The 131,055-nt window shown below is 45.4% G+C and overlaps 3 protein-coding genes across 7 annotated transcripts; 1 reads left to right on the top strand and 2 right to left on the bottom strand.

Annotated features, from left to right (window-relative positions):
* The first annotated feature begins 53,578 nt into the window (after positions 1–53,578).
* Robo3 (roundabout guidance receptor 3) lies at positions 53,579–70,247 on the top strand. Its single transcript, XM_051197099.1, has 28 exons — positions 53,579–53,914; positions 57,043–57,369; positions 57,674–57,831; positions 58,332–58,452; positions 58,549–58,687; positions 58,934–59,061; positions 59,511–59,635; positions 61,058–61,229; positions 61,514–61,719; positions 61,941–62,022; positions 62,306–62,471; positions 62,983–63,149; positions 63,705–63,826; positions 64,014–64,239; positions 64,421–64,542; positions 64,797–64,968; positions 65,337–65,522; positions 66,362–66,385; positions 66,465–66,507; positions 66,716–66,855; positions 67,177–67,371; positions 67,520–67,658; positions 67,806–68,018; positions 68,392–68,543; positions 68,650–68,760; positions 68,936–69,094; positions 69,522–69,715; positions 69,989–70,247. Exons 1-28 carry the CDS (start codon positions 53,755–53,757, stop codon positions 69,998–70,000), a joined length of 4,161 nt encoding a protein of 1,386 aa, XP_051053056.1. The 5' UTR covers positions 53,579–53,754; the 3' UTR covers positions 70,001–70,247.
* Positions 70,248–72,387: 2,140 nt separating this feature from the next.
* Positions 72,388–84,456, bottom strand: Robo4 (roundabout guidance receptor 4). 4 transcript variants are annotated; one of them, XM_051197094.1, is made up of 18 exons: positions 84,338–84,456; positions 83,666–83,995; positions 83,255–83,412; positions 82,939–83,059; positions 82,319–82,446; positions 81,991–82,219; positions 81,650–81,762; positions 80,747–80,915; positions 80,415–80,600; positions 80,253–80,295; positions 78,289–78,425; positions 77,931–78,194; positions 75,748–75,855; positions 75,385–75,544; positions 75,007–75,246; positions 74,521–74,879; positions 73,109–73,315; positions 72,388–73,031 (listed from the first exon to the last, which is right to left on the bottom strand). In XM_051197094.1, exons 1-18 carry the CDS (start codon positions 84,405–84,407, stop codon positions 73,021–73,023), a joined length of 3,033 nt encoding a protein of 1,010 aa, XP_051053051.1. In that variant the 5' UTR covers positions 84,408–84,456; the 3' UTR covers positions 72,388–73,020. The 4 variants fall into 4 exon arrangements, with proteins under 4 accessions (XP_051053051.1, XP_051053053.1, XP_051053052.1 ...); XM_051197096.1 differs by having other exon boundaries at positions 83,666–83,777; positions 84,338–84,451; XM_051197095.1 differs by having other exon boundaries at positions 75,385–75,523; positions 84,338–84,445.
* Positions 84,457–97,725: 13,269 nt separating this feature from the next.
* Positions 97,726–115,942, bottom strand: Hepacam (hepatic and glial cell adhesion molecule). Of its 2 annotated transcripts, none has more exons than XM_051197093.1 (7): positions 115,490–115,942; positions 101,482–101,823; positions 100,594–100,875; positions 99,989–100,088; positions 98,961–99,034; positions 98,706–98,773; positions 97,726–98,118 (listed from the first exon to the last, which is right to left on the bottom strand). In XM_051197093.1, the coding sequence occupies exons 1-7, from the start codon at positions 115,572–115,574 to the stop codon at positions 97,816–97,818; spliced, it is 1,254 nt and encodes a 417-aa protein (XP_051053050.1). In that variant the 5' UTR covers positions 115,575–115,942; the 3' UTR covers positions 97,726–97,815. The 2 variants fall into 2 exon arrangements, with proteins under 2 accessions (XP_051053050.1, XP_051053049.1); XM_051197092.1 differs by having other exon boundaries at positions 98,706–98,776; positions 115,490–115,940.
* Positions 115,943–131,055: the final 15,113 nt, after the last annotated feature.

Here is a 131,055-nt window from a genome sequence, read left to right as displayed (position 1 = left end):
GGAAATTAAGTCCAGTACTGTACTCTTGGTCAAAAACCCACGGACTGAAAGGTCATGGGCTGTTGTTGTTTCACTAGATGGGCATAATGTCATTGCCTTCTAAATACTTATCTGCAAGCCCATAGATTAGTGCAGCCATCAGTTCTGGAACAATCTTTTGCAGTAGACAGTGGTTACTTCTGAGATTTATTAGTCAAAGTACTGAGTACAAATCATTGTGCAGTAGCTGGAGTGATGGCTCAATGGTTAAAAAGCACTTGATGCTCTTTCAGAGCATTACATTTCAAACTGGAACAAATGGCTGAGGTGCCTACTTAACACATCAAAGCAGACCTGACCACCAGGTTTCCCCAGCACCCCGCAGTCCCAAACTGTACAGGGTATGGCTGCCACTTTGAACTCTCCAGCCCACAGACTAGGCTGCCCTTCCCTATAATTCAACTATTTTGGTTACCCCACCTTTTTTCTGTACCTTTTCTCTCCATGCTACTACACCTGGTTACTTTCTCCTCTCTCTCTCTCTTTCCCTCCCCTTCTCTTCAGAGTCATGACCACTCTGGATTCTCTCAGATGTGTCTCCTCTGATAATTCTCTCCCACATATCTATAATAAACTTTCTCATCTACCTTGCCTAGGAACAGTCATGTCCTTTTATTTCCTTTTTTTTTTTTTTTTTTTTTTTTTTCTTTTTCATTCACTAAGGAAAACCCAGGTTCTTTCTTAGCACCCACATAGTGGCTCACAGGCATCCATAACTCCAGCTTCAAGGAATCAATTTTCTTCTTCTGACCTCACCTCCACAGACACCAGAATGAACATACATACAGGAAAACACTCATACAATAAGTAAAAATTTTAAAATGACTATTAGTCAAGCAGTGGTGGAGCATACCTTTAATCCCACCACTTGGGAGTTAGAGGCAGACAGATCTTTCTGGTGGTCTATAGAGTGAGTTCCAGGGCTACACAGAGAAGCCCTGCCTCAAAAATAAATAAATAAATTTTTTTTTAAAAAGAAAGAAAAAGAAAACCTATTAAATGCTCATTCCTGAAAAGGACATCTATATCTCCCTTTCCTGAAATCAGAGAATATCATGGAAGAGGGAATAAAAAAAGATGTAAGAGCCAGAGGAAGGGGTGGAGTAACAAGGACCACACGGTGACTATTGCTCCTTGGCAAAGTTCCAGCATTTCAACATTGCAGACCACACTTCTCCAGAACAAGTTTTGTCTTGTTTTGTTTCTCTTTTCATTTATTTATTTATTTATTTATTTATTTGTTTGTTTGTTTGTTTTGGTTTTTTGAGACAGGGTTTCTCTGTGGCTTTAGAGCCTGTCCTGGAACTAGCTCTTGTAGACCAGGCTGGTTTTGAACTCACAGAGATATGCCTACCTCTGCCTCCCGAGTGCCGGGACTAAAGGTGTGGTACACCACCACCACCCAGCTCTCCAGCACCTTTTTAAACTTTCATTTTTAATGAGTCTCAATTTATTATCTTTCCCATTGGGAAATTTTGTGTGGGTTTTGGTTGATGGGGGATGCCCTGTGGGCTGTGAATATGTTTCTCTTATTGGTTGATGAATAAATGCTTATTGGCCATTAGCCAGGCAGGAAGTATAGGCAGGGCTAGGAGAATTCTGGGAGGAGGAAGGCAGAGAGGATGACAGGAATTCTCTGGTAAAATAAGGCCATGTAGAAATACATAGATTACTAGCTAGGGGTTAATAATTAAGAGAGAGCTATCCAATAAGAAGCCTGAGCCATTAGCCAAACAGTTTATAATTAATATAAACCTCTGTGTATTTACTTGGGCCTAAGGGGCTGTAGGACCTATCAGATAGAAAGCCTCTGTCATCATTTGGTAAAGCATAAAAATGTATACAATGGTTACCTCTCTAAACATAATTTTTTGCAAAAAATCCCTACCACTGAGGAGCTAGGAATTCTAATGTACCCTCCTAATTAAACCAAGTCAGCAAAGTTAGAGATGGACTTCCAAGGATGAAATGTCTACAAGTCAGATCCAGAGCCTGAGGCCATTAAGGTCAAGAGTTCAGCTAATAAATACAGAGAAATAAGAATGGTACAATGTAATGGAAAAAGAGTAAGACATCAGGATCTTCCCTTTTGGATGCATTATGAGGGGAACAGGCCCACACAGTAAGACAAGGAAATCGCAGTGTAGTATGTCCTTACCAGAAGTCCTTTTCCGAAGATCAGGCATTTGGATAAGGGTCTCCATTCCCTTGGGAGCTTGAGGTAAGTTCCTGCTTGATAGAGCAGTCATTCTTATCTCTAGCAAGAGAAATTTGTGGCCCTTTCCATTAACACATGACTGATGCCTATTGTCAAGGTCAGTGCTAGATTCCTTCTACCTCTGATCTCAAGTCACACCCCAGCTCACATGCCCCTTGCCTCTCTTTGAATCCAACATGCAACTATACAGTATAAAAGGTGTAATCTTTTTTCAATTAAACAATGCTGGCAGCTGAACCTGATTCACCCTCAGTATAATCTCCTCCTTCCATCCCTCTCCACCCCCCCCATTCCACACATCCTCTTTGGGACCTGAACACCCCCCTCCACTCATTCCACCCCCCCCACACACACACCACCAAAGCAGATCTCTGACAGTAGAGTGTTGTGGAACACTGTTTTCTACATTCTGGCACTCACAGCAACTGTAATTACCTGCTATATAAGTTACTTGAGTGTTGCTTTGACAAAATGCCTGCAATTTATGAAAGGAAGAGTTTATTTTGGCTCATGGTTTAAGAATCCAATCCATCGTGGCAGAGGAGGCATGGAGGCATAAATTTGCCTTCAACATTCCAAAAGCAGAGAGAGGTATATGTTTGTGCTCAGCTTTCTTTCTTTTTTATTGGGAGGGGCAGGGGGGAATTCAATATAGGGATTCTTATAGCCTTGAGTAGAACTTGCTATGTAGACCAGGCTGGCCTTGAAACTCTGAGATCTGCATGGCTCTGCCTCCCAAGTGATGGGATTAAAGGTGTGTGCCACCACTGCCCAGCAAGCCTTATACTTTTTATTCACTCTGGGACCCCAAGGGATGGAATGAATGGTATTGCTCACACTTGGGGTGGGCCTCTCCACTTTAATGAGCCTAATCCAGATGATCCCTGACAGATGTGCCTGCAGACTCTTCAGTGATTCTAGACCCAATCAAATTAACAACCAAGACTTTTGGACCTACACAAAATGGGCCTGCCCACATTTTGCCAGGGGAAAGAGGAGAGATTCACAAGGACATCCTACTCTGAGAATTTATAGGCTGTTATGTTGCTAGGGGAAAGTGAGAGGCTCCATGAGATAGTTAGGCAGGTAATAGAAGGAGGGAAAGAAATTTTCTTCAGTGTTCTAACCTCAGTAAAATTCACATACTCTTGTATTTAAGCATTCACTCATGTTCCCATAAGTAACACACACACACACACACACACACACACACACACACACACACACACACACACACCACAACACATAAAGGCAGAAGGAACTAAGTGAGAAGAGGATATGTGAATGGGAGTGGGACAAGAAAGGGACCTGATCAGAATACATGTATGCATGTATGAACAGGTCATTCCGAAGCCCGATAGTGGATATGATGGCTATATGGACATTAAAACTTTAAAAAGAGCAATTATAAGTCACTATAAATCATTCTCTGGTTAACAGTCCAATGATGACTTTCATTTGGAATGAATTCCAAATTCCTTGTCAGCACTACAGTGGTCTGTCTGTCTGTCTCTTGTGTGTGTGTTTGCTTGCCAGCTTCACTGGTCTTGTATCTGTCTATGTCATTGAACAAGTCAAGTTCGTTTTTATTTTAGAGCCTTTGGATTTGGCTTTTTTGTTTGCTTGCTTGCTTGCTTGCTTGCTTGCTTGTTTTATTGAGACAGGGTCTCAATATGTAGCTCTTGGCTGTCCTGGAACTCACTATATAGCTAAGGCTGGCCTTAAACTCCACCTTCCAAGTGCTGGGATTAAAGGCCTGCATCACTACACCCAACTGGACTTGTCATATATCCTTATTTTAGAGCACTCTTGGGTTGTGTATGTAGTTCAATAAGTAGAGTGCCTACCTAGCATGGACGAAGGACTGCATTCAGTCCCAAACAACACATACACTGAGCATGGTGGTGCACACCTGTTGTTATGATAAAGCGTGGGGAACCTTGGTGGATTCCATGGCAGGTGAGGGTGACCGAGATGGAAGACAAACGTGAGGCAAACAGAGCTTAGTGAGACTTTTTATTAGAAAAGGAAAGGGGAGAAGGAAAGAGAAGACACAGAGACAGAGAGACGGTGAGAAGAGGGAGACAGGAAAAACCCTGTCTGCCCCAGGAGAACAGCAGGAAAGAGAAAGGGAAAGAGAACATAAGTCAGCAGGAGTCTTTCTTTAAAAGGTGTCCTTTCCACCCGAGTGCAGACTATGTAACCATGGAACCTACTACAGGGGTCCATAGGAACCATGCATGATGAAATCAGAAGGCCTTGTTAAGATTGCCCTGGGAAATCTTGCTCTGCCCCTCACTGGACACTGCGGCAGGAGAGCTCGTGCTGGCCCTGACCCTGTTGGGAGAGAGAGATGGCCTCATCCTTACCATTGATGAGAGAGAGCTGGCCCTGATGGCATGGGCACAGAGAGCTGGCTCTGCCCTTCTCCGAAGAGGGGTGGCCCCAGAGACCTGGACCGACCAGCTCAGCTACCACTCAGGCCCACAGTCAGGCCTTGAGTTGGTCCATCCTGACATCTACCACACCTAGGACCTGCCGGAGCTGGTGAAATTACTGGCTCTGTGACTCAGGGCAGCCACAGGATATCCCAGAGGAGTGATCCAGTGATGATGGTGTGCTAGTAACCAGAGGCCTTGGATCAGACCAATGACTCACTGCAATGAACATTTGCTAGTAAAACCGATTGGGCTCCTAATGCCACCAGGACGAACGAAGAGATGCTGGAGAGGAGTGAAAGGCAGACAGAGGAGCAAAGAAGTTTGTTTGCTTGCTTATTTTGGTTTGGTTTGAATTTTTAAAATCTTCTTATAGGAGGGTGTTATGGGTGCTATGGGCTGTGAGGGGTGGATATGGGGGGGGGACTGGGAGGTGAGCATAATTGGAGTGCGTGATGTGAAATTGGCAAGAATCAATTAAGAAATTATGGGTTTGTTTGTTTGTTTTTGGTTTTTCGAGACAGGGTTTCTCTGTGGTTTTGAAGGCTGTCCTGGAACTAGCTCTTGTAGACCAGGCTGGTCTCGAACTCACAGAGATCTGCCTGCCTCTGCCTCCTGAGTGCTGGGATCAAAGGCGTGTGCAACCACTGCCCGACAGAAGTTATGTTTTTTAAAAAAGGCTTTGGCTGGAGAATTACTGTAAGCCAACTAAATATTTACAGTTAAGTCCTATATCAAACATTAAACAAACAAACAAAAACCCAAGTGGTGGTTATGCATGCCTTTAATCCCAGCACTTGGGAGGCAGAGGTAGGCCAATATCTTTGAGTTCAAGGCCTGCTTGATCTACAGAATGAGTTCCAGGTAGCCAGGACTACTACACAAGAAACACTATCTCAAAAAAAAAAAAAAAAAAAAAAAACTAACTAAATAAATAAAATTAAAAATCAAGCAGACAGGGTTATTGATAAGGCTCAGTGGGTAAGTGCTTGCCACACCTGAGCTTGATCCCAAGGACTCACAAGGCAAAGAAAAGTACCAACTCCCAAGTACTTGTCTTCAACTTCCACATGAGTGCTGTGGGCATGTGTGTACCCATCCACACATACATGTTATGCACACACCTCATAATCACAATAATACATTTTAAAAGATAAATCTGTGATCTTCAACTAAGCAAAGATATTTTAGCTATACAATGAAAATAATGATAATCCTAGAAGATAGTTGGAGTGTGTGTGTATGCGCGCGTGCGCATACACACACACACACACACACACACACACACACACACACACACGTGTGGACGCTTGAATGTGTCACTATGCTCATATGATGGAGGTCAGAAAACCATTTGGGGAAATTAGTTCTCTACTTCCACAATATGGATCAAAAGTATTGAACTCAGGTCAACAGGCTTGATGGCAGTTGGCTCTACCCACTGGAAAGGCCTTAAAATTCTGTTCTTCAAAAACATTGTTAAGAAAATAGAAAGAGAGAGAGAGAAAAAAAGAAAATAGAAAGAGGGGCTGGAGAGATGGCTCAGTGGTTGAAGAACACTGGCTGCTCTTTCAAATGACTCAGACTCAATTCCCAGCACCCACACAACAGCTCCCAACTGTCTGGAACTCTAACTCCAGGGGATCCAACACCCTCATACTGACATACATACAGACAAAACACAAATACACATAAAATAAAAAATAAATCATAAATAAAAAATAAAAAAGCCACAAATTTGTGAAATATTTGTAAAATATATGTATATTAAAAGTATTTGTACCCAAAATATGTGCAATGATCTTAAATCTTAGCAACACAGAAGGAACTAATTTTTCAAATGGGCAAAAGGTTTTGGCATACATATTTACCAAAGGAGATATACAGACGGCAAAGAAGCTCATGAAGTGATAGTAAACGCTATTGGTCACTGGGAATATGCAAATTAACTAAAGCCAGATAATATCTTGTTTTACATATATCAGAAACCCTAATATTAAAAGGACTAGTCACTCTAGCTGATAAGAATGTGGAGTGCTCACATACTGCTGAAATCACTGAAAGATTTCACTACTTTGAAAACAGTTTGTCAGAATCTTAACAAGTTAAACATACACCTACCATATGCCCCAGCCATATGATTTCTAGGCATTCCTCAAAGAAAAGAAAACATATGTCCATTAAGGATACACATGAAGTGTTGCAGCTATACTTGAAGGGACTCTAGCCAGCCAAAGCATGGCAAACACAGCTCTGGCAGGCTTTGCCCTTCTCCCTGATTCCCTGTGCCTTGCTAAAAATCCTTAGATTACATTCCTGAAGCTAGCTCCCAAGGTCCATTCCCTTATTTGGTCAATCCCTGCTCCTGAGGCTGGCCACCAAGGTCCAGTTATCAAAGTGTTGAAGTCCAGCAATCAAAAGCCCCCTTTGGCTCACCTAATTAACATGTTCAGTTAAAACTAAACACCTCATCCTTACACTGGGATTCCCCTTATACCTTTATAAATTGCCATTTGCCTATGGGCCACATGTCTCTTGTCATCCAGAGGCAGTCCTTTGTTCTCCTTGGGACAAATACCTCTTCCCCCTCCACCTGTTCCCATCTCCTTCTCCCTCTTCCTCTAGCTCCTGTCTTTGTCTCTTATTCCCTACATTGTGTCCCTCTAGAGAGAATAAATCTCTTTTATGCTGAGAATTTGGTCTTGGGGGTGCTGAGCCAATACTGATCCTTTCAATACTTGTAAAACTGGGAAAATCCAAATGTCCATCATCAAATGAATGTATAAACAAACTGCGGTCTGTCCACACAAGGGAGAACACCCAGCATAAAAAAAAAAAAAAAAAAAAAAATGAATGACCCAGGTATACATGTGCGTAATCCCAAAATTGGAGAGGAAGAAGGAGGATTATGAGTTCAAGGACAGCCTGGGCTATATAATGACAACCAGTCTCAAAAAGACAAAAGAAAGAAAAGTTACTGACACATATAACAATGATAGATGGCAAAATAATTCTAAGTGAAATATGATAAGCATGGAGGTACATGCTTCTAAATCTCAGCATCTTGGAGGCGAAGACAGAAGCATCACCCCAAGTTCAAGGCCAGTGTGGGCCACAGGATGAATCTGAGGAAACTCCGGGTTACCTACAAAGCAAGACCAAGACACAAAAATCCAAAATACACAGTGGCACATGTCTTTAACCCTATGACACTTGAGGCAGAGGCAGGTGGAACCCTGTGAATTTGAAGCTGGACTGGTGTATGCAGGGAGTACCAGGCCAGCCAAAGTTCATTGGTAAGACCATACCAAAAAAAAAAAAAAAAATCACAAAACAAAATCTGAAATGTAGGTGGAATAGTTGTTCTCAGTGGTACAGTCATTGGTGAGCCATGGTCAGGTCTATGTGGAGGCCCTGGTTAAAATCAGCAAGTGTCTAAATAAATAAATAAATACAAGATAGTGTCGAGATAGTGGGAGGAGGAAGTTATTAGGGGACAGAAGGACATATGAAAAGGTAGGGAGGTGTGATCAGAATGTATTTTTACGTGTGTGAAATTGTGAAATAATAAAAATGTATTAATCCCAGCATTCAGAAAACAAAGGCGGGCAGATCTCTGTGAGTTTGAGGCCAGCTGATCCCATGGAAGGCGAGGGTGACGGAGGTGGAAGACAAACATGTCAGGCAGACTGAGCTTAAGTGAGAAGTTTTATTAGAAAGGAGAAGGGGGGCAGGAAGGAAAGAGAAAAGGGTGAAGACACACAGAGAGGACAGAAGAGAAGAAGGAGACAAGAACAGCTCTGTCTGCCCCAGGGGAACAGCGGGAAAGAGAGAGGGAAAGAGTGCGGGAAAGAATAAGCCAGCAGAGGTTTGCTTTTAAAGGGGTCCTTTGTACACAGACAGCAGACAGACAAATGTTTAAAGTAAAAATGCAAATAAGGAAAGAAAGACTCCCTGAAGGGACTCCTGCAAGATGCAGCCAGGCAGGCATGGCTCTAGCAGGCCATCCCATTCTCCCCAGTCCCTCTGCCTTGCTAAAAAAAAAAAAAAAAAAAAAAAAAAACATTAGATTCCATTCTTAAAGCCTATTTCCTCTTTGACCACTTCCTCCTCCTAGGCTGACTACCAAGGTTCAGCTATCAAAGTATGGAGGTCCAGCAATCAAAAGCTCCCTTTGGTTCACCTAATTAACATACCCAATCAAAATACACGACCCCATAACACAGGCCTTCCCTTTTTCTCTTAAAAATTACTCCTGCCAGCTCATTTTTTGCTTTTTTACTGCCTGAGTCAGAAATCAGCCACTTTAACTTTCTTCCTTGTTTAATAAAGGATCTCTGTGAAAACAGGTGTTTGGGTATGGATTTTTGCCTAATCCAGGGTCAGGGAGAGAGCCCCCACTTACAGGAAGGATCCCCTTCACTCCCTCCCCCAAAGAGTACATACTTCATGATTTAATTCATTCAAAATTCTAGAAAATGCAAATTAATTTATGATGACAAAAAGAGCGATTCTTGGGGAATGATGAAAAGGGGGTGCAAAATCAGGAAAGTGAAATTACAAAATATGCAGGTTAATTTTGTGGGTGATTGCGATCATGCTTCCACATATGTATGCACTATGTTAGCAATTTTCTAATTCTGGCCAGTTGGATAGCTCAGTGATACTATCTATGCTCGTTTCTCAAGTATAAGGCGCCAGGTTCAATCCCAGATCTACCAAAGAAAGAAGGGTGATGATGAACACACTGACTTGAGGTTGACTTGATACTACTTTTGGGGCTGAGAGATGGCTAGGAATGTAAAGAGCGTGTTATACAACCAGCAAGCATGAGGACTTGAGTTCATATCTCCAGAACCCATGTAAAGAACAAGCACAGGAGCACTTGCGAAGCAAGCACATAGGGGTCAGCACACCTGTACTCATGTGCACACATACACACAGTGACAAAATTCAAAGAAAAATAGAAATGGTCAAAGTATACACTTTAAATAGCTTCAACTCCTTGTATGTTAATTCTGCGTCAATAGAGCTACTATTTTTAAAGTAGCTCTGGAGCCAGCAAGATGTCTCAGTGGGTAAATGCACTTACCCCCAAGCTTAATGACTTGAGTTCAAGTTTAGGGATCTATATGATATAAGGAGAGAACTGTTTTTCACAAATTGTCCTCTGACATCCACAATATCCCAGGGATGGAACTGGGGTTCATCAGGTTTGGCAACAGACACCTTTACCACTTCACCAGCCTTTACATCTTTATAGTTTTGCCTTTTCCAGAATGTGATATAGTAATACTTACGTAGAATCAGCCTTGTTCATGGAGGATTAGACACCTTGTAACTAGATCTTCCCATGTGAGCCTCTTTTCCTAGTATACATTTTTAAAAGATGTAGACAGAAGTTTTTGTTCTGCCCCCTCCTAAAGCTGTTCAGTCCCAAATAAAAACACAGAGGCTTATATTAATTATAAACTATTTGACCTATTGCTCAGTCTTATTACTAACTAGCTCTTACAACTTAAATTAACCCATAATACTTATCTATGTTTAGCCACATGGCTTGGGTAGCTTTTCTCAGTAAGGAATTCTCATCTTGCTTCCTCTGCATCTAGCTGGCAACTGCCCCCTCTGCCTTCCTCTTCCCAGCATTCTCCTAGTCTGGTAGCCCTGCCTATACTTCCTGCTTAGCTACTGTCCAATCAGTGTTTTATTAAACAAATGAGAGTGACAAATCTTTACAGTATACAAGAGCATTATCCCATATCAAGAAGAATGTTGGGTTCTCATGTTTTTGAATATTTTGATATTTGTCAAAATTTTTCTATAGAAAATTTCTTATAGTTTATATTCCTTTTAGCATTGTGAAGAAATATACCTATCCCACAACCCACTGTCAATCTCTTGCCACCACCTCCAGGGAGTTCATTTCTTTTTATTTCTGAGTAGTATTGTCAAATAGATATTATGAAATGCTTTAGAAATGGAAATTACTTTCTTTTATTTGGTGAATATAAAGAGAAGTCGTGCTTATGCTATCATTTTAAATTATTTGCAAATTGAAAGGTTAAAATAGTATTTCATTATTTAATTTGTATTTATTCAATTGCTAACAAGAGAAACATTTTGTCAGGAAAAAGTATATATTTGTGTCACTTAAATGACATTTATCTGATAGGTAGGTAAAAAAATATTAAAAATATTTAATTAAAAAATATTAAAATGCAGCATGGTTGTCTGAGTTAGGGTTTGGTGGTTAGCTTAAGCAATGTAATCCAATGCTTTAGAAAGGAAGAGGGGGGAAGGCCAAGATCTATCACATCTATGTTTGCCATGCTCTGACCTGTTAGAGCCCTTCAGTGGTGCCATTCATCTTTAATTCTAGCATATGGCAGGCAAAGGCAGGTGAATCTCTATGAGTTCAAGACCAGCTTAATCTACAGAGCAAGTTCCAGGACAGATAGGGCTATACATACACAGACAGACAGAGGATAGATAGATAGATAGATAGATAGATAGATAGATAGATAGATAGATTATTATAATCAGTTTCTAGCATTACAAGTTTACTGTATCCATCACCATTAGGACCAGGCAGGTGAAAGACATGCATACGTCTACCTGGGCCACCTGCCCTGGGTGGCTATGAGAAGCAAAGGACCAGCAGCATACTGACTGGTAGGATGCCATTATGGTGGCAATTTATAGTGGGGTATGGACTAGAGAGAGGCAGAATGATTCTTGTTTTGTGAAGAGAGGCAGAATTGAAGAGGCAAAGGTGGTGAGGAATGAGCTCATGTGGGGTGCCTGCTTGTCATCCTGTAACATCTGTACCTGGGCTGCTGCCAAGGGCCATATTGCGGTCATGGTCCTGCTACAGCTGTGGTCTACATTGATGTCCATGGATCCTGTTACCACCAAAGGCCATATGGATGCCTGGGATCTGGGCTACCACCTGGGGCCATGTTGGTATCCAAGGGCAACCCTACAGCCAGAGTGAAGCTGATGTGAGTGGCCTGCACAGCCACCTAGGGCCATGGTGACATCTGGGTGGGACTTCTGCAGGGGACCATGTCTGGGTATGTGATCCTACAAAAGCCAGGATCTGTGTTGATGTCCATGTCCTGTGTTGTCACCAAGGGCCACAGGGATGCCCAGGCTCTGCACCACCACCTGGGGCCATGTTGCAGTCTGAGGACCACACTGCTGCTGGGGCCACTGCTGCAGATCTGGGAGGTCTGCACTGACACCCAGGGCCATGATGATGTCTGAGCCCATGTTGTACTGTTGGCCCTGCCTGGGTCCATCCATGGTCCTGCTGCAGCTGGAGTCTGTGTTGCCCATGTTACCATGGGGCCCCATGTGAACCATGTGTTGAACTATGTATTGAACCACGTATTGGAGTATGATGGCAGTGCTGGCTGGCCCCATCCCTCAATGGCCTGGAGAGAGCCTCCTTCCACCTCACCGGAGAGCTGACCCTGCCCCTCACTGACCCTGGGATAAAGGGTCCAATTACCCTGACATGAGAGAGCTGGTCTCACCCCTCATAGGAGAGCTGCTCTCCCATCCACCCCCAATTTGGGAAAGCTGGCCCCACACCCCGCCATGGGCATGGGAAAGCTGGCTTTCCTCCTCACCTGAGAGGAGTGGTCCCAGCAGCCATGACTGACCAAATCAAATAACACCCAGGTACACATCCAGGGCTTTAAGCTGGCACTCTCCCCAACATCTCCCCAATCTGTGATCTGCTGGATTGTGTGAAGGGACTGCTCTATGGGAATCATAGCCACAGAATGAGTCAGGGCAGAATGAGTAGAGTTTTCTTGATTATTTGTAGAAACATCTTGGTCTGCCAATAGATTTGAGGTACCAAAATTAGGGTGTGGCTTCGGTGTACAGATAGGATCCCTTATTGGGAGGAGCTTGTGAACTCTCTTTTTCTTGGGTTGTGGTCTGAGCATCCTGCATCACAGAATCCTGTGACTCCAGGGGCAAAAGACTGAGGTGGCTATTTACTTTCATTGTGTGAGTGCTCCCCAAATTACCTGTTATTCCTTTATGAACTTCCTTTACCATGCCTTTAATTGTCCAGTATGGATGGTGTACCAGAAGCCAGAGACCTTGAACCTGACAAAGAACATTACACAATAAACATTTGCAAGCAAAACTTTTAGACAAAAGGCTCTACAGCAGCTGGGCAGTGGTGGCATGCCATTGATCCCAGCACTTAGGAAACAGAAGCAAGCTGATCTCTGTGAGTTCGAGGCCAGCCTAGTCTATAGCATGAATTCCAGAACAGCCAAGGCTACACAGAGAAACCCTATCTCAAAAAAACAAAATAAAACAAACAAACAAAAAAGGGTCTACTGCATGATAAACAGCATCTCTCATGCCTAAGACAAATGAGGGGAGATGGAGAGGTAGGAAAGGAAGAGTGAACTATTTTGTTTTGTTTTTTTTTTTGTGCTTGCCCTTTTTGTTGTTTTGTTTTTAATTAATATTCTTATTTGTATTTTTATTATTTTTCACTTTTATTATTTTTTAAAAAATTGTTCTTGGGGGGGGGCACTACAAGACGGAAAGGCAGTACAGAGGGATTGGGAGATTGGTGGGACTGGAGTACATGATGTGAAATTCCTAAAGAATCAATAAAAATTATGTTAAAAGAGAGTTTACTAGCTGGGCAGTGGTGGTGTGTGTCTTTGATCCCAGCATTTGGGAGGCAGATCTCTGTGAGTTTGAAACCAGCCTGGTCTACAAGAGCTAGCTCCAGAACAGCCACCAAAGCCACAGAGAAACCCTATCTCGAAAAAAACAAAACAAAAAAAACAAACAAAAAAAAAAAAAAAAAAAGGGAAAAGGGGGTGTCGAGCTTTTCTTTTATTTATTTATTTATTTAGGGTTTTTTTTTTTGTTTTGTTTTGTTTTGTTTTGTTTTTTGAGACAGGGTTTCTCAGAGTTAGGGTTAGTCCTGGCTGTCCTGGAACTCACTTTGTAGACCAGGCTGGTCTTGAACTCACTGAATCCCACCTGCTTCTGCCTCCCAAGTGTCAGTGTCAAAAACCATTTCCTGTTGCCTTCTGATCAAGATGTAGCCGGCACCATGTCTGCCTGCAGACCACCATGTTTCTACCATGAACTGTAAATTACCGCACCTCACTTAAATGTTTTCCTTATTAGAGTTACCATGGCCATGGTGTCTTTTCACGCCAATAAAAACCCTAACTAAGACAGGTTTGATCTGGCTTTTGTTTATTTGTTTGTTTGTGCAGACAGCTATTTAAGAGCCACATAGAATGGCAGTATGGTAAGTTTTGAGTGGTCTTTACACAGTGAGGGTTAACACCTTAAAGCATGAATGGGGACTCGGAGCAGCCAGGAAATAAAATACAGGAAGGCAATTTCAAAAAATCATCTTGAGCCAAGCGTGGTGACACACCTGAAGGGACACTAGTCCACTCAAGCTTGTGGCTCTGATAGACCTTGCCCTTATCCCTGATTCCCTCTGCCTTGTTAAAAACCTAGATTACATTCCTGAAGCTAGCCCCCAAGCTCTGTTCCCTTATTTGGCCACTTCCTCCTTTTGAGACTGAGCTATCAAAGTACTAAAGTCCAGCAACCAAAAGCCCCCTTTGGCTCACCTAATTAACATGCCCAATTAAAACAAAACACCTCATCCTAGCACAGAGTTTCCCCCTTTATTTTTATAAACCCTCATTTTCCTATGAACCACACCTCTCTCTTCTCTATCCTGAGGCAGTCCTTTGTCTTCCAGCACAAATACCCCAGCCCCCTTTTCCTTGTTCCCTCCCTGCTCCCTCTTCCTCTATCTCCTGTCTTTATCCCTTATTCTTACCTTCTGTCCCTCTGCAGACAATAAATTTCCTTTGTGTTGAGAATTTGGTCTTGCAGTGTCCTCAGCTGATGTCATTTCCCCTACAGCACCCCTTTAATCCCAGCACCTGGGAGGCAGGCACAGGCAGATCTCTGTGACTTCCAGGCCTGCCTGGTGTGAGTTCCAGGCCAGCCAGAGCTTCTTAGTGGTTTTTAACAGTTTCCTCTAAGATTGATAACATCCCATTTGCATGGAAGCTCCTTAAGCAGGAAGGTGAAAGACTCAAAATAAAGTTCAGGAAATCCCTGCAACTGACCAGACTCACTAGGCCCCTTCTTGCCAGGTAAACAATAAAAACTGTAAAGACTCAGACATCAGATCAGCTGCCTGGAAGAAGCAGAGATCAGCCAAACAGCCTGGGAGAGGTTTAATTCAACTGGGGGACACGAAGAGTCACTCTTTAAGCAGTTAAGCTGCATGCAGGCTATGTAGTGTTCCAGGTTCCCAGCTTTGTGAGCTATCACAGTAGTGGGTGGGCTTTGGAGATGCAGCTCTCTTTGAGTCATTTCTGCTCCTGTAAGTAACCTCTCAGTCACGTTTCTGCATCTCTGCAAGTAACGAAGAACCAGCCTGCCTCCATCTTAAGCTTAAAAGCCATCTTATACTAAGGACAAACTAGGTTCATTACTGTTTATGATTAAACCTGTTTTTCAAGGACTGGGCTATGCCCCATGTGTAACCTTAACTACAAATGGTTCTATACTGTCTGTCCCAGGAATGGTAATCATATCTTTGTTTCAAAAGCTGTTTATAACCATCTTGTAACCCTAACTTTGTTTCAAAAGGTTCTATGACCACCTTGTTATGCCCATGTCCACCTTGCAACCACATCTTGGTTTCAGGAGGCCCTTAGGACTAAATGTTCTGCTTCTGTGACCCTGCCTATTTTGCCCACCAATCCCCCATTGGAAACTCCCTACTCCTGAGCTATAAAAGCTTTGTCTTTCTTATATCCAATGCTGACCTCTCAAACCCCACTTCAGGGGGAGGCAGCTTGCTTTAATTAATTTGACCATGGTTTGGGTCGGTGGTCTTTCTCCTCCCAACTTTAGGATTAATCCCAATAAAACTTGTTGGTTCACCAAGCTGTACCTTGTTCTGTCATGAGATCCCCATCTGGGGCAAGTAGGCATGTGTATTGAATCTCCCCAGGAGAAGCTTTGTCACATAACACATAGTGAGATGCTGTATTGAAAAGGGAAAAAAGAAAGGAAGGAAGGGAGGGAGGGAGGAAGGAAGAGAGGAAGGGAGGGAGGCAGGGAGGGAGGGAGGGAGGCAGGGAGGGAGGGAGGCAGGGAGGTAGGGAGGGAGGGAGGAAGAGAGGGAGGGAGAAAGACTAAACAAAGGAAAAAGAGAAATGACATGGATATCACCCTCTGTCCCTCCCACAATACTGTGACACCACATCAGCAAGAGGATGAACAGAGAGCCATCAAGATGTCTCAGGATGAACAGCACAGACACAGGCTCATGGGTGATTGAAGCCTGCATACAATTGTCAGTGTGTCTTGGAGACAGTAGGGCTGTCACACCAACCTGTGTATTATGTGTCCGTAGTTTACATTGAAATATTGCATAAGAAGTAAGATCTGCATATGGATGATGAAACCAGCTACCCAAGTGTCATGCCAATGAAAACACCAAATAAAGCTTGAACAGTGAAAAAACAAAACAAAACAAGAAGATGACTCAGGAGTAAAAGGCACTTCACATGCAAGCCTGATGACCTGAGTCTGACCACAGAATCCACAGTGGGAAAAAAGAGCCAACTCCTGAAAGTTGTCCTCTGACCCCCACATGTACACCATGGCACATGTTTTCATACTCACACACGTGCCATTCCCACATACATAATAATATGTAAACTACTTTTTAGAAAAAGGTTGGTTGGGGCTGGAGAGATGGCTCAGCCGTTAAAGGCTAGGCTCACAACCAAAACTATAAGAAAAGGGTTGGTTGAGCTGGGTGTGGTGGTGCACACCTTTAACTCCAGCACTTGGGAGGCAGATGCTGGTGGATCTCCATGAGTCTGGGGCTAGCCTGGTCTATAGAGAGAGTTCCAGGACAGCCAGGGCTACATAATGGAGAGACCCTGTCTCCAAAAAAACGGGGGAGGGGGTTTACAGTTCCAGGCCAGCTAGACTATATAGTGAGACCCTTTCAAAAAAAAAAAAAATTTAAAGAGGAGAGGATGGTGAGATGGCTCAGCAGACAAAAGTCCATGCCCTGCATGCCTAAAAATCTGAAAACCAGCCTCCAAAACTTGACCTCTGACCTCCGCACACATCCACACACTCTCTCTTACATACTAACCAATAAGTAATCATAGTTTCGTTGTTTTGTTTTCTAAATTGAGAACGAACAGAAACTGGGAAGCATATGCTGCAAGTACCTTCAGATATACACCAAGAAGCTGATTAAAGTATACCAGAAGCACAGGACACTGGCCACACACACTGTGAAGGGCAAGTGTCCATTCTATCCATTCTGCTCCTGTGTAATAAGATTATTTTAAAAATTAGGATAGAAAGATGTATGCAGTAACACTGGTAATCTCAGCATGTGAGGCTGAGGCAAGAGGATTTCTATGAGCTTGAGGCCAGCATGGGCTTCACATAAGTTCTAAGCCAAAGAATAAAACCTAGGCTAAAGAATAAAACCCTGTCTCAATATCGAAATAAAGCACAATGAAAAAAAAAAAGGTAAAAAAAAAAAAAATAGAAAGATCTCCCAAAAGCACAACATGAATGTATGTATATGTGCTATGGAGAATTATCTGTACCTGGGGAAAGGTCTGACTTTTGTGCACACTCCTCAGAGCTTCTCTCTGAACTTTTGCAATTCCCTCAAAGGCAGGGGAAATGAAAGCAGCCTGATGATGGGAGGAATATGACTGGAAACTGAGTCCCCCCCCTCCCCATAGGATAGCACTTAAGTCAAGCCTGCTTCCCCAAACGAAGCTTCAGCCTGAGGTCTGAACACTAGGGCTAGGGCAGGCTTCTTTTTCCAAATTCTTTTTTATTTATTAATTTATCTTTTACATTCCAATTCCAGTTCCCCCTCCCTCCTCTCCTCCCACTCCCCCACCTTTCCCCTCACCCCCTTCCCATCTGCTCCTTGGAGAGGGTAAGGTCTCCCCTAGGAAGCCTACTAAATCTGTCCCATCATCTCCATGAGACAGGACCAAGGCACCTCTCCACCCCAATGCCTAGGTTGAGCAAGCTCTCTCCATATAGAATGGGCTCCACAAAGCCAGTCTGTTCATTAGTTAGATTGTGGACCCACTGCCAGTGGCCTCATTTATTGCTCCCCCATACCACTGTCACCTGTATTCAGGGTAGGGAAGGCTTCTTGTGGCCCTCAGCATACATCAAAGTGGAGAAGATAAACAGTCCCCAGGACATAAAATGTGGGACTTCTGCTGTAGGTGTCTCTTACTTTGGCTAGTTGTTTGACTTGGTTTCTTTAGACAGGGTTTGGCTATGTTGTTAGCATTCAGGAACACCTGGCCCCACCTCTTGGAGACCTGGCAGAGTTATACACGTGGCAAGCAGTACCTTGGCTCTTATGCAGGGCAAAAGGTTCCTTTAAGAGATAAGCTCCGCCCACCCCCACCCCCCACTCTCTTTATCCAATGTTCCTCTGAAGGGACAGGTAGATCTCTCTCTCTCTCTTTCTCCTTCTCTCCCTCCCTCCCTCCCTCCCTCCCTCCCTCCCTCCCTCCCTCCTTCCCTCTCTGTCTTTCCTTTCCCCTCTCCCTTCCCTTTACCCAATAAAACTTCTCACATAAGCTCTGTCTGCACGGAGTGTTTGTCCCTCACCTGCTATGGTGTTTCCCAGCAAGGTCCCTCTTTTTTGTTGTTTTTTTTGTTTTGTTTTGTTTTGTTTTTTGTTTTTGTTTTTTTGACACAGGATTTCTCTGTGGCTTGGAAGCTGTCCTGAAACTAGCTCTTATAGACCAGGCTGATGCTAAGGGCCCTCTTGCACTGTATCATAACATATGTAGCCCAGGCTAACCTTGAACTGACAATCCCACTACAGCATTCCAATTGCTGGGGCAGGCATGGAGCCCCTAAACCTAATCTAGTGACTGGTTCTTAGTTGTATCATTTCATTACCGACTTGTTCCAGAAGAATTTTGAACTTTCATGGAATCATGAGAACCCTGCACTTTATAACCAGCTTATTAAAAGTCGGTGAATCTGCACATAAAGAGTGAGACTGGCACACTTTACTTATTTAAGAGGCATCATGATCTCGCATACCATCCGGCTTTCCCAGGGGAGGAGAGAATTTGTAGACTTCATTACCAAAGTTAGGTATCTTCACAGAGTAAGCCCTGCCAACTGCCCCAGAGTCGGTAGCAAGCACATCTACACCAGCAGGTGTAAGTTCTTTAGTATACCATAAGACAAGGCCAAAACCAAGGGGACAACAAAACTGGTGGGTGCCAATTTCAAGAAGAGAAAAGATAGCTAAGTAAGATCCATCCAATCCCCTGTGAGAATTAAGAGTTACAAGTACATGGAACTGCCACTTTAACTGTCAAAGTGGCAAAGGAAGATTTTTGGGTATCATACTACATTGTGAGACATAGGAAAGCCTGGTTTGGCAGCCTCACACCTTGAAGATGCAATTTAAAATCAATACAACTTCTGTGAAGGGTGATGTGGCATTGCCTCTGGAAATTGCTAATATATTTGACTCAGTGAGTTTACCTTATGAACTTACCATAACTCTGTCCATATGTAGGCAAAGAGCCATTTACTACAAGTTGGAAAACACTGACCCAGTATTTAATAACTCTTCTATTAGGATTTGAATCGCTTTCCTTACATCTTGGATCTGAGAAAGCTCTGTGATTCTATTCAGTTTTATCTGTAAAATGTGGCGGAAGCCATGTCGTGCCAGAGCCTAACCTCTACAGACGTGTGTCTTCCATTGTCATGGTGTTGGAATTCTGCCTTTGGACCAGCTGGTGCTTAGAACTGTAAAAGCACCAAGGAGGCTGTGAGGGAAGGCTGGAGGGACGATGGAACGACAGCTGCTGGTACTGGGAAAAGAGAGGGAGAAAATAGCACTGAAGCTGGAGAAAGGGTGTCTCATGTTATGCCGTCCTCACGTGACGGCCTTTGGCAGGCCGAGAGATAGAAAAGCTATCTAATAACGTTTAAAACAATTTTTGGATTTATTATTGTACGTGTGGTATATGGATGTGGGCTGTGTGCATGTGCATGCGTGCATGTGTGTGTGTGTCTGTGTCTGTGTGTATAGGTATGCACTTACCGTGGCATGCATATTTAGGTGGGAGGACATCTTAACTTTAGAGCCATCTCATCAACCTTATTTCAAATGTTTAAGTAAGGAGATAGCAGAGCTGACTATAAATGTCTCATGTGGTACCCCCTAACTATGTATAACAACACATAGAAAAGGAGACATGAGCAAAAGAAGAAATGATTCCTTTCCCAGGCAGAATTTGGAGGAGTTTTGTTGTTGTTTTAAGGCCAAGGGTTTGCTGGTTTTGGAAGATAAAACTGTCTCATTCCTTTTCTCAGTGGCTAAATTCTTTTCAGAGCCATGGATTGCACTGTAACCCTGAAAATAAGACAAATAAATAAGCAAAGCAAAAGACAGAACTAAAAATAAATAAAACAAACAAAGAAAACACCCCCCATTCACATATAGGATGGGGACTCAGCAAAAACTGGCTCTGCAGCAGTGTCTGGATGACCTTGCCGCTCCGGCCGCATGGCAGTAACTCCATGTTACTAAAGGTATTTGTCATAGATGTGCATGCCACAAGGAGTCTCTCACAAACTCCACTAGGGAAGTTATAATAGCCGGGCCATGGTGCCACACACCTTTAATCCCAGCACTCAGGAGGCTGAGTCAGGAGGACCTCTGTGAGTCTGAGGCCAACTTGGTCTACAGAGTGAGTTCCAGGACAGTCTCCAAAGCTACAGAGAAACCCTGTCTCAAAACAACAACAACAAACAAAAAATATGTAATAAGGAGGTAAAGAGACAGTTCCATGGTTAAGGTTCTTGCTACTCTCAAAGAGGACCTGAGTTCATTTCCCAGCACCTACAAGGAGGCTAAAAATCATCTATAACCTTATTTCCAGGGCATTCATTGCCCTCTTCTGGCTTCCTACAAAGCACCATGTTTACGGGGTGGACTTAAATGCAGGCAAATCACTCATACACATTGAAGAAGTTATAGTAGTTATAGCATCTCGGGTTCTGTAAGGCCATTCCACACCTCACTCTGAGTTAAGGGAGGTGGAGATATAGCAGATGGAGAGTTTGTAGATGAGTATCCCAACTTTGCTCCTCCAGCACAGTAAGTCTGAGATGAGCTTTACACCATCTCCCGAAAGATTCAGCTCCAGCTCCTCACCTCTATTGGCTTTCTTCCTCTTTGTCACACATCTGTTCCCTTATTGGCCTCTCATTTCTCCCACAAACTTCTTGAGCTTAAAACTTTGTTTCAGTATTACTTCCCAAAGACCCACCCACTCTACCAGAAATTAGAAGGTAAAATATCTTGTTCATCTTTGGAATCTTCTCAAAACAGAATTTTCTCCAAGAACATAAACTATTGCTTCAAAGGGTTGAAGCAATACCCTGGTTTACTGGTGATGCAGTGAGATTTTTGTTATATTTGCCCATACTAATAGATGACAGCCAAAATAGAAAAAAATGATAGGTCTGGAAAGATGTCTTAGCAGTTAAGACAAAAACTTTGTGCATTTGTGCAGGCCTTTTGTTGTTGTTTTTTGTTTGTTTGTTTATTTGTTTTTGTTTTGTTTTGTTTTTTTGAGGCAGGGTTTTTCTCTATAGCCCTTGTTATCTAGGAACTCACTCTGTAGACCAGGCTGGCCTTCAACTCAAGACATTGGTGTGTACCACCACTGCCCAGCATTCGGGAGTTTTGTTTTATTTTGCCAACTTGACACAAGGTAGAGTCATTTGGGAGAATAGATAATGGTAGATATTGATTGTCAATGTTAGTCTCTAGAGTCACCTAGGAGACAAGCCTCTGGCATGCCAATGGGTGTTATCTACAATAGGTTAGCCTCTGGGTGTGTCTGTGAGGCATTGTGTTAGGTTAATTGAGGTAAAACCTACTAGGTAAAACCTACCTTGCTTGAGTATGGGCAGTGCCATCCCAGGCTACAGTCCTGGATCAAATCAGAAGCAGGGAGTTAGCGGAGCATTGGCACTCATCTGAGGAAGTGGTTTGGAAGGCCTCGGGAGCACTACCACCATCCCAGGATGAACCATGCCCTCAAACTATGAGCCAAAATAAGCTTCCTTAAGCTGCCTTCCTCGAAGTATTTTATCTCAGCAACAGGAAAAGCAGTAAAGACTATAAAAGAGGACTTAGGGAACTAGGCGAGGAAGAGTCCTAAAGCAGTCCCTTAAAAATCCCAGATGTTAACATTTTCAGCAGGCAATCCTCAAAATGCTTGTCACTTCTTAGTTAAAAATGAGCAAAAGCAACTTGGGGTTCCAAACTGATCACAAAGCCAAAGGGTAAGCTGATGACAGTTTATACAATTAGCTGATGACAGTTTATACAATTAGCTGTTAGCCCACAGCTAACAAAGCTAAAAGGTAAACTGTGTCTTAAATATTGTAAGATATCTCCTCTCTCAAGATTTTATCTCCTAGAACTCCCTAAACAGTGCTCCCAACAGGGGACCAAGAAGTCAAACACAAGCCTGGTGGCAGTGGCAGAGTTGGCCGTGGTGGTGTGCACACCTTTAGTCCCAGCGCTTAGGAGGCAGAGGCAGATGGATCTCTAAGTTTGAGGCCAGCCTGGTCTACAGAGTGAATCCAGGACAGCAAAGGCTACACAGAGAAACCCTATTTTGGGAAAAAAAAAAAAAAAAGTTCCCTTAGCTATTCCTCTGGTCTCCAGTAGTGTTTCTACTCTCAAGCTGTCATCCACAGGCTGAAGCTCAACCTGATGCCATCCACACATAATTGGTTACCTTATTAACCCCTGGATGACCTGCTGTAAGTTGGGAATTCTCCTGACCATCTTCCTTGGGTTTAGTTCACAAAATGGCTCACAGAACTCAGGGGAGCATCTTACTGGCATCTGCTGATTTATTATAAAGGCTGCTACAGAGGATTCAGGGGGAAGAGATGTCAGGGGCAAGCAAGCATGTGACAAGTGGTGGGCTGCCTCCCCACTCTCTGTGGGTTTACAGACACCCGTCCAGCTATTCTGAAGCTCCATGGACTCTTAGAAGCTTTGATAAGTAGGCATGATTGATTATATCATCAGTCACCAGTAATCAAACACCAGCACCTGCCATCTTTCAGAGGCTCAAGGGCTGAAACTGCTAACCGTCACCTATACCTCAGCCGTCTTTGTGAGCAGCCTCGGGATGGTGCCCCAGCCACTTCAATGGCTCACTAAGGATTGTTTGTTTTTGTTTTTCCAGGTAGGGTTTCTCTGTGTAACAGCCCTAGCTAGCAGTCCTAGAACTCACTCTGTAGACCAGGCTGGCCTCAAACTCACAGAGATCAGCCTGCCTCTGTCTCGGGAGTGCTGGGATCAATGATATATGCTGCCACCACCTGGCCCACATTAAGGATTCATATCATTCCCAGAGATGCTAAGGTATTTAGGAGCTTTGAATCAAGTGAAAGAAGAAATAATAATAATAATAATAATAATAATAATAATAATTCACAATAATTGAGATAAAGCAGTTGGGAGTCACAGGTTTGGGTTTGGTGGGTACTAAGCACATCCATTCACTAACGCTTAGTTATTACAGCACACATTGTCCAAGTGTTATTTTACTTCCTTTATGAGAGGCGATATTACCATATGTTGGTATCCGGCTGTGCTCTGCCCTGCATTGCTCTATATTATGCAAAATGGTGTTTTTCCAGGCTGTGCCTTGCCCTGAGAGACTCCATTTTACAAACAGCTTTTTACCCTGTTCTGAGTGCAAACACAGAGACAAGATGACTCTGCACCCCGGCAGACCAATAAACAACACCAGCTGTTCAGCACCACCCACAGGCACGGAGTGATAAACAACTTACTCTTAAAAGCAAAAAAGGTGCCATTTCATACATTTTTCAAAGCAAATTAGGACTAAAGGAGCACATGGAGATATTAAAATCATTAGGCGAGCCAGGCCTGGGAACTTACCAGGCACACCAGCCTGAGGAATGGGGGGGGCGCAACTCCTCTCCTGGGCTCCATGAAAAGAAGCACTGTCATGTGATAATCTAGTGCATGATAGAGGAACTGACAGGCAGAGAATGCTGCAGTGTCCCAGGGCCTCCAGCTCAGTTTGTTTCCTGCCGGTGATTGGTCCTACTAGGATCAATCTGTCTGTCTACCTGTCAGTCTGTTCATTCCTCTGGATCTGCCATCCTACTATCCACCCTTTTGTCCACCTGGACCCAACCCTGTACCTCATCTCTGCAACCTCTCTGCTTAACTCTGAGCCTGCGGCCTGACTCAGTAGCAGTAACAGCTTCTCTGGGGGTGGGGTAGGAGGGACACAAGTCTAAAGCATCTATCTTTATTCTTTTATCAATAAAAGCCCAGGAGTCGGTTATTAGGGTATAAACCTGATTGATCAGAGACAAGAATCAACCCCGCTAAATGGAAAAGACCAAGCCTTGTTCTAAACCCCTCTCTACTACTTCCTGTGTCTCTCTATATGTCCTGGGTCCCTCAAAACCTCTATGGCTAATTTCGGTCAGCTAGTAGCTAGCTCTACCCTCTGATTCAAGGTAAACTTTATTGGTAGTTTCGGGACTGTCTGAGTGTGATCAAAATATCCCACAATGCAACTGCTGCCAATGTTATATCTGCAGAGACTCTTTGTGTCTCTACTTGAAACTCCTTGAACTCCACTGGGGTCACTTTAACCCTCTGCACTGGCTATAAGGCAGAGAAACAGAGAATTTGATGACTTGAGAGTGTTAGTAATTATGATTAGGATAAATTGTAGGCAGAGTTTCTCTGTGTCGCTGCAGCCACTCCCAAATAACCATTCAGAGACTTTTTATTAATTATAAATGCTTGGGTGATAGCTCACGCTGGTTACTAGCTAACACTTACATTTTAAATTAACCCATATTTCTTTTTTCTTTATTTATTTATTTTTGGTTTTTCGAGACAGGGTTTCTCTGTGGTTATGAAGGCTGTCCTGGAACTAGCTCTTGTAGACCAGGGTGGTCTTGAACTCACAGAGATCCGCTTGCCTCTGCCTCCTGGGTGCTGTGATAAAAGGTGTGCACCACCACGGCATGGCTTAACCCATATCTCTTATCTACCCTCTGACACATGGCTACGTTTTTTCCACACAGCACATTCATCTTGCTTCTCTCTTCATCCCTTATGACTCCTGAGACCCCACCCTTCTTCCTCCCAGCATCCTCTGTCTGGCTGCCCTGCCTATACCTCCTGCCTACCTACCAGCCAGTCAGCTCTTCTCTTAAACTGACCAGAAGGCACCTTGGCAAAGACACATCTTCACAGTGTACAAAAAGATCATTCCATAACACTCCCCCCCCTTTGTGTCTAATTAAAAAAAGGTTTTAGCTTTAACATTGTGAAATTATATATGTATACATATGTATATGTATACATATATATTTTCACACACACACACACACGAAAAACAGTTTTCATATAAGTAAGAATTACAGTTACAAACCAGACACAAAGATCAACAACTAAAGAACCAAGCTGAGCTCCCAGAATCCAGTCGAAGACAGGGAGGAAGGAATATATGAGCAAGGAAGGTCAAGATCATGATGGAGAAATCTACAGAGACAGCTGAACCAAGGTCATGGAAACTCATGAACGCTAGACCGACAGCTGTGGAGACTCCAGGGGACCGAACTAGGCCCTCCATAGGAGGGAACAGTTGTGAAGCTTGGACTATCTGAGGGGTCCCTGGCAGTAGGACCATGATACAAGCCTGGTACATGAACTAGTTTGTTGGAGCCTGTTCCCTATGGTAGGATGCCATGCTCAGCCTTAATGCATGAGAGAGGGCTTGTCCCTGTCCCAACCTGTTGTTTCAGACTTTGTTGACTCCTCATGGAAGCCCTTATATGTGAGGAATGGGCTGGGGATGGACTGGGGGGGGATGGTGGAAGGAGGAGTGGAAGGGAGAACTTTGCTTGTAAAATTAAATTTAAAAGAATAAATTAAAAAAAGAATTACAGTTATAATATCCAGTCCATTTGTATTTGGCAAATTCAGAGAAAATACTCCATTTCTATCCTATCTTGGTGAGTTCACTTTCTATCCTAACTTGTATTACCAACCCAAAACTATCCTTTTTCGTCTCTCAATTTTATACCTTTTGTATGAGTTTCTTTTCTGAATTTTGTTCAAGGAAAACTATAGTTATAACTATCTAGTCTTCAACTCCATTAGAGACCTGAGAAGGATATGATATTATCCAAATAAGCAGGAAGTGCAGTGCAAGCAACTTCCTAAACTAAGAAGTGACAGAAACATCTGGCTGCCTAGTCTCATGTCTCTCTTGCTGGCTGCAGAACGGAGAGGAATCTCACAGCAATAAGTGAACCTGTGTGCTTTGGTTGGCTATGCTGGAAACTGGGACTACTTGGTAAATTGCTGGAAAGACAGAAACATACTTGTCTGTGTTTTTAACTTACAACGCTCAGGACACCATGCTAGAGTTGAGCACTGATCACAGAATTAACTACTCAATCCTAGTTTCTGCTCCAAATTTATAGTTTTCCTGAAGTTACTCACCTAGTTTCCTTATTGATGGCAGGAGAAAATGCAACTTATTTGTTTGGTTTTCTGAATTGAGATTGTCTTAGGGTTTCTATTGCTGTGATAAAACGCTATGAACAAAAGGGACTTGGGGATGAAAGAGCTTACTTCATCTTAGAGCTTGTAACCCATCATCCAAAGAAGTCAGGACATGAACTCAAGGCGAGAGCTGAAGCAGAGGCCATGGAAGAGTGCTATTTAATGCATACCAATGTCTTCAATTATTATACTATTCCTCTTTTTAAAAAAAAAGAAAAAAAATTACTTCATTCACATAGGCACTCCTGTGTGTGTTTGTGTGTGTGTGTGTGTGTGTGTGTGTGTGTGATCTGCTGTCATCAGCAGGGGTCATAAAAGGTCATTGAATTCCCTGAAGCTGGAGTTACAGGCATTTATGCACTTCTGACCTGGGGACTAGGTTTTGAACTTGCATCCTTTGGGAGAGCAACATGTGCTCTTAACCAATGAGCCATCTTCCCAGCCCCATAATGTCCTTCTTTTGTTGTTGTTTGCTTATTTTCTATTTGTTATTTTAGATAGGGTTTCTCTGTGTAGTCCTGGGAGTCCTGGAACTCACAGAGATTGGCCTGTATTTGCGTCCCAAATGCTGGGATTAAAGGTGCATATGGTACTTAGTGTAGTGGCACATACTTCCAATCCCAACACTCAGGAGGCAGAGGGAAGTGGATCTCTCAATTTCAGGGCAGTCTGTTATACAGAGATTTCCAGATAGCCTGTGGGAGGATGGAAAGAAATGGTTCCATGCCTGACTATGATCTTTCTCTTACTGTCCTAAGAAAATGCAATAGAGGGTTTGAATTAGCACGAAACAGGGATAGAAATTCCCTTACAATTGAAAGCTTTTATTGATTGTGTGTGTTTGTGTGCGTGTGTGTTTCACATTATGTCCCCCAATCCTACTCATTTCCCAGTCCTTCCATAACCTGCCTTCACTCTGGTAACTACCTCCTCAAAAGATAAGAAAATTAAAAGTTAAAAACAAAATCTTGACGTAGAAGCTTTGGCATGTCATGTCACAGTGTGTCACACGGTACACCCTTTTTTTAGCCCAAACAGCTTTACTTGCAAATGTCATTGCAATGAGTCATTGGTCTGATTCAAGGCCTCTGGCTTCTGCTACACCATCCATACTGGACCCTCACTGGAGTCCTCTCTGATCCTGCTGTTGAGTCATGGAGATCCTGCAGCTTTGGTTCTGCAGGGCCTGTCTCTTCACTGGCTCCAGCAGCTCATAGATGGGGTGGATGTTAGGGTGAGTCAACTCAAAGCCCTGGATCTAGACCTGGGGGGGTAGCTGAGTTGTTCAGCCTGCCAGCTCTCCAAAGTCCATGCCGCCAGGGCCAGCTCTCCTGCTTTTCCCAGGCAAAGGATGGAATCAGCTTTCTAGCTCAAGGCACTCACACCGTCGGGGCCAGCTCTCCAATGCTAGCCTGTAGAGGGGCAGGACAGGTCTCCTGCATCCACATAACATGGATACAACCACCTGCAGTGGCCAGTGATGGGCAGGGCCAGCTCAGTGCAGCTTTCAGACAGCATGGCCCCAGGCAACAGCCAAGACCATAGATGGTCACATGGCCTATGGTAGTAACATGGGCCATACACATTAACACAGACCACTGCTGTGGCAGGGCCACAGACCCAGACATTGTCCTCCACAGCGACAGGACATCATCAGGGCTTCAGGTGGCAGCATAGGCTATTCACATCAGGCTGTTCCTCGCCACAATGCACAGTGGCATCTCCATTCCCACCTCTCTTCATAGTGCATGAACCTCTCTGCCCTGTCTCCACACCACATACTCGCTCATCTTCGTGGCACCCATGTGGAGGCATGGGGGGGGGGCTGAAAACTCTTAATAAAACCCTATAACATAGATGCTATGAAAGAAATGGAGAAAATTTCTATTTCGGGGCCTGAAGTTGTCAGTGTAAATATCTTGTTAACTAATTGGAAGGATAAGTCTGGAAAGATGGCTCAGCAGTTAAAAGCACTTGCTCTTGCAGAGGACAGGAGTTCAATTTCCCAGCACTCTCATGGTGGCTCACAGCTGTCCATAACTCCAGTTCCAAGGGACCTAATGCCCTCTTCTGACCTCCTCAGGCACCAAGCATGCATGTGTAAATAACAATCAAACACATAAACAATTAAATAAATAATTGAAAGAAGATGCAACGGAGTATATGCATATGCTAATAAGAGTTGAAATTTTCAATTAAAAAATTAACATATGACATCTCCTTACATTTATAAATCACATTCAAAGGCCATTTGTTGGCTTGAATGTGTCAGTTTTTACATTGATCAAGAAAAGTAGACTTTTTTCAAGCCTAGTTTTCTGGCATGAGGCATGAGGGCATGACATTCCATGACTGTTATAGCTGTGAACAGTTTTATTTACTGGGGTCATTAATAGCATCTAACCTTCTAGGTAAACGATTAACTTTGGAACATTAGCATATGATGATTCATTGGCTTTAAACCCTTCTTTCCTTATATGTACACATTAGAACCATTAAGGCTTTTCAGCTTTTAAATCCGTATACCTAGACACAGGAACAAATTCACATATATTATCTGCAGTGGTTTACATAAGACAGACTTAGTTCAAATGAGACTGTTAGTTTTGTATCTCAAATTAGTTCTTGCCAACCCAGAAACTAAGAAAATTCCTGTGTTAAAAAAAAAAAAAAAGAAGTTTCCAAGCATGACCTGGTAATTGTCTTAATGGATTTTCAATGAAGGGTAAAGTGCTAAGTTATGTAGCCTACAGGCATTCCATAAATATATTTAGATGGACTCTTTCAGCAGCCAGTGTAGAAAAAAAATCTAAGTGTACAGTTTCAGTTTTCTTATAGTGTTTTTTCTGGACCCTGGTGGTATGTCTTTAAACACATAAGCACACAAGGGAACCGCTATGGTGAGTGGACTACCTAGAGCACAGACACACTTTGGACTGGAGACCATTGATCACATAGTCATATGCTGCTCTAGGAGAGAGAGACAGAGAGAGCTACAGAGTGAGTTCAAGGCCAGTCTGGGCAACTCAGTAAGACCCTGCCTCCTCAAAATAAAATGTGACAACAGCAAAAGAGATCTAGAAATAATTGAGTGGTGATGGAGTACACCTTTAATCCCAGAACTCAGGCAGGTGGATCTCTGTGAGTTCGAGGCCAGTCTTGTCTACAGAGCCAGTTCCAAGACAGCCAGGGTTACACGGAGAAACCCTGTCTTGAAAAAATAAACAGCAGCAGCAACAACAACAACAGCAAAAAGATCTGGAAATATAATTCAATGCTAGAGCACTTGCCTAGCATTCAGGAGACCTGAGGTTTAATCATTAGTACTTCAGAAAAGCAAAAAGTAAAGTAAAAATAGTAAAGAAGAGGGTGTTCAGTATGTACTGAGGTCAGCTTACTCTAAATAGGGAATGAGTCCTCAGAGAGAGAGAATAGCCATTTGGGTTAAAAGAACAATGCCTCACTTGTGCTAAGAGAAAAGGTGTCCCTACTGTCAATACAGGCAATTTCATTTATTTATTTATTTATTTACGTACTATTTATTTGTTTGCTACTAGAGATTGATCAGTAGGCCTCCAGCAAATACTCTACCATTGAGCTACACCATCAGTTTGACAACCTTATTTCCTGTGCGAGGTATAAATCAGTTCTCATTTTGATTTTGTAATGGATACATTATTTCTATATTCCCAGGATTTATTATTACACAGCTGAGTTAGGGTATGCAAGCTAGGTATGTCACTTGCTCTTTTCCCGAAACATTCCCGGACCCTCCTATATGAGAAAAATATCATTTGTCTATGTGTGTATAGGTATAATACTGGGGATAAGGTCCAGGATTTTTCACATGCTAGGCATGTAATTTTCTCCTAAGTGATATACTCAGCTCGAGATAACATACCCCCCACTCTTGTTGTACATTGCCTTTCCTATAGTATTGTTGTGATTTAGGTTTTTGTTATAAAATGAGCATCATTTGAGAGTCAAGATAATTTGGGGTGGGGGAGCACAGGAGGTCACCCACATGTTGAATAAGAAGGCAGGATAGAAAGAAAACTAAGAGGCCCAGGTGGTGATGGTACATGCCTTTAATCCCAGCACTCAGAGAGGCAGGTAGATCTCTATGAGTTCCAGGACAGCCAGGGCTACACAGAGAAACCCTGTGTTGACAAAACAAAAGAAGAAAATAAAAGTGAGGTTAGGAATGGAAAGGGCCCCATATGCCTCTGTGTGCTGCATCTGCCATGGTGCTTGTGTGGAAACCAGAGTGCAGCAAGAGTTCCATTTGCTTCCCTGGGATGGAATTCAGGTCATCAGGCTTGGTGGCAAGTGCCTTTACTTGCTGAGCTAACCTGCAGGATCCTGAACTTCTATCTTATCAGTAAGCTTGAATAATGTATGCTAAATCATTTTACAATCTCATTTACTAAATTTACTAAGAGTTCCTGGGATAAGTAAGTAAACCAAAACATTTTTACCTAACCTTTTAAATCCTTTGAACAATATAACTTCAAAAGCCACCATCTCTCTCTCTCTTTCTGTGTGTGTGTGTGTGTGTGTGTGTGTGTGTGTGTGTGTGTGTGTGTTTCTTTTTGGTTGTTGTTTGAGACTAGGTCAGGTAGCCTAGGTTGGCATTGAACTCTTGATCCTTCTGTCTCTACCCTCTTAGAGCTTGTATTAGAGCTACTACACCTGCCTATTATTAAGAAATTTAAGCCAGGCAGTAGTGGTGAATGCCCTTTAATCCCAGCACTCAGGAGGCAGAGGCAGGCAGATCTCTTTGTTCAAGACCAGCCTGGTCTACAGAGCAAGTTCCAGGACAGCCAGGGCTACAAGCCTGTCTCAAAAAAAAAAAAAAAAAAAAAAAAAAAAAAATTAAATATAGCTATTAATCTTGAGAGGACTGTACCCACCTTCTCCTTGGGTGTGTACAGCTATCCTTGTCTTAAACATTCCCATACTTTCCTGCTCCCTCCTCCAGTGCCTAAATCCATAGTAAATCCTTCTCTTAGTAAACTCCAATTCTGCTTCAGACTGGTATTTGTCTTGAAGTTCTTTTCTGGAGCACAAGAGTCCCAGCCTCACCTGAACAGAGGTCTTTGAAGGGAACACCTCAGCTGCACAGCTGTAGAGTGGCCTCCAACAGTAAGAAGGCTCCAGATGGAGCTCTGCTTCTCAGTGTGAGGAAATTTGAGGTTAGGCAGCAGAACATGTAAGAAATAAGAGAGTGACTGCAGACATAGGCTAGAAACAAGAGAAGCCAAGATATGTGCTCACTGTGTTGTAAGGGATGTCACATTTATGTAGCCCCAGGATCTGCTGGTTTGAAACCAGATTCTTTGCAGTGCTTACTTATGAAGCTCATTTTCTTGGGCATTTACAAGAGAATATGTCCTTTTCCAGAAGGAAAATCTAGCAAGTGTATGTCGCCCACTCTCACAGATGAGGAATCATAGGATGCCTTGGGTACCTTGGCAGCAGATACAGCAGCACTTTCAACTACCAACTCTCCATGCCTCAGTTCCCAACTGAGCACAGAAACAGCCCTTTTTGCCCTGGCTCTGAGTTGAGTTTAGGCTAGGGTTTAGCTCTAAGAACGATTTTCATTAATGAGGCAAGGCCTGCCACCTGGTGGCAAGAAATAAAAAGCCACTTGCCTTCTCATCCAATACTTTTAAATAATTTTTAATTTACTTTTTTGTTAATTGTGGTGTTACTTGTCACAAGTCAAAGGCTCCTTAATGACGATGATAAGGCTGACATCTTGGGGAAAATTTTCAACAGAGAGCTCAAACTCAGTATTTTAAGTCACCTTGGAAGTGTTTCAAAACTTCCAGAAACAGTGACATATAAATGTCAGGGTTGTCTGAAGTTCATTCATGCACAAACACTGAGTTGCTTTTACGTACTATAACCTCTGTTAGTCAATTTGCAACCAAAATTGTGAGGACCACACCCTCTCCTACTGTGACAAAATGGTTAGATGACCAAGTTTGAAAACTAAATCAGGTAGCTCTTGCATCCTTCCCTTTATCCCTTTGAAATGCTGTTTTGTTGTTTGGGTTATTTTTTGTTTGTGTTTTGAGATAAATTATCTCGATGTAGTCGTGCTATCCTGGACCAGGCTAGCCTCAAATTTACAGAGATCTTCCTGTCTCTTCCTCTTCAGTGCTGGAATTAAAGCCATATACTACCATGGTCAGTTTACACTACCATGGTCAGCTTTGAAAAGGTTGAAGACAACAGAGAATCATGACTCCATTAAAAGGAGTGCTGAATCTCCAAACAAAGACATACACACAGAGAGAGACACACAGACACACAGACACACACACACACACACACACACACACACACACACAGAGAGAGAGAGAGAGAGAGAGAGAGAGAGAGAGAGAGAGAGAGAGAGAGAGAGAGAGATATTCCAGGCCTTAGCCTGTGGATCCCTTCCTGAAAGTGAAGACATCCTAGCTTCTCCAATTGGCTAAGTACTTCAGATTCCACCTATTTCCGCAGCCAGGCTCTTCCTTTCTAGCTAGATTAAGCTCCTACAGGGAAAATGCTATTACAACAGCATTACCATAGCAGTCGCCGGGCAGCTTTTAGAAATGCAAATCACCTGGCCGGGTCCCAGATGAAAAGAATCGGAAACTGTGGGTGTGCAGACCTCCAAGTGATTTTGATGCAAACTAAATTTGACCCTGTTGGCAGAAAGCTGCAGACCTGGAAGTGGGAGGAAAGAGAGGGCCAAGGAGCCCACCAGGCAGCTTAGAGAGGCAGAGGAAACAAAACAGCTCCAAACAGAAAAGCACAGGGCCGTCACAGAGGGGTTTGCCAACTCCACCATTGCTGTGAATATAACCCCCAAATTAGCCTTGGTGAGACAATTTTGGTACCAAGATCTTCATGTAGAAGCCATAGATAGACCCAGACTTCACTTCACATTGCTTTAGAGAGGGACTTCTGCAACGTCCAGAACAGGTAACTAGGACTATTCCCACCACAGCGGACTTAGCTCCAACACTCCCCATCCTTTCATGACCCATTCACTTCACTTCCCTAGTAGTGTGGAAGAGTGGGAAATGTGCCTAGTCCCAGAGGCAACCCCCACCCCGCTCTGTGAAATGGAGGCAATGCCATGCTATTGAAATATACAGTATCACAATACATTAAGATACTACAGCAAGTATTATTCCTTAGTATTTTTCCTCGCCCCTCCCCAAACTCAATCCTGTTTGTTCTACGCCTCCCCACTTGCGTTTCTAGCTTAAAATGGGCATTACACATCGAGATGTGCTTCTTCTAGTTTCCCTAGCTTTCTCCAGCTGCTGTCAAAAAACGACAGCCCAGGACCAGGGTGGCAGACTTTGTCATACTCTCATCTGAAGAAACAACTCTTTTTAGAAAGAAATAGGTTAATTTAGGCACATCTCAGGGGAGTAGGAGACAGGCTCCATATGTCCTAAGTCCGGGTCACCTAGGTGTGGAGTCCCCGGGACTCAGCTGCTGACTAGAAAAGGGGCGTGGGCACGGAGCAGAGCCCTCCCCCGCAGCCCAGAGCTGGGTGACTGACTGTCAGGCCGCATCTGCTCCAAATTTACAGCCCCTCTTTCGGCCGCGGGCGTCCTCTCCACGGCCTCTTTACCAAGTGCAGCCCCAGCTGAGGCCCCTCCCGCGGGGAGGGGGAGGCCACGCCCGCGCCCGCCGGCCGGGGGCGGGGAGCAGGTGTGAAGCGAGGGTCGCAGCGGCGCGCGCGGTCACCCTTCACCGCACTGCGGAGACCCGGCCTCGCCCCGGCGCGCACACAATGGCGTGGGGCCAGTCGCGGGGCGGCTCATTACCCCGGCCCGCCGGGGAGTAGCTGATGGAGAAGGTGGGAGTCTGGAGCGCCGCCACCGGATCGCTGGAGAGACATCGGTGTCCAGGCTGGCGGGGCGGAGGGAGAGGTGCGGCGCCCCGGGGTGCAAGCCCGCGGCCAACCGGAGGAACGGGTTCCCCGCACCGCGCAGGACGGTGTGGCTGGGGAGAGACCGACGCGCGCCCTTCCAGGTGCCCTGCATTCGCGATAACCTATTGTGTGTCGCCACGCGGCGTCAGCCTGAGCCCCGCCACTCCTCGCCCCGCGTGGATGCAATTCATTCTTCCAGCGGTCCTTTCTCCACTAACTGAGCAAGCGGCGCCGCAGACGTGTGCCTGGAGAAGGGGTTCTACTTAGATGAAGGAGGGATGCAAAGAGGAAAGAGACTGAACGGGAATCAGTCATCTCGGTCCAACTCGGTCTCTCACGTGCCTTTGGATAAGAGAACTTTCTCGGGCTTCCCTTTCCCGCCCCAGCTGCTGTCTCCCCAGTTTGACACCCTCTTTCTAGATGCTGGGCGGCAGTGGGGGGAGGTCTAGCCATTCCTTCATTTGTTTACTCTCTTGGACAGTAGATGCCTTTGGGCTCTGAAATGCTGAAGCCTGGCTATATGTACCGTCCACCTTTAACGCTAGAATGAGAGGATTGCTTGGAGGAAAATGGGTAAAGACACCAAGCTCCCAAAGTCCTTATCCTGTGCTGTCCTGAGGCCGGGAACTCACAAGTCTTCATCTAACTCTCCTCTCTTGTAAAGGATCTGAAAAAACAAACAAACAAACAACCAAACAGACAAACAAACAAAACAGACCAGAGAAGGGTTCATGAGATCCAGGGATTGAGTTCACCGGTGGATTGGATGAAAATCAATTTTGATCAGATCCTGAAGCATAGTCTATCATAGCCCATGGACCAAATCCACAGCAAAGACACCTTTTGGCCTATAAATATATTCTGGTTTGTTTTCCAAGAAAGTGTTTCTCTATAGCTTTGGAGCCTGTCCTGGAACTCGACCTGTATAACAGGCAGGCCTCCAACTCAGAGATCTGTCTGCCTCTGCTGCCAGAGTACTGGGATTAAAGGTGTGTGCCATCACCACCACTGAGCTATCAGAACTATTTTTATGGCTAATATAAATACACACAATTAGAACCCCCAAACGTCCAGCTTCGGCACTTTTGCATCCAATATCAACCTATTTTCCTAGCATCTACTCGTGGTTTTGGAGCAAATATCAGAAATGTTACAATTTTCTTTGTAAATATTTCAAAGTCCCCAAGTCCCCAAAGAAGACAAGAAACCTTTTAAGTATTATTAATGGGCCAATGAGGTGGCTCTGTGAGTAAAGGTGCTTGCTGTCAAACTTAACAGATGGTTTGAATTTGACCCCCCCCCCAGCCTCCAGAACCAACTCCCTCACAAGTTCTCCTCTACCGTTTACATATGAATTGTGACAATGCTCAATCTCCCAATACACACACAAATACACAGATTGCAATAAACCCTTTTAAATAAAAAGAAAGGACAGTAGGATTATTGAATCTAAAATAACAATTTTTTATCATCAAGTCTACAGCTGATGACAGATAATCTTTAGAAAAGTTCCCAGCTCATAAATGAAGAGGAAATTATCAAAACAGAATGTCTCCATTGATCAGCCTCCAATGAAATCGTGCATCTACACCAACACTGTTCCTAACTGTCTTACTCTCTTTCATTGTTCAAATCTGGACCCCAGTGAATCTATATGGTGTGTTATCTCTTTTAATCTGCTGTAGTTCCCACCCCTTAATTATTTTTTTTTCTTCTTACAATTCATTTGTTGAGGAAACCAGGTCATTTGTTTTGTGGAGTTTCCAGTCTGGATTTTGTTGAATGTATCCCTGTGGTGTCATTTAACATGTTTTTCTGCCCCTATTATTTCCTGTAAATTGGCTGTTAGATATAGAGGCGTGATCAATTAATGCTTAATTTTTTCCCCCAGAATACCTCATAGGCAATGTTTCTTATTCTATCAGGAGAAATGTCTGCCAGTCTGTTTTGTTGTTTATGAGCATCCAGCGACTATGATCACTTAGGTTCATTATTCACTGGAGACAGTGAATTCATGCCATTTTATTTCTATGATATCCTTATTATGAGATAAGATACTCCTCTAAGGTGATCTATCTTCAGCTATCTATTTATCCTGAGGTTAGTTTTGAATAAGAAAGACATGATAAATGTTTGGTTTTTTCCCCCTTTGGTTTGTTTGTTTTTAAAGACAGGGTTTCTCTCTGACACCCTACCTGTCCTGGAACTCTCTCTGTAGATCAGAATGATCTTGAACTCAGAGATCCATCTGCCTCTGCCTCTGCTTCCCAAATTCTGGGATTAAAGTTGTATACCACCATGACCTGCTTACTTATTATTTTTCAAATAATCAAGTTGGTTTGTTGGCATCCCCCAAAGGTAACTGATGGTTTTAAATCCAAACCAAACCAAAACAAAACTCACATAGGGGTTGGGGGGTGGGGAGGTGGGGATTGGGGGGTGGGAGATAGGGGGAGGGATAACTCAGTGGTAGACAATTTGCCTGGTATTTGGTAGGCCCTGGGTTTTGTCCCCAACACTGCAAAAACAAACCAAAATAAAAACATCATTACAATTCAGATTTAAATACAGTTGATATGCTATCCAATCCTTATTTATCTACTGATACTTTAAAATAAGCTGGTTTCATATTGAAAACATTAAGCTCTGGTGTCTGTTCTTCCTGATCTCTTTTCCAGAAGATTAGAGCAGGCTTTGGCAGGGAGGGAAGCTTTGTCCCTCCAATGGGCACTTAAAATTGCTTTGGCTTTTTTTTTGTTTTGTTTTGTTTTTGTTTTCTGTCTCTTCCTTGTGTTGTTGCAGGTGTGTATTTGTAAGCTAGATACATTCTAATGTTCTCATCTTATAAATGATAAAACAGATGCAGTAATTTACCTTCTCTGGACTGGATAGGAAGTGTCCTACGAAGGAGAAAGCAGACTAGGGGAAATCAAGAAGTCTGTGCCTTATCTTCTTTTTGAGCTGAGCCAGAGGCCTAGGAATATCCCATGAGATCTCCTTCCTGATTCTCAGAGCAAGTTTTGCAGAAGAAATCAGAGTATTCCAAGTGCCTCTCTGTTACCTCCCACACCTAGTCAGTCACCTTGCTTGCTAATTGGCCTCCCTGCCTTCATTCCAGGCCCCCTGCCACTCATCCTCTGCACTGTGGTTTTCCAAAACATAAGTCTAACAGTTTTAAAATCCACCATTAGCTCATTGCCTTTATAGTACATCTAAGTCAAACAGCACTGTCTACAAAGCTGGGCTGCCTTCTACTTTACGCTGTCCCCTTGTCATGACCCATCTCCCAGCTAGACTGTGTGTGTGTTTGCCCTTTGTATTAGGCCTTTGCATTCTTACATATCCACTCTGCCAACTAACTTCTACAAGACCCACTTCAAGGCTTGAACTTAAGAAACCCTATTTTTGACATGTCTTGGCTGTATTCAACATCTTGCTTTGCTTGCCTTTCATAGCTTGCTGTGTTTTTGTTAAGAACAGCTAGCACCTTGCTACTGGTGGCTTCTTGTTTGCTTTGTGTTTTTAAGTGTATTTGGGCATGTTTTCCTCCTAACCAGAGCTATGCCTGTGTCCAATATCTAGACCCTACCCCAGGAGCTCACAATAGACGGGTCCGTAAAGATTTGGCCAGTAAATGACTTCAGATGAGAGAATCCGGTTGGTCGAGTTTGTGGAGAAGGGGTCCTTCCTTCGTTGAGGAAACAAGATGCCATGGACAGAAGGCCCAGGAGACGCTATGATTGCTTGTGGTTGATGTGGCATCCGGGAAGTAGCCCAAAGCCTGCCTCTTGGCTGGGTCACTCCTGGCCCTACCTGGGATCAGACACACACACACACACACACACACACACACACACACACACACACACACACACACACACACACACACACACACACACACACACACACACACACACACACACACACACACACACACACACACACACACACACACCCAACAGTGTATGGATCTGTGGATCTCTGGGTCTCTGTGCACCCCGTGCAGCTCAGTGCCCGCCAACCCCTCCTTCTTCCCGCTGGGAGGATAATTAAAGCGCCAAACGGCGGAGCAAGCGGGCAGCGTTCCCGGGGGCGCATTTCATCGGGGCTGATTAATGAGGCCGGGGAGTTAATGAGGAGAAAGCTAAACGGTGGAGCTGAGCAGCGCATGGCCTCTCTGCGGCCCTGGAGGGGGCCCTCCGAAGGCATCTCCCGCCCTCTTCTTAGTGGCAGGCAGCAGTAGCGCCAGCCACATGGTGCCCCTGGCTCTACTCTCAGCTTTGGACTCAGGGGAGAGAAGTGGCCTTACCACAGCCAGCCACAATGTAGAAGTAGTTTTGTCCTTCCTCCTCGGATGCTGAACAGAGAATCTGACTCTGCACCTAAAACAGCTAAGGACTTCAGGAGAGCCCATTTTCTTTTTCTCTTGAGGGTTTGGTGGTTGAACCTGGGTCTCAGACCACCTGCAGATTTCACTCCAAACCAGAACGCAGAACCAGAAGATGCTCTGCTGTCAACAACCCAGATTTCAGGCAGGTTTATCCCCATGAGAGGCTGTTGCACCTGTAAGCAGGGTCGAATTCTAACCTACTGAACATGACTCACTGTTGTCCAGAATGGGCAACAGACACTTGTGTGTGAGTCTTGATCCCACAGATTAGGCCCTAATCATGAGGATAGTGAAACAGGGAACCATGACACACACACAGCCTGTGGTCATGGTCACTCATTTTAGCTACCTGTCTGTTGTGACCCAGTGTCCCAGCTCTTCAGCCTCGGAGCTGGGAAACAGGTGCACACAGGCTACAAACATTAGATTCTGCATCCTTAGCATCAAGCTATAGTGCTACTCTCAAGGTGATTGCTAGAGATGGGATCCTCAAACAGAAAGAGAATAGAGTGATGGCTGCTCCAAGCTTCTGGGTCCTTGGCCCTTAACCTCTGAAGTAGGACTGAGCAGGCTTTGACTAAGCTCTCTCACCTCTTGATAACCACCTCTAGACAATCCATAGACATGTCAAATTGTCCCTGCCTCCCCCCATAAACAACTGTTGTCCACCAGGTCTTTAAAGAAGAGAGCACAGGCAGGGACACAAGGGTGAGTTTTGTTTACTCTGCATGCAAAACAAAGAGAACAATATTTAGACTAGTGGTTTCTCAGCCAGCCATAGTGGCGGAAGTGCAGTCTCAGGAGGAGGCAAAAAGATGAAGAATGTGAGATCAGACTCAGCTACACAGTGGGTTCAAGGCCATCGTGGGCTACACAGACCTTGTGTCACTATATTACCATGTGAATCTGCATTGAACGACTCAGTAATTAAGAGTGTTTGTTGCTCTTGCAGAAGACTGGAATTTGATTTCTAGCATCCACATTGGGCAGTTCACAACCTTATCTGACTTGAGTTTCAGGGGATCCATGACCTTTTCTGGCTTCTGTGGACACCCCCTCCTCCCCAGCACACATACAGAAAGAGAGAGAGAGAGAGAGAGAGAATAAACATGACTTGAGACCAAAAGCCAATCAGCCTCCAACAAAGAGTAAATGAAATAGGGATTAGCCAATTTCTTCTGTACTGGTTTCCTCGGCTGAGTCAAGGACACCGATGCTGTTCAGGTTCACTGAAAACAGACTTGTCTGTCTGTCACCTCTTGTCAGACACTTCTACCTTTCCCACTAAACCAACCTTGTAAAAACCCTCACCCTTACTGATGCTACACACACACCCCCAGTGAGGGCCAGCAGCACCCACAAAAGGGAAAGCATCAATAATTGTCTCCAAAGGAGCTTGAGTCTAGAGAAACCAATATTTAACATCCCCATTTACATTGAAAGCGAGATTCTGATTATGAGATGGTAATGAGGGGATTAGCTGGAGGAGAGAGCCCCCTGCCTGCTGCCCCTCCCACTATCTCCAACCATCTCTTCCTTGCCAGGCAGGGTGGGCTTACTCCTGGAAGAGGGGTGTGGAGGAGGGGTTTGGACACTCCCACTGGGATAGCATCCAAGATGCCAGAGCAGGGCCAGGGCCCTTCAAGAACCATGTGAGAGCCCCTTATTCATGTCTGGTATCAATTAGCCCAGAAGAGGTGGTAGGTGAGATGGGAGGCCCCTGACTCTGGTCCTTCCTACCCACCTCCCCTGCTCCCTTACCTCCCCAAAGGAGCCTTCTGGATTCTTCTGTGAATTCAGGATAGTAAGCTCCTTATGTTATTCCTTGCTAAGTAGAAGGGCAGAAGTCAAAAAGTATGTTAAGAGTCTGCCCCCACACCCACAGTGGTGCATTCTATAAGCCCAGCACTTGGAAGGTGGAGGTAGGGAGATCAGGAGTTCAAGGTTATCCTTCCTTGGTTACATACAAGTAAGTACCTCAGCCTGGCTGTTCTCCCTAAAATCTCTGCCTCACAGGAATGGTGTCCTTGTTCTCCTGTCCAGAGCAGACCTTGCCTTTTTTTTTTTAACCAGGCAGCTGTTTACCTCTGGTTCTTCCTATGAGGCAAGCAATGGGGATGAAGATCACCCAAGGGGGTCACCCATCCAGAGGCCCCCGTTTGTTGGTGGACAATAGTGTTCAGAAGGGATAATTCACTGTGTGATTGTGGTCACGCCCCCCCTTTTGTGCCCCTTTCAGAGCCAATCTTCCAGGCCCAGATGGGTTAATCCATAATGCAGAAGACCAAGTAATTGGCTGTCAGCCCAGCCCCCTGAACCCCCTCCTTATTAGTGCCACTGCCCTAATGAAGCCCAGCTTGGAGGGCCCCCTTCTCAATGAGGTGCCGGCCCCAACGCAGCAAGGCACACATGTGTCTCCGCTGCTCTGCCTGAAGCTTGGCTCCCTTTAGGGACCCCCAGCCCAGCCTCCCCGGGGTGACCCAGCTGCCAGGACTGCAGCAGCCCTGGGGGGGAGGGGGAGGCTATGATGGATGGAAGGGAGTTAGTTAATAGAGCCCCAAACACATGGGCCCTGTCTCCACACACATTGCTCTCTCCCTGACACTTTTTCAGCTTCACTGGCAGCATCCCCCATCTTTTAAAAGTAACCCCATGGAATAGTCCCCACACTCATGTCCAGCATGGGCTACCTGAAATACAATTTAAACAGGGGTGATGAAGCTACTTCCTCTGTCACTGGCCCAACTCATTGCTACATACCCCAACCACAGTCTTTGCAAACTTAAGTCTCCATGTGAGTTTTGGATAGATATGAACCTTGGGGACTCACAGTCTATCTTAACCAACAGCTTTTCTTTCCTTCACAGTTTGGCCTCCCATCTCCATCACTTGACCATGATTCTGTTGCCACTCGCTTCCAAACTAGTTCATCCATTTTGAGGCAGGACCTGCACCAAAGCCCAGCAGCTGAGGCTGAACCTACAAACAAGAGCTGTTTTGCATAGCACATCAGGCTTGAGTTCCCTGACTCTGGAAGGAGTCAAGCCAAGTGCAGACAACATCTGTTTAGAATTTCACAGAGCGATGTTTTAGAGGATTTTGGAAAGGACCCATCACTGTCTGTTTCCCCACATTTATGTCCTAATCTGGCTCCATTCCCTCCTTTCCTTTCATCTTATGCAAAGATGGACCATCACACCACACCAACGGAGGGAAGGGGGTATGGCTGCTGTCTTAGGCAGTTCTCAGGTGTCCGTTGAAGCAGGAGCTCTGTATTCTGAGAGTCCTAGGCCCACAAGCTGTCTGTCCTTCTGCTACCTAACATTTTATAAGTGAGCTTTTAAATATTCTTTTCATTATTAAAGTTGAAAATCAGGCCAGAGCATGAGCATGGTAACATATGTTTATAATCCCAACATTGGTAGGCAGAGGGGAGAGGTTTCTGAGTTCAAGGTCAGCCTGAGACACATATTCTGTTTCAAACAAGAAAAAAAGAAGTGTGGGAAAGAAGAAAAAAGATATACATTTTCCTCATCTGACTCAACTTATGCACTTGGTTTCTTCTTTTCTAACCATTTAACAACATAACTAAAACACAAGTTTGTTGAATGTCTGTATATAGGCATAGCACTTATAATTTTTATACTTGTATTGCGATTCCAGTTTCCTCTTCCTTCAGTAGCAGGGTAATTGTCATGGAATGGGTAAATCTTCTCATCATAGGGTATTTGGAGATGTGGTCCCGAGACTATCATTGTTGGAATCCATAAGAGGCTCCAGTCACAGTAAGAAATCCCTTTATGATTAACCCTCATGCTGATAAGTACAAGGCAAAAAGGACAGAAGCAAACGACTGAGGAAAGTCTAGCCCCATTTATGATGAGATGGGTGAGCAACATGGAGTGGTGAAATAGCATTCAGAGGTTGTTCCTAGAAAATGCTGAATATGTATGAGCTATGCAAGCAGGACTGAGAAGGTAAGGCTTAAGGAATGAGCGAGGCTGCAGGATGGGGGCAGGGAATATGCACAGAGAAAGAGGAAAGGGCAGGAGCACACAAAAGGAAGAAAAGGAAAACCAGGTTTTCTGCACAGAAACTTCTCCTTCTATTCCTTGGCTCTCTGTGCAGATGAGGAAATGAGACCCCAGCAAGCCCGAGGTTACCAGACTGTGCCCCTTTTTGGGGAGCCCCGAGACACCTCGGAGTCACCTTTATGCTAAGGGACTGAGCTCCCAGAGAGCCAGTGGAAAGGCGCACCTCCTGGTGTGAGAAACCAAAGGTCAGTGTGAAGCAAAGGGTCCCTGTTGATTCTGGCGCATAATCTGGGATGCAAGGGGAAGCGAAACATAACTCTATGAACACACAGGCGGTGTGGAAGCACCAACGACTCTTAGTCATGTGACCTGGAAAACTCACATATGTATTTAACACAAAGCATTTTCCTCTGAGTGGAACTCATTAGAGACAAGGGAATATTCCTCTTTAATTGAAAAGTGGGACATCCTCTGTAGTACTTAGGGGATTTGGAGATCCTAATTGGTCTCTTCCTTTGTTAATTTCATCCCTGCCAAAAGAGAAGGGCCAGGGGAGGGGAAAAAAGAAAGAGAGAGGGAAAAATTAAGAAGAAATGTAAAAGAGGTCATTTTGGACTTTCCTGAGAATGGAGAAATGCCAGGAATAACAGATGCGAACAAATACAGATAGCAGCAGGATTAATCCAGATAGGTATAAGAGGGTAGAAGATTTTGGACTTAAAAGCAGAATAGCAGAAAAGGAGTCGTAGGTCTCCATAAATTTCTCTCAGCAAAGTGACTATAGATGTCATTCTGCCCCTTGAATTATACATGAGAATGGGGCATGTACGTGTGGGAGGTAGGGCAGGGGAGCTTTTCCTCTGCTAACTCAGATGCAAGTCTTTCACGGGGATACTGTATGCCTTTCTGATTAAGCCTAACTGTGTGGAGTCCTGGATTCTCCATTTCCTAGTCAAATAGCTCCCCATCTATACACTATGAATAATAATTGTACCTAATTTTAGTTATTAGAATTAAATGAGTATCTATACAAAACATTCAGAACAGCCTTATTATTAGTATATTTATAATAAATATCTATAGCACTAAATGAGGCCTTTTAATAATATGCCATATGTATGTTAGGCACCACAAATACAATGATAAAGAAACTCCCTTGCTCTTTAAGGGAACTTGGAGTTTATGGCAAAGATATAAAAAAAAAAAATTAAATGCCATCTATGAGAGCCAGACATGTGGCTCAGTTGGTAGAATGCTTGTCTAGTATGCACCGTATGCATCAGGCTCTGGGTTTGATCCTCAGCATTGTATAAACTGGGTATAATGTCACCTGCTCATAATCCCAGCACTTGTGGGGCACAGACAGGAGGATCAGAACTTCAGGATCATGTTATTTGCACAGAGAGTTTGAGGCAACATCTATGCAATGTAAAAATTGCAATTCAGGAAGCTTCACTAATCGGGGACGAAGGCTGGATCAATAGGGTGGAAGGATTTTAGAAGCTGGTGAGTGGGAAGGACATAGTACTCTAGGAAGGAATAGCAAGCACCAAGGCAAGAAAGTACAAGGACTATCACATAGACAAGGATAAATGGTAGGCGCTGGTGTTGGGATACAGATGGCTAGAGGGGCTGGGATGAGGGTAAAGAGTAATGGCAATGATTTGGAAAGGTAGACAGCAGCATTGTGAAAGCTGTCTGTTGCCTACACAGAGGTCTAGCTTATAGAAAGGAGGGAGCTATTTTCAATGTGACATGATCAAATTGGACAGAGACAGTTATGTACCTCAGTGACTGGCACTTACTAAGTGCCTTCTAAGTGGGAGTTGGACAAATGCATAGCAACTCTCTATAGTACTGGTGTGGAAGAGGGACTCTCCATAGAAGGAAGGTAGAGAGTTAGGAGGCTTTGCAGCAGTCTGGATGAAAGATGGCAGGAGTCTAAACTGACCAGTGGTGATGGAGATGGTGATGTTACCACTTGGAAACTCACTAGGGTGAGCTTAGGGCTTGAGATACAAAGAAGTTAGAGAAAGTTCAGAAGAAAAAGACTGTTTATTATTAATCCAACAATGATACAAACATTAGAATAAGCATAACAAAACTGTTCCAGATATAAAGGAGTAAAGCTTTAAAATTATTAAAAGTAAATTTGGTAACTAATCTCACAACCCGTATCCCTGGGCTTAGAGGTGGAACAGGCTTCTCATAGTTAGATTGGACTCAGTTTCCTCCTCCCTAAGACCTCATATTTGAATCTGACATCTCAGTATCCTGATACCCACCATCTCCGTACCATCTAGTCCTTACTTCTAAGGCAATTACATTTCGTTTCTTTGAAGCTTTAGCTCCCAGACCACTGCCACTTTCAGCAACTCTTCCTTCCTCAGCTCTGACATTTTGTGACTTTAATATCAGCTCAAGCAACCCACCCACTATCTTTCCTGGGTTTCCTGACGTCCTGTTCTCAATTCAACCTTATCCATGAGTTCCTGTGATCACATCCTATTAGACTGCCATATGTAACCAACATAATCAATAACTCCATGATCTCAATTGTAAGCATTTTCACATTCTATCTCCACTTCCTGTTCCCCCCCAGAATACTTATTATTATTTCTTTAGATAATTTTTAATTTGTCATCGTTATTAATGGGGGGGGTGTGCATGGAGGTCAGAAGACATTTGATGGAGTCAGTTCTGTTCTTTCATCTTCATGTGGGTTCCAGGGCTTGAACTCAGGATGTCAGGCTTGCACCCTTTGGGCCAACTCACCAGCCAGCCCTGCAGTTCTTTTCATCACAACTTTAGATCAGAACTCAGCAGCCCACTGATCCCAATTCTTTTCCATTTGCCTCAGCTTCTTTTCACATAGCTTCTTTACCAAGTCATGGCCCCACTTCCCTCCTTACTCACCTAAACTGGCACGGCCACTCAGCAGGATGATGTTTCCTGTGTACATTCTCCCTCCCCTGACTCTCACTTGTTTGACTCCCCCACAGCCATGGTCAAAGTCATTTTATCACATCCCCTGTACCTGACAGAGCTCAGCCACCCCATGAAAGGACAAGCTGTGTGCAAGACTTCCAATGCACGAACACTAACCACAGCTGACTTCTGTTATGTTCACTTTCGCCTGATAATGCTGCTTCTTATCTCTTGGAGAATGGGAAAGCCATCTGAAGAGAAGGGTCTCCTATGGGCTGCTGGTACTACATCTTGCCACCTCCCTCTGTCTCTGTCCCTACGTGTTATTCTTTGCCATGTTTCTGTGGATAAGCCATCTGGTCCTAACTAAGTGAATTCATTGACTTGTACATCAGACCCCATCTTACCTGCTTGGGCACATTGCTATTGAAAATCTTCCTTCTGTATGTCAAATTTTCCTCTTCAATGACAGTCTTAGTGACTATATCAACATAAGTGCTTTTCTTAACTTAAAACAAGATTGTTCTTTGCCTCTGGTCCTGGATACATGGCTAACTACACAGGGCTAGTGAACTTGTAGATCTCTAGCTGCTGCTTTACTAAACTAGTATAATCCCTAATTACATCCTAAGTATTTATCATTAAACCCACAGATAAGTGTAGCCCTCACTCCTCCTCAAGGAAATGTCTCTCCACAACAGACAGAGATGATTACAGAAAATCACCATCAAAATACAGAGTTGTGGAGTTCAGTCCCAGTAGACAATCTACAATACAACTTTTATACCCACGGCTCAGGGCTCATTGCAGATGGAAAGAAAGATTTTAAGAGCCAGAGGAACATGGAGGTTGTGTCTCCTAAAAATGTGAGCAGCTATACCCATAGAGTCTCACCAACACAACTGCCTTGGGACCTTTCAATCTTACACGAAGAACTACAGGCAGTTAAGGAAGGCTTAGAGTGGGAGAAATAGTCTTCCCCAGGGAAGAACACACGGATTGGTTATCTAATACCAAATAGTCATCCCTGAAAACATGTATATGCAAGTAATGTTATATAGACTAAGCAAGTTATATTTACGTATACATACATGTGTATATGATAACAATTAATGAAAGAAAAGACCTTACATTTGAAAGAAAACAAGGAGGGTTATATGGGAGGACTTGAAGGGAGAAAAGGAGGGAGGAAATGATATGATTATATTATTAATCTCCAAAAAAGTAAGTTTACCACGTATGGTGGTCCACTCAAGCACTCAAGAGGCTGAGCAGGGGGAGTTTGAATTCAAGGCCATCTTATGCAACACAGATTGTTACGAAAGAAAGGAAGAAAGTTATATGCTGTTATGAGACTTTAGGCAATTTACTTAGATAAAGTAACTTTATTTAAAACAGGGGTTCATATAGCTCACCCAGGCCTCAAAACTCAGCTGGGTAGCTTTGAATTCCTGATCTTGTCACCAGCATTTGTTATCACTTCTGGACTAATGACAATGTCTTTTATCTTTAAAAAAAAATCTTGCATTTGGGCTAGAGAGGTAGCTTACTGATTAAGACCACTGGCTGCTCTTCTGGAGGACCTGAGTTCTATTCCCAGAACCTACATACCAGCCCACAGCTGTCGGTAACTTCAATTCCAAGGGATCTGACACACTCTGTCTTTTTCTGAACTCCAAGGGCAATGGGCACACTCACTCTGCACAAACATCAGACATGCATGCAGACAAAACACTCATATACTTAAAATAAAAACAAGTAAGAGCCAGGATGATGGTGGTGGTGGCAGTGGCGCCTTTAATTCTAACACTCCAGAGGCAAAGGCAGGTGGAGCTCTGGCTCTGTGAGTTTGAAGTTTGAGGCCAGTTTGATCTACAAAGAGATCAGGGATGTTACACAGAGAAATCCCTTCTTTAAAAAAAACAAAAAACAAAAAAACAAAACAAAACAAAAAAAATGGAAAAGGAAAAAAAGAAAGAAGGAAAGAAAAGAATAATAAATAAATAAGTAAACTAACATCTATTATCTATTTATGTGTGGGCTTCTGTGCATACACATGGTACACATGCATTCAGAAGACAGAAGACAACTTGAAGGAGTTGGTTTGGTTCTCCTGTTCCACTCTGTGGGTTCTGCTGTTTGAACTCAGGTCATCTAGCTTGATGGTAAGAACTTTACTGGATACAACCTCTCACAGGCCTCCAAGCATAAATCCTTAACAGTGCAGCAGAGAATGGGAGATAAATCAACAAGTACAGGCAATTGTCACCAAGCCTGAGAACCTGAGTTTGACCCCCTGGGACCTACATGATGTTAGGTTGCCATCTGACCTCCACAAACATACTGTAGCATGGTTCCCCCACCCCCACCATGGGGTTTAAAAATGCTTTTATAGGGGGCAAGAGAGACAGTTCAGTGGTTAAGAGCCTTGGAGCTCTTGTAGAGGACTAGAGTTTGGTTCCCCAGGGCCACATCAGGCAGTTCACAACCACCTGTAACTCCGTCTACACACATGTAAATGTATATACATACACACACACAGACACATAGATATAGATAAAATGAATACCTTTTTGTTTAAATGAAGTTGGTTGTTTAAATGATGGTTGGAAAGTGAAACCAAGATCAAGAATGGCTCAAGAAAGATGGCTCAGTAATTATGAGCACCTGCTGCTCTTCCAGAAGATCAGGGTTCAGTTCCTAGCACCCACATGACAGCTCAAAAGTATTTGTAGCTCCAGTCCCAGGGTTTCTGATGCTCTCTCTCTTTTGGCACCACACACACATGGTACACAGATACACCTGCAGGTAAAACACCCACACATGTTATAATAACAAAATGGAAAAAAGAAAGATCAGGAGTTCAAAGCCATTCTTGGCTACATAGTCAAGTCTAAGGCCAGTCTAAACTATATGTGTCAAAGAAATCTAATATAAAGAAGTTTAAAAAAAATTATCCTAGCAACCTAGCAAGGTATGGTGGACACACTGTTCCAATTCCAACAAAAGGAGCAGGAGTTTGAAATCAACCTGTGCTACACAGCAAGACCCGTCACAGTACAAACAGCTGGGTCTGGTAGCACACACTGTAGTCCCAGACCTACAGAACGAGCAGGAAGATTTCAGTCTGGCCTGACCCACCAGTCTAACCTGACCCATGTAGTAAGTACTTGTATCAACAATCCAAATCAGCTGAACATAGTGGCACACACTTTTAATCTGAGCACTTGGTAGGCAGAAGCAACAATTCTTTCTACAAAACAGTTTCAGTAAGACCCTGCCTTGAAAAAACAAACCAGAATTCCCCCCAATATCCAAGCAACAAGAATCCAAAACAAAATTACAGAATAATAAAAATTTACCTGCACATATACATATAGGCAAAGACATATGTGTATGTATAGGAAGTTGATTTGCAGCACTGTCTGCAAAACAAAAATCCCAAAATATAAAACTAAATATGCCTAAGTTGGAGACTGATTGTAAGTGCATGGTATGGCTGTGCACTAGACTGCATAATACGATGGTTTTCAGGCTCCCAAAGGATAATGATATATGTGCTTAGATGCTCTTTTAAAACTCTGAAAGGACTAACAATGTGGGGGAAAACAGCCCTATTCTCCCCAGCCTAGCTTACAAGTGCACTGAGATGTGCACACTTCTGCCTAGATGCCTCCAGATTTCTGGACTTTGCAGAGTGTATATGGCAAAGTGTGTCCCTGCAGGGCCCTCCATTGGAACCCTAAAGAGAAAGAGATACTCTTGGGTGGGGGTGGAGGGCTGGCTTATTATCTCAGCAACTACAGAGTCTCAGCCAACAAACTGGCTCCTGCCAAGGAGGGCTCCTGCTGTCTTGCCTGCCAGCTGGGTGCTGCTCTTTGCTCTCTGATTCCCCCTCCTGTTAGCTCTCTGGCCCCTGCTGGCTGGGTCACTGGCCCCAGAACCAGCCAGCAGGAGTTAGCAATCCTGCTGGACCATTCTCATCATAGCCTAGTGGGGGTGGGGCAGATGTTAGGTTCATGCATCCCTTCCCCCTACAAACACATCCACCCACACATATGTTCAGTGGGTATCTATGTCCTGGGAAGGGGTCCAGGAAGGGAGAGTGATGGGAGGCTGCAGGCTCTGGGGGGATGTAAACAGGAAAGGCTGTGTACAACTGTGTGTGTGTGTGTGTGTGTGTGTGAATAATCAGTGTGAGTGAGATTGGGGGGGTTGTCCTCAGACTGCCCTCTTGGGCAATCACATGCCAGCAGCTTCATCCACTACCAGCTGGCATATGGGCTTTGGACCACCAAGAAGCCTTCCCATATGGCCCCCAGCTTGGTCACTGAAAATTCCCAGCCACATTCTCTGGCTTTTGTGCTGGCACTAGGCCAACAAAAGTTAGCCTGGGATAGTATTCTTTTGCCCAATTCTCTCTCTCTCTCTCTCTCTCTCTCTCTCTCTCTCTCTCTCTCTCTCTCTCTCTCTCTTGATTCCCCAAAGGCCACTCTTAGGTAGGATTCCTGCATCACTTTTTTAGCCTGGTCTCCGAAATGAGATCCTGAGAAATACTTGAATACTTGTCTTCCATATACATCTACCTCATCAACCCCTGAGCCATGCTCTCTTCAGTGACTCTGCCTGAAAACACTTCTTTCCCTTCCAAGTCAGGACTCTACAAACTCGACCCCTCCCACCCTCCTTGGCCCTCATCACTTTCTCTCTTCTCTGCCATTTTCCCTGTAAAACCTCCTTTTCTCTCCCTTACACTTTCTAAAGTTCAATTCCATTTGATACTGAAGTTCCTGAGGTAATAAAAAGGAGAAGCTCTCAGCTGGGTGCAGTACATGCCTGCACTTCCAGCACTTGGGAAGTGAGTTCAAGATCATCCTTGCTTATGAGGCAGGTCTGGACTACAGGATACCCCGCCTCAACAAACAAACAAACAAACAAACAGCAAGACCCTGAAAACAAAAGGAAAAGGAGTTGCTTGAAATTCAGCTCAAGCTTTTCTTTCAGACCAAGGTGGAGGTGTAGACATCAAAGGCGCAGGTTGGCCCCCCCTCCAAGGGCAGTGCATGGACAGTGTTTTTGGTGCCTTCAGGGCAACAGATGAGGAAATAGACGTGGGAGTATTGCTGCCTACCTCAGCTAAGCAAGACACAAAAGCTAGAGTTGTGGCAACTTCGGTGGCAGGCACACAAGAGTCACACCCTTTGTACAACTGCCTTTGGGAGCAGTCCATAGAGCAGCTGTACTGGAAAAGGTGAAGGTTCCTAGCACTCTGGAGGCAGAGGCAGTTGGATCTCTGTGAGTTCGAGTCTGGCTTTGTCTACAGAGAGAGTTCCAGGACAGGCAGAAACCCTATCTCAAAAAAAAAAAAAAAAAAAAAAAAAAAAAGGAAGGAAGGATGAATGGCTAGTTTTCTGGCTGCCCTGGAACAGTGAGGGAAAGGGGTTGCAGAACTGCTGGATGTGTGACTTCCATTGGGGCCATCTCTTCTGCCAAAGGAGACTCTCTGGTGGATGGGGAAGTGAAGGAAGCAGATGGAGGAAATTTGTGATATAGATTGGGTAACTTAATCTTCCGGCCATCTTCCTGGAGCCCTCTAACCTTCTTTTGTCTTTAGATCTGGGCTGGTTTACTGAAAAGAAATAATATTTTACAGATACCAACAAACAGGGAAGGAAAGAGTGGAGAAAGACAAGCAGGAAAATGGGGAGGATTTTTAAAGTTAATCTAAAAAACAGGGAGGAAAGAGGAGACAGGAGAGAGACAGAGAGAGAATGAGAATAGAGGTGGGATTCACACAAGATGGATCAGAGACTGGGGCCAAGAGTCCTAGAAAGACGATGGCTTTCCTCGTTTGTTCTGCTTCCAAACCCAGATGACAGGGATTAGGGAGCAGCAGTGCCCATGGGCTGTGCTGCCGCCTCCGTTTAGGGAACCCAGAGCAAATACGCCCTGATCCCCACATAAAGGGCCAATTAACTGTGCGGCCTCCGGAAACAAATCCGCTAACAGGGTGACAAGCCCCTAGACGCCGCCGGGCGGTGTGTTTGCCCAGAGGCCGGCCAGGAGTAAATCAGGGGATTAGGATGGGGCAGATCTGAATGGTGAGGAGGTTTGCCGCCTTCCCAGCTCCAAAGCAGGGCCTTGTGGCATGAAGTTAAATTTCTGTCCTGCTTGGTCTTCTGATGTGATGGAACCTGCGTGACCCTCCAGCAGGAGGTCAAGCAAAAAGGTCACCGGGATCCAGAACCTGAGGATCAGACCAGATTAAGTAGCCTGATTCATCCTTAACCCACTAGGGAACGGGTCTAGAATGACAATGTCTTGTAATTGGCAAATACAGGACTCCAGCACACTTCCGGTGAGCCCCTTATCTCTTCTGCTGAATGTCCTTCTCTTTAGTACCCCAATGTCAAGATCTGCCCAGATTTGTCTAAGGTGGATGCAGCAGGGATCCAGTTCAGTACCCACAGATGACACACTGACATATCTTCCAGGGCTCTGACTCCTGTGGGTCTATTGAGTGCCATTAACCCCCACCACTTAGTTTGTCCTGTCTTGAGGTCTGGTTTTGGGCAGAGACAAGGACTCAGAGGCATTCAACACATCAGCGTCTAGGCTCCACAGGGAGTAGAATGGATTGTAGGAGTTTCAGGACAAACTACGCTTCTCTGCTCTTTGGCCTTTCTCCGGCTTCCGGCTTGAAATCAGCCACAGGACCATTGACCCAGTAGCCCACAACACTCTTCTGCGCTTCCTCCCGTGTTGTAATACAGCTTAAGAGCAATTCAAAATGCATCACTCTTTCGTTCGTTCTCAGAACCATACCCCAAGATGGGAAATCTAGGATCTCTTTCTCCCCATCCAACGTAATTTCCATTTTAGGGAAAGTGTAGGCACGAAGGGTCACGAAGAAGGATGGTTGACTGGGACATCTCCAAGGTTAAAAGAACCCTAGAAAAGTCAGGACCAGAGAGCACTGGTTTTCTTGTTGCACACCCCGCCCCCAGAAGATGACCAGCTGTTGTCTGGTTCCAGCAATTTCGCTCACTTTAGCATCCACCCGGTTTATTACACTTTGCTTCCTTTGCCCTAGACCTCTTGGTTCCACATTTTTGGTCTCTTCAATTTTTAAAAACAACTTCCTATAACACATTAGAACAGATCAACGCACCATGCTAGTGAGAGCTGCCTGGCTTTGGGAGTCTCCTCCGGTTTTATACCGGAGCACCAGTTCTGAGCACCAGTCAGGAATTCTTGACTGGGACATCTGGAGTCACCGTATTCCCTGGGCTCCTGGCAGCAAACCACAGGATGCAGGGGGCAGGGGCGGAGGATCGTGGCGCGCTCGCCAAGGCGAGGGATGGTCCAGCGGTGGAATTCTTTCTCTCACTCCCAAGTATCTCAGCATCCTTCGCTTACAACTCCAAACCCCAGGGCTAGGGAAGATAATGGAAGATACGGGACATTGAGAGCCCAACAGCGTCTGCTCTTCCAATGCCTCAGTTTCCCTGACGTCCAAGGAAGGAGGCAATTCCTGTTATAAATTTAGAGGGAAGAGCAGAGTCTGACAGCCTCAGTTCTTATCTTGAGGGCTTGGAGAAAGAGGAAAACTCTCCCGCCAGGTTTAGAGCAACATTTGATGTGAGGAATGAAGGAGTGTGGGGCGGGGACTCTAACTCGCACGGTGCCCTGCCAGTGGCCATTCTGATGGAGGTGGGAGTATAGGGGAGGCGGATTAAGCCCTTAATTACGGCGTGATCCGAGTGGCACCTGCTTTCTGCCCATCCAGCTCCCAGGGGACTCCGGCAGTGGGGGGGGGGGGTGGTGGAGAGAAGAACCAGCAAAGGAGGACAGCGCACGCCGAGGCACGGCCGGTACCCAGGCGCGCCTGCAGGACAGCGGCACCGTGGCTGCCGCAGCGCGCAGAGGCTGTGGAGGGGCTTACGGCCCCCGGCCCGTGGGTCCCAGACCCAGGGGCTGGGCTCCGAGCCCCTCACCCGGAACCCAGGCAGGCCGCGTCATGCTGCGCTACCTGCTTAAAACACTACTGCAGATGAACTTGTTCGCTGACTCCCTGGCGGGGGACATCTCGAACTCCAGCGAGCTGCTCTTCGGCTTCAACTCAACCCTGGCGACGCTCAACCCTAGCCTGCTGCCTCCTGGAAACTTCTCTCTCAATGGTGAGACTGCCCGATGGGGACCTGGGATCTGGGAATGGGGAGAGGGAGAGGGAGGATTGCATGCAGGGCTAGACTGAAGTGCTCCTTCCTTTAAGTCCAGGACCCAGGGGTGCCTATCTGGGCCCTCCTGGGAAGTGGGGTCCCGAAGGAGCATCTGAGTGGGGTATCTGCCAGTGGTGGAGGGCATCTGGGTTCCCTTTGCCCCAATCTTTCCTACTACCCACCCACCACACCCACCCCAGGTGAGAGAACCGTGACTGGTGACGGACAAATTCCAAACTAAGAAAAGTAGGGCAGAAGCGGGAACACAGTCGCTAGCCGGTCAGAGCTAAACTGGCCATTAGGTGATCCACTCAAGTAGCGTCACTTTAAGGATCTGAAGTTTTCAAAAAAAACTCACTCAAGAGAGAAAGGGTGAGAAAGCCCTAATTTCATAGGTGTTTTGCTGCAGAGGGGACGGAGTCAGAGATCTTTTCAAGGAAACTTAGAACCAAGTTTGTATCCCCTGTGAGACTCACAGCTGACCCATCCTGGCAGAGCGGCGGCGAGGTCGTTACCGCTAATTACAGTGATTAATAAATAACTTGAGACTGAGTTGCCTCTCTGAGCGCCACAGGCAGCCGGGAAAGGCCCGATCACGCCCCCTGCTGGCCACGCCAGGAACTCTCCCTTTGGGAAGCCTCTGCTGAAGTTATAGTGGGCCATCCTCCACCTCTGCTGGGAATTTAAAGATAGAAGGAAGCATGTTCTCTCTCTCTCTCCCTCTCTCTCTCTCCCTCTCCCTCTCTGTCTCTCTTCTCTCTCTCTCTCTCCTCTCTCTCTCTCTCCCTCCCTCCTCCTCCCTCCTCTCTCCCTTCCCCTCTATGGTACTCAGGTGCGGGGGAGGAGCCCCAGAGCCCTATTTGCATGGTCATTAGCTATTCATTAGGCTGCTGTCGAAGCATCTCTGGAGATCAGGAATGACAAGGAAGAAATTCCTGGGAAAGGGAGTCCGCAGCTGTGTCTGCAGGAATTAGGGGGAAAGGGTGGACCAGAAGGGTGTGGTATGTGTGCAAGGAGTTTGAAGAGAGTAGGGAATAGGCTGGGATTCCCTGGTCTTGTCACCTTTGAGGAATCCCAAGAGGTTAGGCAGCATTATTTTCACTGATGTCCCAGAGTCAAGTTCCACTCCCCTAGAGCTTTATATATCAGACATCTCATTCAAGCTTGAAAAGCCAGTGAGAAATGTTGGAAAGATGTGACAGCCACATACTGCCACTAGGAAAACACAGTCATGGAGGGTGAAGAATAGCTCAGTGATCCCAAAAGCAGCATAGAGAAAAATCTTGGTAGCAGGAGACCTAAATGTACTTCCATTGCACATGAGAAGTTCGTGAAGTGGGGTGAGGTGTGGGCGGGGATACTGGGGCCTGGAGTCTCATTCAGATAGACTCTAGGAACCATATTAGGGTTATGGGGAAGGACAGATGTTCAATAATGGTAAATTTATCATACTTACTGATGTGCTTTGCATTCTTGGTGGGTTTAGGATTTCCTCATTGCAGAGAGAGAGAAGTGAAATTCAGACGCTTGAGCGTTTTTTGTTTTATTGAGCCTCAGACTAGCTATGTAACCCAGTCAGCCTTTGAACTCCTGGTCCAAATGCCTCCACACCCCAAGCATGGACCACCACTGGGCTAAAGTTAAATAATTTGTCCAACAACGTATTACCTCTGGGAGGTGTCAGCATCTGAGATTCCAGCTCAGAGGACTTCAAAATCAGAATCTGGGCTCCAGCCATGCCAGAGGCCTCTCTCAATGGAGTGTTTCCGAGTCAGGACTGGGATGGGATGGAGAAGAGAGACACGTGAGCAGCAGAGATTCCATCTGGGAGGGAGACGACTGAGAATATTATTCTCTTCCCTACGTGGGAGAGAAACTGATTTTACCCAAATCAGTCAAATCACTCTAGTGGGACAGAGCCTGCACCCGCCATGGCCCAGCTTGCTATACTAGAACTCTCAAAAAAAAAAAAAAAAGCAGGAAACGAAAGCTAATCCCCCACTGGGCTAGAAACCAAGAGGTCCCTGATGATCTCGGAACAGGGTAGGCGGGGTGGGGGCGCGCGAGAGAGGCGCAGAACAGATGCGCCCAGTAGTCCCTGGTTATTTAAGGACAACAGATTGTGCAAGGCTCCAGCGCTCCCTACTGGCAGAAACAGGTTAGAAATCATTTCCAAAGGTCGGACTAAGAGCTTGGTGTCGGTATCTACCAATCCTAAACAGATGGAAGTGAGGGTGGGGATACAAGTCGGGGCGAGGGCATGGGAACATTTGGGGATGGAGATGACACCTAGATCCCAAACTTGAGGCAGAAGATGAACCAGGTTCAGGACCGGTGGTCTGGAGGCGGAGGGAGGCAGGAGTAGAACCTACAGATAAACTGATCCAAGAGAGCAAGGAGGACAAGTCATTTCTTTCCTGTTTTTTTAAAACTGTGCCTTTCAGGAAAAGCAACCCTACTCACACTTCCTCTCCCACACGTTTAATTTCTGTGACGTCACAGGATCCCTGTAAATAAAAACGAGGATACCTAGGGCCTCATAGCCTTCAAATTAAGAACCCTTTGTAATCTTAGTCCCAACCTTTAACACCTTTTCTTGAATGAGGGACCCAGGACAATTCACCTTGTCCATTTCCCCTATGGGACCAGGGATCACTCAGAAGTCAATTCAGTATGTGCTATGGTACAATGTGCATGATTGCTCACTGAGCAAGGATTATACGTGAACCAGTGTGTATGGGTGAAAACCAAATTGCGAGGGCACAGGTTCCTCACCAAGCCATGGCTCAGTCACCCTCATTTCCACATGTCAGGAAAGGAGGTCGAGATCTCAAGGACACCCAGAAAGCCTTTCTAGAAGTTTGTGCCAGGATCCCTGGCATATCTAGGGACAGGATCCCTGGCATATCTAGGGACAGTTCAGTTCCAGGCTAAGACAGAACCTACCGGGTGGGGGTGGGGTAGGGGGCAGACGGGTATGCGGATGGCACTCTTGCAAAGGAGCATGGGAGATGAGCGAGGCAGAGGGTTCTGTTACCCTTCAGAGCCTCGGTCTTCCCAATTGCTTTGCCTGGGCACTTTTCCAGGGTCAAGAGTTGGGCCAGAGGATGCCATGCCACGCATTGTGGAGCAGCCGCCAGATCTGCTGGTTTCCAGGGGCGAGCCGGCCACGCTGCCCTGTCGCGCCGAAGGCCGGCCTCGACCCAACATCGAGTGGTACAAGAACGGGGCGCGCGTGGCCACTGCGCGGGAGGATCCGCGCGCTCACCGCCTGCTGCTGCCCAGTGGCGCCCTCTTCTTTCCCCGCATCGTGCACGGGCGCCGCTCTCGGCCCGACGAGGGTGTCTACACCTGTGTGGCTCGCAACTACCTGGGAGCAGCCGCTAGCAGAAATGCCTCTCTGGAAGTAGCTGGTGAGAGGGCTGGGTCAGCTAATGCTTCTAGAGTCTGGGGTAGGCAGGAAGGCCTACAAAGAGTCGGCCTCAGGGGCCTTCACCCTACTCCACATCTTTTTTAAAATAGAGAGAGACCTTTGGTCTCTAACGCCAAACTCTGAGCATGGAGGAGGAAGAGGGGTTGACTTGGTATTTCTGGACTCCAGGTCGACTGTGACCCACCCTCCTGTGGGACAGTCCCTCCTGTTAGCATCCAATTATAACACACCACTCTGCTTATTCTTCTGACCTTTCTCTACATGTCCCCTTCTCTTTTTTTCAGTCCTCCGTGATGACTTCCGACAATCGCCTGGGAACGTGGTGGTGGCAGTCGGGGAGCCCGCAGTCATGGAATGTGTGCCCCCTAAGGGTCACCCAGAGCCTTTGGTGACCTGGAAGAAGGGCAATGCAAAACTTAAGGAAGAGGAGGGAAGGATCACTGTGAGTGTGTGTGTGTGTGTGTGTGTGTGTGTGTACACGCGCGCGCGCGCGCGCGGGCAGTGCATAAACACATGCATATGAAGGTAGGCAGTGAGTCTGAGCATGTCTTAAAGGAGGAAGTCTTGAATTTAAGGGTCTTGAGGCCTGGGAAGAATGCCTTAGTGTTGTTCAATGCTAGACAGGGTGGAACTGAGGTGAGATAAGTTGAGCGAGCCAGATGTGGTGGTGCGCACGTGGGATTAGACGCAGATCCCTGAGGAGTTTCAGGATAGCCAGACTACAGAGAAACCCTGTCTCGACCCTCCCCCACCCCATTAAAACAAGTGGAGAGAGAGCACCATGAGGTCCCAGAGAGTCCATACCTGGCCCATGACTCAATTTCGTTGGTTTTCTTCATTGGCTTATTATGAGAAACAAATAAATTATATAAACACACACACACACACACACACACAATTTTGATGGCAGTAAAGGGTCAATGTTACCATTGTATTCTCCAGATACGTGGAGGAAAGCTGATGATGTCACACACATTCAAGAGTGATGCTGGGATGTATATGTGTGTGGCCTCCAACATGGCTGGAGAACGAGAAAGTGGGACAGCTGAGCTTGTGGTACTGGGTAGGCATCGGGCACTTTGGAGTTATGGGAGTGGGTAGCCCATTAAGCAAGTAGCTGTTCAGAACCCCTGACAGTTCAATGGCTCCCACTCTGTAGAGCGTCCCTCATTTCTGCGTAGACCAATAAACCAGGTGGTCCTGGCTGATGCCCCTGTGAATTTCCTGTGTGAGGTGCAGGGAGATCCTCAGCCCAGTCTACAATGGCGCAAGGATGATGGTGAACTACCCACTGGCAGGTGAGAAGTCCCTTCCTTCTGACAGCAGGGGGACCCAAGGAACCCCAGACCCTACCTGGCCCTAGCACAGAGAAATATATTTCCCAGAGCTAGGGGTCCCTGCCCGAACTTATGCCACCCAGTGGGTACTATTTTGTGTACAACCTGAGTCCTGCCTTGCTTATCTTGACCCTGGTGTTTGTCCTGGGGGACAAAGAATGGGTTTGTAGCTGTGGCCAACCCAGCTTGGGGTGGGGAGTGGAGCAGGTATGAGATTCGGAGTGACCACAGCCTTTGGATCGGCCGAGTGAGCTCTGAAGACGAGGGGACTTACACCTGTGTGGCAGAGAACAGTGTGGGCCGCGTAGAGGCATCAGGTTCCCTCAGTGTTCATGGTGAGGGCTCCTTCCGGGACAGCATGCAGGAGTGGTGTGTGTGTGTATGTGTGTGTGTGTGTGTGTGTGTGTATGTGTGTGTGTATGTGTGTGTGTGTCAATCGGAACAGCGTGCAGAAGCGGTGTGTGTGTGTGTGTGTGTGTGTGTGTGTGTGTGTGTGTGCGCGCGCGCGCGCGCAACCGGAACAGCATGCAGAAGTGATGCATGTGTGTGGGAGTTCCCGGGACAGCTTGCAGGGGCAATGTGGGGCGGGGCTGAAGGAGAATGGGGAGAAGGGGCAGAACAGGAGGTATGGGAGGATGACTTGGGACTTCTGGAGGGAGGGAGGGAGGGAGGGAGAAGGTGAAGCCAAAGAGATTTGAGCAAGGGCTGGACCCCTGCTCTATTAAGCCAGCTTTGAACTTCTTATTACTGAGGCCCTACTCCTTTGTCTTTCTCTCCTTCCCAGTCCCACCCCAATTTGTGACTCAGCCCCAGGACCAGACAGCAGCTCCTGGAGAAAATGTGTCTTTCCAATGTGAGACCAAAGGAAACCCCCCACCTGCCATCTTCTGGCAGAAGGAAGGGAGCCAAGTAGGTAACCCATTCCAAAGCTCTAACCATTTTTTTTTTCTTTCTGGATCCTTCCCTCGACTGTCTGCAAACTTCCCTGTCAGCTTCCTCTCCCAGGAATTCTTGCAGGTTATTTGGAGGAGTAAATAAAGTTATGAAGATAAAAGGTCCAGGGCAGTTGAACACTTGGGAAGTTCAATGGTAACACAGCAATATGTTAGATGGTGCAGAATAGTCCTTGAGTAGCAATTTCTGAGAGTCTTTATGTATTGGCCAATGCTGTTTTGAGAGTATAGAGGTCTAGCTAGGTTGCTCCCCCGCAAGGTCCTCTGGGCTATGGCTTTTGGTCATGAAACTGCTCTGGAAAGCAAGTACTGATGGACTTAATGCTGCTTAGGGAAAATTACATGCCCTATTTATTGCCCTGTATATAGCTCCTTCCAGCAGGCAGAGCTCACAGCCAACCCTTTTCTACCCAATGAGCAACTGCAGATCACACCACCCAAAAGAATGGAAGCTTCAGCCTAACTGACTGTGCTATTGAGACACAGGGTCAGTATAGTAAGTCTCATTATCCCCACGCTACAGGACAACTGCGGGATGTTTGTCCCCAGTTGATGGCCACTGTGTTCATCTCCAGTTCTTGTGACTGCTGCAAGTTCCTTAGGTCTCAGGTGGATGAGAACGGTCATGGGTAGAAAAGAGTAGGAAGGGGTTAGTCAGAGACTTGACCTACTCGGTTTGTCCTTTCCATGTGTCTGTCCAAAGTAAAATGTTAAGCCAGAAAACATGTAACATTTACCACAGTGTTTTATAAAACTTTCATATGATTCCTTCATTTCAGTCTACTGAGTTTGACCCCTAAGCTTTCAGAGTCAAATTTGGGGAAACTGGGTCTCATAAAGATATAATGATCCAGAGATTTTATTTTAGTTGTTAATTTGCTGGTTCATTTAAATTTTTTTTTTCTTTTTTCAAGATTAATTTTTATGCATGTTTGTGATTTGCCTACATGTATGTCTGTGTGAGAATACCGTATCCCCTATGTAACATATACCCTCAAACTGGAGTTACAGATGGTTGTAAGCTACCAAGCAGGTGTTGGGAATTGAACCTGGGTCCTCTAGAAGAGCAGCCAGTGCTCTTAACTGCTGAGCCATTTCCCCAGCCCTCAGTTGGTTTGTTTTCTGTCTCTAACTCGTGATTCTCCTGTCTTCTCTCAGGGCTTAGTTCCTTAGACTTTCTTAACCAAGTCACAGAGCTGGGACATGGACCCTAAGGTCTCCTAATATGTCCATCATTTTTGTGTGTTGGCCTATCTAGTTTGGCCAGCATCATGTCAATGGCTGGAGGCAGAGTACAAACTAGGACATTAGGGCTTTTCTCAGCTGGTGCAGGGCTTTCTACCTCCAACCCATTCCTTATCTCTCTGCTCTACCCCAGGTCCTGATTTTCCCTAGTCAGACACTCCAGCCCATGGGACGCCTCCTAGTCTCTCCAAGAGGTCAGCTCAACATTACTGAAGTACAGATCAGGGATGCTGGCTACTATGTATGCCAGGCTGTCAGTGTGGCTGGTAGCATCCTGGCCAAAGCCCTGTTAAAGATCAAAGGAGGTATGTATCCATGGAGAGAAGAATGCACCCATGGTCCCCAAGGACATTGTTTAAAGAGATCTGTTTCCTTTGGATGCTGCTCAATGTGTCTAAAAAAGGAATAGGGTATGTTCCTTGGGGATGTCCTTGGTGTTTGGAAACTAACAGCATCATGGTCCCAGGCAGAGATTAGAAATGAGTATCAAAGTCCTCTTGGCTAACAAGGAGGGAGGGATGAGATCATGAAACAGTTAAGGCAGAAGGACAAAGGGCTGGTTTTCTGACCCAAGTTCTTCCTCTCTCAGCGACTATGGATGGGCTGCCTCCCGTCATCCTCCAGGGACCAGCCAACCAGACACTGGCACTTGGTTCTTCTGTGTGGCTGCCATGCAGAGTGGCTGGAAACCCTCGGCCCAGTGTTCAATGGAAGAAGGATGAGAGGTGGCTGCAGGGGGATGACTCCCAATTCAACTTAATGGACAATGGCACTCTATACATCGCCAGTGTACAGGTTAGTGTCACCTCTAGAGATCTTGTAACAGAACAGCTATCTGGTCCACACTCCAACTCTAGTAAGTACCAACTAGGCATCTAATCCATTTCTACCTCTCTGCTCTCTCAGACTTCCTAAAGTGTCCAGCATCTTCCTCATCCTTCTGTAACCTGCCTCTCCACCCCTTCACCCTACCTTGCTCCACTCCCAGTGGGCCAGCACTCTACCTTCTCCTACAGGAGATGGACATGGGTTTCTACAGCTGTGTGGCCAAGAGTTCCATAGGGGAGGCCACATGGAATAGCTGGCTTAGGAAGCGAGGTAAGTTTATCCATCATTCTCCAGTCCTGCCAGCAGCCTTCTCCAAATCTGCTTAAAAAATGGTCAGTAACTCCCAAGCCTCAGGGTTAATTTTATCTTCCAAATGCCATGACCACCTTGGTGGGGATGAGGATGAACTGATGCACTTGGGAGGCAGATGTGAGTCGGGGTCAAATGTTACCTCAACCATCACCGCTGTCAGAGCTCTGCAGATTCTCTAGGAAGGAGGCTGGTCACACTCCCTCCCCACCTCTGTCTAGCTAATGATGATTTATCACTGCAGAAGATTGGGGAGCCTCACCAGGACCTGCAACCGAACCCAGTAACCCTCCGGGGCCTCCCTCTCAGCCAGTAGTCACAGAGGTAACCAAAAACAGCATCACCTTGACCTGGAAGCCCAATCCACAGTCTGGAGCCACAGCTACCTCTTACGTGATAGAGGCCTTCAGGTTTGGAGACCATTTTGTGTGTCTGTGTACATATGCATGCACATAGACGCTACAGCCTAGTGTCAAGTGACCTCCCCCAAGGTCTGTGAGACAAAGTCTTTCTGTGAACTTGGGTTCCACTACTTGGTTAGATAGAATGACCAGTCATCTCTGGGAATCTACCTGTTTCTACCCTCCTCCCCCAACAAATGCTAAAATTATAGATGCATGCCATCATACCTGGGTTTTAGGTGGGTGCATCGGATCCGAACTCAGGTCCTCATGCTTACTCAGGAGGCACTTTACCTGAGCCATCTCCCCAAGCCTCTGGAGACAATTTTGATTACAAATCCGAAGACTTAAAAAAGAGGATCCTATGTCCTTAGGGCCTTTGCTATTTTGGGAGAATGAGTCTCTAGTCCCCTTTCCCAAGGTAAGGAAGTAGTGGGGTCTCATAGAGAATGGGTGAGATTAAACAGACAAGTTGGGGATTCCTGGCTTAGACAGGCCTATCATCTCATTCCTGTTGTAGCCAAGCAGCTGGCAACACGTGGCGGACAGTGGCAGATGGGGTGCAGCTGGAAACACACACCATCAGTGGTCTGAAGCCCAACACCATCTACCTGTTCCTAGTGCGAGCTGTTGGAGCCTGGGGCCTCAGTGAACCCAGCCCTGTCTCTGAGCCTGTTCAAACCCAGGGTAAGGCCAGAGGCCTTATGGGTGTGAGCATGATGAGTAACAAGGAAGAGTACCCTCCCATCCAAACCACAGAGTGGTGGCCGCTCACAGCGTTTTCTTTTGATATGCCAGGTCTATACTGATGGCCCAGACTACAACAGGAAGTCATGTTTCTCTCTCACAGAGGGCCCAGGAAAGAAAAAAGGGAAAGATGAGGAGGCAATGTGACAGTCACTCATCTCAGTAGCTCTCTCACCATTGAGTCTCCTAGCCAGATGTAGTGTAAAGACTAAAAAGGACTTGGGAGAATCATACTAGAGACAAGGCTTTGAGTAAAAACAAAAGAAAAAACACACATACACAGAAAAAACATTCACATAGGTTGCTTCCCTAGATTACCACTGCGAAAGATTCCCCTAGCAAAACTAAACAATCCACAAGAACAACTTTCATGCATGATATTCATTGCACTGAGTGGTACAGCCTGAGAACCAGGCAGAGATAGGATACAAACACAGCAGTAGTACACATTTCTAGCTTTGGTGGCCCCTGCTGACTGGGCTGTTTGCTCAGCAGACAGCAGCCTATCTAGGCCAGTGGAGGACCCATGGAGAGGCCAGCAAGGACTAGCTGAAGTGGCTGTGCGAATGCAGGAGCCCATAGTCCTTGGGCCCAGAACTCTGCAGGTGTCCTGGACTGTGAGTATGGCATAGGGATGTGATTAGAGATGGGGATGGTGATGGGGACATGAGGGCATCTGAGAAGTGAGTGAGAGTCAGAGCTTAGTGGCTGGGAAGGCAAGAATGGAGTGGGGGCTGGGCCTGGAAATCCGATGTGGCTCCAGCCTCCCCTACCCTGGGACACAGTTTGTCTTGTGTCCTATAGGTGGATGGTCCAGTCCAGCTGGTGCAAGGTTTTCTGGTATCTTGGAGAAATGTAGGCCTTGAGCAGGGAAGCTGGACAGTGCTGGACATACAAAGTCCACACAAGCAAAGTACTGTGCTAAGAGGACTCCCCCCAGGGACCCAAGTCCAGATCAAGGTGCAAGTCCGAGGCCAGGAGGGGCTGGGAGCTGAAAGCCCTGTTGTGACGAGGAGCATTCCTGAGGAGGGTAAGGAAGGCTTCAGAGTGATGTATAGACTGGAGAGGAGGGGGAGGGGGAGATTTGAACATCAGGATGTCTGGGAGGATGCCTTTCTGTTCCCTCATGTAAGAGCAGAGAGTGTGAAGTTTGGGGCAGCTAGCAATGACTGTCCGTGTCCTTCTTTTTACCATGTTCCACCCTGGGCTAGCCCCCAGTGGCCCCCCTCGGGGAGTGGCTGTGGCCTTGGGGGGTAATGGCAACAACAGTATCACTGTATCCTGGGAGCCCCCACTTCCCTCCCAGCAAAATGGGGTCATCGTTGAATACCAGGTACAGGGTTTGGCTGGAGATTGGGTGAGAGGGTGGAGGATGTGGGTGTGGGAAGTGAGACTTAGGGCTTAAAGTTATGATGGTGGGAACCTAGGGCTGGCTGGCTTTGGGTTTGGGTTTGGGAGGAGTTTGGGAGAAAGGAAAAGGGTTCAAAGAATCGTCTCCATGGCTGAATTTCTCCTAACTGGAACCTTAAGTTTCTCCATGGGGCCTAAATTCAATTGCTGACCACACTCATATCCGGGTCTCCCTAGATCTGGTGCCTGGGTAATGAAAGTCGCTTCCACCTCAATCGATCTGCAGCAGGCTGGGCACGCTCTGTGATGTTCCCGGGATTGCTACCAGGCCTGCTCTATCGAACCCTGGTGGCAGCAGCTACCAGCGCTGGCGTGGGTGTGGCCAGTGCCCCAGTCCTGGTGCAGTTGCGTGAGTCTGGTGGTGGGTATGGGAAAGCAGGGCTAGAGAACTGGGAGGGGGTGGGGGCGGGGGCGGGGGACGAGAATGGCAGAGCTTTCCTTTAAATCCAGCACTTTGGAGGCAGAGGCAGATGTATCACTGTGAATTCAAGGCTAGCCTGGTCTAGATAGAGTAAGCTCCAGGTCGGCCAAGGATACATAGTGAGGTCCTGTCTTTAATAATAATAAAAAAAAGTAAAATTAAACAATAAAAGATTAAAAGTAATAAAATAATTTGGGGAAATACTGGGGTAGTTGGGCTTACGGGTCCGGAATGACGCCTTCTGAGCCTTTGGATTTCGGGCTCTTTTCATCTTTCTGACCCCCCCCCCCCAACAGCGTCCCCTCCGGCAGCGGAGCCCGGGCCCGAGGTCAGCGAAGGGCTGGCAGAACGGCTGGCTAGGGTGCTGCGGCAGCCCGCCTTCCTGGCTGGCAGCAGCGCGGCCTGCGGGGCGCTGCTGCTCGGGTTCTGCGTTGCCCTCTACCGGCGCCAGAAGCAGCGCAAAGAGCTCAGTCACTACACCGGTGAGAGCCACGCCTCTGGGCACCAGGAGCCTGTGTGGGAAGGGTTCGTAGGGCGGGGACTGAGGAAGGGCCTCGGGGAATACAACCCCCTGGAGTTGAGAGTGCAAAAAGTCGCGGAGAGCAGCCTTAGAAGGGAAAGAGCGGGGCCAGAGGGAGAAGGACCCCGATTTGAGCAGATGGGGTTGGATTCAACACTGGGAAGCAGGTTTTGGCACTCAATCTCAGTAAACAAGAGAGTACAGTACAGCCGGAGATGGGCGGGGCCTGACCAGGGAGTTGTGCCTAGACTGGCCAGCTCAAAAATCTATTCCTTAATAAAAGGAATTCCTGGAGAGATGACAAAAATCTCTGGAGTCAGAGCCTTTCAATTTTGACTACATGTAGGAATCACTTGGGAAAGCTTTAGAAAAAGATGTCAGAATGTGGCACCCGGGGACGGGGGCTGGCAGAGGCAAGAGGATCAGGAGTTAGAGGACATCTTTCTTTGGCTACATAGTGTTCAAGGCCAGTCTGGGCTACAGGAGACAAGGTCAAAAGGAGAGAGAGAGAGAGAGAGAGAGAGAGAGAGAGAGAGAGAGAGAGAGAGAGAGAGAGAGAGAGAGAGAGAGAGAGAGAGAGAGAGAGAGAGAGAGAGAGAGAGAGAGAGAGAGAGAGAGAGAGAGAGAGAGAGAGAGAGATATTTGAGTCAGTCCCATTCCAAGACATTAGTATAAATTGGTCCAATGTGCGACATGAATAGATTTGGGACCAGAACCAAGGAGTGAACAAACACGGGGACTCCTGACCACTCACTCACCTCATTTCCTCTCTTCTTTTTCCTACGGGTTCCTTTTCGGAAGCCTCCTTTGCCTACACGCCTGCAGGTAAGCAGTTCTACTCTCTGGGGTTCAGAACCCCAGTACCAGCTCTTGTCTCACCAGTTTCCCCCTTCATCTTCCCCAGTGTCCTTTCCACACTCAGAGGGCCTTTCTGGAGCCGGTTCCAGGTAATTCTTGTGATTTTCTAATGATACTTGTTTCTACAGAGAGAGTACCCCTTGCACTCCAGGCCTGACCCCCTCCCTGTGTTCGGCCTCTCCCAGTTCCTACCCCTCACCATCATTTCTGTCCTGTGACTCTTTATTCCTGCCACCTTCCTTGCCGTGCTGGCCTCTTTTGGCTCCCCATTCCCAATATTCACCTGCTCCCCCTCAGGCCACCCATGGGCCTTGGCCCTGCTGCCTACCCATGGCTGGCAGACTCCTGGCCCCATCCATCTCGAAGTCCCTCAGCTCAGGAACCCCGGGGAAGCTGCTGCCCCAACAATCCTGACCCAGACGATAGATACTACAATGGTGAGGAGTTCTAATCCCTTAAGGGCACACTTACCCCCACCCCACATTTCTTATTCTGTCAGCCTCCTGGGGCCAATGGAAGGGGATCTGAGGAACCCTGGTCTTCCTAAGGTTGCTTAGTCCTTGGAGGACTGGGGCATGGACCTTGGTCTTAAGCCATGAAACAGCTACCAAACCTTAACCTTTGCCTTGTTTGACATGTCAGATTTGGGGTGGGGGAGGAAGTTGATCCCATGGTATCTCCTTCTGCTTTCTGTTTTCCTTTGTCCCCTGTTTGTGTGTCCGCCTCCTCCCCTGGGCCTCCCTTTTTCTCCTCCCCAGAAGCAGGAATCTCACTGTATTTGGCTCAGACTGCCCGGGGTGCCAATGCCCCTGGCGAGGGTCCTGTCTACAGCACCATCGACACAGTAGGGGAAGAGCTGCAGACCTTCCACGGAGGGTTCCCTCAGCATTCTTCTGGGGACCCAAGCACCTGGAGCCAGTATGCTCCTCCCGAGTGGAGTGAGGGGGACAGTGGTATGACCCCAATTCTTAACCTCCCCACTTTAGTCCTGTCCACAATGTCCTCTGTCCTCAGGACCGGCCTGTCACTTTCCCCGACATTTTACCTCATCTCTGGCTCTTTCCTGCATGCTCCTGGTGTGCCCTTATCTCTTCTCCTCAGGAGCTAGAGGAGGCAAGGTGAAGCTTCTGGGCAAACCTGTTCAGATGCCCTCTTTGAGCTGGCCAGAAGCCTTGCCACCACCTCCACCTTCCTGTGAACTAAGCTGTCCAGAGGGGCCTGAGGAGGAGCTGAAGGGCAGGTAACAATCCTGCCAGCAGCAGCAGATGCCCCTCACATATGGACAAGCCCAGGACATCCAAGGACAGGAAGTGGGCAGCGTTGCTGGGGGTGGGGGGGGAGTGAAGCTATCCAGCCCTTCACTTCTCGCCTGCCTTTTCCACCCCAGTTCAGATCTGGAAGAGTGGTGCCCACCAGTACCTGAGAAAAACCGCTTGATTGAGTCAAACTCCAGTGGCGCATGCCTGGTGGCTCCATCCCAAGGGGAAACTCCATCCCCTACCTCTTCTTATGGGCAGCAGTCCACAGCCACTCTTACCCCTTCACCTCCTGACCCTCCCCAGCCCCCTACTGATATCCCCCATCTCCATCAGGGGCCCAGGTAAGGAGGTGTGGAATTCCCTCCGTATATATTTATTCAGGGGGTGGTGGCTGGGTAGGTGGAAAGTTGAAAAGGGTACAGAGGACTCATGGCTATGCTCAAGTGGAAGCCTGAGGCGGTGAGGAAGGTGAAGTCTGACAGAACTCTCGCCCATCTTCCAGGCTGCCTCTCTTTGGAGTGTGGGCCAGCAAACATCCAAGGCATTTCATGCAAACATGGATGTCCTCATGCTTCCCTAGTTTGAGGCCTTGTGGTAGACAGATCATATCTTTCACGTTGAGTATTTGGCTGAGCACACAGCGTGATGCCTGGCACATAGTCAGCTCTTGGTTTGTATGGGGTGAACAAATGCTGAGACCTTATGTCATTGCAGGAGGGCGCCCCTTGAGCCAAGTTCTCCACTCAGTGTATCCCAGCCCACTCTGAGTAACCACGATGGGAGGCCTGCTGGCATGGGTGCTGGCCCCACAGTCTCCTATCACCTCAGTTGCAGTCCTGTGCCTAGTACACCCAGCAGTGCCCCAGGTGAGCCTGCTGACACAACCTGCTCCCACACTGGACCCCCTTTACCCTCGCCCCCTTTCTCAGTGCCTTCCCACACCTGCCCCCGTCTTGTCTCCTAACACTACAGGGAGAACCTGCCAGGTGACTGGAGAGATGACACCCCCACTCCATGGACACCGTGCGCGAATCCGGAAGAAACCCAAGGCTCTTCCTTACAGAAGGGAGCACAGTCCCGGGGGTGAGGGGGGCTCCGGGCCTGGGAGATGATGAGGATGGGAACCAAGAAGATGGAGTAGGTGACACCCAGCCTTGGGTCGTTTACTTGCCTCCCGGTGTCAGAGATCAGATAGATAGGAGGTGTATCAGTGTCAGGAGAAAGCAGGAGACTCTGCTGAACAGAGGTTTCTCCCCAGACTTGCCCCCACCACCCTTGCCACCACCAGAGGAAGAAGCAAGCTGGCCCTTGGGGCTGACAGCAGCAGGCAGCACATCTTCCCTAGAGCGCGAGCGCAGTGGAGAGAGGAGAGCCATGATGCAGGCAGTACCTTTCCACGTTGGGCCCCACCCAGATGGTAAGGAGAGCCAGGGCAGTGGGAGGGGACTGGAAGCTCACACAAGTCCCCAGGATCCCCAGCTCACCTGCTGCCTTCGGCTGGATTAGTGTATCTGGTCAACATTGATGTAGACTCCTATATGTCACACACTCTAAGCAAAAGCCCTCAGTGTCACCAGTTATTAACTCCAGGACTGAAGCGGGGATGAGGAAAAAGTGGGGTCTGGGTGGCATCCTCCCTTCCCTAAGTTTTCTGTACTCTGGAGTTCCTCACATGTTTCTGAACTCCTGTCATGTCAAGGCCACGTGTTAGGCATGCTGCTTCTCCTTAGCCCTCAACCCTTCGGAGCCCAGTGCCTGTCCCTCAGTCATGACCAAGAGCTGGGAGAGTGCACAGGGTGGCCAGTGGACAAGCAGTGACAGTCTGCTTCCCTCCTCGGGCCCAGCCGCACAAGAGGCCTGGCTCCCATACAGCAGACCAAGCTTCCTGAGCCATGGCCAGGGCACCAGCGCCTGTTCTACTGCTGGAAGCAACTCTTCCAGGGGTTCCAGCAGCTCTCGGGGCTCTCGGGGCTCTCGGGGCCCTGGACGCAGCCGCAGCAGGAGCCAGAGCCAGAGGCCAGGACGGAAACGTCGAGAGGTGGGAAGCAGAGAAAAATAAAGAAAGAGAGCAGAGGGCTGGGAGAACAGGCCAAAGGGAAACAGGCAAAGGGTGAAGGGCTTGCCAAGGACATAAGGGAGGGCCCAGAGGCGGTTGTCAGGGAGCAAACCTTGAGAAGAAACGGCAAGGGCAGAATGACACACAAGAGTGGAGCCTAGGCATGCCATGGAAGTGGGCCAGAGGAAATGCTGACCCCTTATGTGTGGCCTGTCACAAAACAGCACCATCCCTTCCATACTCCTTTCTCCATAGGAACCAAGATGACCCTTCATGAAGCATGAGCTTATCGAAAGTTCCACGGGGAATGGGTGGGAACCCCTTCCCTGGTCAGCAGATGTGAGCCAAGAGGAGCAAGGATGGGGCTGGCTGCCTTCCTCCCAGCGATGATGCTTGTGACTCACTGAAACCCACTGTCCTCAACAGCGTTAGTTGTCTCGGGAGCCCGAGAATTAGCTCTTTCCTTTCCATCTTCTTTTTTTTTCTGACTGAGATGTATTTGTATAAAAGGAAAAAAAAAAAGTTCAATATGAGCCCTGTGCCCTGATTGTTTTGTGCAGTATTCTGAGCAGATCAAATCACACTGGTTGCTTCTGCATCCTTCTGAACTTTTGTCAAAATCACAAGATGAGGACAGATAATAAGTGACACTCACTGGCTTGGCCTGCTTCCCAGAGGACCTGAAGCCACCGACCACCAGCGTGTTAGTTCACTATTTACTGACATACAAGCAGCTTAAGGAAGGAAAGGTTTCTTTGGGCTCAGCTTTTCAGGACTGAGCCTGTGGTTGGCTGGGCTTTGTTTGTGTAGCTCTGGTGAGGCAGCACATCACGGTGGAAAAGAGCTACTCACCTCATAACATCCAGGAAGCAGAAAGAAGCATATAAGAAACAATTGAGGCAAGACGTGTCTTTCAAAGACAAGATCCCAGTGACTTCCTCCAGTCATATTGTACCTCCCAGAAGCCCATAGATCAGCGGTCCTCAACCTTCCTAATACTATGGCCCTTTAATACAGTTCCTCATGTTGTGGTGACCTCCAGCCATAAAATTACTTTTGTTGTTATGAATTATAATGTAAATATCTGATATGTGGGATGATCTTAGGTGATCCCTGTGAAAGGGATGGAAACCCATAGGTTGAGAACCATAGATTAAATTAGTGCCTTCATGATCCACCTCTCAGTAGTGACACCAGATAAGGTACAGTCCTTCACCATATAGGCCTGTTAGAGGGACATTTTATATCTAAACCATAATACCCTGTTACAACTTTAGGGATATTCAAATAGCCAACACATAGGTCATTGTCACCCCTTCAGAGAACTAGGCCGAGTTCTTTGGTGCACTCCTCCAGGGCCTGTCTGCTCTTCTGTAAGAGAACACTTACTTCACAATATGTTAAAAATACAAAACCCAAAGACAGCCAGTATGGTAGCATTTACCTGTAGTCCCAGCACGTGGGAGGTGAAGGCAGAAAGATTCAGCATTCAAGGCCAGCCTCAGCTATATGGAAAGTTTGAGGTCAGCCTGGACTACATGAAACCTTGTCTCAAACAAAACAAAATAGTGTATGAATGAAATCTCACTCAAGAAGAAAGTACGTGACTCTGCATGGGCCCAGGCTCCTTCACAGAACGTTTCTGACTATATTGGATCTAGAGTTTGTCTGTCATAAGCTTACGTCACAGCCGCTCTCACTCTCATCCCACAGCTGATGCACGTATTGGCTGCTTGAAGTTGTCTTTGCTTCTTGCCTGCTCCATTGTCAGTTCTCTAAGAGCTACGACCTTGCCCTTCACTTTGACCTGAATATTCAAATCCCCCATTTCCCTTCAGTCTGGCAAACAGAGTTGGAATGGTTTCAAGAGGAATGTTGCCAGAAAGCTAAAGAAAAAAATCTGAAAGAGCAAAAATTAAACGGATGTGTATCCGGGATGCTCATTGTTCTTTCCAAGATCCTGCAAACCAGTCAGGCTGCTTCACAGAGCTTGGGAATCAGCCACCCTGGTCACACCTTCTTGGCTTCCTAACTGAGTGGTCCTCAGGAAAAGTTGCTGGGGTTAGAGAACTAACTAAATCATTGAGCCTGCTACTGAATCATACCCTCCCTCCACACCACCAGAGAGATCTTTGGCCATGGTGATGCTCTACAGCACAGCCCTAACTCCTGTTCTGTCCATGACCCTTCCCACCATGTGTGGGAGGTGCAGGTAGCCTGCCCTCTAGTGGCTTTCAGTGGTTCAGGGCTCAGAAGTCCTCCACCAAATGTCCATCTCTGTCCCATTGGGTTTTTTGGGTCTAAACAATGTTCACTAGCCAAGTATCCCAGGTGATTCTACCTTTTGTGGAATTTAGCTGCTTGTCTATTTTTAAGACACCACCTGGAACTGGACTTTTAGGGAGCAGAGCTGGGACTGCAGGAAACAGGAGTTGGCTCCCCAAGACCCACAGACCCTCTGACACCCCTACTTTTCTCTAACTACATTCTGTTTAAACTTGCTGGATATAACCCATCCCCCTTTGACTGAAGACCAGAAGTGCAGACATTCCATGAGTAACAAAGAATACTTGATTCTCTCTCCAGTCAGGTAACTCTGACATCTCTGCAGGTGCCCTTCCCAAAATAAAGCCCAAGGAACGACGTCAAAGAACTCAAGTGTTTGCAGTTTTATAGAATCAAGTTGGTGAAGCTCACAGTGTCAATGGCATGAGGGTAGTGCTTTGGTTTTCCTGCTTCTTTTCCTTCAGCCTCCTCCATTATACCAACTTTGAAGTACTGACCATGAGACAAGATAGGACCCAGTGCATGCATGATCTTCCTTCTTCACTTCCCTTGCATGGTGTGGCTGGGGAAAGGGCTGAGCGGGCCTCTAAGGGAAGAGTCCAGGTACAGATGAGAGGGCTCCTCTAAGTGTCATCCACTGTAGCCCTCTCCAACAGCCATTTCTGTGCTCCATGATGACAATATTGGCTTTTTTCTTCCCATGATCCACATGAGTGGGAGACCAGGAACCAGGTTTACTTAGGCCAAAGGCCCTGCTTGTAGGAGAGAGTCTAATGTATGAAGGTGCCATCTTGCTCTCAGTGAGAATCCAAGTCCCCCTAGGTCACAGTTTGGTTTACTTTCTTCTGTTTTAACAATCCCAGTGACACATCTCTCCAGAAGCCCAGTGTTAATGGGCCTCTGCTACAGAGAAACATAGGTCCAAGACCCACACTTGTGGGAAGGCCTGGGGACAGGCAGGAGAATAGTCTGGGTGCTCTTCTGGCCATCTCAGGGACAATTCAGGAGGAATCTGGAAGTTGAAGAAGAGAATTACTACCAGATCCAAGGCTTCCTTTGGACTCTTCTCCAGAGCATCTCGATACTTACCACCAGCCTTGGGAGCAGCACTGTTGAGCCGACTTTGCTGGGAAGAGACCCTGAAGTCAGGAGGCCAGGGAGGCAGCCCCCTCCCCAGCCTCTGGGTGTGGCTGGTCTCAGCATCCTCCAGCCAGTCTGGCCTCCACTCCCACAGAGGCAGAGAGAAACTTCGAGTCAGGAGGAGATCATCCCGAGGGGAGGGAGGTGAGGAAGCATCTGGTAAGGAAGGCAGACAGTCAGTAGAAGGCTCAGCCTTAGCTTCTAAGGACCCAGTTTAGGGCAGAAAGCTTAGGACTGGTTTAAGGTACACACACATCACACCTAAAGGTGGCCTAGCCTCTCAGTCCATCAGTCCTAGTGGCTGCAGCCCCTGGGACGGACAGATAAGTGTTTCTTCAAAGAGCAGTCTGATGTGTTTCCTCCCACTCGCTCTTCCCTTACGAGCCTTGAGTGGCCTCTTCCCTGTGTGATGGGCACTTCTGATCTGGATAGTTCTTGTCCTGTCATTTCCTATAAGCCTCATTGTTTTCCTTGAGGCCAAAAGGTAGAGTAAGGGTAAGATAGGCATGCAGGATTCGTGTGTGTGTGTGTGTGTGTGTGTGTGTGTTGTGTGTGTGTGTGTGTGTGTGTGTGTGTGTGTGTAGGGTGAACTTCCAAGGGACCAATGAGCACCAAATCACCCCCTGCTGACATGGAGAGAGACTGAGCCCAGGTATTCCTCATCCTCAGCCAGGGAGCACAGCAGGATCAATAAGGCATATGAAATGCCAGTTGAGAGAAGACTGGGTGTGGAACAGCTCTTCTTGGGACCCACATCTGGGGAGGTGGGAGGTCGGGCTACCCAGATGGATTCTTCCAGGCTTCAAAATTGGTCCATTTGTCTTGATCTATGGGGGACCTTGAGCAAGTTAATGTCTGACCTAGTGTTTCCTGATTCGGAAAAGAGAGGTAAAGAATATTTCTCCTGGAGGTTTTTTGTTTTGTTTTGTTTTTCAAGACAGGGTTTCTCTGGCACTCACTCTGTAGAGCAGACTGGCCTCAAACTCACAGAGATCCATCTGTCTCTGCCTCCCCAATGCTGGGATCAAAGGCGTGTGCCACCAAGGCCCAGCCTCCTCCTGGAGTTCTTAATAATGCAGTGAATCACTTCTCCCAGTTCCTATGACTATCAATCATTCAGTAAAAGCTACTTTTCCTCCTGTTTGAGATAAAATCTTACTGTGTAGCTCAGGCTAACCTGAAATTCATATCTTTCCAGTTTCAGCTTCCCAAATGCTGGGATTTCAGGCATGTGCAACCACACCTCACTGAAACTAATTGTTTAAACAACACTTAGGGTATGAAAACTAGGAAGGTTTGATTCTTCCTTAGGGACAAAGGGAGCTGTGTCCACTCAGAGGGAGGTGGGTGGCCCCACATACCAGCGAAGACACAGTCAGCTTCCCTGGGCTCCAGACCAAAACCAAAGCTATCCACAGCCACTGCCAGGGCACGGGCAAAGTGAGCATCTGCGAGGAAGGAGCCATCAGAGGAGCTGACCAGGCTGGCCCTGGCGCTGGGGGCATTGTCCTCAGAAGCTGAGCCCCAACCATTGGCCAGGGAGCCTTCGCTGGGGGTAGGGGTGGGGCAGGGCCGAGGTGGGCACAAGAAGTTCCCAACCTCGGACCCCACTCCCCCACCAGCTCTGCCCATGTCTGCCAAACCCGAGGATGTTGGGATACTGATATAGCCATAGGTTGTTGGAGGAGAAGGAGCTCTTGGCATAGGAGATACGCTGTTCCTAAAAGTAAAAAAATAGGAGACAGTACACTGGTTAAGGCACAGTAGCAGGAACATGGCAATTGAGGCAGGTTTGTGTGCTCCCAGCATGTTAAGCTGGAGTGTGTTAGCTCTCCCCGGATACTCACCTGGGTGTCTCCTCCCCTTCACTGAGCTCCAGGCACAGGGCCACCTCCTCGGGGGTGAGGACACTGTCCTGATCCTCTTCCTCTAAGGATGATAGTGAGGAGCTGGACATGTTGCTGGAAACTGGGCTAGGGCAAGAGAGGAAAGAGGCCTGGGGACTGGCAGGCCTGGAAGAGTTAAGGATGGATAGAGGGGTTGCTGGTAGTGGGTCAGCGGAAGGAGCTTGGGGCTTCTCCATGCACCTGGTTAGGGGATGAGAGAGATGGCAGATTAGTTAATGTCATTCCTCAGGTCCGTATCTCTTAGCCTTGGTCTAATCCCAGCCACATGCCCCACACCCTCAGTGTCCCAACTCTATTTCCTGACCCATGCCCTCTTACTGGGTCTGTGGATCATGACTGGAGCTTCCACAAAGAGCGAAGGGTGTCGGAGGGAGTGGACGAGTTGCTAACTCATTCAAGTTGCACTGAAGCTGTGGTCCCAGGGCATGCCAGGCTACCACGGTTCGGGGAGCTTCTCCTGGGGAACAAGACTTTGGGCCTGAGAACAAAAATAATCTCTAAAATCTCACGAAGTCCAGATCCCAACCTGCTCAGACCCCAATTTACTGCCCAGCCCACTTAGCTGCATATACATGCATGCATGAACATACACACCCCACAGAAGAAAAAGAGGGGCACCTGGGCTGGTAGGACTGAAAACCTGCCTCACCCCTTACTTCCCACTTAGGAATCCTCTCTCACCTGGGCTCTGGGAAAGGTTCTTGGAGGCTCTGCTTCCCACCTCCCAGGCCCAGATTTCCATGGGGTGGCCACCACGGAGCAATGGGGAACTGTTGGCTTGGTGCAGCTCTACAGGGGAAAGATAGCTGTTAGGGGCAGTGGGAGTAGGTTTTTCAGACCCCAATCACAGGCCCTGTCTTTAGCCTTATTATTCACCCTGTCCTTGAGATCTTAAATTTAGAGAAAAGAGGGGGGAAAACTACTTCTCTCTGCCCCCATCTTTCTCCAGCCTCATAGACCGGAAAGAACACTGACTGGCTTAGCTGTGTGACCTCAGTGAAATGCATCAAGCTTTCTGAACATCAAGTTCATTTGTAAGCAACCACTTCAAAGAATGATATTGAGGATTCAACAAAAACAGACTGTAAAGCTCCTGGCTCCAGACACCGCTTCCAAAACCAACTTTCTTTTCTTTGTGTCATATTCCAGTTTTCCTGGTCTCTATTCCCCCAAACTGCTCCTCTCCTCATCAGTTTGTGCTCTGTGAGGACAAACACTCTGCTTCTTAGAGACAATCTGTTAACAGTTTTCATTCCTCACACGGCCTTGTCCAAAGATACTTGACTGTGTCTTGACTGGGGAGGTGGAAAGACACAGTTGGAGATGAGGTGAAATACAGCCAAGTGAAAACCTCAACCTCAGGCTAGGAAGCCCCATAGCAGGACAGGAAGTTTCCTGAGAAATGGCTGTAGAAATGAGGATGTAGCCCTATTGTAGGGTGTGTGCTTAGTGTGCAAAGCTCCAGTATCAAAGGGGAAAAGGAAGGAAGGAGGGGAAGAGAGAGGAAGGAAGGGAAGAAATCAATGGTTGTAGAAAATAACTCATCTTTTTCTACAACTGTTAACGTCCCAAGAGAGATCACAGATTTTACTGAAATCATTGTGGCCCTCCACACAAAAACAGTTTTGTTTGTTTGTTTGTCTTGAGGATTGAATCCAGGGCCCAGTGCATGCTGACTGAAGGATTTACCACTGAGTTTATGACCCCTAAATGAGACTTATTCCGACTCTTTCTAGCTGGCATTTCATTACCACTCCAGATTAATAATGCAATAGCCCCAAGCAAAATGGGGAAGAAGGCCAGCTTATTAATATTTACAGTCACATAAAATTGCCCATATTAAACAAGCTCTTAATTACTCCTAATTCACCCTTGTCTTTTTTTTTTTTACTGAAGTTGGATTTTATCTGCTTAAAAAAAAGCGACTGTGAAAACATCTGCCAAGTCTCTCTAAGCAGTTCAGGACGTCTGTAACCATGGCAGGCAGAGTGCAGTGCCATGCTCTGTAGGGCAGCAGCTGGGAAAACAGTCCCCAAAGCCAAAGCAGGGACCTTCCTAAGTGATTCCCAAGAACTCGGTGGCCTTTGGAGACAGATCATCCTGGTTTCAGAGTTGAGCTCTGCAGCTTGTTTTGGAAATTTGAGTAAGTTACCCAATCATTCTGTCAATTGTTTTCTCTCTGTAAATTTAGAGAAACAATGCCCACCTCGAGGGTCAAACACGAATAAGTAAAGCAGCTAATGCATAGTTGTTGTTTGAAAAATTGTCTCCTTCTGGACCATCAAAACAGGTAGCTGGAAGTAAAGAGATTAATCCTTCACAAAAGTATTATAGGTATCTCTTCCCATTACAGGGGACCAGGTCCAGCATCCCTCGGAGGGAGTTTCTATCCTTGGATGGTTGAGTTTGTGAGTATAGAGGCTGTGGATATACACACTTCTCTCTGAGAAGCAAAGTGAGAGCCTGGGCCTAAGCAGACCGGTGCATAATTTGTGGGGCACGAGTTCTGGAAAACTTAAGGTTTTTACAGCACCAGTTGCCTTAGGTCAGGCTCCAGCTATACTTGTTTGTTGGTCAGCAGAGATGGGGTGCCTAGGAGGGAAATGGGTGTGCCTCCTGTATCTATCATACCTGACATGCAATGGTGCTTGTTAAATGGACTACTGTGGAGAAAAGCTGGGATGAACACACACCCAGTGAGTATTCTGTGGATGGAGACAGAGATCCTTGTCCATTGGGAGATAATGGGAGGTCTGGGGCGATGCTCAGCCCACACCCGGCTTGATTAAGGTCAATGGGCCACATTGCCACTCCTAGTTCCACCCCCATCTGCCCCCGAACATGGCTTTTCCCATCACCCTTACCTTGCTTCTTTTTGGCTTTCCAAACCTCTGCAGGGGCCAGAGACATGCGTGGGGAATAGAGACCCCTGCGGCTGCAGAGACTATCTGAGCTGGCCCAGGGGCTGGAGGTTCCAGCCAACTTGGATGGAAGGCGCCTAGCAGCTGGTGTCTGGGGGCTTGGCCGGACTTGAGGGCTGGATGGCTGCTCTGCTATTAGGGAGCCATAAAAAGTGCTGGTGTCTGGAAGCAGGGGCACACCAGGGCTCCGGGGATCCCAGGAGATCACTGTCATAAAAACGACAAGAGGAGTTACGGTGAGCACATTGCACTCCGTCTCCCCTTTCCATCCCCGAGGTCCCTTCGTAGGAAGCATAGTCACAGGAGCGCCTGCCATCTAATGGGTCCCGGGGGTCCATTCCCAGCCGACTACTGAGGCTGCTACTGCTGCTCAGGTCTCGAGAGCCAGAGGTGGAACGCCAGGTGTCTGCCAGCCATGGGGAGTCACTGTGGTCCATCCTGGGGTAGTGATGGTGGTGGTGGTGGGGAGGGGGCAAGACAGGGAAGAATAGGAACCAAATTAGTTAAGCCATCCAGCTCCGAGGGCAGCAACGGGAGTAGAAGGCAGTTTTTTCGTCATCCTTACAGCCGTCTTTCATTATTTTGCAGTTGTCCACCTCCCCGGCCCCTTCCCCTGGACCTCTGACCCGGTGCCGCTGAACTCAGTGTATATCTTGGGATCAGGGAAAGACTGAGCTATCCCGAGCTGGGGAGGGAGTATTAGGAGAAAGACAGTTATAGATACGGAGATGAAGAGAACAAAATGGAGCCAGGAAAATACGGATTGAAAATCCCTGCTGCCATAGTTTAGCTGTACAACCCAAGGAATAAATTAGTCTCTCTGACTCACACTGTTAAATGGCAACAGAGAGAGCCTTCACATAAGACTGATGCTGTGAACTGAGCTGAGGAAATTCTAAATCACTGCTGGCAGAATAGAGGCCTGCTGTGGTGAATGATGGCTTCCAGCTGCCAGAATAATCCATCAAGAGCAGCAAGAGCAGCAACTTGATAAAACTACTTCTCTATCTAGAGCCTTCAGTTGCTCTCTCTTTACCAAGATCAGAGTTCAGATGCGTACCATGGCATCTTCTTTGGTCTGGCTTGCAGCTTTCTAACCTTTGTTCTGATACCATACATCCCAGCCAGAACAAGGGTCTAAATTTCCTTGTGAATATAGCAAGCTATTTCTCCCACTCCACACTCTTCTTGATGGGGTGGAGAGTGTGGGATCCTCTTTCTTTTGTTTCTCTAGCCCCTCCCTGTGCCTGGGTCATACTGCATATCCAACTCCAGGTTGCTCTCCTGCCTGTTTGCAAGTTCCTGGTAGGTGAGGACTATCCCAAAGGGATAGATGAGCTATCTGGATAGAATTTCCCTTGAGGACAAGAAAAATAGTCCTAGGGAAGCAGAGCAGAACAAAGTTCAGGAGGCAGGAGGCAGCTGGAAGACAGAAGCCAGAGAGCAAGGAAAAACTCAGAATATGATGCCAGGCAGCCTGGAACCTTGTTGAAAGAAAACTTTCAGCCCATGGGACTGATATATCCAGTAGGTACTCAATAAACACGTCTCAAATAATTCAGATCCAGCGCATAAAGTCTAATGAAGTTGACAAAAAGAAGAAATGTTTTTTTCTAGTGTAAAACTCAGCCAGTGGTGTCTGTGGGATGGGGATCATCGTGAGATGTTTTTGTTTGTTTGTTTGGTTTTTTGTTTTGTTTTGTTTTGTTTTCTTAGAATTTTGACTCAAGGCTACAGACTAGCTCTAGTAATTAAGCAGTTGGAGCAGAGGTACCTATTGTTTGGCCCTGGTTAGGAACAATGAGTAAGAATCTACGACCTAGGGACTGATCTCCCCCTGCTGGAACTGTGCAGCATGTGCAAGACAGGTAGGTGGCTCAAGAGGCAGGCAACACACAGAAAGCAAAGGCCAGGTCTACATTGGGAACACAGAGGAATCAAGACACTGGAGCTGGTTGTCGCCTGCCAGCCAGCGACTTAAGAGCAGGAGTAGAGAAAGTAGGTGACAAGAACGACAGATAGGTGGTCAGAGGCCAGCTGTGAAGCCTTTGGCAAAAATATTTAGGTTTTATGATTCAGGTTGCTCAGCTGTCAAGAGGCTACAGTGAAAGAGACTCAACGTTACAGAGTCTAGGAGGGCTTCAGGCACTAGGATCCTAAACTTCCTGGCAGGAAGGTAGACTAAAATTCCATCTAGTTCTCTGCTGAGACTCTCCTCACCCTGACCTCTCTGCTCTTCCTAAGGATTCCTTTTCGGCCTCTCACCTGTGTTTTAAAATGGCATCTTCACTGGTGTATCTGTACAGACCTGGAAGAAAATGAGGGAACAGCTAAATGAAGAGCCCAGCATCTTCCTAGAGATCAAAGCCCCTGTGGTATTCTGGCTGGACCCAGGGAGACCTATACACACGGGCTTTCCTCTCTTACCTGGGCCCAGGTGAACCCCAGCTTTGCGCCGTCTATAGATACACACAGCAATGCTTAGTAGCAGCAGCCAGAGCAGGACAGCACAACTGGCGATGACCTCTGGCCGTCTCAAGATGGCCCTCAACTGATCCAGGGTCCAGGAAGCATGTTTACTGGGGTCTCGGGCCGACTGCTCCATGGCCTGCTCTGTATGGGATGTGGAGCTCAGAGAGAGGGCAAATGGGACAGTGGGGGAACCAACAGATAAGAGGGAAGGGCTGGAAGTATAGCAGGAACAGGGAGACGGAGGATGACACAGGGGCTGAAGGGTGTGGATAGGACCTTCCTCTCACCTAAAAGGAGGCAGACAGGGCTACTGGGCTCTCCAGCCCCAGCACCAGTGACCGCGGCCACTTGGACACAGTAGGAGCCTGGCACTCGTGTGGAGATCTCCAGCTGGGTCTGCTCACCCACTACAGTCCAGTTGGCAGCAGGCAATGAGGTATTGCCTAGGTTCCACACCTGGGGCACAAGCGAAGGTGAGCAGCTGCCCCAGTACTTCCCAGCAGCAGAGCCCTTCATCTGCAGGTGGCCATGTGGTCCTCCTAAGCCTGGCATCTTCCTGGGGGATGCCCAATGAAAAAAAAGCACAGCCCCTATTCCCCCTCCTCTACCAAGTGAGAAACTTCTCTCTAGACAACAGAAGGGCAAAGGTAATCTGCTAAAATGCACCAAGGACCAGTGGTTTCAGGGTTTTTCTAGTCACCTAGAGGCTTGCTAAAATAGAAGTACCAAGCTCAATTTTTTACTTTCTGATTCAGGGACCTGGGAAAGGACTTGAGAGTCTGTCTTCCTAATGAGTTCCTAGGTAACTTGCCTCTTGCCAGCCCGGTACCCACATTTTGAGCACTCCTGTCTTAAAGACATAGGTCTGACCCAGCCTAAGTTTTGGTTCGATAAAATAAGCCCAATGTTTGATTCCTGTTCTGTTCCTTCTCTCTGTGAGCACAATATGGCTTTCTGTGTTTAAAATGGAGATTTTGGCATAAGGCTATTGGAGAGATGAAATGAGACAGTAGCTTATAAAACGCTTGGCAGGGCCAGAAGGACTAAGCAGGCCCTTGTACATGTGCTCAACAAAAGGAAAATCCCCCCACTTTCTGGCTCACATGCTGTTTTGTAGTGGCCAAAGCAAGCATATCTGGGACCCCAAGGGAGAGGACTCTGCTGGTCAGTGTCATTTTTTTAGGGATTACCTGGTAGCCACGGATGATACCATTGTGGTTTTCAGCAGGTGGTGGAGCCCAACTCACAAGGACACTACTGTTGCCAGGTTTTAGGCTCACTTCTTGAGGTGGGGCACTGGGCACTGGAGAAAAGGAAGAGTTCCTTAGAAATGAGAATGGAGAGGACTCTATGGGAGGGTCAAGAGCAGGGCATGGAGGATTAGAGTTCCACAAGGGACTTCTTATGGCTGTTTGCTTCACCATGTAGAAGAGAATAGGAGTCCCCCTTGCCCTACAATGTGCATCCAGACTGGACTGGGATAGATACAAAACCCCCTCCACACACACATCAATCAAGACCCTCCCCTGACCTTGTTCTGGCAGCCTCAGGAGCAGCACATTGCTGTCAGGGCCTTGAGCCCGGCCAGTGGATGGTCTCACTTTGAATTCGTAGTCTTGGCCCCAGTGGAGACCTCCAAGCTTTGCACTTTGAGAGCCATCCAGCAGTACCTCTGTCCATGGAGATGCTTGGTCCCTGGGGGCCCTCTGGGCCCTGAACAAGGCCGTGTATGACTCAGCAGGTGCAGCAGGGCCACTCACCTGGGGAGAAGTTAGAGTAAGGATAAGGGCTTGGGGAGTTCATGACAGTCCTCATCTGAACTCTGGGTGGGCTCTCACTTCCTGGGCCCTCTGCCTCACCTTCCAGCTGAGCCACACAGCAGGTTTAGGCTTGGGGCCTTCCACAGGTTCCGGGTTCAGCAGGGTCACATTTTCCAGCTGAATACGAACAGCCAGTAGCTCCAGATACTCCCTGTGGTCTCGTGACTCTGTGGGGACCCGGGTGGGATGGGACATACCTTTATCATGAACAAAATTGTCTCCCAGAGTTTTCAGGTCTAGAGTACCCCTGTGTCCATTCTAGACTCACACAGGAAGGCCTTACCACTTGGACCACAATCTCTGGCTGAGCCCTGTATACCAGAACCCCATAGATGGCCACCACACTCACTGGATTCTCCTACCTTACTTGGACTTTGTGGGTTAATGTTCATATGTGTGTATGTGAATTAGTGTGAATATGGAAATCAAAAGTTGACAATAGAGTCTTTATTATTGGAGAATAGCTGGCTGGCTTCTGGAACACACCTGTTTCTGCTCCACCCCAGTTACTAGGATTATAGACACACACTGCCATGCTCAGCTTGTCTGTGGGTGCTGGAGAGCTGAACCTGAGTCTCCACATAGGTGAAGTAAGCACTTTATCCACCGAGTTATCTCACAAGCACTTATGCTGGATTTTAGCTGGCTTCTGCTCTTACCCTGAACAGACACCCTGGCTGCTCGGCTCTCCCGCTGCCCTGCATTGTTGGTGGCCATACACATATAGATCCCCGTGTCGTTCTTCTCTGCTCTTGCCACCATCAGGGAATCTCCAGACACCTGTCAGTTCAAATACTCTGTGAAGTCTTCAATATGAGGAGAAGGTGAGAGGTTGCAGGGCAGCTGGAGGTCTCATTGCCCTCCCTTCCTCAGCTCTGCCAGGGGACATGCCACTGGAGAGCAGGTCAGTTGCTTGGTGTGTCCAGGGCGTGATGGAGTATGGGACAAAGTTCCCAGGAAGGGGGCTCCACTTACGGTGTGCTTCCCTGGCTGGAGGACCAGGGTTTTCCCATCTTTCCACCACGAGACTGAGGGCTTTGGGTAGCCCCAGGGTGGCCCACACTCAAGAACCAACCGCTCGCCCACCATGGCCACTGTGTCCCGAGGCTGGATCTGAAAATTCTCCTGGAGGACTGTTAGGAGGACATCAGGTCAACGGGAAGCATATTTTTCCTCCCATGAGTCCCTCTTTGGCATCTCCTAGCTTGCTAACCCCATTCTGTTATACCTATTCTCTTGGCCTTCTGTGTCCAATTTAACCTAGTTCTCCTTCCCAACACCCCCAGCCCAGACCTCCCTTTACAGATAGCCCCTCCCATATTTCCCGGGATACAAGCATCTCAACCTGGCTTTGCTTCACCCTGGGCCTACCCTCCCAAGCCTCACCAGCCACAGACAGCCTAGCACCCCGGCTCACTGCCGTCCCCAGCCGGTTGCTGGCCTCACAGGTGTAGACGCCCAGGACTGCTGAGAGGATGTGATCATCTTGGGGCTGTCCCTGGACAGGGGGCCAATACAGCAGGAGGGTCCCATCAGGCAGAAGGTAATGTAGGTCTGGGGTTGCCATGCTGAGGGGCTGCCCATTCAGCAGCCAGCGGATAGTGGGAGGTGGTTGGCCCGATGCTCTGCAACTCATCTTGGCTGGGTCAGAGCCCTGAAGTAGCTGGTCCTGGGGGTGAACTAGGATCTGGGGTGGAGAATCCAGAGCCTTGCCTCCTAGGAGGGAAAGAGAAACTTCCTGCACTGCACCCCTTCCGTGTCTTGTGTAGGAGTCTGCGAGATGGCTTATATCACCAAACATCCATTTCCAAAAAGCTAGCCGGGAAGGGAGAGGGTCAGTGTTCACAGGCCAGGGTCTGCATAGCTCTTTCTGTCTCTGTCACACCCACACCCACACCCCACCACCACCACCACCACCACCACCATTATCTCTGGTACCACCACTGCTTAATGAAAAGTTAAGACACCGAGATCCTCCTGACCTTGGATCCAGGCCTTGGATAGGATCAGAACATGAATCCAGCAGCCCGGGCTAGGAGAGGGAGGGCCCCCACTCACCCATGATGAGAAGAAGCAGTAGAGGCAGAGGCCACCTAGTCTCCAGGAGGCCCACTCCTCCAGAGCCCATGGCTTCTCTCAGCTACTTTCCTTGTCCCACACACTTTGTCCCCACTCTGAGTGCGCAGCAGTAAGGGAAGGAGGGGAGGGGTGTGGTGGTGGTGGTTGTTTGTGACTGAGACTCTGTCCCGGTGGGGAAGCAGCTTTGAGGAAATGGATGCTTCCTGCCTGGCCCTCCATGCCTTAGAGAACTGGGAGGGGACCAGAGGTGAGAAACTCTCTGACCTCTACACTTTAACTGTAACCCTGGACACTAACTTCAGCCTTAGGTTTATTTCATGTCTAAGTTAGGGCTTCTTAAGTAAGATCCTCACATTGACCGTACCCACATCCTCAGTCCTCCAAACCCACAGCTCTATTTGAAATTTTTACTTATGTCTCGGTCTCTCTCCTTTCCCATCAGAGACACCCATAATAAAGGGACCCGAGGTAGAGCCTCACACATAGGCCTAGGAACAGGTAGACTGGGTTTCAGAAGACTAGAACATAGGATGACTCAGAAACTTGGAAACAAACTGTGAAACCCCCATGGTCTGTGTCCACATGTTTTTTCAAACAACTTGAAAATTGGCCTGTGGGTTGGTTCCTTCACCCTCAAAGTCAGATTCCTTCTCTGTAGAATGGGAATATTAATAATAGATCCCACCTTGAGATCTAGAATAAAAATGGAATAAGATTATACATAAAACTACCTAACACAGACAGTGCTTGACACATGAGTGACAGTCCTTTTGGTTCATTTTTATACACATCCCATCACTGAAGCTATTTGGAGCATCCTCAGTGGGGATGAGCTTCAGGCCTTGGGAATGAAGCCTTCTCCTCAGCGGCTTGCCTGGCCTGGCCTAGGCCTACATAAGCAAACAAGCTTTGTGGCACCCCGCTGACTGCATGGGGGGGACCTCCCTAAAACCCAGAGAGGCGGCTCTCTTTTCAGCCCAACTCCTGTTTACCAGTCTCTTCCTTCCAAATCTGGAATCTCAGCCATTTCCTAGAGCTGTTCACAGAAGGCCAAGGCCAGGCTCTGGGCCTCAGCGGAAGAGTGTCCAGGCTTTGTTCTCAATTGTTCTGGCCAGCTTCTCTGGAGGGCCCTAACACAGCTGACCCTTCTCCCTTCCTCCCCCTCCCTACCAAGCTTCAGGGTCAGCCTCAGCCCTAACAACTGACAAAGTAGAAGAAAGCTACCTTCTCTGCTTCACCTCTCTCTTCTCAGACCGACCAAGGTTGATTAAAACAGAATCTGTGAAAGGAAACACCACTCTCTTAACAAACTGATTCCATGGGCTACAGAACAGATGGAGGGGAGGTAACCGAGTGACTGAGTGGGAAGGATAGGAATTGGGGTCAGAATAGAGCATGAGATTTTGGGAATGGAAGAACAGCGGATATGGTGGTGCATGGCTGTATTCCCGGCACACAGAGGATCATGAATTTGAGTCCAGCCCAGCCTGAACCCTGTCTCAAAAACAAAACAAAACAACAAAAACAAAAAGACAAAGTGAATAAATAAAAATAAAATGGAAGCACAAACGGTGTTCACCAAGTCTGTGACTTCTCTCTGCAGGGTTTATAGGAGCAAGCTATGTGTGAGGTCAGACTGATGAAGGGACATTTATGTGGATGAAGTCAGCCAAAAGACAGGAAAGGGTGTGGCAGGCAGGTTCAATGAACCCATGGCTAACCCGGGATTCCCCAGGTACACAGGGTCCAAGAGTGACTGAGCGCCACAAGAATGTTGTCGGCAATTGTCCTTTTCCAGTCCCTTCTGCTGCTACTTGAACTAACCAAGTTCTCTGCTAATGTTCCAATGTCAGCTTCTATAATCCAGAAGGATGATACATATTTTCCTCAAAAGAAACCAAAATGGTCAAAGGAACTCAGATTTATGCCCAGGCCTGTGCTCAGCCGAGCAAATTGTACAGCAGAGACAGGGGACACGGGAATCTATGGCAGCTGACGAGTGGCCTCTACTTACACACATGTCCTGCCCCATGCTTAAAGTTGCTTTTGAAACAGTCTCTTATCTCTTCTATATTTTGAAGAGCCACCTGTTGAAAACTGAAGGGGATCCTAGGGAACACTGACTTTGGGCCATTCTTGCAGGACATTAAGATTCCACACGCATCCAGGGAAATTCAGAGATACAAGTTCATTTCCAGCACCCTGGCCTGTTAGACTCCGATTGTCTCATTTCCACAAGCTAAGGAAGAGCTTACTGCATGAGTCACAGGATGATGTGGATACATGGGAGCCACCTCCTGTTTCTATTTTAGGGAGGCTTGCTGCCTTAGGGGTCTGGTGACATGCAAGCACAGGGACCAGCTTAAATTGTACCTTCTTTCACCCCTAGTGCTAGTGGTTTGTGAGTAACTTATTTTTGGCTGTTTGAAAGACAGATAAGAGAGGAAAAGGACTGGGTACCCTCTGAGTGGCCCTTCAGAGCAAATTTCTTTTCACACCTGGCTCCTTGCTTCTTTGTAGTGCTTTATGCATGTGCAGCTGAGGACTCCCATCCAAGCTGACAGGTCAAAGGACAGGTAAGTATTCAACTGAATGAGTGACCTAAAATAACTTGTAGAACCTCTCTGAGGCCATTTCCTCATTTATAAAACATCCTGAGGGCTATGTTGTACCCAGAACATTTAAGTATGTTAAAAACAAACAGACAGACAGATATGTATTTAATTGACCCTTAGATGTCCTGGGTACAGGTACAGCACAATTCACCCCCTGAGCTGCACAGCCAACTCTAGATATACTGGGGTCTGAAGTCTTCACCTGTTTTGTCTTCTTTTCTTTTTCAAACAAACAAACAAACAAACAAAAATCCTATTTATTTCTATTTTATGTGTATGGGTATTTTACCTGCCTGAATATCTGGGTTTCACCTACTTGTAGTGCCCTCTGAAAGTATTGGATCCCCTGGAACTGGAGTTACAAGTAGTCGTGAGCCAACATACAGGTGCTGGGAACTGAACCCTGGTCCTCTACAAGAGCAGCCAGTGCTTTTAACTACTGAGCCATCTCTCTAGTCCCCCTTTTTTTCCCCTGAACCATTTCTCCAGCCCCCCTTTCCCCCTTTTGCTCAAGTCAGGTTGCTCTCATCTCTGTGAGCTCTTATCTTTGTCCCAAGATACCAATGACTCGAGGGAAATTGAGTCACAATGATGACTTCCCCTTTGCTGGTTAGGAATAGTGTCTTGATGTCATTTTGCTGGCTCAACTTATCTCTTAGTCCTTTGTCCTATTCCTGAGGCCTGAAATAGCATCTGTATATACATGCAAATACTCTCTTAAAATTTCCTTACTTGAATGTATTGTGTGTGTGTGTGTGTGTGTGTGTGTGTGTTGTGTAACAATGAGGAAGCAGATGGAGATGAGAGACCACCTTGTAGGAGTTGAGTCTTTTTCTACCATGCAGGTCCTATGTTGTCAGGCCTGATGCAAGAGCTTTTACCCACTCTCAAAGTCATCTTACAGGCTGCAACACATCTATCTTCTCAATTCTACATCACCTCCATTTTTTTTCCAAGTAATTATGGGTCACATCTACATCAAACATTGCCTGACGGGAGGTTTCAAAGGCATATATATCTCTCCCATAGATAGAAACTCCATGTACATTCTGTTATCTGGAATCTCAAGAAGAATGTTTGGGTCATAAGGGGGACATTTTTGAAGAGGGTCCAAGTAATGTGGACACTGAATTAGGTGCAACTAGGAAGACAGGACATTCTACAATGCTTTCTTTCCAGCTGAGTACCTGGTTACTTCATTACAATGTAGTGCCCAGTCAAACAGTTCCTTTCGCCTTCTATTGTGAACAGCACTACTGCCTCAGTGATGGGAGATGTCATTCTGTAAATATGTTTCTCATACTGGTTAATGAATAAAGCACTGTTGGCCAATAGGAAAGCAAGATAGGTGGGACTAGGAGACAAGGAGAATTCGAGGAAGTAGTAGGGAGGAGTCAGCCCTCTCTGGTAAGATGAGACCACGTGGAAATACTTAGATTAATAGAAATGGGTTAATACTTAAGACAGAGCTAGCCGATAAGAAACAAGTAACTGGCCAACAGCATTATATCTAATACAGGGTCTCAGTGTGTTATTTGGGGCTGGCGCTGCGGTGGGTCTAGGCCGGCAGGAAAAAACCTTACTCCTTACACCTCAGTCAGGATTTCTGTTGCTGAGATAAACACCATGACCAACAGAAACTTGGAGGGGAAAGAGTTTCTTTGGCTTACACTTCCACAGCACTGTTCATGATCTAAGGAAGTCAGGACAGAAACTCAAACAGGGCTAAGTCTGGGGGCAGGAGCCTTGGAGAGGCACTGCTTACTGGTTTGCTCCTCATGCCTTGCTCATTCTGCTCTTATAGAACCCAGCCCAGAGGTGGTAGCACCTATTGATGGGAATGTCCTTCTATTACTAGTTGATGTTTCTATTATTAGTTGATAAATAAAACACTGTTTGGCCAATAGAGGCAGGGAGATAGGCGGGTCTAGGAGACGAGAACTCCAGGAAAGGTAGGTGAAGAGATGCCATGTAGACCACAAAGGAGTAACAGGTTCAGACCCTTCTCTGGTAAGATACAACCACATGGAAATTCTTAAATTAATAGAAATGGGTTAATAATTAAGACAGAACTAGCTAGTAAGAAACTCTAACCATTGGCCAACAGTTTAATAATTAATGTAAGTCTTTGTGTGCTTATTTGGAGAGAAGCAGCTGTGGGACCAGGTGGGACAAGAAACTCCAGCAACAACCTGTAAATCTTGCACATTAATTATATTTTAGCTTATATGTTAGTCCTCATACTGCAAATTATTTGCTAAAGTAGCCGCAGTGATCCCTATCACACCTTACTCTTGTTCCTTTGCTATGTTTACTTCCTCTCATCCAGAAGGAAACTGGAACCAGAGAATGGAGCCAGGTAGGAGCACTTCTCCCACAAGCCTGACTGCCTGGGTTTGATCCCCTGAGTTCATGGCGGAAATGGTGGGAGGAGAGAACTGACTCCCCAAAATTGCCCTCCGACCGCTACACATAGCATAACATGTATGTACTGGCTCTTACACACACACACACACACACACACACACACACACACACACACACCATACAATATACCCACCATCAATAACAATGGATAATAATTTTATCTTATTTTACTTTATTTTTATTTTTTGAGACAGGGTCTCTCTCTGTGTAGTGCTGGCTGTCCTGGAATTCACTCTGTAGGTCAGGCTGGCTTTGAATTCAGGGATCCACCTGCCTCTACCTCCGAGTGCTGGGATTAAAGGCATACACCACCACTACCAAGCTTACTTTATTTTTAAAGAAAAAAAAACCCACTTTCTCAATTCCTTGAAGATAGGCTGGCTTTATGATTTCCTTTTTGACCAATAGAATACAGCAGAAATGATGCTGCAGAGTTCCCAGGACCAAGCCTTAAGAAGCCTTGCAAAATTTACATTTGTCTCTCAACTCATGACTTTGGGACAACTACCTTGGTTTAGCCACAGAGAACAAAGATCTCATTGCTAGAGTCCTAAACCTCCTTGGGCATTTGTCACAGACATGTGAAGAGATTCAGTCATCCAGCTCCAATCCAAGCTGTTGGATGACACAATCATACAAATGACCCCAGGAAGCCTGAGCAAATGAACTGCTTCTTTGAGTCCAGCCTTAATTGTTAATAAGAGGAGCCAAAAAATAAAATTGTTATTGTTTTAAGTCACTTAGTTGTGGGACGGATGGTTATGTTTGCTACAAAGAAAAATTGTTTGATTTTTGTTTTTAACCTTTATTGTTACTTTCCTTGTTTTATCAGTACAAGATTGGATATGAGCATGGCTGCAAACATCTGCATTTACTTCTTTATTTTAAAAGGATTATTTCTGATATATAACTGTTAATAATGTGAACTGTTGCTTTTTTGTAGATATTATTTATCAGGCTTTAAAAGTTTCTTCTAATTTCTTTCTTTTCTGCTTCACTTAAAACTTGTAATTATGGATAAACATCAAATTTTACAAATATTTATTTTGCAATGTATTGAAATGATTAGCATCCATTAATCTGCTAACGAGGCTAGTGATATTTACAAAAAGTGATGCTTTTCCATGGGAATGCTGATCTCCTGGAGTTCTAAGAGAAAATTATCATAAAAGTCTGAGCCTGACTCCTGTTCAGTGACAATCACTTGTTTCCACAAATGCTCTCGTGATTGCCATCAGTGTTGAGCTAATGTTGATGGCATCTCTTTGAACCCCTAGTGTGAACCAAATAAATTTCTTTCACTTTTAAGGTTTACCTGCTTCAAGTGCCTCTTTTCAGTAATGAAAAATGAATCGGTAAGAAAGGCGTGCTAGTAACGACAGGAGTAGTGAACGTTTTCTCAGGCAAGCAAAAAAGTGAGGCTATGCAATAAGTTGTGCATCTTTCTAGACTTCCTCTTTGTTTTGTTGTTGTTGTTTTGGGTTTTTTTGTTTTATGTTTTTTATAATATTTTTATTTGCAGTACTGGGAAATTTAATCCAGGGCCTTGCATTGCTAGACAGATGTTCTACCACTAGGTTACCCTGGTTCCTCTCTTCACTCTTTTTAATTTATTTTGCGACAATGTCTTGCTCAGTTGCACAGACTGGCTTTGAATTCACAATGCAATCTAGATATACTTTGATCTTTTCACCCACCTGCCCGACATACTCATAGTTAGGATTATAGGTGTGTGCCCATGCCAAGCCTATAGTTCATTTGTTATTCTTAGCATTTGTTTGATAGGCCTGTAACTTTATTTTTAGCTTTTCCAAGCCATTGTTTTCAATATGTTTCAACTAAGTGGCATATGTCAAGACTTTTAAAAATGCAATCTGGCATATCTGTGTATTTTAACTGTACAGTTTTGGTCATTTACAATTTATCTTTTTAACTATCATTTACCTTTCTGCTTCTATCAGCCCACATTTTCTTTACCTTCTTTTTCTATTCTTGGGAGTTTAAAAATGTATTGAATTTGTATTTTTATCCTTAATATGTTTCCTTCTTTATTGGTGAATTAAATATATATGTAATATAAAAAATATATAATGAAAGTATATAACATGAATTGTATAATACTAGTAGGTATACAATGTGTGTATGCACACACACACACACACACACATATATATATACATATATATATATATGAAAAGTTAAAAGTAATAGTAAAAATATAATTTGACAGTTTCTCATGCAGTTCAAGCTGGCTTGAAATTTCTTATATAGACAAGTTTGACCTTGAACTTCTGATCTTTTCATTGTTATTCAAACCTTCTCCATGAATACTTACTAAAATCTGAAGTTACTATTTTAACCACTTCTTCCTTCCCAAAGAATTCAAGTATGTTGAAAGAGTTTGATTCTGATAAGTCCTCCCAACTTAAGCCCTATAATTTCCCTGTCTTTTGCTTATCAAGTTTCGAGGACTGCAGCCTAAACACTATCATTTTATAAGGCATTATTCAGATCTGCTTATTAATTTATTTGCTTGTCCTCATTTCTCAAACTGTTCTTTTGGAATAATTTTCTGTATTTCTGTGAGAAGTTCCTTTACTGTTCATGGGAAACCCTAGGTTTTGTTTTATTTGATCTTTATTTTATTTTCACTACAAAAGTCTGTTTTAGTCCAGGCAGTGGTGGTGCACACCTTTAATCCCAGCACTAGGGAGGCAGAGAGGGGAGGATCTGTGTGTGTTGGAGGCCAGCTTGGTCTACAAAGTGAGTTTCAGGACAGGCTCCAAAGCTACACAGAGAAACCCTACACAGACAAACAAACAAACCAAACCAAACCAAACCAAACCAAAAAAAAAAAAAAAAAAAAAAAAAAAAAAGGAAGGAAGGAAGGAGCCTGTTTTAGTAGGCAACACACTGTTAGTTGGTGGTTATTTTTTGCTGCACCCCTGAAATTCCTCTGCTTCCTAGTGGTTTTCACTGTTATTGTCCTCTAAAAGTAGGAGGTTCATTTTTCTCTCTGCCTTTAAGATTTTCACTTTGTCTTTGACAAACTCTATTTTTACTACCAATTTTGCACACGTGGTCATTTTTCCCATTTCTTGTTATGTTGATCGTTTTGTGTATTTACCAGTTTTAGAAAACATCTAGAACTGAAAAGATGGCTAAGTGGTTGAGAGCACTGGCTGCTCTTCCAGAGGACCTGAGTTTGACTCCTGACATCTATGTGGCAGCTCACCATCATCTGCATCTCCAATTCGGGTGTGTGTGTGTGTGTGTGTGTGTGTGTGTGTGTGTGTGTGTGTGTGTGTTGCCCTCTTCTGGCCTCTGAGGGGATTGCATGCATGTGGTGTACAGATGATATGCATGCTGACAAAATACCCATACATGTACAATAAAAATATAGGAAACTTTTTTTTTTTAAAAAAAGAAAAAACATTTAGTCACTGACTTTTAAAATAATGGCTTTCCAGGCTGGCTGTGGTGAGCCAAGCATTTAATTTTAGCACTCATGAGACAGAAGAAGGCAGATTTCTTTGAGTGATCAGGCTAGCCTGATCTATATAGAGAGTTTCAGGTTAGCCAGGGAAACATATTGAGACCCTGTCTCTGAAAAGAAAAAGAAGAAAATGCTTCCTGGAGCTGCTAAGGCAGCTCAGCAGTTAACAGTGTTTACTCCTCTTGCAAAGGACTCATGCCGGTTTCCCAGGATTCTTGTCAGGCAGCTCACAGCCACCTACTCCAAAGGATATAGGGATGTGATGCTTCTGGCCTCCAAGGGCACCTGCACTTACATGCACATATCCATACATATATATATATATAATGAAAAGTAAAATAAATCTTTGCAAAGGTCATGGTTTCCCTTCCATTCTCTCCATTGAGGGCTGGATAAAATGTGCCACACTTTTATTTTATGTGACATATCCCTTAATCTCTTTTTCATATTTTCATCTTCATGTCTTTCTGTCTGAATAGTCTCAGACAAATATTAAAATTAGCTATCCATCTCTTCAGACTTATTTAATATGCCAATAAACTCTTTTGACTACCTTTTGTTGTTGTTGTTTTGCTTTTTCTTTTTTTTGAGACATGTTCTCATGTAACCTGGGCTGATCATGAACTCCTGATTCTCCTGCTTTCGTTTCTCCCAGGTTAGATTTACAGGTGTGAACCACCACACCCACTAAGTTTTATTTCAATACATTTTGTCTACATTACATTTAGTAGTGTGTGTGTGTGTGTGTGTGTGTGTGTGTGTGTGTGTGTGTGTGTGTGTGTGTGCATTCATGTGGAGGTCAGGGGCTACATGGAGGAGTTAGTTCTCTCCTTCCATCATGTACGTTCTGGGGATCAAACGCAGGTTGTCAGCCTTGATGTCAAGGTCTTGACATGCTGAGATATTGCACCAGTCCTATTTTTATTTATAAAAGTTTATTTTGGGGCTGGAGAGATGGCTCAGAGGTTAAGAGCACTAGCTGCTCTTCCAGAGGTCCTGAGTTCAATTCCCAGCAACCACATGGTGGCTCACAACCATCTGTCATGAGATCTGGTGCCCTCTTTTGGTGTGTAGGCAAATATGCAGATGGAACACTGTATATGCAATAAAAATAAGTAAATAAAAATTTAAAAAAGCTTATTTTGCTTCTTTTCCAATTTGATTGTTATCATGGTCTTTACAGTTGCTTGTTTATTATTGACTTCTGTCCTTCTAAGCATTCCATCATTACTTTGAATCCAACAATTCCAATACCTTAAGGCTTTGCGGGTTTGAATCTATTGTATCTTAAATTGCCTGACTCTCATTCATGGTGATTTGTTTTCTTGTTTATTGACCTTTTGTTGTTGTTGTTAGTTCTTCTTGCTGCCTGAGCTAGGGCTTCACTGTGTAGCCCAGGCTGGCCTGAAACTCGTGACCCATCTTCATCAACATCCCAGGCGCTGAGATTACAGGCATGTATCACCACATCTGTTAACCCATCTTTGATTGGTTTTAATATAAGAAATGTTAAAGTGCTTTTTTCCTCAGGAGATTAGCAGTTTCATCTGTAAGTGTCTTGTGTGCTATCACCAGGGAGCCCTGTTCTAGGACATCAACTTAATCTAAGAGTTTCAACCTCAACTCTTCCCTCCTCACCAATGGGCTAAGCATAGTTTTCCAATACAATTCTAATGCAAAATATGCAGGTATTTCCATATTTTATTAGTACTAAAGCACTCTGGACTTGCCATACTTGAAATTTTTGTTTTGTTTCTGGTTCTCTGGAAATTTCTCCTGGAAATATAGTGTACACAGGCAGGATCAAGTTTTTCTGAAACAGGAAGACCTTTCAAATACCAGACTCAAGTGTGTCTCAACTGTGTCAAGTCATGACTCACCTACTGCAGACTGGGTTTACCTCCTGCCCATGACTGAAACACCTTATGCCAAGTTGATCAATGGCCCCCTGTTGCCAAATTTAATGTGTTGGTTTTTTTCTTCTGTGATTCTTTTTTTCTTCTTTCCTGGGAATTGAACCTAGGGACTCATACATGCTAGGCAAGTACCTTATCACAGAGCTACATGTCAATCCATAATCTTTATTTTGAGTTCCTTTTCATACATGAAGCCCTCTGAAGTTCCTGGCTGTTCTATCAATCAGCACACCTCACACCTTTGGCTTCTTTGTGACAGCATATCCCCACTATGTCCTCTGCTGGCCTTGACCTTGAGGTCCTGCCGTTTCAGCTTTCCAAGTGCTGAGGTTCTAGGCTGCAGTATCTATCACACCTGTTCCACCATTCCTGAAAGACCCTTCTTTGACTGCATGATGGCCTTTTCACTTATATTTCATCCTATCGTTCCTGACATGCCTTTTTAGTCTTATCCTTTCAACCCAGCTTCACAAAACATGATTATCTGTGGCCCCAGAGGCCTATCTTGAGCTTTCCTCACTTTCTATTCTACACAGTCTCCTAAAATAATGCTGTCCACTCCAGTGGCTCAGTATCCTGAATTCCCTGTGTGCATTGCCCTCCAAGACTTTTGTACACGCTTCTCCCACTTGGAATGTGTCCTCCTATCCCTTTAACCCCTGATGTATGTTCTTTGAGTATTTTTATATTGTATCTATTTCTATTATTTCACTTACACACTGTATTATAATATTCTGTTCACTTACTGTCTTCCTCTGTAAGATTTTTTTTCTGGATAGAAGTATCTGGGATATAGTCAGCAGTAAACAAATGAATAGTTGTTTAGTAATTAAGAGAACATATGACTGACTGAATGAACGAATGAATGTGATGGTTTGGGAATGGATGATTTGCAATTTGGAAGGAAAGTGAAAGAAGGTAAGAGGCAAAGGAAATAACTTGTACATGTCGGTTATTCATTTGTTCAGTTTGCATATGTGGAGATAAAGTTATTTCATTTCATCAAAAGTTTATTGAGCATCCAGGGTGTGCTACGCACTCTGCCAGATGCTAGTAATACAAAGATGAAGATCAAAACAAAGCAAAACAAAAATAAAAACAAACAAAAAACTTCCTTACTTACCCCCCGATTTAAGGCAAATTTGGCTTGAGTCTGGAAAGCCAGCCCTGCCGGGATACAGCACCAGGGTATGGCATGTTCTCATCTCACCCTATCCTTCACTCCTGTATCTCAAAGCTGACCCAGGTAGTCCTTCTCCAAGTCTTACATCTCCTAATCTGCCTGCACTATCACCTACGTGCACTATTTTATGGTGGATGAGGCAGCTGGGAAGGTTAGTGGACTGTGGGTTCTGTACACAAGGAGAGCTGCAGATGAGCCTGTGCACGAGCAGGGAGAAGACCATCAGGATGGAGAGCTGAGAGACACACTGGTGGGGTGAGGGCGTGCAGGCAAGCCAGAAACTGGTGCCTGCAGAGCTGGGGCAAAGTGTGTTCTGGTACAGAGGTGATGGATATGGGACCTTGGGAGTCGCTCATGGGATGATGCAGAGGCAGAGCTGAAGTTTAGGCATTGAGGAGGGACAAGGGACACAAGGTCCCTGGGGGCGTTAGGTAAGTGAGGGCAGAACAACCAGGACCTCCCTATCTTTCAGCTATTTGTGTGCTTTCTGTCTTTACACAGTAGGTTATTTCCTTTTATTTTTTTTTTTTCAAAATGCCCAAAGAGGTGGTGGCCAGGGAGTGGTCCAGCCCCTTAGTCTTCTGATGGTACAGATTACAGAACTGGCTCCACAGCTCTGTCTGGGTTCTGAGCATCTAGGATCAGGGGAGATGGGAAGCAGAAGAATGGGAGTGGGCCATGGCACCCTGACATTCTGGGGAGCACTAAGCTTCTTCTTTCCATGCTTCTTTGGAGAGCAGAATCTTATTTCCTTACAGCTCCAGGAAGCCCCACAACCGTCCTGGGGATGATTGAAAAGCTTGTTTTATAAGAAAGCCAGAAGAGTGTGAATAGTTAACATCAGGTCCTTGCCAGATGCAGCCCTCTGGGTCAGTATGCCAGTCTCTATAGCAGCAGTCCTCAACCTTCCTATTTAATACAGTTCCTCATGTTGTGCTGAGCCCCAACCTTACAATTATTTTATTGCTACATCATACCTGCAATTTTGCTACTGTTATGAATTGTAATGTCAATATCTGCCATGTGACACCCTCCCCAAAGGGGTTATGACCCTTAGGTTGAGAACCACTGATCTATAGATACAAGCCCTTGTTCACCTTCTCGTGAACAAAGACAGGAAGAAAGATTGGTATGGCACACTTCTGAGGAAGCCATTGGAAGCCACCAAGCACTGGAGGACTGATATTGTCCTTGCCTAGCCCCACCTTCCCAGGGTCCTAGGAACATGGGGTTCACCTCACAATCTGGAGGGACAGGGAACCAGGTGTCCAGAAAAGGTCCTCTAAGACAATAACTCATTTATGGCGAGAACAGGCCCTGTGCACCCAAGGAGCCAGCATCAGACTTGTCTTTAGTTAAGGACAGTAGTTTGATCTGTGGGTAAGTGGACCCTAATTTGGGCTGTGGGGAAGGGAGAGTACTGCAGACATTAGGGATTGGAGGCATGAGGGTTGGGAGGTGGTGGGAAACATAAATGCTCCCAGGTGGTGCATAGGATGGTCTCACTGGGTAAAATTACAGATGTTAGTTTCCATAAAGCCCTTTAGAGGATTGGGCCGGACATTTAATAATCTATTTAGTCCTAAGAGGGCACAGCTCATACCCACTGAGAACACAGCCAGTAAACCCAGCACACATGCAACAGGGTTTAACACGGAGATCAGCGCTCCACCCATTTGTGCATTTCACACACGTGTGCACCCTAAACGGGGATTAGGCCACAATCTCCAGGCCAGCGGCACACGGACTTCTCAGCCTCCCCCTCCCCTGCTGCGGACAGCAGCAGAACTTGGGCAACCGGAGCGGGCTCCCAAGGCAACTTAGGCACTGATCTCCACCTGCCCAGCCTCGTCTTGCTCGCGGATTTTGTGCACGCCTGCAGTCCTCAGTGTGTGCGAGGCGCTGCGTGAGCGGCTGGGCGAGCTCGGGGCCCGCGGCGGTGACGTGTGCGTCCGGCCGGTGGCTGGGGATAGCGCTGGGGAGCGCGGGTAGCGGCGGGCTGAGCGGATCGGCAGTCCTGGAGAGCGGCCGGGCACAGGTGGTGACACCGAGTAGCCGGGCGGGCCAGGCTCTGTGGTGCTCCGAGGCTCTGTAGCGGGGTTCTCATCCGACTCTGGGGAGTCCTGCAAACAAACGCTGCAAGGATCAGCTGTCCCCAGATCCTATCTGGGAGCGCGTTTTGTTTTAGGTACTGGGACTACGGGCAGGGGAGGGGGGCGGGGCTCATAGTTTTCAACCACACCTTCACGTCAGACTTGGTGGCAGACACAACACATAGTATGGTCCAGGCAAATGACAAGTATTCAGTAAATGTTAGCAAGAATAAGTGTTTCGTCACTTTATCCTCTTTCAGACATTGGCAAATGGGGCTATTGCATTGCATGTGAGCAGAGAACAGAGGAAGGGCTCTGAGGCCCACAAGTAGGTCTTGTGACAGGAAATAGCCTGGGCTGGGGTAGTGCATGAGATTTGGAACGCATCGAGTCAGGTTTGCATATTGGAAAGGCCAGGTCTGCCACTCATTTGCTTGTTTAGCCCTTCACAGATTGGTTTTTTTGTTTGTTTTGTTTTTTGTTTTTTTCCCTCTGTGTCTCTTTTTTAAATCTCTAAAGTGGGGAATGACACAAAGATTTCTGCAAATCATGCAAAGGGATGGCCACATCATTGTCCCCCTACTGTTCCATGGGGACTCCTTGACAGAGTGGCTCACCTTGTCCTTTAGGATATAGAGTGCCAATGGGTTCTTTCGTTCCTGTTCTCCACTTCGCGGTAAGGTGTCTGCTGCATGGGGAAATAACAGAGTATCTGGTCCAGGAACAAATCTTATATCCCACCCGGCACCCATATGCTTTGACTGCGCCCCGCCTTGCTCTTCTGACGTCCTCATAACCTATTCTTCCTTTTCCCAGCAGCCCCTCTGATCAGAGTGCTGATGGGCGGGGCCGGTGGATGGCTGAGAGCTCACCTTCTGATTTTAGGCGGTCCTCATTCTGATCCATGTATTCCAAAGAGTTTTGTTTCTCCAACTTCCTCTTCTTCCTGCAAATCAATCCGACCCCCCACCAAGAACAGAGCTATTGATTGTGAACAGAAAATCTAAGGAATGACACAAGAAGGGTTCTAATGACCAAGAAGATGGGAAGATGGGCTGGGAATGGTCCAGGAACTTTAGAATGAGTCCCATCTAGGTTTGCATGCTAAGACTGCTGTTAGTATTGTGACTTGTAGGTAGGCCATTTATCCAAAGTGAGTTTCAATATCTTTTTCTGTACTCTGCAGGTGCTATGACTTAAAAGGTAGCACACCAATCCAGCTAGACTGTTTAACCCAAAGGAGACACCACCATCAACAGTTCCAGACAGTCAGACATAACTGAGCACAGATACAGTTCCATATACTATGGGAAAATACACCTGGAAAGAGGTCCATTCTAGCAGGAAAAACTCAAAGCGTTGGGAGCTAGGGTGGAAGGCTAGCCTTATGAGCATGAGGAACTGAGTTCAAGTCTAAGAATCCACATGAAAAAGATGAGTGTAGCAGCACACAATTGTCATCCCGGCACTGGGAAAAGTGGAAATAGGCAGATCCCTGAGGCTCAGTGTCCAGCCAGTGTAATCTAGTTCATATAATCCAGTCTAATGAAGACCCTGCCTCACAAAAACAAAGCAACCACAAACTAAAGTGCATGGCCTCTGAAAAATAACACTGGAGGTCTACCTCTGGCATCCACAAACATGGGCATCCACACACACATGCCCTGACACCAGCACATATCCATACTCACACCTGTATAAGCATGTTCATGAACACAACAAACACACACACTAACACAGAGCAGAGCTTTGGAAATAGGGATGTAGCTCAGTAGTAGAGAGCTTGCCTGGTATGCACATGACCCCAGATTCAATGCCAGTAACACAGTCAACCACTCAATATTAAACTTGGGAATGACATAGGCTGAAAGAAGAACTAAGATATGGAAATTGGTGTTACCTAGACTTTTTGGAGGGTTTCCAGCAGGCACAGACTGTCACCAGGGTCACAAGGAGGAAGATGCCTCCTGTAGACAAAATGATATAGAGGGAGCTTCTTCCTAAGCAAAAAGAGGCAGAGAGGTAGAGACAACCTGAGAAGGGGAGCAGGTGTGGTGAGTAGCACTAGCACTAGCAATTGAGGGAATAGAAAAGGCCCCAGTAGCATGGCATGGATAGGCAATGGCAGGGCTTCCCTGGAGCCTCCCTACCAATTGTGGCTGTCCTCCAGGGGCAGTCAGCACATCTCTAACCTGTCTCACTCCCTCTAAACCAGGTTTCTCAACTGTGGGTCTCAACCCATTAGGGGTCAAATGACCATTTCACTGGGGTCATCTGAGACCATCAAAAAGTATGGATATTTTTATTACAATTCATAACAGTAGGAAAATTACAGTTATGAGGTAGCAATGAAAATAGTCTTATGGTTGGGGTCACTACAACATGAGGAACTGCATTAAAGGGTTGCAGCATTAGGAAGGTTGAGAACCATTGCCCTAGACAGTCACTCTGTGGAATGCCTTTAGTCCCAGTGAACACATATCTTGGGTAGGCAGGGAGACTTACTATACACAGTGATCTTGACAGGCAAGCTTCGGACCTGGCTGATAGGATTCTCCACCACACAACTGTACAGGTCATCGTCCTCCATTAGCACTCGGGTGATGGTGAGCACCTTTTGGTCAGGTGACAGGAGCATTCTGGAGTCGTTGAGGAGGGGTTTGCCATCCTTCAGCCAGGTGTAGCTGGGCTTGGTGCCATTCTCGTGAGAGCAGTTGAGGGTGAAGGCCTCACTGAGCTCCAGCACAGTGGTCGAAGCCACTAACACCTGTGGCCTTGAAATGGGCACTGAGCCCCAGAAATGAGAAGGTGAAAATACCTGTGAGTCATAGTCTACAACATGATTCCTCCCCTTCTTTACTTTCCTGTCTTTGAAAATATAGCAGTTCAGACTGTGGGCCAGGAATTCCCTCCAGAGATCCTTAGTTTAGCTCTTTTCCCATAATTTGTCCATTCGTCCATCCATTCATCCATCTGTCCATCTGTCTGTCCATCCATTCATCCATTCATTCATTCTCCATCTGCTCTTTAATCAAGCAACTTGTAGACTGAGCAACACAGCCATGATGAATGTGCTCATTCCTTTCTTCCTAAATACCATTCTAAAACCACTGAGCTTTACTTAAACTGGTCAAGACATTTTAGTTGGGGAAAATCTAGGTCCAACTCTCTAGGTTTAACACTAGGCTCTGTCAGTCATATGAGCTCAGACAAGTTGCTCTTTTCCTTGTCCTCAAAGCAGAGAGAGTGACACCATCTAGCCCCTGATTATTATAAATGTTAAGTGGGCTGTGCTCAGGCACCACCTTCTAATGCCTGTTCAACCCTTTGTGTTCTCTTGGGTCTACCTTAGTCCCAGTCTGGTACTGCCTCCTTCCCTGCTGAGTGCTTTACCATCTACGGTGAGGTTGATGGTCTTCTCCCCTGTGAAGGTATCATCAGTGATGGAGATCTCCACTTCATAGGTTCCCTCATCTGCCAGCTGCAGGTCGCTGAGAAGCAAGGAGCCATTTTCAAAGAGCCGGATACGGTCTCGATAGTCGGGCCGCAGAGTGCCAATGACCTCTGTGCCTATAGACTGCACCACAGTCACTGGCTTGTCACGCTTCAGCTGCCACTTCACCACAGGCTTGTCGCTGCTGGTGCTACTGTATTGCACAGAAAGCAGGGCCGACTTCCCCACCGTGCCATGGATCAGACGTACTGGGCTGGTGATGTTCACCCCCTCCAGGGGGACTGCAAACAGAGGCCCATTGGCAAGAGGGCAGTGTCAGGCCCTTAGCTCCACAGCCCACTTCAAGCTCTCTGACCTTCCTCACACCTTCAGACGCTTAACTTCCTCCAGTCCCGGCTTCTAACCCACCAGCGTCGTCTCCTCTCCCGCAGTTCTTTGCTCCCTCCCCTGTGTCTTTCTTTCCTCATACCCATCCCAAGTCTTCTATGTCTCTGTCACTCTGGCATTTCCCCCATTGTCTACTTCTTGCAGAAGAGTACACCTATCCTACATCATAGAAACATTGATTGAACATCCTATGTGTTAAATCTAATACAGAATCAGGATGGCAGGAAAGGAAGCACGGGAACTTGGGTTCCCAGAAAGGCAAGAGTGTATGTTGAAACAATGCTCAGGAAGAGGACCCTTAGGACCTGAAGACAACACAGGTACTTCCCAGTCACACCAAGAATCCCAAGTCCTTGCCCCGGGTATAACTGTAACTTAACAGGAGGGCTCAGTATAAAACAGTTCGGCAAATGGAGAGGAAGTTTGGGGGGTTCACTAAACTCCAGTGACGTTTGTATTCTCTACAGAGGAAGTGTTTGAATGGGTAGAATTAAGAGTTTGGCCGGGCAGTGGTGGCACATGCCTTTGATCCCAGCACTCGGGAGGCAGAAGCAGGTGGATCTCTGTGAGTTCGAGACCAGCCTGGTCTACAAGAGCTAGTTCTAGGACAGACTCTAAAACCACAGAGAAACTGTCTCGAAAAACCAAAAACAAACAAACAAACAAACAAAAAAGAGTTTGGAATTATAAGGCTTTGCAAGGCTAAGCTCTACCTCTTGTTGCCTGTGTGCGTTTGGAGAAACAGTCTTTCTCAGCACCCATTCTTCTCTTTTATAAAAGAAAAACAGTGACTATAAACCAGGCAGAGGCAAGTGGATCTCAGTGAGTTCAAGGCCAGCTTGCTCTACAAAGTTCCAGGACAGCCAGGACTGTTACACAGAGAAGCCCTGTCTTGAAAAACCAACAAAACAAAACAACAAAAAATCCCAGGCACCAGCCTATAACCCCAGCTCTTTGGAGGTAGAGGCAGGGGGTTCCGAATTTCAAGATCATTCCTGACTACAGTGAGTTGAACTATGAGGCCAGCCTAGGATACATGAGACTGTATCAAAAATAAAATAAAATGCATGTAGAGAGGAGGGCATTCAGGGCTGTGCTTTCCATTTCTTCTTCTACTTGTACAAGACTGTTCAGACCAATCAAGAAATAAGAGAACTAAAACCTTGGTTATGGTAATTAAAGCAAATTTATTTGCTAAACACATTCAATTCATTTTAACAGCAGGTACTTTGTTAAATGTGAGCTCCTCCTTTCTGTAAAAGGTCAAGGAAAAGTCAGTTAACTATTTTTCTGCCTCTCTCAGTTTCTTCCTTTGTGCAATGAAGTAGTTAGTGAGACCAGATGATCTCTAAGCAATTTCCAACTCTCATATTCTATCCTCCATCAGCTGGTATCACTTCAAGAGATGATGCTGCAGAAAAAGCCACTGTAGGTGTGAATATCTGAGTGTTGTTTGCTTATTGGATGGAATTGGTAAGTTGAGGAAGTTAGAACAAAGATAACTATTTGTAAACTTTTTCTTTTGTCTTGTCTTGAGAGTCTTGCTGTGTTGTCCAGGGTGACCTCTACCTCACAATTGTCTTGCCTCAGCCTCCAGAGTACTGGAATGACAGAAGCATGCCAAAACTCCCATCTCATAACTATTTTTATATTAATTTTTGAGATAGCATCTTCTGTATCTTAGGCTGGTCTCAAACTTGCTGTATAGGCAAGAATGACCTTGCATTCCTGGTCTTCCTGCCTCTACCTCCTGAGATTGTGGAGATTGTTGGCATGTGTTGCCACACCCAGTTTTATGCAGTGCTTAGGAGAATCGTCAGGTTTCATGTACACTAGGCAAGCATTTCATCAACTGAGCTATATTGTAACTCCTCAAACATGATTTTTAAAGATTTATTTTTATTCTATGTGTATGAGTGTTTTCCCTGAACGTGTGTGTGTGTGTCTGTGTGTGTGTGTGTGTGTGTGTGTTCACCACTTGCCTGTCTGATACCTAGGGAGGCCAGAAGAAGGTGTCAGGTCCTCTGGAACTAAAGTTACAGGTAGTCTTACCTACCATGTAGGTGCTGGGAATTGAACCTGGGTCTTCTGCAAGAACAAGTGCTCTTAACTGCTAAGCCGTCTAGCCTTACAGATTTATTTATTTCTGTTTTTTATTTGTCTATCTGTATGTGTGTGTCTATGTGAATGTATATTATGCAGGTCTGGGTGACTGTGGAGGCCAGAAGAAGGCATTGAATTCCTTGGTGCTGAAATTATAGGCTGTTGTGAACCACTTTCCTCGAGTGCTGGAAACTGAACTCTGGTCTTTGGGGACATCAAGAAGTGCTCTTAACTTCTGAGCTATCTCTGTAGTGCTTTTCCCCAATTTTTTTTTTTTTCTGAGACAGGGTCCCACTGGTTGGGCTGAAACTTGCTATGTAGACCAGGCTGACCTTGAATTCACCTGCCCCTGCCTCCCAATTGCAGTGATTAAATGCATTTGACATCATTCCTGACCTAATCTGAAACATTTTTTTAGACAAGAATATTTTTGTTTTCCTAAATATCTTACAAAAAAATGGAAATAGATGTAATGTAGTCCTATCTACCTTATTTGTTTTAGTATAAGAGATGGTAGGGCCTGAGTCCACCTCCCCAATAACACAGAGAGCTTCTAGGAATTCCGGTGGCTCTGAGTGTCAAACTGAAATCCAACTGACCACACGAGTTCTTTCAACTTTCAGTTTATGTGACGACTTGAATGGGTTTTCCTGTCTAACGACTACTAGGTCCCATTTCAGCTAGATTTAGAAAAGAACCTTTCAAATTTCCCTGAGTGAGTGAAGGGGCTTTGGAACCATGTGAGGTGGTTCTGGGAAAAATCATGAATTATGCTTAAAGGCCACCATGGTGATGCTCAAATATCGAGGGAGCGTCTACTCACTTCTCAGGTCTGAAACCATAGGATAAACACATGCCTGTTATATGTGTGGAGCCACCCCAGAGGTTAGCAAATATGAGTAAGGAAGGACTAGAGAGAGGCAGCAGTGGTTAAAACCGCTCTTGCAGAGGACCCAAGTTTAGGTCCCAGCACCCATGCCAGGTGGTTCAAACCACCCATAACTCCAGTTCCAGGGAATCTGATGTCCTCTCTGTTCCCTGTGGTGATATATTGTTTAAGATTTATTAAAGCCACTGGAGACTAAAATAGCAAAGCAGCTATACTAGTTAGCCAAGCACTAGAAACCAAGCACACACCTTAAATTCCAGGACTCAGGATTAAGAGGTAGATGGGTCTCTGAATCCAAGACTACCATAGGCTACTGAAGAGTGAATCAGAGCTCACACCTTTACCCCAGGATTTGAGAAGTATAAAAGATAGAGGCATTCAGTATGAGAGTTAGTCTCTAACCACGTTGAGGAGAGCATAACACTCTGAGGTTGGAGCAGTTTGAGGATTGCCCCTTTGGTGTGAACTGAGGTAGAGGTAAGAGCTAGTGGCTGGCTGCTTTGCTTCTCTGATCTCCACCTTGAAGACTGAATCCCAATATCTGTCTCCTGGTCTTTTATTTATCGTGTTACAGACATGCACATACACAAAAATAAAATAAAAATAAATATATTTAAATTTTTGAGGGACTGGAGCAGTTAAGAGCACTGGTTGCTCTTCCAGAAGCCCCGAGTTCAAATCTCAGCACTCACATGGCAGCTTACAACTCTTTGTAACTCCAGTTTCAGGAGACCCAACACCCTCACACAGACATATATGCAGGCAAAACACCAATCAGTGCAAACAAAATAAGCATAACTAACTCTGAATGACTAATTCTGAATGACAGCCCTATTCTGGTTTGGATGTGGTTTGTCCCTCAAGGGTTTGTGTGTTTTAAGCCTTTTCCCCAAGGTGATGGTATTAGGAGAAACAGAAACCTTTGAGAGTATAGTGGTTTAGCTCACTGGGAGTATGATCCTTGGAAAGAATTAAGGTAGTTATTGTGGGACTTTGTGAATTTTACAGAAATTCAATTGTTATAAAAGAATGGGCCTAAGTAACAACCGCCCCTCCCCGCTTCCTGCTTTCTTGTGTGATCTTTTCTTGTATACATTCTTTGTATTGTATTATGGTAGGATGTAGTTAAGGGTCTTCTCCAGGGCTGGTGTTATGTTGTTTGGATTTTCTACCTCCAAAACTTCCTTTCATTATAAACTGTCCAGCCATAGATATTTCATTATAGAAATGGAAAACTGACTAATAGAGATCCCAAGCACCAGACTTTGAGGCCTCTCTTTCCCTTCTAACAGTGATAATCCCAGACCTCAGACAAGTAGAAGGCATTAATTGCCCTGACCTCTCTCTCCATTTTTCTCTCTGTCTTCTCCCCCACCCATTATATTGTCTTCTGATCCATTTCAAGGTTCCAATAGCCCTTTTTGTGATGTTCCCCCCATAATTCTACTTTTTTTTTTTTTTTTTTTTAAATCAATTTAGATTATATTGTGGATAAAAACACTGGAGAAGATACAGCCTTTGACTGCCTCCTAATTTACCCTAGCCCAGGTGGCAGCCTTCCTTATGCTTGTGAACATGGGTATGCCCACAAGCAGATGGGACACACGCACACTCATTGTGAGAGGGTGGCGTCATCTTTCTTGGATCCTGATGGCAAGAACATTTTTGCTAAGCATGAACAGTTGCCTAGAAATTGGAAAGAATCTAAGTTTGGGTTTTCATAACTTTCAGGCGACACAGAGAACTGGGACAGGATCCAGAGCAGGACACACAGATGAGGAAATGGCTAACACCTCAGGTCCAGAGTAGCAATAAAAGGGAGGAGGACTATTCAACCTGGAGAAGCAGTTAACAATCATTGTCTCTGAGGAAATGTTATGTGGAAAGTCTGTTTCCATCATAGGCTAAATAAATAAATAAATAAATAAATAAATAAATAAATAAATAACCATCTCTGCAAGATCTACCTAACTAAACAATGCCTTGATGTTTACAAAGGTCAGAAACCTTTGTGGTTGACCTCCTGTGATACCGAGGAAAGGCAAACTTCAAGAACGTATCTGCACAGAGCAGTGAGCCTTTGCTGGCTTCGTCCCACCATCTACTCGTTTTTGCACCTTTACAGGGAAATGTTTTCATTTTGCCTTTAATTCACCTTCAAAAGCAGCATGACTCCATGCTGTAGGACTCGCTACACCTCACCCCTCCTCTAGCGCCAGGAACCACATTTAAATCCTCTCTTTGTGAAATGGCTTGTATGCTTGGGTCCTTGACCATCCTAGATGCCCTTCCCTGGGCTTTCCTCAATTGTATGATTTCCTCTCTGAAGTGTGATGACAAGACCTATGTACAACAAATAATCCAAGGGCAGCCAGAACTTTGTTCTCCGAAAGGAAGAACTTTTTGTTTTCTGCTTTTGGTTTTTAATATCCTTCCTATTAATGATGATCCTAAAGAAGGCAAGGTAGGTGTGCACAGAGGGGGAAAGAGGCAAGCTGCACAGTGGCTGGACGGCGGTGTAACCATGGAACAACTTTACAGAAGACATTACAAGACTGTTCAGTTAGTAAAAGTCAACCTTACCCAGGCAGGACCACCTAAAATCATCTGGGGCCAATAAGGCCAACAGAAATAATTACTGTCTGTTTTCATGTTCAACACAATGGTATGTTTATATCATTGGCCTTACAGAATCCCCTGCTCCTATCATGTATCTGATGCCCTGACACATCCAAAGACCCCATGTTAGAACAAAAAGCATGGAGCAAACCCTACTCTGAGAAGCCCTCTCCATTCCTGAAGTTCCCTACCATTTCTGTAGTGACCTAAATCTTGCTCCTGAGTGATTCTGGAGAAGCCTGTTACCCACTGAGTGCACTTGCATTCTGAAATTAACTTCCTCCCAATTCTTTGCTTTGTCTCATCTCTGAATTCTTTTTTTGATGGCTATCAAAACCTAGAAACATTGGATTGTCTGTTTCCCCAATCAGCTATCTCTGAGACCTCTGTTGAATTCATCGCTGGCCATCAGTCTAAGAAAATAACATGCTCATCATTTTTGCTATGTAAGAGCATCATTTGCCATCCAATGGTTGGGATTGTTGCATTGTATTCCTATGTTCTCCTATTGAGACCTAGATCATGTCTGTAAAATCATTTGAAATGTCACTCATTCAGGGACACAGATGGGGAACATATTAGGAAACAAACTGCAAAAAGTCCCTAGATTCAGACAAAGAGGAGTCAGGAGCTTTTAATCTACTCTTTAAGAAACATAAATGTAGCTGGGAGTTGGTGGTGCATGCCTTTAATCCCAGCAATCAGGAGCCAGAGGCAGGTGGATCTCCGTGAGTTTGAGGCCAGCCTGGTCTACAGAGCGAGTTCCAGGACAGGCTCCAAAACATTACAGAGAAATCCTATCTCAAAAAAAGAAAAGAAACATAGATGTTCAGGAATAATTTAAGCATATATTAAGACAACATGAAAATTATGTTTGTGGATCAAAACTGTCACTATTGTTAATTTGTCTGTTCTCTCAAATCAAAACTATAATTTAATACACTACTGTTCAAATCTCAGGAGGCTTCCTTTCTTATTGCCATCAAGATAGATCAACAGAGTAGACTAGAGCAGACTTGCATATGATGTGTCGATGTGTGACAAAACTGGCCATAGTATAACAAGGACAGGGTTTTTGTCCTTGTATGACAGGACCACTGCTTTGGAATTACTCTTGGCAAAACTGCTTTATCACACCCTCCCTTTTTTGCCCTTCTCTAAGGCCTCCCTTCTAATACTTGTACAACTATTATGTTCCTCTTTAATGTCTAGCATCCCACATTCTGAAATAGAAGCCCTGGTAGGAATGAAGACATTCTGAAGAGACATGCATGCTCTCTGTTTGGCTGTCAGACTACTGAAACAATGGTCTTCAAGGAACTGGAATTCCTCAGGAATCTTATGATAGGAGAAGAAAACGCTGAGGCCTGATGCCAGCCAGAGAAAGAACTTGTCTTCTAGGAAAAAATTCATGTAGTTCTGACTTGTCAGACCACTTTGCTCAAACAATGGCGGGTCAACAATAGGCAGGACCACATCGTGACCAGACTGTTTAGTTACATACACTTCTTGCTCTCTGTATAAAAGCCTAAACTTCATGTCTGTACCCCAAAGATGGACTTGTAGGGTGAGGGTCACTGGATCTTTTTCTAGTCCTCTTCCCAATGTGGTTACACTGAATATCCTTTCTCTGATTTTTTACTATTATTTGTCTTTTTAAAAAGCAAGTATTTGTTAGTTTGTTTGTTTGGGAGACATGGTATGTGCTCTATGACATGGGGTACTTAAGTCCTCTCCTTCCGCTGCGTGTGTCCCCTTGTATTGTGAGACTTGGCAACAAGTGTCTTTACCCACTGAGTCATAGTACCAGCCCCTTCCTTATTTGTCTTTTTAATTGGCCCATTGAGGATAAATGTCTGAGCCTAACTTGTTAGGATTGCCAGGGCCAAGGCTCTGAATCTAAAAGTTTTGGTAACATCGTTCAATGGTTAGGTCCTGCTAACTCTTAGAACCATAGGACTTGGAACATCTCTGGTGATCTTTGCAACTCTTCCCTTAGTCTTTAGTTCTGTGCATTGACCAACATAAAATACATACATTGATGTGAAGTGTAACTTGAAGAAAAATAACATCTGTCTAAAAAGAATTGCAGGAGCTAGTCACTCCCAGGAGGTTGAGGTTCACTGCAACATTCCAGAGAAGAAAGAGACACATGGCTTGGATGAGAAAGGCACCCTACTCAACATTTAGCCTTCCTGGCTTATGTCCACTCCCACAAAATGTTTGTGTTCTTCCCCACTAAGGTGTGTGTGTGCATGCACGTGCAGGTGTGTTCACTAATGCAGAGACCAGAAGGGGACGCTGAGTATCCTGCACTTCCACTCTTCTGCCTTATTCACTGAGACAGAGTCACTGAACTTGGAGTTAGGCTGGCAGCCAGAAAGCCCCAACAATCTTCCTGTCTCCTCCCCACTCCCTCTACTGGGTTTAACACGCATGAACTTGACCACACCAGTCTTTTTATGTGGACTCTGAGCACTTGAACTCAGTCTTCATGCTTATGCAAAAAGTATTCTTATCTACTGAGCCATCTCCTCAGGCTCCAACACAGAGCCTTAAGGACAGTAAGTCCCTTAGAGCCAGCTCTTGAAATAACAGGGTCTTTCTGACCAAGTCTGGGTTCCCAAATACTGACCACTGAGTATCAGGTTGCCTGGACTTCTTCCAGTAACAAGAGTTATAATAAATAGTGCTGGGACATGTAGAAGTAAAAAAACGAATCTTTCCCTTCTATAATATATTGGACGACAAATATCTCTTTAAGATACACTAGAGGTCTAAATTTGACAGTGGAAACAACACTTTAAACTGAATAGGACAATGTCTGCCTGGTTTGAGAACAGATACAGAGTTCTTAGATCTCACACACACACACACACACACACACACACACACACACCACACTCACACCATACACCACACACACACTACACTCACACACCACACTAACACCACAGCACCCCCACACACACACACACTTGAAAATAATAAAAAATAAATAAATCTTAAAAAAAAAAAAAGACTTGGAACAGTTACTTTAGAAAAAAAAACATATCCAATTGTTTGATAAAAATATGAGGAAAGCTTAACTTGATTACCAACTTGATTATCATGGAAATGTAAGCTTAAAACTAGAATTTGATTCCATTTAAAACTAATTAAAATAAGAGGATTGGGAGATGATTGGCTCATGAAGGTATTAACTTCATCAATGGGTTAATTCACCAATGGTTTGTTCTAAAAGAGCTATTAAAAGGTAGGGCCTGGTTGGAGGTGTAAGTTGCTGGGGATGTCTGGCTGGGCCCCTTCCTGTCTGTTCCTACCTTCCGTCTGCCATGAGTTGATTTACCCTCTCACATGTTCCCTGATATTGTGATGTTCTATCATATTGAGCACAGGCCCAAGAGCAGTGGAACCAAGTGACTGTGTGATAAGGGACAGGTAAGGCCACTTTATATTCTATATTACAAGAGCACACTTGCAGTGTGTATATTGTCATTGGGATTCTGCATGTACACTCTGTAACTTTTATAATCACCTGGGAGGAATGTGAGACTCAGTGGCCTTAGGAATTTGTGAATCCCCCACTACAGAGAGAGAGAGAGAGAGAGAGAGAGAGAGAGAGAGAGAGAGAGAGAGAGAGAGAGAGAGAATTGAGAAAAGAGTGAAGGAAGAAATAAGAAGTACCAACACCATGACTATAAGGATAAGGCCTGACTACCTGGCTGGAGGGACCTGACTGGAAGGACCAGACTCAAGTTTGGAATGATTAATTGCCTTTGCTCTTGTTCCCTATAAAATGGCCTAGTTGGTGATGGTCTGAGTAAGGCAGATTTGGGGGGGGGGGTGATAATACTCTGGTCTCCTAGATTGCTGGTTCTCTGAATAGAGTGCTGTTAATAGATTCACTTCCTGCTCTGCCATTGGCTTCTGTAGCAACCGGTAACAAAACTACTTGGGTTCATATCTTGGTGAGTGCAAAGCCAAAATAAACATAGCCAAGACATAAAAGTGGAGTGAAGATGGATTTATTACCTGAAGCAGGGAAGGAAAACATGGGATTTATTTCCAAAGCAATGCCCTCCTTGAACAAAGGAATTGATTTCATTCAGGGAGCCTATGTCATATAGAGGTTGGCCCAACCCCAAGCGTTATCAATTAGGAAGCATACCCCTGCATATGCTCAATATGATATGGAGTTCATGTTTAAAAGATTAAAGTGATAACAGGAATGCCTCCAGGCATGCTCAGCTTGTATCATAAAGTTGATGCTGAAAATGAAGGCCCTTTGAAGGAATCTGCTCTGAAGGTGTCGGCCTCGGTAGCTATCATAACAACTGAAATACTTGGGTGATTCTGGGGAAACAGCATGATTTAGTTCTTTTTTTTTTTTTTTTTTTGAGACAAGGTCTCATTATGTAACCCTACGTGGCCTGGAATTTGAGATATATATATATATATATATATATATATATATATATATAGATAGATAGCTGGCCTCAAGCTGACAGAGATCCTCCTGTCTCTGCTTGCCAAGTGATGAGATTAAAGGTGTGTGTCCCCAACCTAGCCACATCTGTTTCTCTAAGTGATGATTATATGGGTTTGTTCACTTTGTTAAGGGCATGTCAAACTATACCCTTATGCTAACTGCATCGCCCTCTGTGAGGTTTTTCCATTACACTGTTTTTTAAACTGAAAAGGGTCACTGCTGCAACATGGTAGTGAAATCAGGCTGAAAAGACACTGGGTGTGGTGGCTCACACCTCTAGTCCCAGAGTTCAGGAGGATGAAACAGGAGGATCGCTTTAAATTTAAGTTTACCCTGGACTACAGTGTCAGACCGTTTTAATACCTACCTGCTCCCCCAAATTCAGCACAGAAACCAGGCAGAGGAGTGGAAGAGTCTGTTACGGTAAGGTTTTTCCTGCCGGCCTGGACCCACCATGTCGCCAGCCCCAAATAACACACAGAGACCCAAGAGTCCAGAGAATAAAACCTCTAAAGTTTGGATTTATGTCATTTAACGTCTATCTCTGTGAACACTTTAGCCTCTGGATAAGTAAATTGTGCTATGGTGAGTTAAAGAAGTCTGAATTTGGCTTGATTTGGGGCCAGCCAGATGGTTTAGTGGGTAAGGGTCCTTGTCACCAAATCTAATACCTGGGAGCCACAAAGTGGAAAGAGAGAACTGACACCTGGGACTTGTCTTCTGACCTCTAGAGTTAGATGCCACAACTCCCACAAAATAAGCAAATCAATGTGAAAACAAAGAGGGGCAGGCTGGGGCAGAGAAAGCCTCATTCACAAAGATCAGAGACTGAACTTTATTTTATGTGTATGAGTGGGTTTTGTTTTGTTTTTTTGCCTGCATGTGCATATATGCATGACATGTGTGCAATGCCTGCAGTGGTCAGAAGAACCGTCGTATCCCCTGAAACTGGAATCGTGGGTGGTTGTGAGCCACCGTGTGGGTGCTGGGAATCAAACCTAGGTTCTCTATAAGAGCAGCCTGCACTGTTAACTGAGCCGCCATTCCAGCCTGTCCCATGCCAATCTTAATACTACACTTCCCAGTTTCCATTGCAGTTGGGCATGACCATGTGACAAGTTCTAGCCAATAGAACTAGTGGATGTGAAATGAACCACTCAGAGACTTACTTTGGAAAACCTTCCTTTATATGTCTCTTCATTGTATTCGTTAAGTTTTTTTACATTTTTATTTATTTATTTATTTTTAAATTTTTTTTTTGTTTGGCCAGGCATGATGGCCAAGCCCTTTAATTCCCACTCTCAGGAGGCAGAGATTGACGGAGCTCCTGAGTCTGAAGCCAGACTGGTTTACACGCAAGTTCCAGGCCAGCCAGGGCTACAGAGTAAGAAGACCCTGCCTCAAACAAACAAATGAATTCTCTACTTGGACTAAATAGAGACAAACTTCACAGCGACCCACACATGAAGCAGAATCAGCTCAGCGTGTTCCTTGAGAACTCTACACCATAACAGCCTTTCTTTCTCAGGCCCAGTCTACCACTTTATTGTACTGACACATAATTAATGCCAAGAACTTAAAATTTGAAATTTAGACGCTGGCATTTTCCTAATACAGCAAAGAGAACAGAGATTTATAACAGAGCGTGCACTCTTATTGCTTGTTAAAATAGCAGTACAATAGCCTATGGCCCAACACTTAACTGTGTGGGTTATAACTAATATTGTTTGTTTGTGACAAGATCTCAGCTCAGACTGGACTCAAACTCACTATATAGCCAAAGATGACCTTCAACTCCATCTTCATTCCACCTCTCAAGTGCTGAGATTATAGGCATGCACCACCATGCCTAGCTCATAATTAATATCTTACTAACATAGTATTAATTAGAAATAGCTTTGCTGTGGGCTGAAGCATAATTCCTCAAACTCATATCCTAATGCCCTACTAATCCTCATCCCCCAGCTCCACATCTCACATTCGGACTTCTTTTGGCAATGAGGTCTTCCCAGAGCCAAGGAGTTAAGATGAGGTCATACTGGAGTAGGGTGGATCCACTTCCGCACACGTCCTTGTAAAATGGGGTCATTTGAACACACACACAAACAGGAAAATGCCACCTGAAGGCTGGAATTTTGCTTCCACAAGCCAAAGAGGCCTGGGACAGATCCGTTACAGGAAAATGCCACCTGAAGGCTGGAATTTTGCTTCCACAAGCCAAAGAGGCCTGGGACAGATCCGTCCTTACTGCTTTCTGAGGCTGAGTGTGGCACCAGCCATACCTTGATCTCTAGCATCTGCCATTCAGAAATGCAAGCCAACGACTTTCTGCTACCTAACCCACCTACTTCGTGTCATTTTGTTTTGTCGCCTCAGAAGAATCAAAGAGGCTTCCATTCTGTTCGATCTTGCCTGGTTATCCCTTCAGTGATTCATTGCTGACCAAGGAATCCAAAAAGTATATCTGATCCTTCCAGTTACCGAATTAAAGTTCACTCAATTTCTCCTCCCACCATTTACAGACTGTCTCCCATCTTCTGAGAAAAGTTTACAAGGCTTCTGCCAAACTCAATTCATACTTTTCTCTCAGCAATGCTGAACTTCTGGGCTCCGCCTAAACACAGGAGACTATTTCAAGCTCTTGACCTTTGCCCATTTCCCAACAATCATCTCACTCATGCTCCTACCTAATTTTCTCATCCTCTAAGATTCAGGGCAAACATTCTTTCTACAATGAAACATTCCCTGGTTCTCGCCCACCCGCATCCTGCCCCACCAGCAACAGCTTCCTGGATGCAGGCAGGTGACTTTTTTTTTTTTTTCTAATTCCCGCTTTTTGTTAAAACAATCTGTGTATCTGCTTGCCACACTAAAACAATGCATTTTTTGGGGTCCCTGTCATTGTGTGTATGTACACATACACACAGAGTTGATAGAAGGCATTACAAGAGGTGGGTGTCTAAGGCTGGCAGTGGATTATGAATAGAATGGATTACTATCGTAAACCAGAAGGCTCATTATCAACAAAGCTTCTTTTATCTTTCAAGCTGCTTGACACTCAGAGAAGCCAGGGTGGAGGCTTGGGAGCCTCAAAACCAAGATTTCCCCTCCTTCCACTAAGAGCTCACATAACCTCTTAAAAAGAATGCTGGACAGGCCCACGCCAACAAGTCATCCCATAAGAAGTGGCATGATGCCTTCCAGTTAGTGTACTGAATGCCGTGGGTGCTTCAGAGTTATGCAGTCTTTGGGGGAGGGGGCGGGGAGGCAGGGCCAGGCAGGAAGCACAGGGAATGAAGAGATAATATTCAACTCTGATTCCTTGATTCACGGAGATGCTTCCCATGGCCACTGAGCTCCCAACCCCCCAGCCGTGAAGATACTGGGGCTTTGCTCTTCCCCCCTTCTCCCCCCCAAAGCCCCAAGTTCTTTTCTCCAGACCCTTCTGGTCTCCTACCTGGCTGGATGAGAAGCAGGTAGACAAAAGGAGCGAGGCGCAGGGCCCTGGAGGCTCTGGATAGGGCTCCCCTTTCTCTCTTCATTTTGGGTGGCGTTCTCCAGCTCTGGTGCAGACAATTAGCATGATTTCTCCACTCTGGGCACGTCTCTTTGTACCACTCAGAGTTTCTCTGCCGGGGCACAACCCTGCCAACTTCCCTCTGAATACACAGAGCTCTGTGTGTTGCTGGCCTTGTTCTCTCCTCTGGCTTCGCTCAGAGCTAGCATTTTCTAGTTTCCAGTCCCTTCGCCCCCTAGTTTGGACAGGGGTATCTCCATGGCACGATAATCTCCACTGCACATCCCATCATACTGGGCTCTGGTGGTCCAACGGTTCTTGGCTTGTCTGCAGGAAGCCCCACTCCCAAGGAAGATGAAGATCCGGGCTCAGTGACCCAACCTACATGGCTCCACCTCATGCTCCTCCTTCTGCTTCAGGAAAGACTTCTAATAAGGGAGAAAAGGTGGAGGGGATTGGAGGGGGCGTTTTTGGGGGTATCTCGGGAAATGAGAGACCTGAAAGAATTGAGGAAGAAGTGGAAAACCCCAAGGGAAGAAGATTGGAAAAAAACTTGAATTCTGCAACGTTCACATGTGTTCTAGCTGGGATTCTCTATCACAGTTTCAGATAGATGTTGGGAGCACCTTCCCAGAAGTCACTCTGTCACTCCCCTACATTCAGCCAGTGTTCTAGAATCTATCAGAACAAAGATGAGGGTAACGCTCCGCAATCCAGCAGCCTGAGTTCTGCTATCAGTGTCACAGCCTAGTGTGTCCTCCTGTCTCTCAAGTCTGTGCCTTCTCATAAAATGCTTATTTACTCTGTGATAAAGGGACAAACTCAGTATCTTTGAGCCCTTGGTTTTACTTTTGCAAAATGGCTAAAACAACTGCTTCCTTGGAGGTGTTGTTGGGAAGATTGGTGAATACTGTGTATAGAATGCTCAGCGAATGCTTCGTTAGGGAGAAAGCATTTCAGGCTGAGTGTTGGGGTATATGCCTGTAATACCAGCACCAAGGAGGCAGAGGAGGGAAGGTTGTGAGTTCAAGACCAACCCAAGGGTCGCAGTGTTATCCTGTTTAAAAAAAAAAAAAAAAAAACTGAAACAGGCATAGTGATGCATGCCTGTGGTCCCAGAATGGGAGGATTGAGCATTTGGAAGATTGCTGGGAGTTTGAGGCAAGTTTGGGCTACAATGTGAGATAACCCCCCCACCCTGCCATCTAAAACAAAACAAAACAAAACAGAATGAAGCAGAAACCCAAATCAACAAAACATCAAAAAGGTCATTTAATTTTTTATTTTATTCTTCTTAGTTATAAGTGAATGTATTTAATCTTGAAGTCAAAACTAGTCTATGTGGATAGAATTAAATGTTGAGAGCCACTCCACACGGTCTTGTTTTTTTTTTTTTTTTTTCCTTTTTATGTTGAAAACAATTCATATTCAGGAACTTCACCTTTAGCATGTGAAGTTCAGTGGCTTTGGTATTCTCACCAGATTCTGAAACTATACAAATATCCAGTCCAGTTAGTTCTCCCCAAATAAGACTCAGACCCTTAGCTGTCACTCACTATACTCCTTCCCTCCACCCCCATTAACTACCGATCTACTTTCTGTATATGTGGATTTGCCTATTATGGATACGCTGTATAGACTACACCAAACTTATTTCTAAGTTTTTATGGAACACCAAAACTGTTTCCCAAAGAACCTAAATCATTTATATCCTCACTAGCAATTTACAGGTGGCACTGTAAGGCCCTTCCCACATTTTTGTCTTTGTTCTTGAGACAGGGTCTTGGGTATCCAAGCTTGGCTTCCAACTGTATAGTTGAAGATCTGGGACTCTTGATCTTCCTTCTACCAAGTCTCAAGACTTGGAATTCCAGGTGTATACCACTACACCCTGTTTTAACAGTCTACTCCCTTTTAAAAAAGCAAACCATATATTTCATACATGTATATAGTATATTTTGTTCATTTGTCACCCACCCCTCCCCCATTACCTTCTCTAATTCCCTCCCAGTTCTGCTGGGAACACCTTCCCAAAAAGGCCTCTTGCTAATTTCATATCTTTTACAGGGGAAGTCAGGGGATGGCCAAGCAAAGAGGCAATATTTATTGAAGACAAAGGAAACAGCTCTCTGAAGCTGGGAGGAGACTAGAAAATAGGCTATTTATTTATTTAGTTAGTTCTGTTTTTGTGGCTCACTAAGTTTAATTAGGTGTGCTTGCATGAGTGTGAGTGGAAGGTTTCTTACAGGAGCATGGGTAATCTCCCAATGGTTACACCACTAAGAAAACTGACTGTGCCTCCCCTCAGCAACCATTAACTATCTAACTATGTAGGAAGAGGTAGGGCCTCATGAGTCCTTCTCTCATAACCTTTTATATTTAAAAAAAAAATTGTCACCAGGCATTGGTGGACCACACCTTTAGTCCCAGCACTCAGGAGGCAGAGGCAGGCAGATTTCTGGGTTTGAGGCAAACCTGTTCTACAGAGTGAGTTCTAGGACAGCCAGGGTTGTTACACAGAGAAACCTTGTCCAGAAAAGCAAAACAAAAATTATAATTTGTTGTTGTTGTTGTTGTTGGTGGTGGTGGTGGTGTGTGTGTGTGTGTGTGTGTGTGTGTGTGTGTGTGTGTAGACCACTTGGGGGAGCTGATTCTCTCCTTCCAGCATGTGGGTCGCAGGTAATGAATTCAGGTCAGCAGGCTTGGTGACAGGTGCCTTTGCTCACTGAGCTGTCTCAACAGTCCCCATAGCCTCCCTCCTTTTAAAAGCTGCCTTCCCTTCCTTCCTTTTTCAGTCATGCAGATCTTTTTTATCTAGATAAGACCAAAGTTCTCGACTTCCACTTCCTTCTATTTTTACTTTTTTTTTTTTTTTTTTTTTTTTTTTTTTTGAGAATGTCTCATTGTAAACTTGAATCCTGATGCTTCTCCCCCAATCTCCAAATGCTAGGCTTTCAGGCATGTACAGCCACACCTGGCTTCACAACTCCCCATCATTCACTTTTATCCCTGGTCTTAGGTTTGTAAGCATAGCAACTGTCTCTACTTATGCTTTTCACAAACCTGACCAAGCCCAGCTAGGCCAGTCTTCTTAGATTGAAGCAACACCGTGCTTCCCATCTGAGCCGGGGAAGGCGTCCTGGCAGAACTCCACAAAAATGTTCTGAAATCTGTAAAAAAAAAAAAAAAAATCTCTCCTTTTCTATCTCTTAGTCTGTGACTTTTGCATAGACAACTCAAGGCACCTGTCTGCTTCTGGAAAGCTATTGTTTTAGCAGAAGGGAAAGTCAGCTTTTAGCTCTTGGCATTTAGAACTGTATTTTAAAGTTAGTAAGAAGCTTAATAGCCAGTCTATGTAAAGGACAAAGGAGTGTTATAATTTCTTTTATCTGTCCCTCTGGCATATCATGGAGTAGCCTGTAGACCAGATCCCAGTTATCACTGTTTTTTAATGTGTTAGAGGGGTCACTTTTGTTTGTGATGGCTTGAGATTGCCTGAGTGGGAAAAAGAAACATGCTGTTGAGGAAGCAGAAAGTCTGATGTCTGGTCTTTTTAGTCTAAAATACTGTGGAAAATAAAATGTGGCCGAGGGGGAGTTAAAAGGGATTTAAATACTCAAAACCCTGCCCCCCCCACTCTGGCAATGAGGCTAGGGTCCTGACACCCGTACGGAATTTGCAAGTATCCCAGAGTGTACAGAAGCCCACAGAAGACTTAGTGGTGCTAAGAGGGAGAGAACTGGCAGAAGGCAGAAGAGGGCACACAAGTGCCCCGTGTACAGGAATTCTGCTGCCTGAGGAGATGAGGCAGATCCACCACTGTGACAGGAGCCAGAAGTAGCTCCGGAGACCAGCAAGGGGATCTCAGAATGGCACGTAGAGACATCAACACTGTCTGCCTCTTGGTATGTCAGTCACCTCAGCCAGACCACCTACACTTCTTCTACTCACTCTAATCCTTCTGAGAGAGAATCTGAGGTTGACAGAAGAAAGGAGGAAGCACCCTAAATGTCTGAATGACTGTACTACTTGGGGACCTTAACAAGCAGAGCATAGGACAGTGAGCTTCCTGAAAGACAGAGGCTCAGCGGAAGATCACAGCAACTATAAACACATACAGGCACTGCCTTGCCTTCATCTGTCTCAGTGAACAATGCATAATTTTGCAATCCTGTTTTGGGTGATTTTGAGAAGAGAAGACTTGTAGATGCTTATAATCGTCTGCCTATGTGCCTTTGTCTTCTAATAAATAAAGGCTCTTTGATTAAAGGACTGTGTTTATATCATCAGTCCTTGCTTACCTTGTCACCCTTCCATAAGTACTTGAATTCTCCCTCTGGAAGTATTCACTTAGTTCCTTTAGCTCAGAACAGAGCCTCCCTGTGTCCCATCCACCCACCCTGCATTTATGCACCAACTGGAACTCTGGAGTATGTGTTTTAGAACAAGAGAAGGGGAACTAGTAGTTTTAACTGAGTCACCATCCAAAGTAAGCCTCTTCATGAACTGGAGGAAACAAGCTGGAAAGCAGGATGGGATTGGAAAAGGTATGTTCTACCTTCCAAGTGCTGATGGTCTTACAGGACTGGCAAGGCAGACCCAGAGCAGTGGACCCCGCACCCCCGCAGCAGAATAGGCCTTTGTTCCACTTCTTCATTTCCCAGTGAAGGACACCAAGGGCAGAGAGACTTGATAATTTGTCCATAGTTAGGTGTTATTGACCAGTGAACCAAGACTCTTGAGATAACCACCAACAAAAATAATAAAAGAAAAAGGCCTGAGATGTAGCTCAGTGCTACAGCCCTCACCTAGTATGTGTGCCAGGCCCTGGCTTCAATTCCTGGTATTGAAAAACAACAACAGTAAATACACCTTAAGAGGGAGAATTTGCTACATGTGTACCTGTAATCCCAGCACCCAGGAGGTGGAGGCAGGAGAATTTCCATGAGCTCAAGGCTAGCTTGGGCTGTGTAGTGAATTCTGGGACAGCCAGGTCTACAGAGGGAGAAAGTCTCAATAAAAAGAGAGTCATGAAAGTAGAAAAGATAAAGCATACATATGTACAAAACATACCTTTAAAAAAAAAAAAAACAAACAATTCTAGCCTTAGATTTACCAACGACCTCCCCTACTGGCTTCTTCCTGGTCTCTGGGCTCTGGGAAGGATGAAAGTACAGTCAGAAGTTTCCATTTGCCCTTAGTGACAATATTGTATCACTGGTGGTTTTATATTTAGCCTTCTCCCTTCTCTTTATTCATTTCCTGCTATTATTTGAATCATATCTGTCTCTTTCACCAAACTGTAAATACTCTTTGACAGTAGAGTGGAAAAAAACAAAACAAAAACCAACTCTTCCATAAATGCCACAGAAATTGCCCTATGGAAGGGCATTTTCTTTAGCAAGAAGTATATCTACATTTCACATGGAGGGGTAAGTAAGGCCTTGCGTATATCAAGGAATAAAAAGCAAACTACTTTGCATTACAAATAAGCATGAGGGGTTGTTAAGATGGCTCATCAGTTAAGAGCACTGGCTGCTCTTCCAGAGGACCTAGGTTCAATTCCCAGCACCCACATGGTGGCTCACACCTGTCTGTAGCTCCCGTTCTAGGGATCTGATACCCTCACACAGACATACAGGCAGGCAAAACACCAGTGCACATAAAATAGGAATAAATAAGTAATTTAAAATGTTAACAAAAACAAACAAACATAAATTTGGGGATGGAAAAGAGTAGAAAGGAAAGAAACAGAAGACAGGGAGAGAGAATTAGAGAGCAACAGCTGTGAGAACAGCTTGGGGTATAGTTAATGCCTCACCCATCCCCCACCTGCCTTCTTACCCATCCCCCACTGGCCATCTTTTAAACCTTCAGAAAAATTGATCCCACTCACATTCTTAAAATTTATCCCACTCACATTTTTTAAAAAATACATATTTTACCAATTCCTTGATAATTTCGTAGAACGTATCTTGATCATAGTCACCCTAGCTCCCCCGTTTAGCTCCTCCCAGACCCATCCATCTATACTACATTTTTATTCTAAGTGTGTGACATACATAAGGCCTTGGGTTTGATTCCCAGGCCCCTCCCTTTCTCTCTCGACAACAGAACAGGCCCACCACAGTAACAAGTCAGCCAGTCACTTGATTTTGTCACACTAATGGGGGTGGGGGGTTGTCTTGCTGACTTTGAAGAAGCACACTGCTTTGTCCTGAGGGTCACATTCATTTGAGGCACTATGCCATCCTTAGGAGCTGAGAGCCATCAACAGCCAGCCAAGGAGCTGGGACTTCTGTCCTACACCCACAGGAACCCATGAGCTGGGAAGAGGAATGTGAACTCCAGCTAGGAGCACGGAACAAATGACAGGTTATCATATGTTGGAAAAAGAGACATGGAAGTACAGGAAGTAAATAAAAGTAGGCAGCCTCTCAAGCAACTGTGGACAGCCAGAGCTGAGGGCTGCAGCTGAGGGCAGGAGGACAGTTTCTCAGACTTCTAACCTCACCCAGACCTTCTTTTCTCTAATTCTGTGTGTGTGTGTGTGTGTGTGTGTGTGTGTGTGTGTGTGTGTGTGTGTGTGTGTGAGAGAGAGAGAGAGAGAGAGAGAGAGAGAGAGAGAGAGAGAGACTGCATGTGCGCACTGGGGTGTGTGTTTCTGTTCACCTGTTTCTGTCAGACACTTATAGTTATTAATCCAATTCTCCCAACACCTACTTTAGATAGAGATTATAATAACCATTTTACAAACAAAACCTAAAATTCCAAAAGGTTAGCAACTTGGTAAGATCATGTAGCCACTGTAGGTTAGACCAAGGACTCCAGGATGATGACCAAGAAAACTTAGGCCTCTCTTCACACTAATTCCCAGCCTTTGCAGGAAACCCTCCTCCCTGTACTCCAGTCTCAGCGGTCCTGCCTTTTACCACCAGCCCCTTTGGCTAAGCTCCGGGTGTGAGGTGGCCTTTCCGCCCATTCCTTGTGCCCCTCCCCACTGTTGCCAAAGGTATTCTTGGTTTTGATTTGCAAGCCTGTGCACAAACAATGCTGTAGCTGCTGCTCTCCCCAGTTCAATGGGATGTGATGGAGAGAGGCTACAGGGCAAATGGCCCACAGCAGATTTGTAGAGCTGTGAAGCGTTGCCGGGGAAACAAAGAATTTGTGTGCTGCTTTGTTGTAAGGGGGCAGGGCTGGACCTGGCCAGCAACTTCTGAAAAAGAGGCAGATTAACTAGCTCCCTCAGTTCACAACAAGCTTTTTGAAGCTTGGACAGTGAGGAATGGCCCTCTCCAAGGACATTTTTCCCCCACTTACTTTTCTTTCTAAAGTTTCCTTAGGTGGCCTTACTCTGAGTGGCTTCTGAGAAATAGCAAATAGAAACTGGAGAGGAGTCAGAAGACACTCCCTCCCCTTCCTAGGCCCTTCACCCTCAACAGCCAGTAGCTTTGCTGCCTGGATAATTCTTTATGTATGATGAGACACTCAGAGAAAAGGTTTTCGGTGGAGAACTCCACAGTGTATCTCCAAAAGTTGCAGGGTTTGTTAGGAGAAATACATGATCCTGAGGGTACTCAGGGTCCTTTGTAAGTTTTGAGAGGCTGAGAGGAGATGCTATCATTCTGTCCTGGAAGCCGAAAACACATCAAAGCCTTTTGTGCTGAGAGTAAATATTTGATTTCTGAATAGAATTCTCACCCCCTCAGAAACCCAGAGGAACTCAAGCTTGCAGCTATGGTTGCTAAACGTGCCCTATTCAGCAACTCTCCAGAGGGACAAAAGGAAGAAATTAATTGGCCTTAAAGAGTTGGAGAGAGCCAGGCAGCTTTTGCTGACCTACTTACGATGTGAGGACATTGTAGGGGGCATCTTTGGAGCTCGGCTCCTGTAAGGCATTGGTGTTGGCTATAAACAGGCTGGGAAATCATAGGGAAGCCACAGATGATGCCCCTCTCCTCAAAAGCACCATTGTTTAACTTCTCTGAGGTCCTCAGATGGTGTCCACCCACCAACAGCATCCCAGGCAAGGATTCATTCTCACCCGCATTCCAAAGAGGGAGGCACAGAAATGAAAATCAGCTGGCCAGCATCCAATAATTGCCTACTGTGTGAAGAGAACTCCATGTCCTAAACATTAAGAATGACAGACCATAGTGGGGGGCACCTTCAAAAGCAATAGCTGGCCTGGGGCTGAGCTCAGTGGTACAGCATGTGCTTAGCATGCACAAGGCCCTGGGATCAGTTCCAGCACTAAAAAACAAAGTAATTAATAGTTGGCACTATCTCTATTTAGGAGCTTAAATATAGTTGGGGAAGCTGCATCTAAACCTCCCGTGGGTATTAAGTTATTGGGAATTCATTTGAATTGCCCTTTATAAATTATTCTTAAGTATTTCTTAAAAATATTATCTCCTTCAATAACTTTCTCCTCAAACTTACTATGTAGCTGAGAAAAATCTTCCATTTCTTGGTGCCCCCTGCCTCCACTTTCTGAAAGCTAGAATTATGGCTGTCTCCTGATTTTATGTGAGGCTGGGAATCAAACCCAGGATTTCATGCATGCTAGGCAAGCATTCTAGAAACTGCTCTCAACCAGGTCCAGGAGCAAACCGTGGGTAAAAAGAAAGATGGCTTTTAGGAAATGCAGAATGGCTCAGCAGTTAACTTCTTCCTATGATTCCAAAGGACTTGAGTTTGGTTCTCAGCACCCACATTGGGCTGCTTACAACCCCCTGTACCTTCAGCTTCTGGTGATCCAACACCTTCTTCTGTTTCACACACACGCACACACACACACACACACACACACACACACACACACACAGTTTTTAAAATCTCAAAACAAAAAGATGAAGAGAAGGAGGGGTCTCAGACAGGATGTGGGAGAGAAAAGAAAAGATGGTTGACAGGACCTTAACAAATTAAACTTTACCCCTGTGCAAATAACAAACCTCCCCTAATTATGGGACTTGGGGAACTAAGGCATTTCTTATATAGGGTCAAAGTAGAGAAAAATAAGTCAGATTCCCACTAAATGGAGAGGTACTTTCAAGAACAGGCCCAAATTTTCACCCCTGTGTCAACTCTTAAAGGATATGGTTTTGCTTTCCTTACTGATCCTTGCCACAGTCGGGCTGGACTATCTGGAAGCTAAGGAATGTGACTTGAAAAGAACCTTTGCTTGGGTAGGTACAGTGGTGCACACCTTTAATCCCAGCCCTGGGAAACAGAGGCAGGAAATGCTGGTCAGCCTGGTCTATGTAGTGAGTTCAAGGACACCCAGAGCTACATAATTAGACTTTGTCTCAAAACAAAAACAACATAAGGTCCTTTGGTCATTAATGACAGAAATTCACATTGAAATATTAGCAGGACAAAAAAAGTATGTGGGAGGTAATTTCTTGTGTTCTATAACACAATTAGGGTGGAGTCTGGAAATAAGGTGCTCAAGCACTGTCTTTCTGTTGGTGTCAGTTTCATTTCTCAAACTTTCTCAGACTTTTTTGTTGGGGCCGTAGTTGCTAGATGCTCTACAATATCAACACAATTCACTATAACTTCCTGACCTAGTAGGACGGTTCTGTACTGCCAGTGTCAAGATGGTAGAGGTTAGTGCTATGTGGCTAGTAGGGCTGAGAAAATAAATAATGAATCTCATTTAATTAATTAATTTATGTTTTTGAGACCGGGTCTTGCTATATAGCTCAGGCTGGCCTTGAACTCACTATGTAACTTAGTCTGGTTTCAAACCTAAGGTGCTTTTCCTGCTTCAGCTTTCTGAGTGCACCAACATAATGGGCTTTAATTTTAATTAATGTAAATTTACATAGCTGGGGCTGGCAAAAAGACTCAGTGGGTAGGAGCCCATACTGCTTTTCCAGAGGACCTGGATTCAGTTTCCAATACAGTTCCTGCTTTGCTGAGGAGTTTGCCAGACACACTATGGCCTATAGGCTGAAGATGGAACATTACAGAAGAACTTTGGGTGACTGACCATGCAGTGAGTTGTCTCTGTCATTTCTAGAGTTTATATATCATCCTTCTGTGGTCTTTGAAGGAGTTGAAGACAGATAGTTATGGTTATAGTTTTCCTTAGTTATGGTTAAAGGTAAGTTACATATAGGACTTTAAATTCACAAAAATAGGATAGATGATGGAATATTTTCTTTAAATCTTACTAAATGTTAATGGACTAAATATTGTTAACTGTGATTCCTATTTGATAACTGATGTGTGATATATTTTGCTATGCTAAGGTTAAAACCCTTCTTTTTATTTTAGACAGAAAAGAGGAGATGATGGGAGATGTCATTCTGTAAATATGTTTATCTTACTGGTTAATGAATAAAACACTGTTGGCCAATAGGAAAGCAAGATAGGCAGGACTAGGAGAGAGGAAGTAATAGGTAGGAGATTCAAGATACCGGGGCCTCTCTCCGGTAAGATGAGACCACGTGGAAATACTTAGATTAATAGAAATGGGTTAATAGTTGAGACAGAGCTAGCCGATAAGAAACTAGTAACTGGCCAACAGCTTCATATCAAATACAGCGTCTCAGTGCATTATTTGGGGCAGGCATGGCGGTGGAGCAGACTGGCAGGCCGAAAACACCTTACTCATAACAATGATGCATGCTTCTAATCCCAGTACTTAGGAGGCAGATGAAAGCAAATCTTTTAGTCTGAGGTCAGCCTGGTCTACAGAGTGAGTTCCAGGACAGTCAAGACTACGCAGAGAAAACTTGTCTCAAAAGACCAAAACAAACAAACAAAATTACTAATACTAATAATAATAAACTATAAACTACCATGCAAACAAAACAAAACAAAACCCAATCCAAAGACTGTGGTTGGCTTAGTTGACAGAGGCACTGCTCTGAATCAAGATCTTCAGTTAGGAGAATGGAAAGTTATCCCAAGTTGTGTCAATTTCCTAACTCAGTCACATTATAAGAAGAAATGAGGGAAAATAAGCTTGACAGGAAAGTGAATATCTAAAGACTTTATGGCCTCTATCTTTCTTGATAAAAATAACCCTACTAAATTTTCATTGAAAATTATGGGGAGGTAAAGGGTAGACTAGAATAAGAGGAGTAAATGGGGAGAGGGGTGGGAGAGAAGAGTAAAGAAGGAATTATGAGGGGGGACAACTTACATTAAAGGCCTTTGGAAAAAACTACATGGAAACTTATTTTCATAGAAGCTTCCTAAAATATATATACATATAAAAAAGGAAATATAAATGGAGTCAGCATATAATGGGGAGACAATGTCCCAAGTAGACATCTTGTGCCACCAAGTAAAATCTCCAGTGCCAGGAATAGGTTACATCTTATTGGGTCATTGGCTAACGAGGTCCCACAGAACCCCAAGATATCATAGCCTATTTCCAAGGTTACTGGCCTCTCTCCACAACCTGACAGAAAGGCCTGATTGCTGAAGACAACATATACTTTTATCATTGAACATGGAGAAGTTGAGCTGGTGCCTAACTAGAAGCTTCACCTTTACTGACTAGTGTTCATGGAGTACTCTGCACGTTTGTTATCAGAGGCGAAAGGTAAAATCTCTCTCACACAGTTAGAAACCCTGAGACCTACAACAGCATCCTGCCTGTAAGCTCTACTGGTGTATTAGTGGCACAAATGTTATGAGTAACCAACCACTTTGTTTATTTGCTTGCCTGCTACTAGACCAGGGTGGCCTTAAACTCATATATATCCCTTTTCTTCTGCCTCCCAAGTACTGAGATTAAAGGTGTGTGTGACCAAACCCAGATCAACTACTCTTAAAAATTAGATTTAAGGTCCAGTTCATGAGATAAAACCCATATCTGACACTGTTTAACTGGCCAAGAACCTGAAACTTAGGTAGGTATGGGCCTACGGGAAAACCTAATACTGTTATTCTGCTAATGCAACATGACAATAAAATAACTCGTAATGACATATTGATATACCCATAGAACAGTGCCTCATTGGAGAAGCTTCTTTTGAGGTAGATGATAATTAACACAGAGATCCACAAATGGACAATATGCACAGAATGAGAGACTTTGAAGCACTCAGTCCTAAATGAGATGACTTCACCAAAACCCTCCCCTCAGAGTTCGGGAATCTATGTGGAAGAAGATGTGTAAGGATTATAAGAGACTGAGGTGGGGACAACTCCAAGGAAACAGTGTCATTGAGACAAAACAGGACTAATGCACACATCTACTCAGAGGGACTCTGGCAGCACACACAATACCTGCACAAGCTCAAGCCAGATGGAGTCCCAGCACTGAGAGGGGATGTGGACATGGGCTCCCACCTCTAATGAAGAAGCTATTTGCAACCCTCTGACAAAGGTAAATTAAGTTTTCTACCATGAAGTGCCACTGAGTACATCAACTACACTCCAGTGCAGTCTCAATTGTTGAGAGTAGTTGCCCAACACAAAATGAACTCCATTTCTTTTCTTTTTGGGGGCTTTTAGGGTTTTTTGGGTTTTTTTTCTTTGTCTTTTCAGGTTTTTGTTGTTGATGATGATTTGTTTGTTGTGATTTTCTTAGAAGGAGAGTGGGGGTAGAAAAAGAACATAAAGATTAATGAGAAGGAAGGTAGGGAGAGCAGTTGAGTGGGATAGTAAAAATATATTGAAAATAAAATGAAACAAATTTTAAAAAGAAAATCTATTATGTATTCTTCCTTTTGCATGTGTGCTATAATTCTCACAACAACCAAAACAGCTATGAAAGATTAATTTTTAGCCTTCTGTATCGAGAGATCTGGAAATAAAGGTTCAGGTAACATGATTTGACTAAGAGTGGCAATAAAAACAAAATTATAAATTAAAAGTTTCTTTAAAGTCTTTGTTTCCTCCACTCTAATGTACTGCCTTTAGAGATTTTGGACATAGAACATTTCAATATTAAATATGGATAATTATAATAATCATAGTCAAACACAAATAAATGGTTTGGCTTTCTTAAAATAGCTATCTGTGGTGCCTTGCTATTTATTCTGTATTCTGTATTCTGTTCATGTTGGGAGTCTTCCTCAATCCCTCTCCCATATTATTCCTTTGAGACAGGGTTGCTCATTTGAACCCAGTGCTCACCAATGTGACTAGTCTGGCTAGCCAGCTCTCTGGGATATTCCCTCTCGCCATCCAAAGCTGGAATTACAGAAAAGCCACTATGCTCACCAGGCATTTATCAGAACTCTACAAGTTTGAACTCTGGTCTTCTTGATTTTGGGATAAGAGTTTTGATCTCTGATCCATCTGCTCAGTCCCTATCTATAATTTTAAAATATCCCTCTTTTGAAATGGACATAATGAAGCATACCTATATCCCCCCCCCATACTCCAGTGGTAGAATGAGGAGGACTGGGATTTTGAGGTCTTCTTCTGCAATAGTGAGCTTGAAGCTAGGCTGGACTTCTAAGACCCTGTCTTACTCACTCCCCCATTCTTCTTTTGACATCAATTTTAGAGTGTGTAAAATATTTTCAAAGTGCCTTCAATGTTGAAATTTATATATTAAGAGTGAATTGTTTTTTGGGCAGGTGTAATAGTGTACACCCATACTGCTTGCACTTAGAATATGGAAGCAGGAGGGTCAGGAATTCAAAATCCCCTTAATATACACAACAAATTTGAGACTAAATGGAGAGACACGAGACTGTCTCAAACAAAAACAAACACAAATCTTTAATAAGGTTCTGAAAGCAGCTGATGGAAACAGATGTAGAGACCCAAGCCAACTAGTTTTTGTAGGTAACTCTTATTCTTTCTGCTTATCTCCTTCATTGTCTTTTATGTATCAGTCCCTCAAGTAAGTTTTTTTTGTGTTACAAATAATAAAAAATGAATATTATTTGTATTATTAATAAATTACTCATTTTGTACTTAGAAAGTTTAGTATTGAGATAGCCTTGATAGCTAATCTTATTAAAGGTTCTATATCTCACATCAGCAGAGGGGAGAGGTTGAAGAGAAAACAGTTGAAGGAATTACAAGACTATCAAACTGTGACAAGTTCTCCCTGGACAGGGATCTGGCTTTTCATTTCTTGTTTGTCCTAAATATATATTTGGAAATATGGAGAGACACTGAGACCCCTATCTTCTTCTTCTTTATTAATCACACACCAAGAAGGATAAAAAGACCTCTGTATGCATGATAAAATTAGAGACTATTTTGCGAAAAGCACTGGAATAGATGCTGTTGAGAAAAACCAGGTGTATTTACACTGAAATGCTATTACAAAAAAACTGGGTCTGTCCAGCAAGAAGGACCCTTCTATACCTTCTAGCTAGAAAGGTTACTTTTGGAGATGGTGAGGGAGGAAAAAAGAACTAAGGTGGATAGCACTATGGTCTGCTTTTAGAACATTTGCCAAAACATTGGCTAGCTGTAGGAAACCCTGGTCAAACTTGGGGAGGAGATCAACCCTCCTCTAGGTTGTGTTCCTAATGCTTCTTTCCTCTAGGAGTTGGGTTAGGAGGTTTATTACTGTTATAGAGCTTCTCCTTGGATTACTCTCTGAGGGTTTAACATGTGACAAAGTTTTCTATATTGTTACAAGTATGATTCAGCTAGTCACAAACAGGAGAATAGTGACCAAATAGCAAACTGCTCCCTGGTGTTCAACAAACAATTGTTTCTGTGTTGGGTGGACTGCTGCCAAGAACACAGAGACTTGGGGCTTTGTGAAGACATGATCAGGGATTCCCAGCCGCAGAAAAAGGATTATCCAGCTCTGCTGAGGGCTGCTCCAGAACTGGGACTCCACGTTATGTTGCCAGCAACACTTGGTATTTTAAACCTCCCAGCCAGGAGAATATTTGCAGAACACATCAGAAAATGAGCTGCATCTCAGATGTGAATTTTCTGGATTTATGAGTATGGGTTCTTAGAAACCCTCTGATCTAGCTTTCAATGGAAAATAAAGAATTTGAGGTAAAGGTTTGGAGAAGACATGGAGCCACCTAACCATACCTTTCCTGAGAGTGTGTGTATTTGTAACTTAATTTTCTCTTTGTCTCCAAGTAGTGGATGTGTTCTGCCCATTAACCAGCTGGGTGGGGGCAGGACAGATTCCTTCAGTGTTATTTCTAATGAACCCCTTGCTTTTTCTTAGCCTCAACTCTAATTTTAAATCTTTTATCATCTGACTATACCATTTACTGCTTTCCAATGTATATCCATCTACCAATCTGCAGATATTTTCCTGAAATGCCTCAAAGATTGGTATTACAGGCAATGGCCAACCTGTTTTTGTTTGTTTATTTGTTTGTTTTTGGTCATATTTTTCAGTGATTTCAGGCTTCTCCTGGATAATTTGTCCAATGCTCTCACTCTTCATTTCATCTCATTTAATGCATATGACTGTGTCTGATACTCACGGAGGCAAGAAGAGGGTGTCAGATACCCTGGAAGACCTACTTTCTTGTTTCCAGAGTTAGGGATCAGAGACTATACCTAAGTTGCCCTAACAAGCTGGTCTTGGCCACCTG

This window comes from Phodopus roborovskii, unplaced genomic scaffold, assembly GCF_943737965.1.
Source record: "Phodopus roborovskii unplaced genomic scaffold, PHOROB, whole genome shotgun sequence".
Lineage (NCBI taxonomy): Eukaryota > Metazoa > Chordata > Mammalia > Rodentia > Cricetidae > Phodopus > Phodopus roborovskii.
The sequence above is the reverse complement of the archived record's forward strand: the minus strand, read 5'-3'. Positions and strand labels throughout refer to the sequence as shown.

Excerpts from the sequence above, each read along its gene's own strand:
- Robo3 (XM_051197099.1), top strand. The coding sequence starts at position 53,755 with ATGCTGCGCTACCTGCTTAAAACACTACTGCAGATGAACTTGTTCGCT. Across the intron at positions 62,023-62,305 it reads TAGCTGGCTTAGGAAGCGAG|AAGATTGGGGAGCCTCACCA; the intron begins GTAAGTTTATCC and ends TTATCACTGCAG. Across the intron at positions 68,761-68,935 it reads AAGGGAGCACAGTCCCGGGG|ACTTGCCCCCACCACCCTTG; the intron begins GTGAGGGGGGCT and ends GTTTCTCCCCAG.
- Robo4 (XM_051197094.1), bottom strand. The coding sequence starts at position 84,407 with ATGGGCTCTGGAGGAGTGGGCCTCCTGGAGACTAGGTGGCCTCTGCCT. Across the intron at positions 74,880-75,006 it reads GAAGGGGAGGAGACACCCAG|GAACAGCGTATCTCCTATGC; the intron begins GTGAGTATCCGG and ends TTTTACTTTTAG. Across the intron at positions 73,316-74,520 it reads AGCTGACTGTGTCTTCGCTG|ATGCTTCCTCACCTCCCTCC; the intron begins GTATGTGGGGCC and ends CTTCCTTACCAG.
- Hepacam (XM_051197092.1), bottom strand. The coding sequence starts at position 115,574 with ATGAAGAGAGAAAGGGGAGCCCTATCCAGAGCCTCCAGGGCCCTGCGC. Across the intron at positions 98,777-98,960 it reads GGACCGCCTAAAATCAGAAG|CAGACACCTTACCGCGAAGT; the intron begins GTGAGCTCTCAG and ends TTCCCCATGCAG. Across the intron at positions 98,119-98,705 it reads TCTATATCCTAAAGGACAAG|GACTCCCCAGAGTCGGATGA; the intron begins GTGAGCCACTCT and ends GTTTGTTTGCAG.